Raw genomic sequence first — 144,179 nt, forward strand, 5'->3', positions numbered from 1 at the left:
ATCCCTTGGCTTTTTCCATCGTTTTTTCTCTAATCTACGTATTACCCATTGCCCATTATTTTGATTAATGGTTTCCCATGAAAAAGATGTGGATTTGATGGTGATTTGTGTGTGATTTTATGGTGATTTGTGTGTGATTTGGTATAGAATAGCTCTCTTTTTTATTTTTGTAAAGAATGTTTTTTGCTTAATTTTTAGCTTAATTTGTTGTTTTGGTTGTTGTTATTGTGGTTTTTCATGTTCTTACGGCTTGCACATAGTTTGTATTAGGCTTAGTTTGCATTCATTGCATCAAACAATGCAATAGAATGCAATTTTAGTGAATGTTAGCTCTCTTTAGTGTTAAACATAGAACTAAAATCATTAATTTTAGCTTAGTTGTGTGTTTTTTATTTGAATTGTTTGCATTAGAGTGTTAACAAGCATTAGCTTTCTTTCAAAAAATTTCTCAAAACCATCAAAAAACCTTTGAATTCAACTAATGTCTCTTAATGAACCGGTTTTTGTCATTTAGGGTGATTAATCTTGTTCAAGGGGCTCAAAAATTAGAAAATATGTTAATTGGGGTCTAAATTGATCACGTGAGTAGTCGAAATTAGTGTTTTGAGAGCATCTAGATACATCAAAACACCTAATTACATCAATTTCTTCATCAATTGAAGAAATTTGACTGTTTGCTTAATTTTGTCTTAAAAGAGGAGGCCAAAATTAAGAGTCTAATTAATCTCTTATTTTAGATTAATTTACATATTTATTGATTAGTATAAAATAAAGATTAGTGAAAAGATTAATCTTTAATTAATTATTAATCACTTTTTTTACATAACTCATTAAGGCTAATGAGTATTCAATGAGTAGATGCTTATGAGTAGATGCTTATGAGTTATCAAATTGTCCACTTTGGGCGTCATTTATGAAGGGTGTAAGGGGTGTCATAAAAACATGTGCTTGCTCATTAAGGAGCATTTAGGCAATCAGATATGGCAATGATAGAGGGATTGCTAGGAATCACACAAGGACTGAACCCAATGGCTGACATCTTCGAGCCATTGAGATCTATGCCCCAAATGCACCTTCCAATACCATTGGCCATGCTTATATATAAGCGTGTCATCGGGTTTTATACCCCCTGTTACTTCAATCCCACTAGGCTTTGGTCCTTTACCTAACATCTCCACAAATCCTATAGGTACCAACTCTTTCCTGGATGCCCACACCTTGGACATACTGACTAGTCTAGGGAAAGCTAGTTGATGGTTTATCACATTGATGCCAACGATCAGACCAACTTTAGAACCTTGAAAACAGCCTTTATCCATGGTTTTTCAGGACAAGGTGATCGGTGGAGTGCGACGAAAGAGCTCTATTCAATTGAGCATAAACCAAACGAAGCCATTAGAGATTTTATCCTTCGGATAAAACTCTTGGACTCACGATGTGAGTCATGGGAGAAATTAAACGATTCTCAATTGAAGAGATGTTTCATAATGGGTTTAAAGAATAACTTATACAACTTGATCATTGTATCCAACCTGGAAACATTTGATCAATGTTGTAAAGAAGCAGTACGTTTAGATGATGACATGCTGGAAGATAATCATGCTACGAGATGTTCCTCATCTAAATCAAGTGAAGCAATGGCAAAAGAAAGATCGATCTCGGAATTGTCATTCCCCGAATTCTATGCAACCTTGCTTAAAAGCTTTCAATCGCCATCTCTAAGAGGAAATCCTTCACAGACAAACATCCTTAATGCCTCTACAAGTGAGGAGTGAAATGCCTTGTATTCAGTGCAATCACTACGATCATCCCAATTCCCATTGTGCATATAAGGCACCTGTTTTTCTATACTGCATATATTGTAAATCCTTTGATTATGATACTATAAAGTGTCCCAATTCATCCACAATTGACTTAAAACCTCCATTTCCCGTGCACCAAACACAAACAGTCCAAAGGGTAGAAACTGCTCAAGAAGGAGATAATCGAACACTTCAGTGTTTCTATTGTCATGGACCTCACAAAGTGGCAGACTGCACAGTTTGGAATACTTTCATGCCCATAGTCATTGACACGTTGTAACCCATGTGTGAACGATGTGGCACTGATCACATGTTCCAAGATTGCCCAAGACAAGCTGCTTCAATGCAACTGGTCTCACAAAATACAACTCTTAACATCTTAAGTGTACAAAACGGGCAATTGTCCACGGTACCCTTGAATGTTTACATGCTTACAAGCCAAGGCACGAGAAATGGTAAAAAAGAACACAAAAGACAATGCCTCAACATGGGTAGAATAACATGCTTTAAAGCAAAAGAAGAAGAAGAAAAAAAACGAAAACCTTCTATACCTAAGAAAAACAAGGGACAACAAACTATCGAAACCAAGGTTGAATTAAAGGATAGGGAAAAGGAGCCTGTGGACATAAACCCAAAAGAGCCACAAGCTATACATGATGCAGAAGCATCCACCTCAAAGGCTACCACACAAACCTCAAAACCCATATGTGCGACATAGGATACAAAAGCCCAAAAGAAAATTCGATCTCCTCGCATGGGCAAACATAAAGAAAACCTGACGATCCAAAGAAAGTCAGAAGATGAAACAAGTTCTAGTACGTCACTAAGTGAGGATGAAACAAGTTCGGACTCTTCACTTAGTGCACCTCATAGACCAATCAAGAAACTAGAACCCACCCAACCACCCCGAATTAAAAATCATGATCACATGACATATGCAGAACACGAAAAGCAAGCTCAGGAGAGCATGCTTAGCATGGTTGAATGTCTTACAGGATCACCGGTTGTGATTGAACCTAATAATGCCAAACCTAAAAAAGCAACCAAAATACAAAACCCAGAGGAGTATCGCTTCCCCTTTCAAGAGGATTTTGGACTCTTCTGGAATTGGAGTAGGTACGTCCAATTCTCTATCCCTTATCGGTTCGTTTCTTGGATACATTGTATCCCTGGCCCAGTTAGCCCTTAATTTGGCTTCATGAAGTTGTTGGCACTCTTCTACTAGGGCCCTAGCTTCTTCAAGCTTTCTTATCTCTTCTTCAGCATTTGGGTATTCACCAATCTCCTTAGGGGTTGTTGGTTTTTCTCTTTGCGCCTCCTGGGCAAGCTCGTCTGATTTTGGCGCTTGATCACTCTCTTCCTTGATTGGGTGGATCCGGTGTCAATAGTATCTTCTTCAGATCCATCTTGAATTGTGACCCTGGTGTCACCTTTACCCACTTTTTTCACTCTCCTCTTGCTAGTTCTAGAAGTGATGGCATCTCCTGGGTTCTTCCCTTTGTCCCCTAGTTGGCGGGTCAGAACATTTAGTGTCGTGATGTTTCCAGGGTACACACTTATGGTCCTGATAGTGGCCTGGTTAGAATTGGAAGCAAAACTACCTGCACGATATGGGCAATCTTTGATCAAATGATCAACCCCACATTTAGTACAAGTAAGCATTGGCATGTCATTAGGCGGTGCAACCATTTGCTGAGTTTAATGTGCATGAACCACATTCTTGTTAGGACATTCTACTATTCGATGATGTCCATCGCAACCAAAACATTGTAGTGCCCCCCTCCTCATATTTGTGTTTATGTCCTTACCTTTCCATTGTACTGTGTTTAGAACATTGGTATTGGCATGTTATTTTGTAAGACATAAAATTCTCGTGCAATATCCGCAGCTTCCTCATAGTACTCACTATTGATTTCTACCTCACGCACTATTTCACCCTCATCTGATGGCTCCTCAATCAGCACTTGGTTGATTTTAGCATGTGGTGGTTGTGGCGGTAGAACAAGTGGCGGCAGAGGTGACGTGTCGTGTATTTGAAACATCCCCCTAGGTAAATAGGATGGGTTTGGCTATCCTGCAGCTGCAATGATTTGCACTAGTGGTGCTGGTAAGGCCAGTAGTGCTCTGGGTGCCGGCAGTTGTGCTACGGTTTGGAATCTCGGCGGATACCTGCACATGGAAGTTTCATGGTTCCCTAATTTTACACAATGAGCACAATAGAATAATGGCCTTACTCTTGATTGAGGGAATTCAGTGGTGGTGTGATTCATTCTACACATAGAACACCATGCGAGATCTCTACGAGGGTAGAGATGAGCATGCCCATGCCCTGATGCTTCTATTCCATCCTTCACCTTCAATTTGTCCAGTATGGTATTACTGAGTTCATCTACAATCATGTTCCCCACTTGCTTACTCCGAGTTCCTATTTCTTGGTGACTTGAAACTCACGAAGTCATTGCTGCTGAAGCTGCCTTGACATCTTCAGGTTGTGGCAATTAAAGCATATTGTCTTCATATTCGATTTCCAACTTACAACATGCATCCAAAGTAGCCAACTTACAACATGCCTTGACATCTTCAGGTTGTGGCAATTAAAGCATATTGTCTTCATATTCGATTGCCAACTTACAACATGCATCCAAAGTAGCCAGTCGGCAGGCTAACACTAGATAATCATGCATTTTGTGATCTTGGACTCCTCTCCTGAAGCAGGGCAATAAAACTAATCACAGTTAGCCTCTCTCGTAGTTCACATCTCGAATTCAAGTGCATTAGCCGGGATACATAGTCTCACATAGACTCATTTTCTTTCTGTTTGATATTATGCAGCTGTACCACTTTGGGCAAATCTTGGCATCAACACATTCTTGAACTAAGTGAAATTGATCTTATCTTCTGGCTTGAGGGTTTGAAACCATTGATGAGCCTTTCCTTCTCGGGCCACTAAGAAGGCATGAATCATGGTTACATTACTGGCCCGCAAGTTTCGCATGTGGACTCAAAGATCTCAACATGTTGGATCGGGTCCCCGTCCCCTGAGAACTTTTATATGAGCTTTGAAATGATGTGTGGCTTACTGGCCCGCAAGTTTCGCATGTGGACTCAAAGATCTCAACATGTTGGATCGGGTCCCCGTCCCCTGAGAACTTTTATATGAGCTTTGAAATGATGTGTGGCTTCATTGGGGATGGTCTGGATTCTAGAGCAGTGCCTAATTCCCTAACCATTCCTTAGCCCATTTTCGTAGCCATATTCAGCAAATCTGTCCTTGTGGCCGCATTAATATCTACATTTGGATCCACCATTGGTCTTTGAGGAGCTACTCCCCCACTACCTAGACCTCGTCCTCTTCCTGCATTGGCTCTTCTAGGCATTTCGTGTCTAAGGGTAGGTCCGACCACTTCATTATAGCGTGGCTCATTATTAGCAGCTTCTGCCTGATTTTTTTGAATTAAGAGCTCCACGTCCTGCAAGAACGTGGGATGATTGATCATTTGCTCTATGTCTTTCTTTGTGTACATGCGGTCCTCTACTTCCATAGTTTCCCTAGGTAGGTTATCCCCTTTGTTATGGGTATCAAATCCTTCCTCCGTTCTTGGCTCTTCATTAATGGGCTCTAAATTTGGGATGCCTCCGTCAATCCTGCCCATAACCATTTCTGGTTCCTTGCCACGTGATTGAAATCGATTCACATTTTCCATTTCCTTTTGTTCAGCCCTTGCTCTTCGAGTATCGAGCTCTTGTTTCCTTAAGCTCAATTCTCGCAGTTGTCATTCTACTTTAGCCCTTTTCAAGTCTAATTCAACTTCCTCGAGGGTTGGGAAGAAGAATTGACCTGTCGTGTCCTGTTCGCGCTTTCCATGTCTCTCCTCATCTTGGGAGTTCCAGTGTTAGACAGCCTATAACTTAAAGGTTGCTTTGGTAATTCTTGCCTTGGACCTAGTCCAATGCTGGTTGACGGGCCTGTACCCACAAATTGCGCTTCCTCATCGTCGTTGCTGGTTTGGAGACCACAAAATCCCCGGGCTATAAAAATGATACCACTGGATCGTGTAGGGGAAGGTGGTTTTCCTCCTCTCCAAACCCAGAGAATCGTAGCCCTTCTTTCATGGATTCTTCACTACTTATATCAATGGTGGTCAGATTCCTCAAGACACTAAATTAAGTGCTTGGTGCTAAGTGGCTTGAACCCACACTCTTTTAATATGAAGATCCTGGGTGGTTCGATCCACTATCGTCAGGAGTAAGGTCGTCTCCGATGAGTTTGCTAGACCTCACGTGCATGTGAATGTGATTTGATAAGCTAATTTGCTACCCCAATTGAATTTTGGTAGGGTTTTGTTGATCTAAATTTTTTTGGCTGTGAGGCTACAAATAGTAGTTCACGCCATGAGATGTTAGGGAATCATTCACGTCGTGAAGCCCTAAATGGTTCACGTCGTGAAATGGTAAGTAGTTCATGCCGTGAACTAGTTTCTGCACTCTCACGTGCTCGAGGGTTACTTTGAATTTTTAGGTCCACGTTGCCTTGATCTAAGTTGATTAGTCTCAAATTGCTCAATTAAGGCACTTCCCTAACCTTAATCTGACAATGCTTGGTTCGTAAACTAGATCCATTTACACCGTGAAACTGTAGAAAACAGTTCATGTTGTGAAATATTTACTGGTTCACGTCGTGTGAAAAGGTATGCGGTTTACGTTGTGAGGTCTTATTGGTTCACACTGTGAAACAGATGGTGTTTCATGTCGTGAAATATTGTGTGTTAGTTCATGAGATAAAATTATGTAGGACCCGTTGTGTTAGAAATGTCAGGATAAGGTGACATATTTTTAGCAAGGTAATCTCGTGATGTTCGACACTGATTTGCGAAAGCAGTTCACCCCATGAGATAGCAGGAAATAGTTCACGTCGTGAACTGTTTTCCTGCACTTTTACGGGTTAAGTTCCCGCGTCGACAGAGAGGAGTTTGGGTGCAAATTACCTATCCAGATGCTCCAAAATGCTCGTGCTAGTCCTAAGGAGTGTAATGCAAGTTCAAAACACAACCAATGGCTCCTTATTTTTATGATTTTTGTGGATTTTTTCGAAAAAACAAAAACTAGAGTATCACCCTACTCGTTTACGTTCATGAATTTGGTGATACAAACATCAAAATTGAAAGGAAAAAAACAGTGTAGCTTTCCTCTAGGGTCACCCCAATACTCACCCACACAACAAAAACAACCAATTTCTCACAAACCTTTACTTTCACTCAAACCTTATCCAGTCATTCCTCACACAATGCACTACCAGAATGCAAAGGCAATGATGAAACTTGTATAGTGGGAGCTAAAACTAAAGGAAGACGGAAGAAACAAGGGTGTTTCCCCGGCAGCGGCGCTAAAAATGTTATGGGCTACCACACCTCCCAAGAAGGTGTGGTAAGCATTCACCTTTGGAAGAAGCAATAGATCACAACCGTCGTGTAGGGAACTTACCAAAATGCTTCGAGCTTGTGTCCCTTGAGGTCTCCAAGCTCACTTCGAGAAGCTACAATCCTCCAAGCTTCACCTCCACGCTGCACCGTAGAGTCACTCACACCACCACACAATGCAATCTCTCTCTCACACTTCTCTACACAAGCATACAAGCATAAAGAAGGCACATGTACTAGAGTACACTCTCACACACTCTCTCAAAACAAGGCGAGAGCTCTCATAGCACAAATGGTGATTGTGTCCATTCATTATGAGAAAATACCTTACATACAATTGGCCCTTATTCACACTTGGGCACCCAAAACTTACTAACTAAGGCCTTGGGTGGCTAGTATCTCATAATGTTACAACTTTTATAGTGCCTTTGCATGACACTTATTAATGTCCTCAAATGGAGGAATATAATTGTTAATCCTAACTGGGATTAACAATGCATGCCACCACTTGCACAGTGAGGGCTTGAACCCATGACCTTGGGACTCTCAAGCAAGACCTTTATCCACTGCACTAACTCGTAGTCAACCAAAAATCATGGTTTCCTTGTCAACCAAAAATCATGGTTTTGAAAAGTGACATGGTGTGCATCTGGCGTGGCAAGAGTATTGTTATTGCCTTCATTGAGAGGTTTTATGACACTATCAAGATCTTATGGATGGGAAGGATATTAAAACTATAAATCTTAGATATGGCTCTAGAATTATATTAGTGTAGCCGACGGTCCTATTTTCAACTTTCATCAAAGAGAATATTAGTAATTTGCAACATAGGTTTGGATCTTACCTATAGGCAAAAGCAATTGATTTCCACAGCACGTGTTATTCTAAAGCATGTCTTAATACTTCTACTTGATGAGGCAAGTGTTCTGAATTGAATCACAGTCCAACTGAGTGGTGCAAGAACTTTTTGAAACTTTGATCATGGAAAAAAAAGGCACTATATTGATAGCTCACCATTTGGCTATGATGCATTATGTAGACATGATACTTATGTTTAATAAAGGGTGCATTGTTGAAGAAGGTAGCCATGATGCACTAATGGCAAAAAATGGTCCCTATGCGAAGATGCAGCCACATTCTAAGTCATCTCTATAGCAACAAAGGGGTGTAGAGATGACTTTAAATGGTCTCTATGTGAAGATGCAACCATATTTTAAGGCATCTCTACAGATAACATAAGGGGTGGGGAATCGGCCATCTTGGCTAGTGGCAAACACTCTAGCCAAGGATGTTGTGAGTTCAAATCTCCCCCTCCTCTCACTCCACAAGATGGGGTGGTGTGAGTAATGTCTCCACCAAAAAAAAAACAAAAACAAAGGATAACATAAAATCCACTACAATAATTATTTTGCTTCCACAGTTTGGAATGTTTTTTATGAACCCCAAAATCGCAAGAGATAGAAGAAAAAGTCATCGATGTCTCTCTCTTGGCTCAACATACACATAACTACAAGTGGCTCATAGCAGCAAGCTTTCAAAGATTGCTACTCTCTCTCCTACAGATCAACGTATACATAGTTGCTAGTGGCTCAACTATGATAGGCTTTCAGTGTAGTCTCATTAAATATACAACACTCGTATAACCACCACACTCTATCTCTCCTCTAGCACAAAACAGAGACATAAGCAAAAGCCACTCTCTCGCATGTGGTCTCCAGATAACATAAGGGGTGGGGAATCGGCCATCTTGGCTAGTGGCGAACACTCTAGCCAAGGATGTTGTGAGTTCAAATCTCCCCCTCCTCTCACTCCACAAGATGGGGTGGTGTGAGTAATGTCTCTTCACCAAAAAAAAAACAAAAACAAAGGATAACATAAAATCCACTACAATAATTATTTTGCTTCCACAATTTGGAATGTTTTTTATGAACCCCAAAATCTCAAGAGATAGAAGAAAAAGTCATCGATGTCTCTCTCGTGGCTCAACATACACATAACTACAAGTGGCTCATAGCAGCAAGCTTTCAAAGATTGCTACTCTCTCTCCTACAGATCAACGTATACATAGTTGCTAGTGGCTCAACTATGATAGGCTTTCAGTGTAGTCTCATTAAATATACAACACTCGTATAACCACCACACTCTATCTCTCCTCTAGCACAAAACAGAGACATAAGCAAAAGCCACTCTCTCGCATGTGGTCTCCAGAAATAGAGCAAGTGATTGAGGAGCAACAACGGTTGCCTCAGCTCTAAATAGTGTAGGTTCCTTTAGAGGCTCTTTGAGCTTTTTTCCTCAAGGCTTGAGAAGGCTCTTCAAATGTGATATTTGGATTGCCCGACAAAGCTCCCAACAACAACACGACAGTGCCATCATTGCGTAGATTTTGGTTTGAACTTTGAGTTTCGTTTCCCTCATGCTTTTCTACAAAAAGTAAAGACACTTACAAGCTTCAATCATAGCTCCACCATGATTTTTATGTTTAGTAAGGATTGTGTGAGAGACTTATTCAACAGTTGAAGCGTCCACCTTGTTCCTCAGAAGTAGTCTCAAAATTTTAACAGGTACATTTCTAATAACAATCTTGTTTTAGGGTTTTTAACAATATAGGAATCACTTGTCCTTAGTGTCATTTTATAAATTTGTATATGTTTCTTCATAGTAACATTAACAATGAATCGTCAACCTGTTGGTGCCTTGCTAATATAGATCGATTTTAATAAAAGACTTGTGCATTTTTCTAGACATAATAAAATTGATTTCTTAATAACAATCTTGTTTTAGTGGTTTTTGACAATATAGGAATCACTTGTCCTTAGTGTCATTCTATAAATTTGTATATGTTTCTTCATAGTAAAATTAACAATGAATCGTAAACCTGTTGGTGCCTTGCTAATATTGATCGATTTTAATAAAAGACTTGTGCAAACATAATAAAATTGATTTCTTAGTTAATTTCTTTGTACTGGTGGACACGTTCAGACCTAATAGAGGCGGGCCTATGAAAAAGTGTCTGGGGATTCGGGAACCAGCTAAAGAAGCAGGCGTGAATTGTTGGCTCGACTAGCACTGTCGTCGCATGAGTGATTTCTCTCTCTGTCTCTCTCTCTCTCCCGTTCCCCGTCGATTCCTCTTCCCGCACTCTCAGATTGTTCCAGAACTCGTACCGTAAAGCTTCGAGAAGCTTCAGCAGGAACTCAGATCTCAAATCCACTTTCAGCAGGTGTTTAATTACGCTTAATCTGCTCAAGATCGGGTTTCGCAGCAATGGGAGTGCCTGCTTTCTACCGCTGGCTAGCAGACAAGTACCCCCTCATCGTGGTGGATGTTATCGAAGAGGAGCCGCTCTGTATCGAAGGTGTCACCGTGCCATTGGACACCAGCAAGCCCAACCCTAATAACCTAGAATTCGACAATCTCTACCTTGACATGAATGGCATCATCCACCCTTGCTTCCATCCGGAGGACAGGGTATGTTTAATTGTGTTATTATAAAGGGTTTGTTTTTGCGTGTGCGTGCGTGCGTGCGTGCGTGTGTTGTATCAAAAGCTGAGGTTTGTTTTTGGGGCAATTTTTTGTTCTTGACAATCTGCTTTGCTGCAGCCTTCCCCCACGACTTTCGGCGAAGTTTTCCAGAACATGTTTGACTACATCGATCGGATTTTTGCAATGGTCCGGCCCCGGAAGCTTTTGTACATGGCAATTGGTTAGTGGTGAAAGTTTTGTGTGTGAGAGAGAGAGATTAACATCTTCAAAAGACCCAATGGGTCAATGAGACCAAAAGTAGAACAACGTCTCCATGGAATTTTGAACCATGAAAAAGACTAAAAGACGCAAAAATTCAGAAAGAGACTAGTTGTCTGTCTATCTCAGCATCATAATGCTCATGCGGATAAGAGAGATAGAGAGATAGTCCTAACTACTGCCATGAATTATGTACAAGAAAGATTGTAACCTACAAGAAAGAAGCGTAACAACTCCAGTACAAGGGATGGCTGTGCAGGAAGACGTCAGCACACAGTCATGCTCTGCTGAAGATCTGTCTAGACTTGTCCTGCCTGTAGAGAAGCACTACGAGGACTGTAGTGCTTGATAGAATGTGCAGCAGAAGAAGGGAAAGTGGAAACACAAGAGAGAGAGTGAGAGAGAGATGGAGAGGAAACACAGGTGAGAACCTGCTCTCAATATCATCACCAAAAGGAATACATGTCCCGAGCAAGAGGGGAGAAAACCTCGTATGTAAGGGACTGTAGCAAACAATGCTAAGCATGCAGTGAGAAATGAGGGAGACAAGCCAGCTATATATATGCCCATGAGTAGGCAGCCGACTGGTGATAAAATCCTCCACGACTGGGAAAATACCCAAGACTCCATAAAATGGGGAATAATGTGGGAAAATATATGTGAGAGGTGACTAGCCCCTCTAACTAACATGGTCAGTCCTAGAGGCTATAATAGGACACCAAACAGGAAGCCAGCAAGAAGGGGATGATGTCTAACACCCCCTCTCAGCACCGGATGCTAAGTGAACTCCAAGAAGCCAGAGACGCCGTCCTCGATCAAAGAGGAAAGACAGCAGAAACAGGTACCAAGAAAGCTCCACAAGCAATCTCCTCACTAACTTAGCTACAAAAGCAACAGAACAAGCTGCCAGGTACACCGCTCCTTTGGAAGAAAACAACCATATAGGCTGTGACGTGCTGCTCCAAATAATGGTTCAAAACCCAAGTGTAAGAACACTCTCCGAAGTCGGATGTCGTGTATCCAGGAGTGCTCCAACTCTGTACCAAGACTAGCCAAATGTTGTACAAAAGCATCCTCTGAAAAGGTCGGCATCGCAAGATAAAGACTCTGTAGAAAAGATGGGGTCCATCTGCCCAAACTCTGTACCATGAGTTTCCCAATGTTGAACATAAGTACACGCCACTGAGGAGGGCATCGCAAGATGAAAGGACTCCACATCCCTATGAAAAAAGATATCGTCGGACTGATATAAGCCCAACTTGATTCTGATCCAAATCCAAAAAACTCTGGAAGTACCACTGTGTCCTAGGCACGGTTAACAACCACAGATCCAAAGCATCCCAGTGGGTCTAAAAAACCATCCTCCAAAACAATAAACTTGCATACTGCAGCAAACCAAATGTAGAACTGACAGGGGAGGGGCAAAGGTAGACTCCTCACAATGAGGAAGGGAAGCAGGAATATAAACTGCAGTGGTAACAAAGTCCTCAAAAGCATCATAGATAGCAGAAGACTGTTCCAGAAGTAGAATTAGATCCCAAGAATCAGCAACAAATAAATGATCCATGTGAAAGGATCACACCTCAAAGGGAAAAACAACCTCCTTGTTCTGCAAACACTACAAAGAACACAAGCGTGGACAAAATAAACTCTGCTCAGGATCTCTGAAAAGATCACTGCTTTCCTCCAAAATCTGTAAACTCCTGTCACAGAAGAAAGTCTCCACAAATACAAAACAGCTTCCGAAACTGATCCTCAAGTGAAGTAGCTGGAGAAAGGCCCCCTTTGAGTGTAGAAAACTCCCGTGGGAAGCAAAACGCAGCCAAAACACTGCTATCCACCAAAAAATAGCACTCCACCGCCAACAGAAGGCAAGGAACATGAAGAAACCGGGAAACCGCGTAGGCCAGGAACAAAACACAGGTATAGATGCTCCAAAAAACGTTGACTGAAATCAGAAATTCAGAAACCTCCCAAAGTACCAAACTGCCTCCAAAGCCACAATCCAAACAAGAAACCCCCTCTGCAAGTGATCTGTGTCCATTGGAGAAGAAAACGCAGCCAAACAAGGGCTACAAACCTGAAAATTCAGGTCAATCAGTGTCCACACCTCCTATGAGGAAAAACGCTGAAGAGAAGGTACCTTCGGGTCCAACAGATGAAGCCCAAGTGGAGGTAGAGCTACCAGCAAGATCAGTTTAGAAAAACGCAGCAACCATGGCTGCAAATCTGAAAACGCAGAGGTATTCGGGGCAATAGAGAGGGAAGAGTATGGAAACGTTGAAGCCTCAGATCAAAAGCTGCTACATAGAACAAGTACAATCAGGGGGGCGATGGCACATGATAACCAAAAAGGAAGGGCGCTGGCCTAGGGCCTAGTAGAAGGCCCTTTGAAGAGGCCAAAAGGGGAGCCCAGAGAGCCCCAAGAACAGGGCGAGGGAAGGCAGGCCCTAGCAGGCCAAAAACGCAGCTTGTTGGGACACTTAGTTGCCGCCCACTCCCTGAAAACAGCCGCCGGGGAACCTTGGTAGATGCCGCCTAAAGAACAGGTCTGCCGCCCTGGAAAAACACCCGTTAGTCCGTCGAGGCTGCCAACTGACACCTTGATGTAGAGGGTCTACAGCCCATTGAATTGGGGATGAATCTGCCCTTGTTTGACCTGAAACGCAAGCTTCTTCGCGTGAAAACGCAGATCTGTCCACTGGCTGAAAAACGCAGAAATGCAAGAGGAGGGAGCTGTCAGAATATGCAGCGGAGATGATGACCAAATCTGGGAACACGAGAGCAAAACGCAATGCAAAAAATCACAGCACGAGAGAGAGAGAGAGAGAGAGAGAGAGAGAGAGAGAGAGAGAGAGGCGTGTAACTCTGCTCTATATACACAAGAAGATCCCGGAATGATACAATACTGACAAGGGGGCTGGGGGCCATTTTATGGGCCCCCAACAGCAGTCGGCCTGCTGTAGGGCAGCCGACAGGACACCCACGACTTGCAAACAGCAGTCGGCCAGCACAGAAGGTCCACGACCTGTCCAGTCCAGTCGGCCAGCTCCAAAATGAGAACATAAACATGCTGATGCAGTCGGCCAGCAACTGGGTCCTTCTACCATCTTAGGGCTGCCTCCCAAGCCACAGAAAAATGGAAAAAAATAGGGGAAAAATACGGAGAGTGGGAAAAAATGAGAAAACACCTAATAAGGGCGGGCACACCCACAACAGAGGCCCTGGTGTATAAAAATAGACAGGAGATGACTTCTAACACCCCCTTTCAGCTCCTGGCTGTGAGACCAACCACAGGGAGCTGGGGTGCCGCCCGAGCAAATCCTGAGATAGCGACTTCGTGAAGAGGTTCACCGTACTCTTCTCCGTCGAATAGAACTCTAGCAAGATGTCATCAGTAACGATCTGTTCACGAACAAAGTGCCTTTGGATGACCATGGGTTCCTCCAGTGGAAGCCCAAACCTCCAATGCAACCTCTGCATCCTCACCACCTCACAAGCAGCATCACAAGCAGCCCTGTACTCTGCCTCCGTCATTGACAAGGCAAACGATGACTGCCTCGTACTGCTCCATAAAATTGCTCCTAGGCCTAAAGTAGATCTCCTCGTGTCCGGATCTCCTCCCCAAACTGAGTCACTCCCATTGTGGAGTCGGACTTCCTCAATCAATCCCCCTCTTGTGTAAAAGAGTCCATGATCCTTCGCATGCCGCAGAAATCACAGGAAACGCAATCGTGCCTCCCAAAGAGTCATCTGCAACCATGAGCTCAATAGCCTCATCAAGAAGCTCACGTCCAATCTGGTGTCCATCAACCAGATCAATGAACCATTCTGCTTCTGAGTCAAAGAGGCATCACACTGCTCACAAGGATCAACACCTGTTATGGTGCAAAACCAAGTCTTGGAAACCTGCTGAAGACCACGCAACATAGTCCCGTCTTTCTGCTTTTTCTCTTTTCCTTCGGGCCTCATCCTCTCTCCTTTGTTGTTCCATCTGAAAGAAGAGGGATATGTAGTCGGGTGCTGCTGGAGGGCCTTCTGAAACCTGTTAACCACCCCCTCTGAATCCGGAACCACAAAGCCTGGAGTATGCACCTCCTTGTGCAAGTAATCAACTGCCACTTTCCTGGCTTTCCGAAAGGTCCCCGTGGAAAGAACATCCTCATCTATAGGAGTTTCTTTGTCCAGAGTACTACGAGACATCAGAGCATAAGTTACCTGTTCAGTTTCCTCTGACTGACGAACACAAGAACCACTAACATCAGTACTGGAAAGTTCCTGCCAACTGCTGCCATCAACTGGCAAGCTATCCACCATCTGGTCCCGGAAAGCCTGCACCTGTAGCGTATCCACACTTAAGTGGCCATTACCAGACTGCCACTCATCACAAACCTGAGGACCTGGGAGAGAGAGTGCTGAAAGCTTGTAAACTCCCTTCTCCACTCCGCCTTCCCAAACCACCTGGCGTGTTGCTTTGTCCCGGATGAATGGGAGAAGAATTAGGGTTTCATGTTACACAGAGAAGAAGGGAGAGAGAGAGAGATGTGGAGATAAGTCAACTCATGGAATGAGTGTGTGACTCCCCTATCACACATGTATATTTGCACAAGTACACATAGTGCACTTAGTACATTAAAAGTACTAAGTGTACTATGTACTATAAAACTCATGGGCTAGTACACACTATAAGGGTGGGCATAATGCCTTTACCCCAACAACCTCCCACTTAAAGGCAAAGTGCCCTTAAGTAAAGGAAAAGAAAAAATCAACATGTACATGATAATATACAAGGCCATATCAAGGCTGAAAACTGGCCTCATCCAATGCCCATCAAGTGTCTGCAATGAGCAAACCGCTCTGGAGGCAAACTCTTAGTCAACAGATCAGCCGGGTTGTCATCCGTATGAATTTGAATAAGCTGAATTTGCTTGTTCTCTATCACCTCTCTGATGAAGTGATACTTCACATCCACATGCTTCGTCTTTGCATGAAAGACAGGGTTCTTTGCCAACTGGATGGCACTCTGACTGTCACAATGCAACAATGGAATATCCCCTGTATAACCCAAATCAACCACTAACCGAGATAGCCATAATGCCTCCTTGCAAGCCTCTGTGGCTGCAATATACTCGGCCTCTGTAGTAGATAAGGCAGTGCACTTCTGCATCTTGGATATCCATGACACAGCACCTCCTGTGAATGTAAACACATAACCGGTAGTAGACTTCCGGTTATCTGGATGACCGGCATAATCCGAATCCGTGTAACCATGCACTAATGCATCCTGTTTGCCAAAGCAAATGCACATATCCTGTGTGCCCTTCAGGTATCTAATGACACCTTTCACGGCTTCCCAATGCTTCTTGCCAGGTTTGGCCATGTATCTAGAAACCACTCCCACTGCAAATGCAATGTCCGGCCTGGTAGCAACCATGGCATACATGAGACTGCCACAAGCTGAAGCATACGGAATCTTGGCCATATCAGCCCTGTCACTATCCGACTGTGGGCTGTCCATAGCACTGAGTTTCACATATGGAGACAAAGGAGTACTAGTCTTCTTCCCCCCATCCATATTGAACCTCTGCAAAACTTTGCCAATGTATTCCTTCTGAGACAAATACAACACATGCTGATTTCTGTCCCGAAGTATCCGCATACCCAAAATGTGATTTGCACCACCCAAATCCTTCATATCAAAGGTCTGATGCAGCCTCTTCTTTAAGGCATCCATCTCTTTACGAGATTTCCCGGCAATCAACATATCATCAACATACAAGATGAGGATCAATAGACTGCCATCCAAAGCTTTCTTGGTGTATAAGCAATGATCTATGTCACTTCTCTTGAAATCCTGGGATTTCATGAATGTATCAAATTTATGATACCATTCCCTTGGTGCCTGTTTGAGCCCATAAAGACTCTTTTTCAGCTTGCATACAAGCTTCTCCTTTCCATTCACTGCATAACCCTCTGTTTGTTGCATATATATCTCCTCATGGAGATCACCGTGAAGAAAAGCAGTCTTCACATCCATCTGAATCAAATCCAGATCATCATGAGCAACCAAAGCTAATACAGCTCTAAGTGTGGTCATTTTGACCACTGGAGAGAAGATCTCATCAAAGTCCACACCATATTCCTGCTTGAAGCCCTTAGCCACTAACCTGGCTTTGTATCTTGGCTTTGCATCAGGTGCAACTTTGAGCCTGTAAACCCACTTGCATGGCAAAACCTTCTTGCCTGTAGGCAATCTCACATACATCTGTATGCACAAGCTCTAACTGAGCATCTTTCTGTCCAAGAGCTTTCTTGTGGGGGCATTGGAGTTGCCTGCCATATATACAATGCTCACAAAACTGAAAACTTGAAAACTTTAGAGAAGGCAAGTAACCAAAACGAGACAATTGCTCCATTCCTTTGACACTCATGTGTCCCAACCGGCTATGCCACATAGAGATTTCCGGCAGCTCGGTTGCATTTACATTAGCATGGTGACAAACACCTGCATGCATGAAGTAAAAGAGTGTCCACCTTAGAGCCTCTGGCAACAACCAGTGAGCCCTTACTAATCTTCCACTTTCCACGACCAAATGTGGTAACATAATCAGCATCATCAAGCTGTCCAGTAGAAAGCAGGTTCTTCTTGATCTTAGGCACATGCCTGACATCATGGAGCATAAACTATGAGCCATCTGAAAACACAAGCCTCACATCACCTCTGCCAAGAATCTTGCATGCATGGTTGTCACCCAAATAAACTACTTCTTCATTGCCAGCAGTATACCTGACAAGCAAGTCTTTGCGACCTGTGACATGAAAGGAGGCACTTGAATCAATGATCCATGAGTGCATACCATGACCATCTCCTGCAAGAAGTGAATGGGCATCAAGTGAAGACGTGAATAGGACCTCATCCTCACTGTCACTTGCATGTGACACATTGACTTCTTCAATCTTGACTCCACTTTTGCCCTTTGGCTTTGCATCTTTGGCTTCATCTTTGTCTTTGTCTTTTCCTTTGCCCTTTTCCTTTTGATCATTCTTCCATTTGTAGCATTGCTTTTTGATATGTCCCTTCTTGCCACAATAATGGCATTCCAAGTCCTTTTTGGAGCGGGACTTACTCCTTCCCCGTTCTTGGCTTTTACCCCTTTGCTGGGATCTCCCACGTGCATTCATTGCATTGGACTTTCCAACAGAGTTGTTTTTCCTGTTCATCTCCTCTTGAAGAAGAGCACCCTCAACATCTGCATATGACAGCATAGCATTCGAATTGCTAGTGGCTGTCCTGAATGTGTCCCAACTCTCTGGCAAAGTGCATAAGAGAAAGGTGGCTTTGAACTCATCGTCCATTGCCAACTTTTGATTGATGACCTGGCTGACAACACCATTAAACTCATTTAGATGGGCTGTCATAGACGCCCCTTCCTTCATTTGAAGACCTATGAGTTTCTTCAACCATTACACTTTGCTTGAGGCACTTTGCTGGGCATACAAGTCCTGCAATCTTTGCCACATTCCCCAAGCTGTCTTCTCTTCACGAATGTTGAAAAGTAAAGAGTCTGACACAGACAACATGATAGTAGATCTTGCCAGCTCATCCATATCTTCCCATTCTTCAGCAGTAAGAGAAGCGGGCATTACACCCCTTTCTTTGATAGGCTTGTGCTGCTCCTTCTGGAGCAACACATTATAGCACTGGGTTTGCCAAATGTCATAATTATGTGAGCCTTCAAGCTTCTTGATGTGAAGCAATGAAGAGCTCTCACCTGTGGGGTTGCCATAGCAATATGCAACCTGTGTCAATGCCTGACTCCCTGCAAGATGTGCAAACACTGCACCAAAGCACACAAAGTGCTCACAGTTGTTCTCCCAAAGTTTATCTCCCACTGCGGAAGCACGAATGCAACTCTACTCCCACTGTATGTGATGAAATCACCAAAATCTGGTTGCTGCAGATTTAGGACAGCACCTTAAATGTGCTCTGTTCCCCTTCCAAAGTACTGTACAACAGTACTAAGTGCGCACCAATGATGTACCAAACCTGTACCGGCAAGTACAGCAGCTGAAAATGAGCCTTTTCCTCACTCAAATCAATGTACAGCCATGCCAAAACTTGCACAAAGTTGTACCAAATCTGTACCAGTAAGTACAGCAGCAATAAATGCTCTCCTGGCTGTCCAAATGAGTGAAAATCAGACTTTTACAGTCCCGACCACTGCATACAACAGTCCCGAACAGAAATTGAGCAAAAGCCCCTTGACTGCAAGCTGATTTCTGAGGGTTCAAGGCATAAAAGTCTTGCCTGCTGCTTTGCCAAGCTCAACAAGCATAAAATCTTGAAAAGCCCCTTGATTCAAGATCAATTTCTGATCATACATGGTACATTAACGTACATGAAGGCATCCAGAGTCTTCACAGTGCTTCCCCCTGGCCACATATACATCCAATACATAAAAGCCCCTTGATTTACAGGCACATTGAGTGCTTGACAGGCATCAACACATTGCCCAAAGCATCAAATGCGAGTGCCTGCATGCATATCAATCCAATTGGCACAAAAGCCCTTTGATTTGCACATCAATTTCCTGCAATTTTGCCCCAAATGTGAGATTGCTCACATCATACAGCATGTATGAATGCCCAATGGCACAATTACATCAAAAGCCCCAAATTTTGACATCTAATTTCTTGCAAATTGATCCTGAATGTGACCTATGTCACCCAATGTTACCAATTTTGCTCAAAATTTGAGTAATTTGGCACCTGTACCTGCTCAATTGATAATTGTACCTGCTCAATTGCAAATCCCAAAAAAAAATTGAAGCAAATACCCTTGCAATTTCTGATTGGAGGAAAGAGGAGGAGGTCGTGCTGATGCTGCTGCAGTCTGATTCTTGGAGGTGATCCTTGGAGAGCTTTGATGGCTGCTCCAATCAAGCTACTACCTGTGATGTAGATGCCCAAGTACGCACACGCAGGCGTTTACCATGAAGCGCCCAAAACAGAAACGCCTATAGCTATGGCGATGCCGATTGCAGAGAACGCGTAAGGTGAGATGTTGAGGATAGCTGTTCCCAGATACCCCATTTTCTTTCTCGCGGGGCTACGCATCAAAGTGTGTACAGTTTCATAAGGCATTAGCTCGTAGGCGTGTTCGCGTGAGTGTGGACGCCCGCCTGCCTGCATGCACGTATCCGCCCAACGCCTGGTGGTCAGCGCTACACGCGATGGGCTTGTTCGTTGACGCCGCCTCCGCCTAGTGGTTTTACGCCTTGTGGCCAGGCGTCTAACGCTCAACGCGTTGCTGCCTTCGCCTAGTGGCCAGCGCCACAACCACTCCCACTTGTGGCTTGCAGCGCCCAACACGACAGCAAGCTCTCCTTTGCTCGTGCCAAGCTCAAGGCTCCATAGTCGAGCTTCTTCTTCGTGATGAAGATGACTCCGCACACCCGCACACACACGGACACAACCGTGGCTCTGATACCAGTTGAATGGGAGAAGAATTAGGGTTTCATTTGGGAGACATACACAGAGAAGAAGGGAGAGAGAGAGAGATGTGGAAGTCAACTCATGGAATGAGTGTGTGACTCCCCTATCACACATGTATATTTGCACAAGTACACATAGTGCACTTAGTACAATAAAAGTACTAAGTGTACTATGTACTATAAAACTCATGGGCTAGTACACACTATAAGGGTGGGCATAATGCCTTTACCCCAACACCGGAGAGCAACAAAATGCTCATCAAACTCCACCCGTACGCGAGTCTTGCAAACCTGATGCACTGACAACAGATGAAAACCAAGTGACGGAACATACAACACCTGGGAGGAATTCTTCCCCCCTCTGCCATCGGGAACTATCTACATCCTGCCCTCACTGTGAATTGGGATAGTGGAAGAATGTGACCAGAATACCTGCAGAGATCCTGTAAATCTGAATGGGAAGGAGTCATGTGCCTGGAAGCACCACTGTCTAGAATCCACTCCCGAGTATCCGTTGCGGAGAATCCTCCAACCTCCTCCTTGCCTGAAGAAAATGAAACATCGGTGTCCATCACCTCCAGGTGCACAAAAGCCGGAGTCGTCATGATTGCTACTGAGGAATCTTCACCCTTCTCAGTCTTCCGCTTGGGACACTGCCTCCAATACTGGCCTCTCGCCACAATCATTACAGGTCCTCTCTGCCTTTAGTTTCTCGCGGTTAGTGGACGGACTTCTTCTCAGAAGACTTCTCCAACGAAGCCTTGCCTTTGCCTGCGTTACGGCATTTCGACCGTTGGCCAGTTAAGGCCTCCGAACCTCCACCCTGAGGAGGGTTCGTGAATCGTTCCTCCTGGTCCAAGACCATGGGCACAAGCTCCTCCCATGTGATGGTGCTGAGCCTGCCACTGGTAATCAAAGACGAGTAAAATGTTGAGTACTGAGAGGGCAAGTGTGACAGAAACGTTATGGTCATGTCCTCTGACGATATCTCCTTCCTAGCCTGAAGAACTTCTTGCTGAAGAGCCTGCTGCTTGTTAATATGCTCCCGCATCGTCAACGACTTTGCAGGGCTCATAACCCACATCTGTACTTCCAAGGAAATCCTCTTCATGGGCGATACCTTGTTGTAAAGAGAAGCCAAATACTACCATATACCTCTGGCCAGCGTCATATGCTTTACATGATTGATTAAGTGCGGTGTGCAGTTGAGAAAGATAAACAAACGGACCTTGGCGTTGACACAATCCCACATCTGTGTCTGAGCCTCCCGGTCCTTTCGGATCGACGGTAACTCCCTTTCCTCTACTTCCGGCCGTGGAACTCCAACAATGATGAAATCAACGAGGTCATAAGACTCCAGAACAGATTCCATCATAACCTTCCATATGCCGTAGTTGTTCCCGTCCAAGTGATGGTCCACCGAGAACGTGGGGAGTGTCGGGATCTTCACATGTTTCTCGGCCATCTCAAACAGATCTGCCATTGCGGGGATGTACACTGAAAAAGGGTGGGTGGGTGGGAACAAAGAACTAACACGTGCAAGTGGCTGTCCAGTAGATCAGCCCGCCGTCCTCTTGCTTCTCCTCTTCCCGAATAGTCCCGAACGGTCCACCAATGAGCAAGACAACAGTCCCCCTCTTGCTCACACAAATCCCAAGAACTATCTAGAGCCTAGGCTCTGATACCATGTCAGAATGCGCAGCGGAAGACTAACGCACGTAGGAGACGCATCACCATCGAGCTCCACCAACACCCCCAACGGGCACTGCAGCATCCCTCCACCGGGCTCCCATCTCCCGCTGAGCTACCTCCCAAAACACCGGCCGGAGGAGGAGATTATGACAAGGTGTCACTCTAGCCTATATATGGCTCTTCAACTTCCCATGCTTCCACTAATGGGATAATCCAAGGCACCTTCTAGCCATAGATCACACGCTCGAAATCGCCAACCTTCCAACACCCTCCCTCGATTCAAGCTCCGCAAGCCACCGAGGCACAAGGGGGTCGCCCAGGACCCCACACACCCAGGCTCTGATACCATGTCAGAATGCACTGCGGAGATGATGACCAAATCTGGGAACATGAGAGCAAAACGCAATGCAGAAAATCACAGCACAAGAGAGAGAGAGATAGAGGCATGTAACTCTGCTCTATATACACAAGAAGATCCCGGAATGATACAATACTGACAAGGGGACTGGGGGCCATTTTCTATGGCCCCCCAACAGCAGTCGGCCTGCTGTAGGGCAGCCGACAGGACACCCACGACTTGCAAACAGCAGTTGGCCAGCACAGAAGGTCCACGACTTGTCCAGTCCAGTTGGCCAGCTCCAAAATGAGAACATAAACATGCTGATGCATTCGGCCAGCAACTGGGTCCTCCTGCCATCTCAGGGCTGCCTCCCAAGCCACCAGAAAATGGGAAAAAATAGGGGAAAAATACGGAGAGTGGGGAAAAATGAGAAAACACCTAATAAGGGCGGACCCACAACAGAGGCCCTGGTGTATAAAAATAGACAGGAGATTGTCACGTGCATCCCTCACTTGGATGCCACGTAGACATTTCTGTACAGAAGGTGCACGACCTGGGATGGTGAACTGGTCCCATGTGAGCCCAGTCCGGGACGAGTCAGCCAGGGATCCATCTCAGTCGTCTGAGGTCAGGTGTGCATTGTCCTGCACATGAGTCCAAGGTTAGGTGTGCACTGTCCTGCACATGAATCAGTGCCAGTCCGCGTTGTGAGTCTCCCTCTAGAATGATGTCAGTAGTTCTGTGTATCTGGTATGGTACCGGATGCCAGATCACTGAGTAGATTATGTTTAGGACAAGGGGCCAGCCCATAGGGCTACCCCGGAGCTTAGTATGGGCATGGGAATGGTGTGAAACCATCCCCATGTGGGCCAGTAAGGCCCAGGCTGGACCCACCAGCCTTGGAAGGGCTGTAGGACAGTCCTCAGGCAAGAATAATGCTATTTTCAGGAGGTTACAGCCTCCATAGGGCTGTAGGGCAAGTATGGGGCAGCCCATACAGGCTGCCCAGCCCATGGATTGTGGGCAAAGGCTATGCCCAGCCTTCTAGAAGCAAGCGCCTGCCTCCCCAGCCTGCAAGGGAATTTACGCAGCATTTATTGGGATTTATTTGAGCATTTAATGCTGAAAATACTCAGTCGTGGGAATCTGATGCTGGCCGCCTGCTCTTATGCGGGCCGACTGCCCCTGAAGGGTAGTATAAATAGGAGAGGTCCACAATCCCATCATTCATCTCAGTATTCACCAAGTGCCCAAGCCAATCAAGGGCCAGACAAGCCAAGGAGATTGCTAAGCAAAGGGGTGGACTTCTGGAGGTCAAGGGCAGGGTTTTCCCAGCGAAGAAAAGGTCAAGAATTCTGTATTTGTTTTCAGATTTACATCATTCTAATAAAGCAGATACACCATCCGTGGTGGGGGCCCTACAGAGGGTAATTGGGACCCAATACTGTGTCCTCTCCATCTCCTCCTTCTCTCTCTATTTTCTGCACATCTCCTTTCAGTTTGTGCGTTAATTTCCATCGCGAAAAGAGTGCTGATTTCTGAGTTTTGAAGTACTGATCTTTCTCCGAAGCTTCCGCATATTACAGTGGTATCAGAGCCTACTTCAAAGACAAAGATTCAGCAAAGAAAACCAGAAAATTTTTCTCGCTAGTGTGGTTGGTTTTAGACGCCGGTGGACTACCCCTTTCGGAGTGACTCCTGTCCCTCGAAGGACGGTTGTTTTTTAGCCTCCGGAAGCCTCCGGAAGTCTCCCACACAGATAGTGGATGGTCAGATTGCGTTCCGGAAAGGAATTGCATTTTCCCGCTATGGCGAGCTTTGGCGACGAGAGAGAACCAGAACCATGGGATTAGAGTGCACCAGGCAGCCCAGCTAGGGCACCCGGCTTGAGTGTCACAGACATGTTCCGGCAGATGATGCGAGCACTCGCAGAACAGAGAGCCAAGTTGGATGAGCAGAAGGCGCGGATCTTGGCTCTGGAGGAGCGTGCCTGCCCTCCAGCGTCGCGTTTTCCATCTCCTCCTCCCTCTCCTTCCGTATCCCAGATACCAGATCCTCGTCACTCACAGGGACCCTCACAGGGTCACAGCCGCAGCCACCTTGCTTGAGTTGCAGATGCGTGCATTGGAGATCCGACAACGAGAAGACGACGCGTGGAACACGAGCGTTACCTCAGAGCTTTGGATGCCAGATTGACACCGACGGCACCCTCGAATCATTTTCTCGAGAAAATGAATTTCAGTAAGTATAATGGTAAACTCGATCCCACAACTCTTTATTCATGGTTACATCAATTTGAAGCTTACTTTGCCGTAGTTAGGAAAACAGATACTGACAAAGTGATCTTAGCTAGTTGGTACTTGGAAGGTGAGGCCATTCCTTGGTGGACTCAGTGGGCTCATGCCCACACCAGAGCAGGTATGGCAGCCTATGTGTGGGACGAGTTCGTCCGCGACCTTAAGCAGCGGTTTCTACCGCCCCCACTACCTTGAGCGACTCGAAGACGAGTTCAGGGGAGCGTGTCAGAACGCGCAACCAGTCCTTCAGTTTGCCAATAAATTTTCGACCTTATGTCTGCAATTAGGCTTATCTGACACGGACAAGAAAGGGCAGTTTTTGTATGGCCTGGACACGCAAATCCAATGGGAGGTGCGTATGTTTAGGCCAGCCACCTTTGAGGACGCACTCTCGCTTTCGCAAAGTGCAGAAATGAAACACAATGGTGGCAAGCCCAAGACTTCCCAGCCGGCTTCTCCCAGGGCTAACACCTCGGGGGGCAAAAGCCAAAACCAGACCGGGTCTTCCCCAGGACAGAGCCCGGGAACCTCTGGCCCCAAGAACTCAAACAATGCGTCTAAGCTTACTCCAGACCAGAAAGCGGAGGCAGGCAAGACAGGTGGCAAGTTGAGTGCTGAGGAGCTTTCTCAATACAAGAAGGAGGGTAGATGTTTCTTTTGTCACACAAAAGGACATACTTCTCGGGATTGTCCGAAGAAGCCTCCAAAGGCCGCCGCTGCCTCCACAGCTTCCGTGGTGAGCTTAGCTCCCACAGAGACCCCAGCGGCGGCTAACCCTAGTTCTTCAACCCCCGGTGCTTCAGTTGGAGCAATTATTAGCCGGGAGCTCGAAGATAAGCAGAAGGGCGCCCATGACCAGGAGTATGAGCGCAACGAATTGCTCAAGTCCTTTGGCTACATAGGTGGCCAGAGAGTCGTCGTCTTGTTTGACAGCAGCAGCACGGAGGATGTGGTCACGGAACAGGCCGCTAGGCGTGCCCGTTTTGAGCTGACTCCGGTGGACAAACAGGTTGAGGGTTTTAGCACAAGTATGACAACGAGCGTCAAGTATTAAGCTCTAGGTGCTAAGTTAGTGATTCAGGGCATAGAGTTTGTGCGTGACTTTATGGTTGCCCCTCTTGTAGGAGCAGACATAATTTTGGGTATCCAGTGGTTTCACAAGTTTCTTCCTGATGTCAAGTGGGACAAGCACACGTTCCAGATCAGTCGGAATGTGTCAAACACCCCGGTGACCATTAAGTGTGAGCCAGGTATTCCAAACTTTCCACTCATAAGCCACTTGCAGGCTAAGCGAGCAATCAGGAAAGGCGCACAGTGTGCGATGATTTACATCCAGCCAGCCCAGACGGTGGCCAATGCTTCCGAGAAGTACTCGGTTCTCCATGAAAAGTTCCAGAAGATTTTTCTTCGAGACAGTCTCCCTCCCCAGCTCCCCTCGTCCAGATCGGAGGATCACAGCATTGACCTCCTCCAGGCTCGAAACCCCCGACCAAGTTTCCGTATCGCCTTTCCAAGGCAATGGAATCGGAGTTGGACCGCCAACTCCAAGAATTGTTGCAAGCTGGCTTCATCCGCCCCAACGTGTCGCCATTTGCAGCACCGATCTTGTTTGTCAAGAAGAAAGATGGGTCTTCCCGGTTGTGTGTCGATTATCGTGCACTCAACAAGCTGACTATCAAGAGCAGATTCTCGATGCCTCGAATTGACTATATTCTCGAGAGGCTGAATGGAGCAAAGGTGTTCTCCAAACTGGATTTAAAGAGTGGGTATCACCAGGTACGGATTGTAAAGGGGGACATCCCCAAGACAGCCTTCCGTACAGAACGGGCCCACTATGAATTTGTGGTCATGCCACTTGGTTTGACGAACGCCCCAACTACATTTAACCGCATGATGATGCGTATTTTCCGAGAGTTGATTGGAGAGTGTGTGTTCATATTTCTGGACGACGTACTCATATTTTCAGCTACAGTTGAGCAGCATGACATTGATGTGGAGAAAGTCCTTAGGTTGGTGGAAAGCAACGAGCTCTACGTCAATGAAAAGAAGTCAGAATTTTATCTGTTCCAGGTACATTACTTGGGATATATAATTAGTGCTGAAGGCATTCGACTTGATTCGGCTAAAGTGGCCGAGATTGTGAACTGGGAAGTACCTCAGACAGCTTATGACATTAGATCATTTGTGGGTATATGCCAGGCATATTCCACCCACATCGACAAGTTTTCTGATCTCTCAGCAGATCTCACCGATCTGCTAAAGGGAGTGAAAACAAGAAGGCAAAAGATTCGAATGACTCCACGAGCGTTGGAGGCATTCCAGAACCTCAAGGTGGCTTTATCAGAAGCGCCTTGTTTAGCCCTTGCCTCGTGGGACGAACCATTTCAAGTGATCACCGATGCGAGTATCGCAATTGGAGGTGTATTGCAACAGAATGGTCATCCAGTAGCTTACATGTCTTGTAAGTTACTGCCCGTCGAAAATTACCCCTCATTTTTGGAGGGCATTGTTTGATAATTTTGGTACTAAGTTGAATTTTTCCAGTGCATTCCACCCACAGACAGATGGCCTGACAGAGATATACAACCAGTTGGCCATTGACGTGCTGAAATGTTATGTCCACGATCAGCAAGATAAGTGGGAATCGTTTTTGCCTTTAGTTCAAGTTGTTTTGAATGACTCTTTTTCTTCAGCTATTGGCAGGACTCCATATGAGGCAGCGTTTGGAAGACCTTTCTAGTCGTTGTTAACCAAGACTTCGTCTTCAGTACCAGAGGCGAACAAAGTGACGGAGTCTTACCAGAAGATCCTACAGTCAGTAAAAGACAGATTGGCTAAAGCACAAGAGGCCTACACTCAATAGGCCAATAAAGACCGAAGGGATATGACATTTTCGGAAGGAGATTGGGTGTATCTTCGGATTATGAAGCAAAGATTGAAGCAGGTGGGCAAGCGATGCCCAAAGTTGTCTTTCAGGAGCTTCGGACCATTTCCCATCCGGAAAAAGATTAATGAGGTGTCTGCAGTTAAAGCTACCTCCCAGTTGGACTATGCACGATGTATTTCATGTTAGTTGGTTAAAGCCATATGCAGGTCCACCCCCTTCAGAGGTGAAAGACGAAGCGGAACCAGACATTGTGGATGAAGCAGAAGTTATGGTTCCAGATCAGATCCTTCTGCACTGTTTCAAGCATGGCTTAGGCCGAAAACTACGCCAGTTCCTCACGAAGTTCCAGGACCGAGGAACTCATGAAGCGGTATGGCTTGACAAAGAATTTTTCGAAGACTATCCGGCATTGTTGACGGATTATTTGGAGGCTATGCAGCTTCCGTCAAGTTAAGCAGAAGGGGATGTCACGTGCATCCCGCACTTGGATGCCACGTAGACATTTCTGTACAGAAGGTACAGGACCTGGGATGGTGAACTGGTCCCATGTGAGCCCAGTCCGGGACGAGTCAGCCAGGGATCCATCTCAGTCGTCCGAGGTCAGGTGTGCATTGTCCTGCACATGAGTCCAAGGTCAGGTGTGCACTGTCCTGCACATGAAACAGTGCCAGTCCGCGCTGTGAGTCTCCCTCTAGAATGATGTCAGTGGTTCTGTGTATCTGGTATGGTACCGGATGCTAGATCACTGAGTAGATTATGTTTAGGACAAGGGGCCAGCCCATAGGGCTACCCCGGAGCTTAGTATGGGCATGGGAATGGTGTGAAACCATCCCCATGTGGGCCAGTAAGGTCCAGGCTGGACCCACCAGCCTTGGAAGGGCTGTAGGACAGTCCTCAGGCAAGAATAATGCTATTTTCAGGAGGTTACAGCCTCCATAGGGCTGTAGGGCAAGTATGGGGCAGCCCATACAGGCTGCCCAGCCCATGGATTGTGGGCAAAGGTATGCCCAGCCTTCTAGAAGCAAGCGCCTGCCTCCCCAGCTTGCTAGCGAATTTACGCGGCATTTATTGGGATTTATTTGAGCATTTAATGCTGAAAATACTCAGTCGTGGGAATCTGATGCTGGCTGCCTGCTCTTATGTTGGCCAACTGCCCCTGAAGGGTAGTATAAATAGGAGAGGTCCACAATCCCATCATTCATCTCAGTATTCTCCAAGTGCTCAAGCCAATCAAGGGCCAGACAAGCCAAGGAGATTGCTAAGCAAAGGGGTGGACTTCTGGAGGTCAAGGGCAGGGTTTTCCCAGCCAAGAAAAGGTCAAGAATTTTGTATTTGTTTTCAGATTTACATCATTCTAATAAAGCAAATACACCATCTGAGGTGGGGGCCCTACAGAGGGTAATTGGGACCCAATACTGTGTCCTCTCCATCTCCTCCTTCTCTCTCTATTTTCTGCACATCTCCTTTCAGTTTGTGCGTTAATTTCCGTCGCGAAAAGAGTGCTGATTTCTGAGTTTTGAAGTACCGATCTTTCTCCGAAGGTTCCGCATATTACAGAGATGACTTCTAACAGGAGCATCCAACATTGAAGATCACCAGCGCTGTGATACCATGATAGAATGTGCAGCGGAAGAAGGGAAAGTGGAAACACGCAGAGAGAGAGAGAGAGAGAGAGAGAGAGAGAGAGAGAGAGAGAGAGAGAGATTTTATTAACGTCTTCCAAAAGACCGAACTCGGCCTATGAGACAAATCGGAGTACCTGTATGGGGTATCCTCTGTCATCCCAACAAAATGAAAAAGTACTGAATAAAAAAGCTGAATCTGGGTGTGCAGGGGATGGAGCTCTACTACTAGGAGAATGCAAAGCTATATGCATGGAGTATACAATCATGATATGCAACCTAGCTAGCTCCATCCTGTACCATACTGGGGGTATAAAATGGTATACATCAGTGAAGGGGGTGTCCACAGCTCCGTGAAGAGCATGCCTGGGTGTGCTCTGAAGCGAGCCAGTCACTCCGCACCCTCTCTGTGAAACTGAGCTCTGATCTCTGTCATCTCTCTCTTGTATAGGCGTGGTGTCCGAAAGCCAGGTGTCCTCTGTCTCCTGCGGGCTCTAAGTGTCTCTGCTCTCTGGAGAGTAATTCCCTGCCGTGTAGGGGCTGGGAGGGGTGTGGATCTCTGAAAAAATGTAGTAATCTGTGTCTGTCGCCCCCCCTCTGGAGCTGTCTGAGCCTGTAATAATGTCTCTCTGTGGCACTGTATGTCTAGAATGTATCTGAGAGAGAGAGGAAACAGAGGAGAGAGAGTGAGAGAGAGAGAGAGAGATGGAGAGGAAACACAGGTGAGAACCTGCTCTCAATATCATCACCAAAAGGAATACGTCCCGAGCAAGAGGGGAGAAAACCTCGTATGTGAGGGATTGCAGCAAACAATGCTAAGCAAGCAGTGAGAAATGAGGGAGGCAAGCCAGCTATATATATGCCGGCAGCCGACTGGTGATAAAATCCTCCACGACTGGGAAAATACCCAAGACTCCATAAAATGGGGAATAATGTGGGAAAATATATGTGGGGTGACCAGCCCCTCTAACTAACATGATCAGCCCTAGAGGCTTTAATAGGACACCAAACAGGAGCCAGCAAGAAGGGGATGATGTCTAACAGTGCTTAGGTGAATGGAGATGATTATGATGATTTTCCAATATACGCATATATAGGTACCACCTATGCTGGTTGGCCTGCTCTGCCCAACCTGCCACATGGCAGTGGCGGCTGCCCACAGGGCTCCTTGCCTGGCCAAATTGCCTGCCCAACCTCTGTCCAAGGCTGGCTGACCTTAACTATAGGTGAAGTGTGTCGCAACGTGGGTTCATACAGGTGGCCCATCTGCTGTCCATTCCCAGCCCAGTCAGTTTACACTTGGGTGCCTGTATACTGCTGATCTGGCCACCCAAAACGATGCCCAAACCCTGTCAAATTGATCAGCCAAGCACTGTAGGGGCAGGCGTGTCATAGCCGTAGAGTTGAGGAGGTTTAACATAGACGAGATCTGCATGACCACCTAGTTACCCTTCAGCATTAGTTGCATGCTCTCCACCCCCAAGCATCCTCAACACTATCTTGAGCTGTCAACCATCTTCTCGAAAAGATCATGTTCAAAAAGTTTGATGGTAAACTCGATCCCTCCACTCTTCATTCTTGGTACAGTTCAAGGCAAATTTTTTTGCAATTGATTGGCGTGTAGTGTACGAAACAACCATCTACGGACTGTTTTGGCCTCCTCAATGGCTGTCCTTACTTCCCTTACAACATCTTCTACATCTGTAGACATCTCAGGCTGATGCATGGGCTGATTTACATCACCATTCTGAGGCAAAAGCTGACTTTCAATCTGCTGTCCTGAATTTTCATCAAGTGGCAGAGGCAAGAGATGACTAGATATGTCGTCAAGGCTTGCAATAGCTTGCTTATCCGAAGTAGAGAGAGAGGCTGGAAATGATTTCTCAGCAAACACATCCCTACTAGTGAAAACCTTGTGTATAGAGAGGTTATACAATCTGTAACCATTACTCTCACTTTTGTAGCCCACCAAAATGCATCATTGCCTTGTCATCGAGCTTGGTTGTCGATTCTTCAGGAACATGTGCATATGACCTACAACCAAAGATACAAGAGGAATCCACCTTTGGCTTTATGTTATACCAAGCTTCATAAGGCGTGATGGTCTTCAAAGCTTTAGTAAGGTATTGTTAGAAGTCATCTCCCGTCTTTATTAGACACCAGGCCCTCTGTTGTGGGTGTGCCCGCCCTTTGTAGGTGTTTTCTCATTTTTCCTCACTCCTCGTATTTTTTCCCCATTTTTCCCTATTTTTCCATGATGTGGGAGGCAATATTGGACCCGTCGGCTGTACCAAATGCTGGCCTATTGGTCACTGGCAGTCCCAGATTCTCTCTGCTGCTGCTGGCCAACTCCACACGTGTGAGGGCCGACCCTGAGAAGCTGGCCGACTAGTGATATTCACTGGTCGTGGACATTTTTGTCCTGTCGGTTGTCCCTACTGTAGGCCGACTGCATATATGGGGCCATATAAAATGGCCCCATGGCTCTCCACTCATTGTATCTTGTTTTCATCTTCAGGATCTTGTGTATAGAGAAGAGTTACACGCCTATCTCTCTCCTTCTCTTGTGCTGTCTATTTTTTGCACTCTACTTGCTCTTGTGGTCTCAGATTTGGTTATCATCTCCGCTGCGTATTTTGACATGGTATCAGAGCCCTAGGCTCTTAAAAGATCTTGGGAGTTTTCTGAGCAAGAGGGGGATTGTTGCGTTGCTAATTGGTGGACTGTTAGGGACTGTTCGGGAAGAGAAGAAGCAAGAGGAAGGCGGGTTGAGTTGCTGGACAGCCACTTGCAGGTTTAAAGTTTTTTTTCCCACCCACCCATCTTTTTTCAGTTACATCCCTACGATGGCAGATTTGTTAGAGCTGGCTGAGAAGCATGTGAAGATCCCAACACTCCCCACGTTCCCAGTGGACCGTCAGTTGGATGGGAACAATTACGGCATCTAGAAGGTTATGATGGAGTCTGTGGTGGAGTCGTATGACCTTGCTGATTTCATCGTTATTGGGGTTCCACAGCCGGAAGCAGAGGAAGGGGAGTTATTGTCAACGAGGAAGGACCGCGAGGCACAGGCATAGATGTGGGATCGTGTCAACGCCAGGGTCCGGTCATTTATCTTCCTCAACTGTACACCGCAAGTAATCAATCACGTAAAGCATATGATGTTGGCCAGAGGCATATGGCAGCACTTGGCTTCTCTTTATAACAGGGTATCGCCCATGAAGAGGATTTCCTTGGAAGTACAGATGCAGGTTATGAACCCTGCAAAGTCGTCGACGATGTGGGAGCACATTAACAAGCTGCAGGCCCTTCAGTAGGAAGTCCTCCAGGCTGGGAAGGAGATATCATCCAAAGATATGGCCATTACTTTGCTGTCCCACTTGCTTGCTCAGTATTCCGCTTTCTACTCCACTTTGATTACTAGTGGCAGGCTCAGCACCATTACCTGGGAGGAGCTTGTGCCCATGGTCTTGGACCAAGAGGAGCGATTCACGAACCCTTCTCACAGCGGAGGTTCGGAGGCCTTAACTGGCCAACGGCCAAAAGGCCGGAATAACAACAAGGGCAAAGGGAAGGCTTTACCGGAGGAGTCTTTTGAGAAGAAGCCTGACACAGAATGAGAGAAACTGAAGGCCGAGAGGTCCTGCAATGATTGTGGCGAGAAAGGCCACTATTGGAGGAAGTGTCCTAAGCGGACTGGGAAGAGTGCTGATTCTTCAACTTGCTGCAAAGACTCCTGCATTTGTGCACTTAGAGATGATGGACTCAGATGCTTCATCGTCTTCGAGCGAGGAGGCAGTTGGCTTCACGGCAAAGGATACCCGAGGATGGATTCTTGACAGTGGTGCTTCCAGGCACATGACTCCGTCCCGTGACTTCTTTTTGGATCTGAAACGGCAGTCAGCAGGCTGCATTTTCATGGGCGACAACTCCACCATTCCGATACACAGTGAGGGCCGGATGGAGATGATTCCCGACGGCAAGGGGGGCAAGCATGCCTCCCGTGTTCTTTACGTCCTTGCTCCTGGTTTTCATCTTCTGTCAGTGCATGAAATATGCAAGACTGGCTTTCAGGTGGAATTTGAGGAGCATTCAGTTGCTCTAAGGACCTGACACCTGACTCCCGAAGGGTGTCCATCAACCACCTAGGTACTCGAACAGATCGTGGAGCCTCCAGCCGTTGCGGGGGCTCTACTCCAGTTGCGGATCGGTTGTAGATCCCAACATGTATCTCTTTCGGGAACGCGGCATGGTTACGATTATCATCCTTTATGTGGATCATCTCATTCTCACCGGCGGTCATGTGGAGCACATTGGCGTGACGAAGGCTGCCTTGTCAAAGGAGTTTGAGATGACCGACCTAGGCTTACTCCACTTCTTTTTGGGATTGGAGATCTAGCAGACCTAGAGGGGGTTTTTTGGCTCTCAGCAGCGGTATGTTCATGAGTTGCTTGAGGCCTTTGGGATGGAGAACTGCAAGCCTATTACTTCGCCGATGGACCCAAATACAAAGTTAACTGTTAATTATCCTTGTGAGCCAGTTGATGCCTCGCAGTATCGGAAGTTGGTTGGTTCATTGATCTGGTTGTTGAACACCAGATTGGACTTGAGCTTCTCCGTGGGGCTATTGAGCTCTTTTATGCAGACGCCATTGAAGTCTCATTGGGACGTAGGATTGCGGATCTTGCGGTATCTGTAGAGTACGAAGGATCTAGGACTCTTTGACACAGGAGGGGATGGAGTCCGACTCCAAGGTTGGAGTGACTCAGATTGGGGAGGAGATCTACTTCAGGTTACAATTTTACCCTCGGCTCAGGAGCAGTTTCTTGGAGCAGTAAGAGGCAACCAACTATTGCCCTATCTTCGACAGAGGCATAGTATCGGGCTGCTTGTGGTGCTGCTTGCGAGGTTGTGTGGCTACAAAGGCTACTAGGAGAGATTGGGTTTCCACAGAAGGAGCCCACAGTCATCCAGTGTGATAACCAGAGTTGTATAGCTATTGCTCGGAACCTGGTCTTCCATGCCCGGACCAAGCACATAGAGATACAGTATCACTTTGTACGTGAGAAGATCTTGGCTGGTGACATCTTGCTACTTTATTGTTCGACGGAGGACAATGTGGCGGACCTCTTCACGAAGTTTCTACCTCAGGCTACGCTCAGGCGGCACTCCAGCTCCCTAGGGTTGATTTCACAGCCAGGAGCTGAGAGGGGGTGTTAGAAGTCATCTCCTGTCTTTATTAGACACCAGGGCCTCTGTTGTGGGTGTGCCCGCCCTTTGTAGGTGTTTTCTCATTTTTCCTCACTCCCCGTATTTTTTTTCCATTTTTTCCTATTTTTCAAGGTGTGGGAGGCAGTATTGGACTTGTCGGCTGTGCCAGATGCTGGCAGACTGGTCATTGGTAGTCCCAAATTCTCTCTGCTGTTGGCTGACTCCACACGTTTGAGGGTCAACCCTGAGAAGCTGGCCGATTGGTGATATTCACTGGTCGTGGACATTTTTGTCTTGTCGGCTGTCCCTACTGCAGGCCAACCCCATATATGGGGCCATATAAAATGGGGCTCCCCACTCATTGTATCTTGTTTTCATCTTCGGGATCTTGTGTATAGAGAAGAGTTACACGCCTATCTCTCTCCTTCTCTTGTGCTATCTATTTTCTGCACTCTACTTGCTCTTGTGGTCTCAGATTTGGTTATCATCTCCGCTGCGTATTTTGACAGGTATCTACTAAATACATGTGCCACTGACATGATTGCCTCAAGCCAAAACTTGTGCGGCAAACTGAAACTCGCGGCGGGTGCCCGGGGGACTAGGGCCTTTGACACACTTGTTGATACCATCAATGCATATTAAAACACTTAAACATGGCCACAGCCTTAACACATATCCATCATCACTTTGCATAAAACATAAAGCTGGACAAAACATCCACAAATGCTGAAAATGGAGCTTGCACGTGTGACACCGCATAGAGGCCGGAATGGGCCGACCCCCCCCTTGGAGTATTTTATTACCCAAGGAGAATAGTATCATGTACAAGCTTTGAGGGCCTTACTCTCCCCACGGGAGATGCCGGATTATCCCTATACAAATGCCATAACACAGCCCAACACAAGGCTACCAAGACGGAACATAGGCTGTAGAAATGCCGAGCCAACAATAAAATCCATATACTTCCGTGTGGGTACTGATTCTTCCCCAAAAACCACGGGTCTTCATGCAATAGAGCTGGTACAACAAGTACAACTCTCCATTCAGCCGGTACAATAGGTACAATGGCTGGTACAGCAAGTACAGTGGTTGGTACAGCCGGTACGGTGGTTGGTACAGCTGGTACAGCAAGTACAAATGCTGGTACAGCAGGTATAGTGGTTGGTACAGCCGGTACGGTGGCTGGTACAGCAATTATAGTGGTTGGTACAGCCGGTACGATGGCTGGTACAGCAGGTACAGCAAGTACAAATGCTGGTGCAACAAGTACAATGGCTAGAAATCATAATAAATGATTAAATACCCTTGCCTTCAGTATTTCTTCCCAATGGAAGCCTCCAAAACAGTCCCCAACAGCCGGTATTCTTCATGGGCAGCCTTCAAGAGATAGAGAAAGAGAGTAGCCATCATTAGGGCAGCCTGTAACGGTGGTAGAGGCTTGTCCTCCATTAATGAAGAGAGAGGGCTCCAATTTATAGATTTGGGCCTCCCATGAGCTAAAATGGCAAGAGAAGGCTACGATGACAAGTGGAGAGCCACACAATAGCTGAAGTGACAAGTGTGAGGCCACTTGTCTCACTTTGATCCACTTTCTAACAAATGTCAAGCCACTTGTCTCACTTTGGTCCACCTCCTTGCCACATGCCCCAATCTAAGAGATGGGTCCTTCCATAAACTTTATCTCTAAAAATATCCCAACTAGTAGACATTCTGTCATAGGCACTTTGCCAACTCTTGGTATCTGCTCAATTCTAGATGTAATGATGCGAACAGAATTTCCATCGGAGTCGGGCCAAAAATAGCAACTCTCCTAAATTTTAGGAGTGTGGTCCTTTGTATTCTAGGATAATCTCCCATTCCCAAAGCTTGTACTTTTCAAATATTTAAACATCCTGGAGTCCACCAAACCCCTTTCAGACTGGGAAATGTCCAGGCTGGTGACACAAACCTTGGCCTTTGACCTACATCTAGCCGTTTCCATCAAAGATGTGTTCTTTCTGTGAGCCACACCATTTTGCTGAGGTGCGTAAGGCACCGTACATCGATGCTTGATCCCTCAATTCTTTCTAAAAGCATTGAAAGCATTTGACATGTATTCACCTCCCCTATTTGGACGGAGTATTTGAATCTTGCACCGTGATTCATTCTCAACCATTGCAAGAAATTGCTGAAAATGCGCAGATACCTCAGATTTCTTTTCATTGGATAAACCCATGTGACCTTGGGGTAATCATCTATTACCTCTCTCCTGCTACTTGCTTCCATAATTAAGCATTAAAGCTTACCAATTGCAAGTAGAGTTGGTGACATCAGAAGTTGCTTGGAGTGTTGAAATCTTCAATCTGTCGCGGTTCTTCATGACAAAAGTCTTTAAGAGGATGAAGGGAACCCTAGGAAAGCTTCCCCTGTGTTTCAACTTGAGAAAGGAATGCTGAAATTGGGGTTTTCAACCAAAATACTAGAAATTACAACAAATATAAGAGCTGTTTTGCTGAATTTCAATCATTGGGAGTGTCTAGGAGAGTGAATACCACCTGGAAACACTCTTGGAAGCTTGAAAACCACACTAGCAAGCTTGGATATGGAGTTGGGAAGGAGAAAGTGTAGAAAGTACAGCCAAAGAGGCTCATGAAGCGGGCCGCCTACTTCTAGAGAGAGGGAGAAGATAGATGATGAGATGTCCACCCTCGGTGTCAGGTAGAGAGGACAAGTGACTTGTGGGGCAAGTTGGGATGGACACATGGCTGGTTGCTCTCTTTGTACAAAGCGGAAAAGGTCTGGGTGGTAGGCATGTGGGCATTGAGTTTTGTCCACCTCGGGACATCAGTGTGAGTTTTGGTCGTCTAAAACTTAATGAAGTGTGTAGACACTCACTTATAAATTAATGCTAATTTCTAAGGCTAGGTTTTTGCCAATACTTACCACCTGTCACATGCCACATGCCACATGCCACATAACCATGCCAGCACATGCACGGTTCACGGGCGGGCTTCCTCTTATTTGGAACTACACATTGGTTAGTCAAACATAAAAACAACATGCAAATTCAATTGCAAGCAAGCACATAAAGATGCTATGTAATGTAGCATTGGTATGGACAATTCCCGTTCATGAGACTATACTAAGATAGACGTGCTCCAGGCAAGTACACGAGGTACCAGACCCACTGGAACACCAATCCTCCAAGCATTTCCGGGCATGCACACATAGGCACAAGTCCTAACGGAAAGCCAAGTCTACAGTATCACATGAGTGGCATCAATCCCCAGCATATGCAACTGCCATGGACGCCAGTCCAATGTACATACATAATGAGAAAGCACAAGTGGACCAATTGGGTGGCCAAATGGTGTAATCCCTCCCTGGCTTCTAAATAGTTGTCCGCAACTGAAAAGCATCTAAATATGTCTGAGGCAAGTGCGGGCAATCTCTAAAGAATTGTTCATCTACCCATTTAGTAGATAGTTCTTGAACTTCACAAGGTAACGCCTGACAACTTTGACTACAACAAGCTTGCGTTTCTTATGATACACAATCTGCTTTGGCCTAAAACCTCCTCAAGCTCATCCACTTTTGGTGGATTCTCAATGACCAGTTCATTGGGCTTTGGCCGTACATACTTGCGAAGGAGACTCACATAAAAAGTATTGTGTATGTGCCAATGACTAGGCAATGCCAATGTGAAAGACACTTCATTGATCTTCTCGATCACTCGAAAAGGCCCATAGTACATGGTTGCAAGCTTAGGGTATGCACCCTCTTTGCGAGGCCTCTTTGTAAGTCTTGCTTTCTCAAATTTCAGCAATACCCAATCATTTTCTTTGACATCAAGTTGCCTTCTATGCTTGTCGCCAATCTTTTTATTGTTGTCTTGTGACCTTGCAATGGCTGTCCACACTTGAGCAAAGGCAATATCCAAGTCTCTTACATACTCATCAGCTGCAAATATCTCATCCTTTGTACGAAGGATGGGTGACAAAACCACCTACCATAAACAATCTCAAATGGGGCCTCTCCCGTAGATGCATGCACCGTCCTGTTGTATGCAAATTCCACTAGTAGTAAGTGCTTCTCCCAAGAAGACTTATGATTCTCCACGACATAACATTTCAAGAGATCCAACATGGTTGAATTTATAGCCTCACTTTACCCATCTATTTAAGGGTGATAAGCTGATGAGAAGTCCAATTTGGTGCCCATATTATCAAATAAGGCATGCCAAAAGAGACTTGTAGTCTTGGGACCTCTTATCCCCTACAATGGACTTCGGCATTCCATGATGCTCGAACACTTGTGCAAGATATATTTTAACCATATGCTCAGCTTTGATGGTCTTCTTGACCGGCAAGAAGTGAGCTTGCTTGCTAAACGTGTCCACAATTGTCCAAATAGCATCATTACACTGTTGGGTCTCAAGGCTGCTGCGTATCCCCTTGTGACTCTGTCATGTGCTGCGTGAAGCATGGTGAAGCATGGGCCATTGAAAGTGACACCAAGGTAGACATAGGATGAGACAATCTCCACAGAATCCCCTCTAGATGTGAAGCTCAATGTAGATGTGAAGGGCCGAGAGGTATTGAAGACCATTACCTTGGTTTTACCAAGGTTAATAGAGGTCCCGTTGAGTGCAAAAGTCTTGGAAGGCATCCAACAGTCAACTGTCTCTGAAGCCCCTTGGTTGAGTTTGAGAGGAGAACGATGTCGTCTGCATATACTAGTATGGGGATCAATATGCCTATAAGTGTGGGACTAGCCCCGCCTGATCGGTCAATGAAGCTCGAGATCTCATCAATGTAGAGGCCGAAAAGAGTGGGTGATAGAGGACAGCCCTGTTTCACCCCAATAATGTTGGAAATGAGAGAGAGAGAGAGAGAGAGAGAGAGAGAAAGAAAGAAAGCTGTATTAACGTCTACTAGAGGCCGAACTCGACCTATGATGTAACACGCGGAAGCTCTGGGGGTCTTCTTTCAGCCCTAAACACTACTGAGAACATGCTGATGCAAAAACGCAGAGAGAAGGGAGAGTAGAGAGAGAGAGAGAAATGCTGGAAATTCAGTATATTCATATGGTACAAAAGGTACCTACAATCTACAGCCATAGGCTGCCTTGCATAAAAGGTGGTAAACACTAAAATCTGTCCACATTAGCCAAAACAACACTTCATGCTCCAACTTCTGGTTCTTATCATCTTTTTCTGGCTGCCCCCTTCTGGATTAGCTTCTGAGAATGTCCATGGCAATTCTTGCACATGACATATGAGACGAATCAATGTACAACTGTCAATGTCCTTTGGATGTCCAGAAAAAAAGGACAAAATAAACATAAAATAAACTATGAAAGTACTGAGCTAGTTGGGGGGGGGGGGGTGTAATGGATGGAGCACTACTGCTAAAGGCTCAGTATGCACCCTATATGCGTAGGGTATACAAGAATGCAATGTAGATCTGTCTAGCTCCAACCAGTACCATAATGGGGGTGTAATATACGATACATAGGCGATGGCGAGGCAAAAATCCCTTGAAGCATGATCTCCGAGTGTGAGTGTAAGTGAGATAGCCACTCCTGGATATGGTGCTGATGTCAAGCCCGTATCTCTGTGATCTCCCTCTGATGTAGTATGGGAGCCTGATAGCCTAGTGCTCTCGGTCTCCGTCTCCGTCTGGCTCGGAGGTCCGTAGCGCGCTGAAGTGTAACCCCCTCCTATGTCAGGGTAGGCACTGGGATAGATCTCTGGAAGAAATCAGTGAGCTGGAGCTATCGCTCACCTCTCCCTGTGGTATGAGTCCGTAGCAGTGCCTCTCTGTGGTGTTGTGTCTCTAGCAAGAACTGGCCAAATCTGCGCTGGTCTGTGGATTCCATGATCTGGCGGAGTGAGGGATGTCCACTGAAGATGGTGGTGTATCTCTCTCTAATGTCAGCCTCAACTAACTGTCTGGATGCCCAAAAGCTCTACGAGAGAGAGAGAGAGAGAGAGAGAGAGAGAGAGAGAGAGAGAGATTAAGCGTCTACTAAAGACCCAATGGCCCTATGAGACCAAAGTGATACAATAATGTCCATGCAATATCTCATCATGGAATGGAAAATAAAACAGAAAGAAAACATAAACATAGCTATCTCACTGGGGTGATACAAAACTGTCCATGGAAACTCATCATGGAATACTAAGAACATAGAAACATGAGAGCAATATCAGCTCTGAGTAGATGGTATACCACTCTCCAAAATATCAAGCATGGGGCTAATGAGTATGGCCGAGAGGTCTCCCTCAGCTATGTCACGTGGAAAGGTAGCTCAATGGCGGTGGAGCATGTCCTGGATCTGGAGCTGATGAGGTGATCGTGGCCGACGGGGTGGTTGAGGGCATCGGGCACACTGGACTGCAGAGGCTCGGTCCGAGGTAACTCCTCTCAGTGGGGTAGGTCCAGAGCAGCTCGTGGAGGGTCCACAAGATCCACTATGTTGATGTCCTCCACCTCCTCGGTCCGGAAGAAATTGGTGATGGTTGGTTAGCGAGGGAGGGGGCAGGGTGGCTGGGGCCGAGGCTCTCTCAAGAAGGTGTCCCTGTGTCTGCGGAGCTCAAGTAGAAAAAGAGGCCCAGGCAACGTTGGTCCTGGAAGTCAATTATCTTGGAGAGTGGACCGAATCCCTCACGAAATAGATAGTGAAACCTCTTGCGGATCTCATAGTATACTGGGTAGCGGCATATGTAATGCTCCTCCGTCTCAACCTGTGTGTGGCACAGTCGGCAGATCCTCTCCTCTCTGGGTCTCCGTATGAGCTTCCCGGTTCTGAAGATCCGCTTAGCTCTACCTGTCTCCACTCTGAGGCGGTGGGATGAAACCCGTATCTGGCCAATCGCAATCTGCATGGCATGGGACATGTGAACACTCAAGTAGCCCAGCTATTGGATGAATCCATCCTCAGTGAGTGTGAGGAAGTGATCTCTGTAGAAGTGCATCTTCGTGGGGAGCTCCGGAGGTGTGATCCATGTGCAATGTGTGTAGAGGTTGAGAAGATCTAATCGGATAACCCCGTTGGTATCCTCGTGAGACAGCCGAAGAAAAGGGGAGTCCAAACTGTAGTGAAGGGGGGGTAGGCGGTCCATGCAAAGCCCATATACTGAGAACCAAGTGGAAACTAGTGCATCCTCGTCCTTCCGGACAATGCTGAGAATCTATCGGAGATGGGATCTAAAAAGGACAGCTAACCCCCCAGAGCCACGTACTCCTCCTGATGTGCGGTCGCCTCGAAAAGCTGACTTCCACTCATACCCGGCTATGTATGGTAAGCCCCTCTCAGGGCTCTGATGAGTCTCTATATAAAAAATGATATCCCTGCCTGTGAGAATCTCGCTCAAGCCTCCTGGATTTGACCACAGCATGCCATTGCAGTTTCATACTGCCAACCTCGGGTGTTTGGTTTCATAGACCCCGCGTCCCTATTTGGGACGGCGCTTAGTGATAATGACTCTACCATCTCTGTAGATAGCCCACTTGCTTGATCTGTGGGCCTCATGAACAGTCACCATCGCCTCACGCCGGTGTGCCACCTGTGCTGGAGTGAGATCATCTCCCATGTACACCTGTGTGCCCTTGAGGGCAGCCCGCCTGTCTAAGAGGCATGTCTGCTGGTGGCATCAGGGAATCTAATGATGAGGGGCCGCTCTCGTGTCATATCCTTGCCTGCCCTCCATGTATCTGCGAGGGGGGGGGGGGGGGGGGGGGGGGGGGGCGATCCCGTCCACTCCTAGCATCTGGCAAAGTGTCATGGCATCCTCCTTGGGGGAAGCCCCCACCTGTACCCCCGTACTCGCACATGGAGGGCCCCATCCTTCCTGCGTTTCTCCTCCTCGAGAGTCTCATGTATGATGCTCTGTGGGGGTTTGTGCTTCTTCACCACCTCCACCCAATCTTTCTTAGTGATCTGGAGTTCTTCCTGCAGCTTATCACTCGCAGCTTTCAACTGCTCCAAGTCAGTCCTTAAACCCTCCTGAATATTCAGTTCCCCTTCCTCCACTGTATGGTCCTTGACCGTAGCCTTTAGGGCTTCCATTTTTGCCCGCAGTTCCCCTATTATTGGGGTAGCCTCTAGCATTCCTGTTTGTTGCAGCTGGGTCTCTTTCAACATCTAAATCACCTCATCTTGGTGGTTCACCTGGGCTGCCAGTTCTTGTTGTTCTTTCCCTGTATCTCCTTGCGGAAGCCTTCCAACTGTTTTTCATGTTGGTTCAGAACCCTGTCCAGCACCTTCTTTTGTTCGCCCAATAACTTCTTGGTGTTGTCCTCCACTGTCTTGATGTATGCCTCCAGCTCGTGTAGGTTCATTGTGGCTATTTCCCCCTGGTTGCTGCCTTGGGGGCCTGAGCAAGGGCGGAGAGAGAAATGAAGTGATCTACTAACGTCTTCAAAAGGCCAAAATGACCTATGAGACCAAAAAGGTTACAACAATTGGTGGATTTGATACAATGTCTGTGTAAGAAAAGCTAAAACAACTAAACATACAACTATGGAGAAAAGTAAGGTACTAGGAGCTCCTAATGGATAACATCTGGGAAGGAAAACTCCAGCAACAAAGGTAAGCATCATATACATCACTATCCAAAGATGTCCCTCATCGGTCGATGGCGGATATCCTCAATGTCCTCCATGGTGAGTACTCTGACTGGACGTCTCCCATGCCGTGCTAGTATGGTCCTGATCCTCTGTTGTTGTCTCTGCCGGTATCGAGATGGGCCTCTCATCTTGGGGCACTTGGACCGCCCCAGCTCTATAGCCCGATCAATCAGTGTACCTTTGGTGCGGCTATACCTTGGGGCTAGCTGCAATGCCTGTCGGCCTGACTGCTCAATCTGTGGTCGAAAGAAGTCTGTAATCTGCCTCTGTAGGTGTCTCTCCCTCTCTGATCCCCTCCCTCTCAAGAGACCCTCTCTATGTCTACGCAGCTCTAGCAAGTATAATCCGAGGCATCTCTGATCCTGGTATCTCATGACTCTGGAAAGTGGTCCGAAACCCTCTCTGAACAGGCAGTGAAAACGGCCTCGTATCTCATAATATATTGGACAGTGACATATGTAATGTAACTCTGTCTCTGGCTCCATCTGGCACAACTGACAAATCTTGGCCTCAGCTGGTACTCCTCTAAATCTGCCAGTCTCAATCTCTAGCTAGTGTGAGGATGTGCGCATCTGACCAATAGCACACCGTACCCCATGAGAAAGATGAGTATCCATGTAGCTGGGTATAATCACAAACCCATCCTCCGTGAGCTGGAGAAGATGATCTCTATAGAAAACCATCTTCGTACCAAGCTCGTGTGTCGGGTGTATCCATGTCCTCCTAGTGTCCAGCTGAGTCAAGTCCTGTGCCTGATAAGTCTGGTAATCTCTGCTCGTGTGAGAGAGAGGGAGGGTGCATCCAGGGAGTACTGAAATGGAGGTAGCCTGTCCATACTAAAGCCATGGAGCTGGAACCACGTTGTCATCTGTGCATACCAACATGATCCGTCTCCCTGTGATGCCAACTGTCGTGAAGACTGCAGGCGACCATATCTGTCTCTAGGGAGAGCCCAAGTGCTATGTATAAAGGAGACTGATCAAGTGAGTGCCTCTACTACCAATGGTGGGGGGGCAGCCATCTCTGCGCAGATAATATCATGTGGTACGGAGGCCTTGGCCCTAATCATCCGGGAAATCATAGAAACCAAGGGCCTCTCCATACATTTCCATCCATCAGTGCTACCAGCTCGGCTATGGTGATCCACTGAGGGTCCCCATATCTCCACTCCATACAGCATGGCTGAAGTGACCAAAGTGTCAAAGAGCCAGAGCTTTGTTCGAGGTTCCTGAAACTGAACGTGCGAACACATCCTCTCTAGTCTCCCCAATGCTGCATAAGCTCTGGTCAATCTGGTCTCCGCTGCTCTCCTCAAGGAAAATAGTGGCCACTAAAAACCACACCAAGGTAAGTATATGCATCTGTATACTCCACTGTCTCCTGACCATATGTAGAGGTGGGTGCTGACCTCCTAACCCACTGTGTTGTGGTGTTAAACACCATCACCTTGGTTTTACGAAGGTTAACAGACAATCCACTGTCCTGTGCAAACGTGTGCAATGCATCCAAATGACTCTGCATCCCCTTTGGAGAATCTGAGATCAACACAATATCATCAGCATACAATAACAGCGGAATCCATGTCCCTGCTAGCTGTGCTCCTCTGTCACCCTCCCGCTCTACATAGTCCGAAACATCATCCACATACATCCCAAATAAGGTGGGAGAAAGGGGGCAGCCCTGTTTCACCCCAATAGTGGAGTGAACCATCTCAGATATACCCTGAGTAGTACGTACCTGCCCCACAGCTGTCCTGTATAAAGCCATGATTCCCCAAATCAGCTCTGTGGGCACTCCCATCTCCTGTAGTCTGCACATCAGTCTGGCTCTGGGTACTGTGTCAAAAGCTTTGCGGAAATCCACAAAGCAACAATAAATCCTTCTGCCATATGATCTGCCCTCCTCAATAATAGCTCTGAGTGTCAAGATATGGTCAAGAGTGGAGAAACCTCTCCTGAACCGTGCTTGCCACCCTGATGCACGTATGCCCTCTCTCTCTGCCCATCTACTGAACTCCTACTCAAGAATAGATGCATATAATCTAGCCAATGTGTGACCAATCATGATGGTACGATAATTCCCAGGAAGTATGGGATCCTCTGACTTGAAGATAGGCACAATCGTGGACATATTCCAAGTCTCAGGAAAACCCTCACACATGGCTCGGTTAAACATCATAGCAATAAGCTCTGCAAGCATATCTCTGGCATGAATAAAGTGCTCTGCTACCAAACTATCATGATCATATGCTCTCCCAGTCCTCATTCTGTCAATAGCTTTCCTTACCATCTCAACAGTAAAGAAAGCACATGTCTCTAGGCATGGCTCCGATGGGTCTGGCAGGGGTGGTTGTCCTGGTGCTGTGTACAGGGATGCTGCATACTCACCCCAAATCTCTGTGGAGGTAATGGCTGGTGATGGTGAATGCTCATGGAATAGTCTCCATGCCTCGCCTAAGTCCTGACTCATAAATAACTGATACGAATCCCTCTCTAACTGAGCAAGATAACCCTCTTCTTCCGTCGCACTAGGTACCGGAAGGTAATCCGTGACTGTCTACGAGTGGTAACACCCATGAGCACCTCTCTCTGTAATCTGATCCTCATCTCTCTGCACTCCTCATCATACCAGCTGTTCTGGGGCATGTTCCCAGATCGTCTCCGTGTAGGCTGACTATGGGGATATGCCTCTGATGCTGCAGCATGAAGCGTCTCTATCAATATCTGAGTGAGCTCATCTAATGGCCGTCCCGGCTCCTCGGCACATAAGCGTCTGTATATCTCATCTGTGTACACGGTGTCAGTCTCCCTCGTAAAGGTATAACGAGTGTGTGTGGAGACCTGTCCCAATGGAGCTGTGCTGAACTGAAATGTGAGAGTGAAGGACAAGATAGCATGATCCACTACTACTCCAAGCGGCCTAGTGCCTACCATAAAATCCTGAAAAGAGGGAATGAGACTGGGCTGAGCCATAACATAGTCCACTGTACTAGCACCATGCCGATGTGGAAAGCAAGTGAAACCGCCCGCTGCCGGGAATCTTTGTAGGCCATTCAGGATGGCCAATCCATGTGCAGTCCCCATGTCTATCAAATACCGCCCATACTCAGTGTGTTCCTCATCCTGTGAGAGTCTAGATAGGCCCATATCCCTAACATCCATCTCCAAGAAATATTCCCATCTTCTTGAGTGTAGGACGTCTCTTCAAGAAGTCCTTCTTTGCTTCCATGGAGGGGAAACGAATGATAAGTGCTCTCTCCTTAGAAGATTCTCTTCTCCCTTCTCTCTTCTCTCTTACTCGCCATGCCTTTTTGTGTGTGGCTTCAATGCTCATCATAGAGAAGGACACTCGTACATGTAAGGCCCGGGTCTTCCTCCTTTGCTCCTCTTCAAGGGTCATGTTGATGATGGTGGGAGTGGGGATGGGTGGCGATTCTTTACCTTTCCCTTTCTTGGCGACCTCGATCCATTTCTGCGCCTTGTCCATCTTCTTTTGTGTCTCTGTGAGATCACCTCCACCCATGAAGATGTCTTCTGTTTATGTTGCTCCTCCTCCTCTCGAATGATCCTCATTTGTTCCTTGATGGTATTCAACTCTTCAATCAAGGAGGGCTGAAATTTTCCATCTTCAAGCTTGCCTTGTGAAGTGGCTTCCAACTTCTTTTGAGGGCTGAGATTTCAGCCTCTTGACTTTTAGCATGCAATTTGGCCTCCACTAGTTCCTCCTTTAAGCCTGAAATCTTAGCCTCTTGCCTGGATGTTCTCTCTTCGAGCTCTTGGATTTTGTCAAATCCCTTCTCGAGTTTGGAGAGGCGGTTTATGATTGTGGTAACGGAAGAGTCGACCATCTTCTTGTTTTCTTTTGATAATTGTGCTGAGCTTGTCCTCCACCCTCTTTAACTCTGGTCTTGGCCATGACTTTTTGCTGTACTTCCCACAGCCAATGGACTGGAATTTAATCCATGACACTTGCGCGTAGCGCGAAACAGCACCAGGAGGGGGGTCAAGCCATGTAGAGAAAAGATTCAGCAGTAGGGCAATGGCGGGGCTGCGTGTGCAGGCGGGGGCAGGAGAATGCACAGGTGGTGTTAGGTGTGCAGGCGGGGGCAAGAGGTGCAGCAAGAAAAGGGGGGGGGTGGGAACAAGCAGAGGGGGGAGGCGGGGGCTCACAAGAGAGGCAGAAGGTAGAGAAGAGAGGGGGAGGCGGGGGACCAAGAGGACAGGCGGGAGAGAGAGAGGAGAGGAGGCGAGGGGCTAGCAGGCAGGAGGAGGGGGGGGCGCAAGGGCTGGCGGGCAGAGAGGGCAGGAGGCGCAACAAAGAAGGGGGGGGTGTAGCGGGCAGAGGGGTATGTGCAGCAGAGAGAGCGAGGGACTGGCGGGCAGGAGGAGGGGAGGCGCAGAGAGAGAGGGAGGCGCAGAAAGAAAGAAAGAAAGAAAGATTTTATTAACGTCTTCCAAAAGACCGAACTCGGCCTATGAGACAAATCGGAGTACCTGTATGGGGTATCCTCTGTCATCCCAACAAAATGAAAAAGTACTGAACAAAAAAAAGCTGAATCTGGGTGTGCGGGGGATGGAGCTCTACTACTAGGAGAAATGCAAAGCTATATGCATGGAGTATACAATCATGATATGCAACCTAGCTAGCTCCATCCTGTACCATACTGGGGGTATAGAATGGTATACATCAGTGAAGGGGGTGTCCACAGCTCCCTGAAGAACATGCCTGGGTGAGCCAGTCGCTCCGCACCCTCTCTGTGAAACTGAGCTCTGATCTCTGTCATCTCTCTCTGGTATAGGCGTGGTGTCCGAAAGCCAGGTGCCCTCTGTCTCCTGTGGGCTCTAAGTGTCTCTGCTCTCTGAATAGTAGTAGAGCTCCATCCCCTGCACACCCAAATTCAGCTTTTTTATTCAGTACTTTTTCATTTTGTTGGGATGACAGAGGATACCCCATACAGGTACTCCGATTTGTCTCATAGGCCGAGTTCGGTCTTTTGGAAGACGTTAATAAAATCTTTCTTTCTTTCTTTCTTTCTTTCTTTCTGGAGAGTAATTCCCTGCCGTGTAGGGGCTGGGAGGGGGATGGATCTCTGAAAAAATGCAGTAACCTGTGTCTGTCTCCCCCCCTCTGGAGCTGTCTGAGCCTGTAATAATGTCTCTCTGTGGCGCTGTATGTCTAGAATGTATCTCCCCAGTGTGCGCTGGTCTGCTGCCTCAAAGATCTGGCGTAGGGAACGTGGCTCTCTGAATAGAATGGGATATCTCTCTCTGATGGCTGTATATGCTCTGCATCTGCATACATAATGCTCCTCACTCTCCACCTCCTCTCTGCACAATCTGCATACCCTCTCCTCTCGGGGGATCCGTGCTGCTCTGCCAGTCTCAATCTCCAATCGGTGTGATGAAACTCTGAGTTGACCAATAGCCACTCGAGAGCCGTGTGATAAAAAGCCCTCCATGTATCTAGGCCTCTCTATAAATCCATCATCAGTGATACTCATGAAGTGATCTCTGTAGTATAGCATCTTCGGTGGAAGAGGCTGTGTAGGCGATATCCATGTCTCTCGTGTATAGAGCTGCCATAGATCCTGTCTCAATACTCTGTTCCTCTCACTATGAGAGAGACGGATATGTGGTGCATCCCTATCATACTGGAATGGTGGTAGATGATCCATGTCTAGGCCATGCTGTGAGAACCAATGTGTGACCTGTGCATACCATGATCCTCTGTCTCCTGCCTCAGCCAGCTGTCTAGATGCCTCAAAAGCTCTGTATGACAATCTGTCCTGTGGCATCTCTCTGAATCTGTCTAGCAGGCATATAGTCTGAAATATGGCCTCTACCATCATAGGAGGCGCAGCAAACTCTGCTCGGATAATGTCATGAGGTACTGACGGTTTGCTGCGTATCATGCGTGCCATCATGAGGGCCTGTGGTCTCTCTATCTGTGTCCACCAATGGGTAGCAAGGCCTGGCGCCCATACCGCTGCTCCATACATCAATGCCGGTGTGACTAATGTGTCAAATAGTCACCCCTTCGTCCGGGGCTCCTGAAAATGCGCCTGGTGGCACTGTCTCTCTAGCATAGCCAATGCTGCATATCCCCGTGTCAATCTAGCTCTGGCTGCTGAACCCATGGTGAAGCGTGTGGCTGCTGCAGAGATGGAACCCCTAGGTACACGTATGATGTCACCACCTCCACCTGGCATCCTGCGAGAGTAAATGTCAGCTGACTCCTGCCCTGTCTCGATGTATGAAAGACCATAACCTTGGTTTTCCCAAGGTTCACAGTAAGACCCCTCTGTGTGCAAAAATCATGGAGTGCATGTAAATGCTGCTGTAGACCACCTGGAGACTCAGACACTAATACAATATCATCAGCATAGAGCATAATATGTACTGAGGTACCTGCTAAATCAACTCCATCTCCGCCTCCCCGTGTAATGAAGTCAGCCACCTCATCAATGTATAACCCAAATAGCGTGGGGGAAAGTGGGCATCCCTGCTTCACACCAATGGTGCTAGCAATAGTCTCGGACATACCTCCTGGACATCTGACTCGCCCAAAAACCTGCTCATATAATGCATAGATGCCCCATGTCATATCTGCTGGTATGCCAAGAGACTGCAGGCGCTGAAAGAGCCTCTCTCGTGGTACTGTATCAAATGCCTTGCGGAAATCCACGAAGCAGCAATAGAGCTTTCTCTTCCTCACTCTGGCCTGATCAATCATACATCTCAAAGTGAATACATGGTCGGTGGTAGAGAAAGCTCTCCTGAAGCCTACCTGCCCTGATGAGCGTAAACCTGCTCGCTCAGCATATAAGCTAAGCTCCTGCTCCAGCACTGCACCATACAGTTTGGCCAGCACGTGGCCAACCATAACCGTCCTGTAGTTGCTCGGATCAAGCATATCCCCTGTTTTGTGAATCGGAACAATGGTATGCATCGTCCACTCTGCAGGCAAACCCTCTGCTAGTGCCCTGTTAAACAGGTGTGCAAGAAAAGGAGCTAAAGAATCTACTGCATATATGAGATGCTCACCCTGCAGGCCCATATGGTCGGCGGCCCGTCCATGCTGTAGGCGGCGGATAGCTTCCTGTACCATCGAGTGGGTAAAGAAGCTAGCTGTGGTAGGTCGAGGCTCCTGTGGCTGAGGTATAGGTGGCTGCTGTGGGGCATGGTATAGTCCCTCTGCATATGTGTGCCATGTCTGTGGGTCTGCAATAGGTGTCGGGGTCCGGGGCTCTCTAAAGTGCCGCCATGAGATAGGGCTATCTCTACTCATGAAGAAATGAAAGATCTCTAGCTCCTGTATCTCTGCGAAGGCCCGCCTTTTGCGGCGAGTAAGTCTCCTCATCTCTCTCCTCGACTCGTGCTCTGTGATGGCTCCCAAGGCTCTCTGTATGCGGAGCCGTGAGTATAGGGCTCTGCACTCGTCATCATACCATCTGTTCTGGGGCATAGTCCCAGGTCTCGCAGGCTCTCCTGAGTGTACACGATGTGGGAAGCTCTGTAATGCAGCCGTGTGTAGGAGTGATGCCAGCTGGGCTGTAATAGTATCCATAGGTGCCAGGGGATCCATGAGTAGGAGCCCATCCTCTACTCTGCCAGTGTATATGTCTGCCATGTCATGTGTGAAGTAGATGGTAGTGTGTGGCGTCGGTATGTGGGGGGCTGGTGATACTGGTGATCCGGCTAGTGAAAATGCCAAGTATGTATGATCTGCCCCAATAGGACGAGGTGGGATGTAGAATGAGGTGACAAGCTGTGATGCCTCCAAAGACCCCATAATGTAGTCTACCACCGTGCCTCCGGTCCGTGTATGACCCCCATGTGGAAAGCATGTCAGCCCTCCTGATCCCGGCCACTGTAGCATCCCGTTATAAATAACGAGACGATGCCTGGCTCCCAACTCTAGTAAGTGGTCCCCATAATGTCCTCTATCTGGTCCAGTGTCCTCTGATGCCCGACTAGCCCCTATCTCCTCTGGTTCCACAGGGTGGAGGATCTCCATGTCATCATAGTCATACACCTCACACTGTCTGCTCTGTGTGTGGGCATTGAAGTCGCCCATAAGAAATACTTCCCCTAGTGTAGAATAATGCATAATCTCCTCTGACAGACAAGTGTATGGCGAGGCTCCTGTCTCCTCCTCCTGTGGCATGTCCTCTGTAATGACATAGGAGGATCCTGATGGAGAAAAGTAACATAAAGCTATGTATATAACCCTGTCCTGTGAGAGCTGTAAGCTGATCCACATGTATCTAGCCTCTGGATCCTGTGCTACCACTCTCAGTCTCCCCTGTAGCTCCCGTCTGAATAGGACTGCTACTCCCCCCGACCCTCTCGAGGTACCCTGGCGTGTGGTCCTCCTGTATGCTGACTCCCACTGGAATCCCTCTACTCGAGGTAGCCCTCTCTCTGGGCTCTGATGTGTCTCTGTCAGAAGTATGATGTCTCTCCCCACCATAACATGCTCCAGTCGTCCAGGCTGCACCCATAGTGAACCATTACAGTTCCATACTGCCATGTGTATCTCTATCAGTGGCCTGGTCTGTGTCCCATAGACCCCAAACCGCTAATCCATGGGCCGGCCATCAATGATGACCCGACCATCTCGATAGAAGGCCTTCTTGCCTTCTCTCCTCGCGTGTAAGACTCGTGGCATGCAAGTTGTCCTATGCTCAAGCTGCATCCTCGTGAGATCATCATCCAAGAAAATAGGAGCTCCCTCTAAACCCCGTAGTACGACCCTCTTCCTCATGAAGGTGACCCTCTCCGTCTCTCCTGCAAACTGCAGGATGAGGGCTCGCTTGCGTGTTGAGTCTTTCCCGGCTCTCCACGCTTTGGTGAAGGGGAGAGGGTGCTCTTCCTTGTAGCCGAGCTTCATGCATAGAAGCTGTCCATCTTTCTCGGGGGTGGAGTCGGGTGTCTCGGCTATACCTGTGACTCGAATGTTGAGGCGGCGAGCATGCCTCATCTTCTCCTCCTCAATGGTGGTGTGAATGATTTGGTGTTCTTCCCTTTGAGTCTCCTCCCTCACTTCTTTTCGTTCTTCTTCACCACCTCGACCCATCCTGACTGCTTGGCTTCGAGCTTTCCCTCCATGTCCTTTGTGATCTCCTTGGAGATCTCTTCTTTGATGGCCGTGAGAGTGTTGTCATTGATCTCCCCTTCTTCCTTCTCAGCATTCTTGATGGCTACCATTTCCACTTTCAATGCACTTACCTCCTCCTTGAGTGCTGTGTTCTCTTGTTCGAGGTTCGTGACCCGTGCTTCGAGAGCTATGATGTGCCGATGTAGTTTGTTTTCCACCTCATTGAGGTTGGAATCGGCTGTCTTCTTGTTCTCCTTGATTAGTGCCTTCATTGCCATCTCGAGGGCCTCGAGTTTCTCTTGGAGACTCGGGGCCATTCCTCCAGATCACTCTGCAGTCCTTCCCACAGGCAGGGAGGAGAGAGAGAGAGAGAGAGAGTTATGTTGCTGCCTTGGCGGCCTGAGCAGAGGCAAACTGGGGAAAGGGGCGGCAGAGGCGAAATGGCTTACACAGGCGAACTGGCTGGCAGAGGCGAAGTGGCGGGAGGAGAGAGAGAGAGAGAGAAAGAAAGAAAGAAAGAAAGATATATTAACGTCCGCAAAAGGCCAAAATTGGCCTAAATGAGCAGAGGCAAACTGGGGAAAGGGGCGGCAGAGGCGAAATGGCTTACACAGGCGAACTGGCGGGCAGAGGCGAACTGGCGGGAGGAGAGAGAGAGAGAAAGAAAGAAAGAAAGAAAGATATATTAACGTCTGCAAAAGGCCAAAATTGGCCTATGAGACAAACAAGTAGTGCAATGATGTTCCTCCAGTCATCAAGAGGAAAATGTGGAGTGAGAATAAAATGTACAAGTATGACAACACGACCATAGGGGACTCAATGGTGGTGTACAAACGAGAGGGTGTGGATGGAATACTAGGGCTACTAATGCATCTCTATATGCTAAAGGGAGAGAGAGAGAGAGAGAGGGCAAGGGGGCTGGTGGGAGGGAGGGCTGGCGCAAAGAGAGAGAGAGAGAGAGAGAGAGAGAGAGAAATGAAATGATATATTAACGTCTTCAAAAGGCCAACATGACCTATGAGACCAAAAAGGTTACAACAATTGGTGGATTTGATACAATGTCTGTGTAAGAAAAGCTAAAACAACTAAACAACTAACGTAAGGTACTAGGAGCTCCTAATGGATAACATCTGGGAAGGAAAACTCCAGCAACAAAGGTAAGCATCATATACATCACTATCCAAAGATGTCTCTCATCGGTCGATGGCGGATATGCTCAATGTCCTCCATGGTGAGTACTCTGACTGGACGTCTCCCATGCCGTGCTAGTATGGTCCTGATCCTCTGTTGTAGTCTCCGCCGGTATCGAGATGGGCCTCTCATCTTGGGGCGCCTGGACCGCCCCAGCTCTATAGCCTGATCAATCAGTGTACCTCTGGTGCGGCTATACTCTGGGGCTAGCTGCAATGCCTGTTGGCCTGACTGCTCAATCTGTGGTCGAAAGAAGTCTGTAATCTGCCTTTGTAGGTGTCTCTCCCTCTCCGATCCCCTCCCTCTCAAGAGAGAGAAAATGAAATGATATATTAACGTCCTCAAAAGGCCAAAATGACCTATGAGACCTAAAAGGTTACAACAATTGGTGGATCTGATACAATGTCTGTGTAAGAAAAGCTAAAACAACTAAACAACTAAACAACTAACTGAAACTGAAACAACAACTACGAGGAAAAGTAAGGTACTAGGAGCTCCTAATGGATAACATCTAGGAAGGAAAACTCTAGCAACAAAGGTAAGCATCATATACATCACTATCCAAAGATGTCTCTCATCGGTTGATGGCGGATATCCTCAATGTCCTCCATGGTGAGTACTCTGACTAGACGTCTCCCATGCCATGCTAGTATGGTCCTCCATGGTGAGTACTCTGACTGGACGTCTCCCATGCTGTGCTAGTATGGTCCTGATCCTCTATTGTAGTCTCTGCCGGTGTCCTATGAGTCGAACGTGATACAGTAATGTCCATGGCATATCTCATCATGGAAAGGAAAACAAAACATAAACATAAGTATCTCACACTGGGGTGATACAAAACTATCCATGGAAACTCATTATGGAATACTAGGAACATAGAAACATGAGAGCAGCATTAGCTCCCAGTAGATGGTATACCACTCTCCAAAATATCAAGCATGGGGCTAATTGATAGAATGTGCTGCGGAAGAAGGGAAAGTGGAGACACAGGGGAGAGAGTGAGAGAGAGAGATGGAGAGGAAACACAGGTAAGAACCTACTCTCAATATCATCATCCAAAGGAATACATGTCCCGAGCAAGAGGGGAGAAAACCTTGTATGTGAGGGACTTCAGCAAACAGTGCTAAGCAAGCAGTGAAGAAAAAGGGAGGCAAGCCAGCTATATATATGCCAACATGAAGGCAACCGACTAGGGAAAAGATCCTCCACGACTAAGGAAAAAAGCCCAAGACTCCATAAAATGGGGAATAATATGGGAAAACATATGTGAGGGGTGACCAGCCCCTCTAGCTAACATGGTCAGTCCTAGAGGCTAAAATAGGACACCAAATAGGAAGCCAACAAGAAGGGGATGATGTCTAACACCCCCTCTCAACACCTAATGCTGAGTAAACTCCAAGAAGCCAAAGACGCCGTCCTCGATCATAGATGAAAGACTGCAGAAACAGGTACCAGGAAAGCTCCACAAGCAATCTCCTCAGCAACTCAACTACAAAAGCAACAGAACAAGCTGCCACGTACACCGCTCCTTTGGAAGAAAACAACCATGTAGGCTGCAACGTGGTGCTCCAAATAATGGTTCCAAACCCAAGTGTAAGAACACTCCCCGAAGTCGTATGTCGTGTATTCGGCCTGGAGAAGGTATGAAAAACCTCAAAACCAACCAAGATCAGATCTTGTAGATAATCAATCTTGGGAGAAGCAAACTGCTCCTCACTTGAACCCTCAAAAGAAATAGAGTCAATCTGCTCCAACTCTGTACCAAGAGTAGCCAAATGCAAAAGAAGCATCCTCTAAAAAGGTCGGCATCACAAGATGTAAAGACTCTGAAGAAAAGATGGGGTCCATTTGCTCAAACTCCGTACCGTGAGTTGCCCAATGCTGTGCATAAGCACACTCCACTGAGGTGGGCATCGCAAGATGAAAGGACTCCGCATCCCCCTCTGAAAAAAGTTGTCGGACTAGTACAAGCCCAACTTGATTCTGACGGCGTCAAACTGGCAGGGGGAGGGGCATCCTTAGAAGCATCACAAAGAGAGGCAGAGGTAAGACTCCTCACAATGAGGAAGGGAAGCAGGAATATAAACTGCAGTGGTAACAAGATCCCAAGAATCAGCAACAAACAAGTGATCCATGTGAAGGGTCACACCTCATAGGGAAAACACCCTCCTTTCTGTACAAACACTGCAAAGAACACAGGCTCGGACAAAATAAACTTTGCTCATGATCTTCGAAAAGATCACTACTCTCCTCCAAAATCTGTAAACTCCTGTCACAGAAGAAAGTCTCCATAGATACAAAACAGCTCCCGAAACTGATCCTCAAGTTAAGTAGCTAGAGATGGGCCTGCTCTGAGTGTAGAAAACTCCCGTGGGAAGCAAAACACAGCCAAAATACTGCTGTTCAACAAAAAACAGTACTCCACCGCCAACAGAAGGCAAGGAACATGAAGAAACGTAACTGCAAAGGCCAAGAACAAAACACAGGTAGAGATGCTACAAAATCAGCAAAACGCTGACTGAAATCAGAAATTCAGTATCCTCCTCAAGTATCAAACTGCCTCCAAAGCCACAATCCAAACAAACAAACCCCCTTTTCAAGTGATCTGTGTCCACTGGAGACGAAAACGCAGCCAAACAAGAGGCTACAAACCTGAAAATTCAGGGCAACCAGTGTCCACACCTCCTGTGAGGAAAAACGCTGGAGAGAAGGTACCTTCGGGTCCAACGGGAGGAGCCCAGGTGAAGGTAGAGCTACCAGCAGGATCAAGTCAGAAAAACGCAGCAACCATGGCTGCAAATCTGAAAAGGCAGAGGTATTCGGGGCAGTAGACAGGGCTGAATCTGGAAATGCAGAAGAAATAGGTACACCCAAGCCTCAAATCAGCAAATCGGCATGTAGGCTGCTGCTGTCCTGCACAGAATAGGCAGCCAGCACTATGAGGGGGGGGGGTAGATGCAGCTGAATACTGAAGACTTGCTGAATGCTGTAGACAACACCTGTAGAAGAAAACGCACAAACTAGGTGCTGCTGCCCTGAAAACAGAGCAGCCGACAGGTGAAGAAGGGATCTCAGGGGTCAAACTTGTTAAGGATGACCTCGGGCCGCAATGGAGAAGCGCTTGGAAGAGGCAGGCGACCAGCAGCAAACCTGAGAAGAAAAAACACAGATCTGTCCATCTGGAGAAAAACGCAGGAGGTAGAGGAGGGAGCATCCAACACTGAAGATCACCAGCGCTCTGATACCATGATAGAATGTGTAGCGGAAGAAGGGAAAGTGGAAACATAGGAGAGAGTGAGAGAGAGAGATGGAGAGGAAACACAAGTGAGAACCTGCTCTCAATATCATCATCCAAAGGAATACAATGTACATGTCCTGAGCAAGAGGGGAGAAAACCTCGTATGTGAGGGACTACAGCAAACAATTCTAAGCAAGCGGTGAAAAATGAGGGAGGCAAGCCAGCTATATATATGCCAACATGAAGGCAGCCGACTAGGGAAAAGATCCTCCACGACTAGGGAAAAAAGCCCAAGACTCCATAAAATGGGGAATAATATGGGAAAACAAATGTGAGGGGTGATGAGCCCCTCTAGCTATTATGGTCAGCCCTAGAGGCTAAAATTGGACACCAAACAGGAAGCCAGCAAGAAGGGGATGATGTCTAACACTAATGAATATGGCCGAGAGGTCTCCCTCAGTGTCACGTGGAAAGGTAGTTCAATGGTGGTGTAGCATGTCCTAGATCCGGAGCTATGGCCGATGGCCGAGGGCCGGGGGCGTCAAGCATGCTGGAGTGCAAAGGTCCGCTCCAAAAGGAGGTGGAGGACAACGATAGAGTGGAGCTTGTGGACCCACCTCGAGCTTCTATAGACCCACCTCACCCAAGAGGAGTTATTGATCTGGAAGAAATGAGTGATGGTTGGCTAGCGAGGGAGGGGGCGGGGTGGCTGGGGCTGAAGCTCTCTCAAGAAAGTGTCCCTGTGTCTGCGGAGCTCAAGTAGGAAGAGGCCTAGGAAACGTTGGTCCTTGAAGTCAATGATCTTGGAGAGTGGACGAGAAATGAAATGAAATGATATATTAACGTCTCTAAGAGGCCATAATGGCCTATGAGACCAAAACTAAGAGTACATCTGAAGTTGGTGTCTCATCAAAGAGAACAACGAAATTAAACTGAAAAGTACAATAAACTGACTATCTTACAGCTATAAGAACTGTAAGTAAGACTACTAGATGATACTAAGTAGAAAATACTGGAAAATGTATATCAAGTAGATCCATGTATGCTGATCAGTTGAAGTGTTGCCCTCTCCTCAGATCAAATATCTCCACCATGGGGCCGTCTAGAATGGAGAGGTCGTAGAAGCGAGGTAGGCGCCTTCGATGCCAAGCAATAATGGCTGTGATCTGGTGATGGTGAGGATGCCGTGGTCGGAATCCTGGTGGGCGTTGCCAACGAGCACGACATAAGACGACTGCTCTATCAATGGTGACTCCCTGGGAGCGTGATTGGTGTCCTGATGGCCCAATGGAGGAGGTATTAGGAGGTGTGTGGGCTGGGCTGCTAGTGCTGGTGCTGAATAAATCTGTCAGGATCCTCTGTCTAGGTACATCATGGCTCGATCTCCTGTCTGCCAAGAGGGTCTCTCTGTATCTCCTGAGCTCAAGTAGGAACAATCCCAGGCATCTTTGATCCTCAAACTCCATGACCCTACGAAATGGCCCAAAACCCTCTCGGAAGAGGCAGTGATATCTCCCTCGGATCTCATAATAGACTGTACATCGGCAAATGTAGTGCTCCTCTGTCTCTACCTCTTGGTAGCATAGCTGACAAATGCGGTCATCCGAGATCTGATGCACATATCGCCTTGTCTCAATCCGCAGCTAGTGTGATGAGGTCCGAATCTGTCCAATGGCACAACGTATCCCATGTGATCGGTGTACATCCATGTACATCGGGTGGGTGAAAAAACCATCTGGTGAGAGGTGCAGAAAATGGCTCTTGTAAAAAGCCATTTTTGTGCCTAAGGGCTCAAGGGGACTAGTCCATGTCCCTCTTTGTGTCCACTCTGATGATATCCATCCTAATCACGCAGTTTTACTCTGAGTGGGTGAGATCCAAAAATGGATAATCCAAGCTGTATTGAAAGGGTGGGAGTGCCTCTATCCGCAAACTATGTAGGTCAAACCACGATCTCATTTGAGCATACCAGCAATGAGCATCTCCATCCTCTACCAATTGTATGGATGAGGTCAATGCCAATCGAGAGCTCCCATAGCTACTGTAAAAAGGTATCTACCTGGAATAGGGCCTCGGTCAGTACTGGTGCGGCACCCAACTCAGCCCGAACAATCTCATGTGGTACCGATGATTTGCTTGGAATAATGCGGGCAATCTCCATATACCTCCATCCCTCATCCTTCCCTCTCTGAGATTTGTGATGTATGCTAGGCCCCCAAATTGGAGCTCCTACAGGAGGGTCGGTGTGACAAGTGTATCAAATAGCCACAATTTGATGCGTGGCTCTTGAAACTGTATGTGTGCACACTGCCTCTCAAGTATCCCCAAGGCTGCATGCCCTCGAGCTAATCTAGTTGTTGCTACCTCCTTCAGGGAGAAACGCGGTCCTCTGAAAGTAACACCCAAATAGACATATGACCTGACGTACTCAACCGGCTCCCGTCGGAAAGTGAACTGATACTCTGATCTCGTTACCCATGCCTGTGTGGTGTTAAACACCATAACCTTGGTTCACTGTCAGATATCTATGTGCACAGAATGCCTGTAATGCATCCAAATGTCTCTATAATCCCTCCGAAGAGTCTAGGATTAGAACAATATCATCTGCATATAACAAGATGGGTATCAACACCCCTGCCAGGCATGCCCCTGGGCCTCCCAATCTGTCTACATAATCGGAGACCACATCCATGTACAGCCCAAAGAGGGTCGGTGATAGCGGGCATCCCCGCTTCACTCCTATCGTGTTGGTCACCATATCGGATAGTCCGCCTGTAGCTCGGACTCTGCCTGTCACAAACTCATACAAAGCATATATCCCCCACTGCATATCCTCAGGTACCTCAATGTCCCGCAATCTGTGCATAAGCCTGGCACGTGGTACGGTATCGAAGGCTTTGCATAAGTCCAGAAAGCAGCAATATATCCTTCTCTTCTATGCCCTGCCCTCTTCAATAAGTGTCCAAAGTGTAAGTATGTGATCCAAGGTAGTAAATCCTCTCCTGAAGCCGGCTTGTCCCTGTACTCGGTGACCATGCCTCTCTGCCCATTGGCTCAGCTCCAACTCCAATATAGAGCCATATAGTTTGGCCAAGTAATGACCAATCATGATCGTCCTATAGTTCCTTGGTACCATGGGGTCCCCACTCTTAAAGAGTGGTACAATGGTATGCTCTGTCTAGCTTGCTGGGAAACCCTCACAAATGGCACGATTATACACATGTACAATTAGCGGAGCCAAAGATCACGCGCATATGAGAAGTGCTCTCCAATTAGCCCATCATGATAATGTGCCTTTCCATTCTGTAACCTGTCTATCACATCTAGCACCATCCGCATAGTAAAAAAGGTTCTACTAGCTGGTCTAGCTCCCAGTGGAGGGGGGGTGGGGGGCTGTCTTGGTGCATCATACAACTCTCTAGCATAAGCATGCCATGCCTCAGGTGCAGTAATCAGAGTACCAGGTTGTCTCTGCTGAAACATCTTCCATACCCTCTTGTTGTCCTTCCCCAGGAAGAGTTGGTAGATCTCCTCCTCTAACTTAGCCAGGTAGGTTCGTTTCTTCCTCCGTACAAGGCGCCGAAAGATCATCTTGGCCTGTCTATGCAAGTCCCAATGGCAATCTCACGTTGTAGCTGTGCCCGTGTCTCGCGACACTCATCATCATACCAACTGTTCTCTGGGGAAGTGTTCCGCGGGGGGGGGGGGGGGGGGGTGGGAGGGATCATAGTGGAGGGAAACGCATATGAGGCGGATGCAGGTAGTACACCTACCAATCCTCTCGTAATCTCGTCCTGAGGGCTATGTGGGTCTAAAGCAAACAAGCCATCAGATACTACATCTCGGTAAACCCCAACTGCCTCACGTGTAAATTGATATCTCGTGTACCTAGGTAGATGAGTGGCTAGCCCATCTCTTGGGGATCTCCCTCTCTCTCTGCCCATCTACTCAACTCTTGCTCAAGAATAGATGCATATAATCTAGCCAATGTGTGACCAATCATGATGGTACGATAATTCCCAGGAAGCATGGGATCCCCTAACTTGAAGATAGGCACAATCGTGGACATATTCCAAGTCTTAGGAAAACCCTCACTCATGGCTCGGTTAAACATCATAGCAATAAGCTCTGCAAGCATATCTCTGGCATGAATAAAGTGCTCTGCTACCAAACCATCATGATCATATGCTCTCCCAGTCCTCATCCTGTCAATAGCTTTCCTTACCATCTCAGCAGTAAAGAAAGCACACGTCTCTGGGCATGGCTCCGATGGGTCTGGCAGGGGCGGCTGTCCTGGTGCTGTGTATAGGGATGCTGCATACTCACCCCAAATCTCTATGGAGGTAATGGCTGGTGATGGTGAATGCTCATGGAATAGTCTCCATGCCTCGCCTGAGTCGATTAAGCGTCTACTAAAGACCCAATGGACCTATGAGACCAAAGTGATACAATAATGTCCATGGCATATCTCATCATGGAATGGAAAAAACAGAAACAAAACAAACATATTTATCTCACTGGGATGATACAAAACTGTCCATGGAAACTTATCATGGAATACTAGGAACATAGAAACATGAGAGCAGCATCAGCCCCCAGTAGATGGTATATCACTGTCCAAAATATCAAGCATGGGGCTAATGAGCATGGCCAAGAGCTCTACCTCAGCTATGTCACGTGGAGAGAGAGAGAGAGAGAGATTTTATTAACGTCTTCCAAAAGACCGAACTCGGCCTATGAGACAAATCAGTGTGGGGTATCCTCTGTCATCCCAACAAAATGAAAAAGTACTGAACTAAAAAAGCTGAATCTGGTGTGCAATAAGTACAATGAGTGGGGGAGGTGGAGCTCTACTACTAGGAGAATGCAAAGCTATATGCATGGAGTATACAATCATGATATGCAACCTAGCTAGCTCCATCCTGTACCATACTGGGGGTATAGAATGGTATACATCAATGAAGGGGGTGTCCACAGCTCCCATGAAGAACATGCCTGGGTCTGCTCTGAAGCGAGCCAGTCGCTCCGCACCCTCTCTGTGAAACTGAGCTCTGATCTCTGTCATCTCTCTCTGGTATAGGCGTGGTGTCCGAAAGCCAGGTGTCCTCTGTCTCCTGCGGGCTCTGAGTGTCTCTGCTCTCTGGAGAGTAATTCCCTGCTGTGTAGGGGCTGGGAGTGGGGTGGATCTCTGAAAAAATGTAGTAATCTGTGTCTGTCGTCCCCCCTCTGGAGCTGTCTAAGCCTGTAATGATGTCTCTCTGTGATGCTGCATGTCTAGAATGAATCTCCCTAGTATGCGCTGGTCTACTGCCTCAAAGATCTGGCGTAGGGAATGTGGCTCTCTGAATAAAATGGGATATCTCTCTCTGATGGCTGTATATGCTCTGCATCTGCATACATAATGCTCCTCACTCTCCACCTACTCTCTGCACAATCTACATACCCTCTCCTCTCGGGGGATCCGTGCTGCGCTACCAGTCTCGATCTCCAATCGATGTGATGAGACTCTAAGTTGACCAATAGCTACTCGGGAGCCGTGTGGTAAAAAGCCCTCCATGTATCTAGGCCTCTCTATGAATCCATCATGAGTGATACTCATGAAGTGATCTCTGTAGTATAGCATCTTCGGTGGAAGAGGCTGTGTAGGTGATATCCATGTCTCTCCTGTATAGAGCTGCCATAGGTCGTGTCTCAATACTCTGTTCCTCTCACTATGAGAGACGGATATGTGGTGCATCCTTGTCATACTGGAATGGTGGTGGATGATCCATGTCTAGGCCATGCTGTGAGAACCAATGTGTGACCTGTGCATACCATGATCCTCTGTCTCTTGCCTCAGCCAGCTGTCTAGATGCCTCAAAAGCTCTGTATGACAATCTGTCCTGTGGCATCTCTCTGAATCTGTCTAGCAGTCATATAGTCTGGAATATGGCCTCTACCATCATAGGAGGTGTAGCAAACTCTGCTCGGATAATGTCATGAGGTACTAACGGTTTGCTGCGTATCATGCGTGCCATCACGAGGGCCTGTGGTCTCTCTATCTGTGTCCACCAATGGGTAGCAAGTCCTGGCGGCCATACCGCTGCTCCATACATCAATGCCGGTGTGACTAATGTGTCATATAGCCACCCTTTCCTCCGGGGTTCCTGAAAATGCGCCTGGTGGCACTGTCTCTCTAGCATAGCCAATACTGCATATCCCCGTGTCAATCTGGCTCTGGCTGCTGAACCCATGGTGAAGCGCGTGGCTGCCTCAGAGATGGTATCCCCTAGGTACACGTATGATGTCACCACCTCCACCTGGCGTCCTGCGAGAGTGAATGTCAACTGACTCCTGCCCTGTCTCGATGTATGAAAGATCATAACCTTGGTTTTCCCAAGGTTCACAATAAGACCCCTCTGTGTGCAGAAATCATTGAGTTCATGTAGATGCTGCTGTAGACCTCCTGGAGACTCTGACACTAATACAATATCATCAGCATAAAGCATAATATGTACTGAGGTACCTGCTAGATCAACTCCATCTCCGCCTCCCCGTGTAATGAAGTCAGCCACGTCATTAATGTATAACCCAAATAGCGTGGGGGAATGTGGGCATCCTCGCTTCACACCAATGGTGCTAGCAATAGTCTCGGACATACCTCCTGGGCATCTGACTCTCCCAAAAACCTGCTCATATAATGCATAGATGCCCCATGTCATATCTGCTGGTATGCCAAGAGACTGCAGGCACTGAAAGAGCCTCTCTCGTGGTACTGTGTCAAATGCCTTGCCGAAATCCACAAAGCAGCAATAGAGCTTTCTCTTCCTCACTCTGGCCTGATCAATCATACATCTCAAAGTGAATACATGGTCAGTGGTAGAGAAAGCTCTCCTGAAGCCTGCCTGCCTTGATGAGCGTAAACCTGCTCGCTCAGCGTATAAGCTAAGCTCTTGCTCCAACACTGCACCATAGAGTTTGGCCAACACGTGGCCAACCATAACCGTCCTGTAGTTGCTCGGATCGAGCATATCCCCTGTTTTGTGGATCGGCACAATGGTGTGCATCGTCCACTCCGCAGGCAAACCCTCTGTTAGTGCCCTGTTAAACAGGTGTGCAAGAAAAGGAGCCAAAGAATCTAGTGCATATATGAGATGCTCACCCTGTAGGCCTATATGGTCGGCGGCCCGTCCATGCTGAAGGCGGCGGATAGCTTCCTTTACCATCGAGTGGGTAAAGAAGCTAGCTGTGGTAGGCTGAGGTATAGGTGGCTGCTGTGGGGCGTGGTATAGGCATGTGTGCCATGTCTGTGGGTCTGCAATGGGTGTCGGTGTCCGGGGCTCTCTGAAGTGCCGCCATGAGATAGGTCTATCTCTACTCATGAAGAAATGAAAGATCTCTAGCTCGTGTATCTCTGCGAAGGCCCGCCTTTTGCGGCGAGTAGGTCTCCTCACTCTCTCCTCGACTACTGCTCTGTGATGCCTCCCAAGGCTCGCTGTATGCGGAGCCGTGAGTATAGGGCTCTGCACTCGTCATCATACCATTTGTTCTGGGGCATAGTCCCAGATCTCGCGGGCTCTCCTAAGTGGACACGATGTGGGAAGCTCTGTAATGCAGCCGTGTGTAGGAGTGATGCCAGCTGGGCTGTAATAGTATCCATAGGTGCCAGGGGATCCATGAGTAGGAGCCCATCCTCTACTCTGCCAGTGTATATGTCTGCCATGTCATGTGTGAAGTAGATGGTAGTGTGTGGCGTCGGTATGTGGGGGGCTAGTGATACTGGTGATCCGGCTAGTGAAAATGCCAAGTATGTATGATCTGCCCCAATAGGACGAGGTGGGATGTAGAATGAGGTGACAAGCTGTGATGCCTCCAAAGATCCCATAATGTAGTCCACCAGCGTGCCTCCAGTCCATGTATGACCCCCATGTGGGAAGCATGTCAGCCCTCCTGATCCCGGCCACTGTAGCATCCCGTTATAAATAACGAGACGATGCCTGGCTCCCAACTCTAGTAAGTGGTCCCCATAATGTCCTCTATCTGGTCCAGTGTCCTCTGATGCCCGACTCGCCCCTATCTCCTCTGGATCCACAGGGTGGAGGATCTCCATGTCATCATAGTCATACACCTCACACAATCTGCTCTGTGTGTGGGCATTGAAGTCACCCGTAAGAAATACTTCCCCTAGTGTAGAATAATGCATAATCTCCTCTGATAGCAGACAAGTGTATGGCGAGGCTCCTGTCTCCTCCTCCTGTGGCATGTCCTCTATAATGACATAGGAGGATCCTGATGGAGGAAAGTAACATAGGGCTATGTATATAACCCTGTCCTGTGAGAGCTGTAAGCTGATCCACATGTATCTAGCCTCTGGATCCTGTGCTACCACTCTCAGTCTCCCCTGTAGCTCCCGTCTGAATAGAATTGCTACTCCCCCCACCCTCTCGAGGTACCCTAGCGTGTGGTCCTCCTGTATGCTGACTCCCACTGGAATCCCTCTACTCGAGGTAGCCCTCTCTCTGGGCTCTGATGTCTCTCTGTCATCAGAAGTATGATGTCTCTCCCCACCATAACATGCTCCAGTCGTCCAAGCTGCACCCATAGTGAACCATTACAGTTCCATACTGCCATGTGTATCTCTGTCAGTGGCCTGGTTTGTGTCCCATAGGCCCCAAACCGCTAATCCATGGGCCGGCCATCAATGATGACCCGACCATCTCGATAGAAGGCCTTCTTGCCTTCTCTCCTCGCGTGTAAGACTCGTGGCATGCAAGCTCTCCTATGCTCTAGCTGCATCCTCGTGAGATCATCATCCAAGAAAATAGGAGCTCCCTCTAAGCTCGTAGTATGACCCTCTTCCTCATGAAGGTGACCCTCTCTGTCTCTCCTGCAAACTGTAGGATGAGGGCTCGCTTGCGTGTTGAGTCTTTCCCGGCTCTCCATGCTTCCTCTTCCCTGTAGCCTAGCTTCATGCATAGAAGCTATCCATCTTTCTCGAGAGTGGAGTTGGGTGTCTCGGCTATACCTGTGACTCGAATGTTGAGGCGGCGGGCATGCCTCATCTTCTCCTCCTCAATGGTGGTGTGAATGATTTGATGTTCTTCCCTTACCTCAACCCATCCTAACTGCTTGGCTTCGAGTTTTACCTCCATGTCCTTTGTGATCTACTTGGAGATCTCTTCTTTGATGGCCGTAAGAGTGTTCTCATTGATCTCCCCTTCTTCCTTCTCGGTGTTCTTGACGGCTACCAGTTCCACTTTCAATGCACTCACCTCCTTCTTGAGTGCTGTGATCTCTTGTTCAAGGCCCGTGACCCGTGCTTCGAGGGCCATGATGTGCCGATGTCATTTGTTCTCCACCTCATTGAGGTTGGAATCGGATGTCTTCTTATTCTCCTTGATTAGTGCCTTCATTGCCGTCTCGAGGGCCTCGAGTTTCTCTTGGAGACTCGGGGCCATTCCTCGAGATTGAGGAGAGAAATGAAATGATATATTAACGTATTCAGAAGGCCAAAATGACCTATGAGACCAAAAAGGTTACAACAATTGGTGGATCTGATACAATGTTTGTGTAAGAAAAGCTAAAAACAACTAAACAACTAACTGAAACTGAAACTGAAACAACTATGAGGAAAAGTACGGTACTAGGAGCTCCTAATGGACATATGGGAGGAAAACTCCAGCAACAAAGGTAAGCATCATACACATCACTATCCAAAGATGTCTCTCATCGGTCGATGGCGGATATCCTCAATGTCCTCCATGGTGAGTACTCTGACTGGACGTCTCCCATGCCGTGCTGCCTTGGGGGCCTGAGCAAGGGTAGGTGGGGAAACAGGGCCACGCCCTAGCGGACAACAGGGCCCAGGAAGAAGGCGGCGGTGAGCAGGGGCGACCCAGGGAGAAGGCGGCGGTGAGCAGGGGCGGCCTAGGGAGAAGGCGGCGGCGACAGTAGCGAACAGAGGAACAGCGAAGGCGGCGGTGAGCAGGGGCAGCCTAGGGAGAAGGCAGCAGCGACAGTAGCGAACAGAGGAGAGGGCGGCGAGAAGGGGCGAGCAGGGGGGGGTTGGCAGGAGGGGGGCTGGCGGGAGAGAGAGAGAGAAAGAAAGAAAGAAAGAAAGCTGTATTAACGTCTAGTAGAGGCCGAGCTCAACCTATGAGACAAATCAATGTACAACTGTCAATGTCTTCTGGATGTCCTGAAAAAAAAAAAGGACAAAATGAACATGAAATAAACTATGAAAGTACTGAGCTAGTGGGGGGTTGTGATGGATGGAGCACTACTGCTAGAGGCTCAATATGCAACCTATATGCGTAGGGTATACAAGAATGCAATCCAGAGCTGTCCAACTCCAACCAGTACCATAATGGGGGTGTAATATGTGATACATAGGCGATGGCGAGGCAAAAATACCTCGGAGCATGATCTCCGGGTGTGAGTGTAAGTGAGCTAGCCGCTCTTGGATATGGTGCTGATGTCGAGCCCGTATCTCTGTGATCTCCCTTTGATGTAGTCTGGGAGTCTGGTAGCCTGGTGCTCTCGATCTCCGTCGGCTCGGAGGTCTGCAGCGCGTTGAAGTGTAACCCCCTCGTGTGTCAGGTTACATATAGTAGTGCCTCATACCTAACCTTATCACACTAGAAGCAACAAGTTTCATGTTAAAACTAATAAACCTTATTTAGTATGGGCACCAAAGGATGAATAGCATTGGGATCCAAAGTATAAATGAGCCCAAGAGAAGTGAGCTATACAACCAATGAGAATTTAGACCTTGTTTGCATTCAAAAAATGCATCTTATAGTCGATTTCTCCATGCCATGGAATTCGTATATAGATATTTTTATGATTTTGCAATGGAAATTGTGTTTTTAAATTCTCATTTTTTAACAAACTATTTGTTATTTTGTTGTAGATGGCGTGGCTCCTCGGGCAAAGATGAACCAACAACGCTCTCGGCGTTTTCGTGCTGCAAAAGATGCTGCGGATGCGGTACGTAGCATAACATATGGGATTGTGATATTTAATGATCTCTCTCTCTCTCTCATTTGGTCTCATAGGTCACTTTGGCCTTTGAAGACGTTAATATAACATTTCATTTCTCTCTCTTGTTTGGCACTTTTGTTTCAACATTATGATCTTCAATTTACACATGGAGCATATGTAGCACTTTTTGGATTCATAGACCCGTTGGATTTTCAGTAGATGTTAATAATACTAGGGGCCTCTTCATCGGCTTCCACCCATCATATACCTCCTCTGTATCTGTCTCGGCCAGCTCTCTTCTCTGTCTCCTCCTGTGGTATAAGTTGGAACCCCAGATGGGGGTACCATACAGCAGTGCAGGATTAACTAAAGTATCAAATAGCCAAAGCTTCGTCCTTGGCTCCTGAAATTGTATCTGTGAGCATTGCCTCTCTAGCGAGCCAAGGGCTGCATATCTCCTCATCAGTCTAGCTTCGGCTGCCTTCCGCATCAAGAACTGAGGTCAAGCAAAAGTGATCCCAAGGTATACATATGAGGTAACATACTCCACAGGCTCTCCACTATATGTAAACTGTACTGTAGATCTACCTATCCGCTCTGGTGTGTTAAAGATCATAACCTTGGTGTTTCCAAGGTTGAGAAATGAAAATGAAATGAAATGATATATTAACGTCCTCAAAAGGCCAAAATGACCTATGAGACCAAAAAGGTTACAACAATTGGTGGATCTGATACAATGTCTGTGTAAGAAAAGCTAAAACAACTAAACAACTAACTGAAACTGAAACAACAACTATAAGGAAAAGTAAGGTACTAGGAGCTCCTAGTACTAGGAGCTCCTAATGGATAACATCTGGGAAGGAAAACTCCAGCAACAAAGGTAAGCATCATATACATCACTACCCAAAGATGTCTCTCATTGGTCGATGGCGGATATCCTCAATGTCCTCCATGGTGAGTACTCTGATTGGACGTCTCCCATGCCGTGCTAGTATGGTCCTGATCCTCTGTTGTAGTCTCCGTCGGTGTTGGGATGGGCCTCTCATCTTGGGACGCCTGGGCCGTCCCAGCTCTATAGCCCGATCAATCAGTGTACCTCTGGTGTGGCTATACTCTGGGCTAGCTCCAATGCCTGCTGGCCTGACTGCTCAATCTCTGGTCGAAAGAAGTCTGTAATCTGCCTCTGTAGGTGTCTCTCCCTCTCTGATCCCCTCCCTCTCAAGAGACTCTCTCTATGTCTACGCAGCTCCAGCAAGTATAATCCGAGGCATCTCTGATCCTGGTATCTCATGACTCCGGAAAGTGGTCCGAAACCCTCTCTGAACATGCAGTGAAAACGGCCTCGTATCTCATAATATACTAGGCAGTGACATATGTAATGTAACTCTGTCTCTGGCTCCATCTGGCACAACTGACAAATCCTGGCCTTAGCTGGTACTCCTCTGAATCTGTCAGTCTCAATCTCTAGCTGGTGTGAGGATGTGCGCATCTGACCAATAGCACACCGTACCCCATGAGAAAGATGAGTATCCATGTAGCTGGGTCTAATCACAAACCCATCCTCCGTGAGCTAGAGAAGATGATCTCTATAGAAAGCCATCTTCGTACCAAGCTCATGTGTCGGGTGTATCCATGTCCTCCTAGTGTCCAGCTGAGTCAAGTCCTGCCTGATAAGTCTGGTAATCTCTGCCCGTGTGAGAGAGAGGGAGGGTGCATCCAGGGAGTACTGAAATGGAGGTAGCCTGTCCATACTAAAGCCATACAGTTGGAACCAAGCTGTCATCTGTGCATACCAACATGATCCGTCTTCCTGTGATGCCAACTGTCGTGAAGACTCCAGGGCTAAGCGAGCATATCTGTCTCTAGGGAGAGCCCAAGTGCTATGTATAAAGGAGACTAATCGAGTGAGTGCCTCTACTACCAATGGGGGGGCAGCCATCTCTGCACGGATAATATAATGTGGTACGGAGGCCTTGGCCCTAATCATCCGGGAAATCATAGAAACCAAGGGCCTCTCCATACATCTCTATCCATCAGTGCTACTAGCTCGGCTGTGGTGATCCACTGAGGGTCCCCATATCTCCACTCCATACAGCATGGATGAAGTGACCAAAGTGTCAAAGAGCCAGAGCTTTGTTCGAGGTTCCTGAAATTGAACCTTCGAACACATCAGCTATGCTTTATGGAGTGCAGATATGGGAACCTTCAATGGGCCATCACAGCGCAGGCGGGTGGAAAGGTATGGAGAGGCCTTTGGTATCTATGATTGCTAGGATTTTATTAGAGCCAAGACCTTGGTACCTCATGAGATTATTCGAGCAGAGCTGGCGGCTGCCCCTCTGGTGATTGAGGCTCTTACGAGATCAGTCTCCTACATACATGGCTTGTGGGATCTCCCCCAAGAGAGATATGCACGCCTCGCCCTTGAGTCCTCCCGACAGGCACATGGTTTTAGCATGGACAGATTGCCTCCCTTCCAGTATTCTCTGGAGGCACCCTCTCTCACTCTCACAAGGACAGAGACTACCAGACTCATCCGTCAGGATTTAGTTCAGCTGGACATTAGGAGGACATGGATACAGCCGACTGAGGAGCTGGGCACGAAGATGGCTTTCTACAGAGAGCATTTTCTTCAGCTCACAGTAGATGGTTTTGTGATCAGACCCAGATACATGGATGTACACTTGTCTCATGCGGTACGATGTGCTATTGGTCAGATTCGCACATCCTCACACCAGCTTGAGATTGAGATTGGCCGATATAGAGGTATACCAGCTAAGGCCAGGATATGTCGAGTATGCCATGGGGAGCCAGAGACAGAGTTGCATTATATATTCCATTGTACTGCATACTATGAGATACGTGGTCGTTTCCACTGTTTATTCAGAGAGGGTTTTGGACCACTTTCCAGAGTCATGGGGTACCAGGACCAGAGGTGTTTGGGATTGTTCTTGCTTGAGCTGCGGAGATATAGAGATAGCCTGCTTAGGCACACAGAGAGCCAGACTCAGAGGCACATTACAGACTTCTTTAGTCCAGCCATCACTGCGCCAGATGGACCACAGCAGTAGCAGGACATGGATACCGCCCACACCAGCGGTACACCGATTGATCGTGCGATTGAGCTTGGGTGGTCAGACACCCACGACTACGGAGGAGGGCATCCCAGCATAGACGGAGGTTGCAGCGGCGGATTCGGATTATTCTTGCGAGACATGCGGGACACCCAGTCAGGGTGCTGACCACAGAGGTATTGAGGAGATCCCGCCAACGTCGTTCGATGCGGCACATATTATGAGATGGAGGCACCTCCATAGTGTACCCCCCCGTCCCACATGATATTGTATCCCCTCACTGTACTCCACTCACCTCCATAGCGTACCCCCCCCCCTCCCCCTCACTATATTCACACCCTATAAGGGTTTCTGTTTACCTTCCAGTTCCAGTTTCATTTTCTAGGTGCCAGTAGTATCATCTTTATTTTTCATTTTCTGGTTTTTTATCCAGACATTGTATCAGATCCACCATGATGTAACTTTTTGGTCTCATAGGTCATTATGGCCTTTTGAAGACGTTAATATAACATTTCATTTCATTTCATTTCTAGTCTCCCCAATGCCGCATAAGCTCTGGTCAATCTGGTCTCCGCTGCTCTCCTCAAGGAAAATAGTGGCCACTAAAAACCACACCAAGGTAAGTATATGCATTTGTATACTCCACTGTCTCCTGACCATATGTAAAGGTGGGTACTGACCTCCTAACCCACTGTGCTGTGGTGTTAAACACCATCACCTTGGTTTTACCAAGGTTAACAGACAATCCACTGTCCTGTGCAAACGTGTGCAATGCATCCAAATGACGTTGCATCCCCTCTAGAGAATCTGAGATCAGCACAATATCCAATGACAATGGAATCCATGTCCCTGCTAGCTGTGCTCCTCTGTCACCCTCCCGCTCTACATAGTCTGAAACCTCATCCACATACATCCCAAATAAGGTGGGAGAAAGGAGGCAGCCCTGTTTCACCCCAATAGTGGAGTGAACCATCTCAGATATACCCTGAGTAGTATGTAGTATGTACCTGCCCCACAACTGTCCTGTATAAAGCCATGATTCCCCAAATCAGCTCTGTGGGCACTCCCATCTCTTGTAGTCTGCGCATCAGTCTGGCTCTGGGTACTGTGTCAAAAGCTTTGCGGAAATCCACAAAGCAACAATAAATCCTCCTGCCATATGATCTGCCCTCCTCAATAATAGCTCTAAGTGTCAAGATATGGTCAAGAGTGGAGAAAGTCAAGATATGGTCAAGAGTGGAGAAACCTCTTCTGAACCCTACCTGCCCTGATGCACGTATGCCCTCTCTCTCTGCCCATCTACTCAACTCCTGCTCAAGAATAGATGCATATAATCTAGCCAATGTGTGACCAATCATGATGGTACGATAATTCCCAGGAAGTATGGGATCCCTTGACTTGAAGATAGGCACAATCGTGGACATATTCCAAGTCTCAGGAAAACCCTCACACATGGCTCGGTTAAACATCATAGCAATAAGCTCTGCAAGCATATCTCTGGCATGAATAAAGTGCTCTGCTACCAAACTATCATGATCATATGCTCTCCCAGTCCTCATTCTGTCAATAGCTTTCCTTACCATCTCAGCAGTAAAGAAAGCACATGTCTCTAGGCATGGCTCCGATGGGTCTGGCAGGGGTGGTTGTCCTGGTGCTGTGTACAGGGATGCTACATACTCACCCCAAATCTCTGTGGAGGTAATGGCTGGTGATGGTGAATGCTCATGGAATAGTCTCCATGCCTCGCCTGAGTCCTGACTCATAAATAACTGATACAAATCCCTCTCTAACTGAGCAAGATAAGCCCTCTTCTTCCGTCGCACTAGGTGCCGGAAGGTAATCCGTGACTGTCTGCGAGTGGTAACACCCATGAGCACCTCTCTCTGTAATCTGATCCTCATCTCTCTGCACTCCTCATCATACCAGCTGTTCTGGGGCATGTTCCCAGATCGTCTCCGTGTAGGTTGACTATGGGGATATGCCTCTGATGCTGCAGCATGAAGCGTCTCTATCAATATCTGAGTGAGCTCATCTAATGGCCGTCCCGGCTCCTCGGCACATAAGCGTCTATATATCTCATCCGTGTACACGGTGTCAGTCTCCCTCGTAAAGGTATAACGAGTGTGTGTGGAGACTTGTCCCAATGGAGCGGTGCTGAACTGAAATGTGAGTGAAGGACAAGATAGCATGATCCACTGCTATTCCAAGCGGCCTAGTGCCTACCATAAAATCCTGAAAAGAGGGAATGAGACTGGGCTGAGCCATAACATAGTCCACTGTACTAGCACAATGCCGATGTGGAAAGCTAGTGAAACCGCCCGCTGTCGGGAATCTCTGTAGGCCATTCAGGATGGCGAATCCATGTGCAGTCCCCATGTCTATCAAATACCGTCCATACACTATATGTTCCTCATCCTGTGAGAGTCTAGATATGCCCATATCCCTAACATCAAGCTCCCTCAACATCTCCTCTGAGGTATCATAAAATACTGTCTGGTTATGAGCGGTCCTGGCATTGAAGTCCCCCAGGAGAATGATGTCACCATCCCTGGAGAACTCCCAAATGTCATCATCCAAAATAGAAAAGGGTGACTGCCTGCTAGGTGATGCATACACTGATGTACTAGGAGCAAAATAGCATATAGCAATGTAGAGATATCTGCCCATCTCTGCCCTCAGTCTAACCCACATGTACCTAGCTTGCTCATCTCTGCGGACTATATGTATCAGTGGCTGTAGCTCCTCTCTAAACAATACTGCCACTCCTCCTAAGCCCCATCCTCCATGCTCTGAACGAGTCTCCTGTCTACAAGCTCTCCCATCGGTATCCACTAACATGTGGCATGGACTGTCCAGGAGCCTAATGCGTCTCACAGTAGAAGATGATGTCCCTCCCAGTGAAACTATCCTCAAAAGCCCCTACATCAAGGCGTAGAGATCCATTACAATTCCAAGTAGCAACTTTGAGTGTAGTCCCATAGGTCTCGCGCCTCTCCATAATCACCACTCTGCCATCTCTATAGAAGGCCACTTTCCCTTTCTCTCGGGCTGCCCTTATCTCGGGCATAACTTCTTTCATGTGGGCAAGTTGTGAGAGTGTGAGGTCATCTCCAGGAAATATTCCCGTCTTCTTGAGTATAGGACGTCTCTTCAAGAAGTCCTTCGCTTCCATGGAGGGGAAACGAATGATAAGTGCTCTCTCCTTAGAAGATTCGCCACTACCTTCTCTCTTCTTTCCCACTCTCCATGCCTTTGTGTGCGTGGCTTCAATGCCCATCATAGATAAGAGCTCCTCGGTTTCCCCTTCTGCATCATCACGGTCTTTTAGACCGGACACTCGTACATGTAAGAACAAAGCTATATCACTTGAGAGAGAGAGAAAGAAAGAAAGATATATTAAGCGTCTACTAAAGACCCAATGGGCCTATGAGACCAAAGTGAGACAATAATGTCCATGGCATATCTCATCATGGAATGGAAAATAAAATAGAAAGAAAACATAAACATAGCTATCTCAGTGGGGTGATACAAAACTGTCCATGGAAACTCATCATGGAATACTAAGAACATAGAAACATGAGAGTAACATCAGCTCCGAGTAGATGGTATACCACTCTCCAAAATATCAAGCATGGGGCTGATGAGTATGGCCAAGAGGTCTCCCTCAGCTATGTCACGTGGAAAGGTAGCTCGATGGCAGTGGAGCATGCCCTAGATCTGGAGCTGATGAGGTGATTGTGGCCGACAGGGGGGGTCGGGGGCATCGGGCACGTTGGAGTGTGGAGGCTCGGTCCGAGGTAACTCTTCTCAGAGGAGTAGGTCCGGAGCAGCTCGTGGAGGGTCCACAAGATCCACTATATCAATGTCCTCCACCTCTTGGGTCCGGAAGAAACTAGTGATGGTTGGTTGGCGAGGGAGGGGGCGGGGTGGCTAGGGCCGAAGCTCTCTCAAGAAGGTGTCCCTGTGTCTACAGAGCTCAAGCAGGAAGAGGCCTAGGCAACGCTAGTCCTGAAAGTCAATCATCTTGGAGAGTGGACCAAAATCCCTCACGAAATAGACAGTGAAACCTCCCGCGGATCTCATAGTATACTGGGCAGCGGCATATGTTATGCTCCTCCGTCTCAACCTCTGTGTGGCATAATCAGTAGATCCTCTCCTCTCTGGTCTCCGTATGAGCTTCCCAGATCTGAAGAAAAGAAAGAAAGAAAAGATATATTAACGTCTACGGAAGGCCATATTGGCCTATGAGACAAATCTGTATACAACAAGTCCATGTCCTGAGTATCATGGAAAGAAAAACTAAAATGAAAAGCTAATCCTAGTCATATGCAGCTCACTATGTAGTCACTGTCTAGCATGCTATAGATGCACAATCATGATAAGTGGTATACTACTAATTGCACCCAGTGGAGATGGTGTAGTACATCATACATGGGGCATGAGGTGAGGAGAATTCTCATATCTGTTGTGCCCTAGTGTAGCCTCTGGACTCTCTCCTTCGTAGCTTTGCGATATCGTGCATGGATCTGGGCAGATTGGGCCTGATGGAGTAGTGGTGGTCTGCATCCGAGTAGTCGCGGTCTCCTGGCAACGCCGATCTCTGAGGCTCTCTGTAGTGTGAGGCCTCGTCGGGAGGTAAATAGAAACGAACCACCGCTATCTCACTGGGGTGATACAAAACTATCCATGGAAATTTCATTATGGAATACCAGGAACATGGAACATGAGAGGAGCATCAACTCCCAAGAGATGGTATTCCACTCTCCAAAATATCAAGCATGGGGCTAATGAATATGGCGGAGAGGTCGCCCTCATCCAGGAAACGTGGAAAGGTAGCTCAATGGTGGTGGTGGAGCATGTCCTGGATCTGGAGCTGATGAAGGGATCGTGGCCAACGTCTAGGGGGCCGGGGTCGTTGGGCACGTTGGAATGTGGTGGCCCGGTCCAAGGTAACTCCTCTCAGGTGAGGTGGGTCCTTGGGATTCATTGTATGGGTGTCCTCCTCTTGGGTCCGGAAGAAGCTGGTGATGGTTGGCTTGTGAGGGTGGGTTCGGGGTGGTTGGGGCTGAAGCTCTCTCAAGAAAGTGTCCTTGTGTTTGCAAAGCGTGAGCAGGCAGAGCCCTAGGCAACGTTGATCCGGAAGTCAATGACCCTAGAGAGTGGACCAAATCTCCCAGGGAACAGATAGTGAAACCTCCCACGGATCTCATAGTATAGTGGGTAGTGACATATGTAATGCTCCTCGTCTCCACCTCTGTGTGGCATAATCAGCAAATCCTCTCCTCCATGGGTCTTCGTATAAGCTCCCCGGCTCTAAAGACGTGCTCAGCTCTACCTATCTCCACTCTGAGGCAGTGGGATAAAACCCCTATCTGGCCAATCGAAATCTGCATGGCATGGGACACATGAACTCTTAGGTAGCTTGGCTACTGGACGAGTGCATCCTTAGTGAGCATGAGGCAATGATCTCTTTAGAAGTGCATCTTCGTTGGGAGCTCTGAAGGTGTGATCCATGTGCAGTGGGTGTAGAGGTTGAGAAGATCTAACCGGATAACCTGGTTGGTGTCCTCATGAGCGAGCTGGAGAAAAGGAGAGTGCAAACTGTACTGAAGGGGTGGGAGGCGGTCCATGCGGAGCCCATAGACTGAGAACCAAGTGGAAACTAAGGCATACCATACTCCATGGTAGCCCTCGAGTGCTAGTTGTCTCGAGGACTTGAGGGCAAGCCTCAGGTAGTACCTGTGGGGATCCATGTGACCGATGCGATGGAGGTATGTGACTGTTTGGAAGAGTGCATCCACTACCATTGGGGCTGCAGCAAACTTTTCCTGGATAATCTGGTGTGGGACTGATGATTTGTTGCGGATCATACAGGAGAACATCATGAACTTGGGCCGCTTGACTTGTTGCCAATCCTTATCGGATAAATCTGGCCCCCAGAAGGCTGCTCCATACAACAAAGCTAGTGTGACGAGGGTGTCAAACAACCACAACCCTTTGTCTTGGGCTGCTGGCTGGAAGCACTACCGCTCAAGTAAGCTTAAGGCTGCATATCCTTATGTCACTTTGGCGTGTGCTGCGGGAAGCATGGTGAAGCGTGGGCCACTGAAAGTGACACCAAGGTAGACATAGGATGAGACAATCTCCACAAGAGCCCCTCTGTATGTGAAGCTCAATTTGGATGTGAAGGGGCGGGAGGTATTGAAGACCATTACCTTGGTTTTACCAAGGTTAATAGAGAGGTCCCACTGAGGACGATGTCACTTGCATAAAGTAGTAGGGGGATCAATATGCATGTCAATGTGAGACCAGCCTTGGCTAATCTGTCAATGAAGCTCAAGATCTCATCACACCTCCGCGAGGCTATCATGGAGATAAGCCCACAAAACATAGTGCAGGTGGTCACTGACAATGGTAGCAACTGTGTCTCTGGGACGGATGCTGGAGGATGAGTTCCTGCAGATTGTATAGACTCCATGTGCATCCCATAGCCTAGACTTGCTCATTGAAGATCTTGCCAAGATTAGGTGGATTGCTGACATCTTTGACACTGTCCATAGCTTGGTGAAGTTTGTTACCAAGAGGCCCAAGGTCTTGGCAATGTTTCGTGCCAATAGTGACCTTGAGCTTCTGAAGCCCTCACAAACCAGGTTTGCATATATGTTCATTGTGGTTGAGAGGGTAGTGAGAGTCCAATAGGGACTCATGCGCACAATGGTCACTCGAGAGTGGACGAGCTTGGAGGACGATGAGCACCCGAAGGCAGTTGCTTTTGCATGCAGAGTGATAGAAGAAGATTGGTGGAAGGAGGCAGAGGCTTTATTGAGCGCACTTCAACCAATCTATAGTGTTCTTCGCATCATTGATATGGAGGGCTGCACTCTTGGACTCTTGTACGAGTTCATGGATCGGATTGGAGAGACTCTTAACCGATGCACTCTCTTGACAGATGAGAGGTACTGAACTTCCAACTAGTTGTAACTTGTATCGTAGCCTGTAGGAGTGAGCTAATAGCTTTGATCATTCATGGCTAATTTTCAGGGTTGAGGACATTCGACGGGTTTAGAATGACCAGTGGGATTGGTTCCATAGACCAATCCACGTGGTTGCCCACATATTGCACCCTCTCTGGCATAGTGAGGCGCAGTATATTAATGAAGAGTTTGAAGATGGATGGCAAGATTACATTCAGAAATGGACAAGAGGAGACGTGGAGCTCATGAGACGCTTGGAGGATGAGCAGCTAGTGTATCTTAATGCCAACCACGCATTTAGTAGACAGACTGCATGCATGCGAGAGACACAGCTTCAGTCAGTCTCATGGTGGGAGAAGTATGGGATCAGTAGCCCTCACTTGGTGAGTACAACTCTAAAAGACAAGTCTACTATTTACATAATACATTGATCAATGATGATTATACTTAGTACACTGTACTCACAAAGTTTCTCTATTCTAATGGCAAAAACACCTTGCCATTCGAGTCCTCTCACAAGATTGCGGTTTGGGTCCTACTGAAGCCTAAGAGGAACTAGAGCACATGGTCCCTCTTCCATACAAGAAGAGGAACAGGTTGTCTACTGCTTAATTGGAGCGGTTGGTGTATTACCATTGCAATCTCCACCTAATTGAGCAGTTGGGCAATCCGATAGAGCCTCGCCAGGTCAATGTCGATAAAATCGACATTGAGAAGATGAAAGATATCCCAGAGATTCCTCATGAGGAGCGCGACATATATGCCATGTTGTATGAGGAGTTGATGGCACTTGCTCATGGCACACGAGCATCTACAGCTGCATTATCAAGAGGTGCTAGTACCAGTGCAACAGCTAAGGCAGCATCATCCTCTTCTGATAGTGATGTTGAGTCTACCAAGGAGACTACTGATGAGGACATCGAGGATGTTGAGGATTGAGTGCCCAAACTCTAGATTGAGGACTCTAGTCTTTGGGGCAATCAAGCTCCTCTAGTTTATTGTTTGTCATGCATGATTGCATCTATCAGGCTTCAGCATGCTTTACTTTGTGTATTTCAAACTTCAGTTTACTTTTTTTGTATCAGCTCAGGATTCAATCTTTTTGTGATCACTTTGAGTGCCATTATTGATGATGAAATCCAGATCTTGATTCTTGATGTTGCCAGTTTATTTATTTATACCAGTTTATTTATTTATGCCAATTGGTCAGTGACTCAGTTGGGTGCCCACTGTAACTCGATCACCCAGATTCTTTAGTTTTAGCTTGTAAACATGTTTTAATGTGTAAATGATGCATGGTTAATATTGTTCTGTAGGGAAGGCAGCATATTTTTAACATATTATAAACTTGTACATAAATTTTGGGGCTTGTACCCCCCCTTTTTGTATGAAACGTTTTTGAAACTTCTGGGAAATGAATGAAACGTTTCGGAAACGTTCATAAAACACGTTTCATGAAACGCTTGGCAACTATGGTCGTGCTCTTGCTTAAGACGGGAGCATGTTGCTCGGCATTCGTCATCATACCAACAGTTCTAGGGCATGGAACTGCAAGGTGGCTTGGCGGTAGACCGCCACGTGGAGATGAAAGAAGTGGTGGCAAATGTGTGGAGTATGGTGGTGAGTTGTGATGTGAGGGCGGGTAGGGGAACAGAAGGTTCCACATCGTGGAGTTGGCATTAAGTGTGGTCGGAGTAAACAGGGTCAAGCTCGTGATCAAAATGGACGTGGGTGTAATGTGAGATGGGGGGTGGTGGGGGAGAGACGGGTGACGTGCAAGTAAGAGTGAAAGAGAGGTAGGTATGGTCAGCCTCAAAGGGGGGTGGCAGGATGGAGAATTCGGGGAGAAGGTTTGCCAAAGCCGGAGATCCCATCAAGTAGTCCACGGTGCTGGTACCTCTTGAGTAAGGGAAGGAGGTGAGGGTGTCGGAGGAGGGCCAAAGGGACATCCCGTTTGATAACAAGACCATGTGCAGCTCCCAGCTCTAAGAAATGTCTCCCATACATTGTGGCCTCTAGGCCTCCTCACAGTCCAGCGATGATCTCTGCAACCTTGTGTCATTGATGTCTAGCTCCTGTAGTTTGATAGGGTTGTCCAGATCGAGTAGTGGGATCTCCTAACTTCCCATCCTAGCGTTGAAGTCCCCGAGCAAGAGGACTTCCCCCACCTGTGAGAACTCCATAATATCCCCATATAATGGTAAGTACGGTGACCGGCCATGTTGTGCGGCGTAAGGGGAGTGGTTCGGTGCAAAATAAGTTATAACACGCAGCAATGTGGATGACTTTGTCACCGCTAAGCTGTCACCGCACCCAAAGGTACTGTCCATCCTTGTCCTTATGGACGATGTTGAGAATCTGTCAAAGATGGGGTCTAAAAAGGACACCTACCGCTTCTTCTGAGCCACGTACCCCTCTTGATGTGTGGGTCTCGCTTCGGGAAGCTCACTCACTCATACCCAGCTATGTATGGTAAATCCCTCTTAGGGCTCTGATGAGTCTCCGTATAGAAAATGGCATCCTTGCCTATGAGAATCTCACTCAAACTGCCTGGATTCGACCTCAGGGTGCTATTGGAGTTCCATGCTGCTAACCTCAAGTGTTTGGTCTCATAGACCGGGCGTTCCGATTTGGGATGGCGCTTAGTGATAATGACCCTGCCATCTCTGTAGACAGCCCACTTGCTTGCTGTATGGGCCTCATGGACTGTCACCATCGCCTCATGCTGGTATGCCACCTGTGCTGGGGTGAGATCATCCCCCATGTACATCTGTGTGCCCTCGAGGGCAGCCCGTCTGTCTAAGAAAGCTTGTGCATCAGGGAATCTAATGATGAGGTGCTGCTCTCGTGTCATATCCTTCCCTGCCCTCCGTGTATCTACAAAGGGGCCCACCATTGTCTAGTTGAGCCCACAAATTAAGCAGTTGAGCCCATAATAAGATGGAGGCTAACCAATCACCTAGCAGGTTAGCACACGATATCCCACAGTTGACCAATGTAGCCACCCTGTGCATGGCTGGTATGAGCTGATATCGATGCAAATGTGTCGGCGTGGGTCTATGAGATTAACGTCTTCAAAAGAGCCAAAGGGTCTATGAGACCAAAAAGGTAGAACAATGTATTCATGATGAATATTGAACCATAGAAAAGAAAAAACTGTGAAAAACTAGCTGCACAAGCAAAAGTATCCATGTGACGCTACATGGTGACAATGTGTGGTCATACAGTAATACCATTCTGGAATAGAACATAAAGCAGCCATAACATCTTTCCTTTGTGATGGGAGCTCGTCATGTTGTCAAAGAAGATCCTGGATCTGCAGCTGCCGGGTGGAGGGATGAGGCCTCTGACATCTGGGGCATCTGGCTCTGAGAAGGGATCGCGCACACTCAGTAGTGACACCCCTTGTACTTGGTGCTAGAGGATCGTGTGTGCGTGTGAACGCACTGGTCCTGCTGCTGCTCTTGTCAGGCCCCGATAGTCAGTGGCTGTGACCCAAAGAAATCTGTGGTGGAGGTTTGGGAGCCTCGCTGACACAGTCTCTCAGAGTGTTGCATAAGTGTGAGCTCTCTGTGACGGCGAAGCTCCAGTATACATGCATAAACCTCTCTGGTCCTCATACTGCATGATGAGAGAAAGAAAGAAAGAAAGTTGTATTAATGTCTTCAAAAGGCCAAAATGACCTGTGAGAGAGAGAGAGAGAGAGGAAGAAGAAGAAGATATATTAACGTCTTGCATAAGACCCAACTGGTCTATGAGACAAAAGGTGTACAATGTGTCCATGGAATCTCATCATGGAAAAAAAGACAACATAACAAAAAGAACTAACACTAATCCCTTGGTAAATGTAGATATGTATGGATCATCATCATCATCCTCATCATGGAGGATCACCATCCTCATCATTGTTGATACAAAGTGGGTGTAGAGGCTACTGGGGTGTGAGTATGGAGAGGGAGTTATCCATCAATGTGTGGTAGGGGTCCATAAAGGATGTCCAGCATTGGCGAGGGGTTGAGGAGGGCCCATAGATCTGCAAGGCCGAGGAGAAGGTGGGACGAGGTAGCAGCTACAGATGCTCGGTGGCAGGCGACAATCTCATCAATCTGGGACTGGTGAGCCGGGGGTGCTCGAGGTCTACGAGGGTGAGGCCGTGTGGCTCTCTGAAGTGCGGTGGCACGAGGCAGGGTAACTCTAGTCGAGGGGCGAGATGGTGGGCCCCTCGTGGCTACTGTGGGAACCTCATCTGTCTGAGTGTCCTCCTGTGAGAGAAAGTTATATTCAAAAGACCCAATCACGTCTTCAAAAGACCCAATGGGTCTGAGACCAAAAGTTATACAATAGTGTCCATGTAATCTCATCATGGTACAAAAGAAAACAAAGACTAGATCTGTGAGCTGGGAATGTCACATGTATTTTGGGGGGGGGGGGGGGGGGGGGGGTGCACCTGTACAAGTACAAGAATATCGTGTTTGTTTTTTGGCCCATTTGTTGTGGCTCAAGGGCATCAACAAGGACCTTCACAGAGCTCTTCATCAAAATAGGGCTATCTTGGTAACTTTGCAGATATCTATGAAGTACATAACCATGGATAGCTTCTTGTTTTCCATTTTATAGAGTGCTAAGATACGTGTTTGGATATCATAAGGTCTAGAATTTTATGAAGCACATAGCAAGCTTGATGTTTTCCATCTTATGGAGTGCTGAGTTATATTCTTTTTTTGAGCAGGCTGCTGAAGAGGAAAGATTACGCCAGGAATTTGAGGCCGAAGGCCGCAAAGTACCTCCGAAGGAAACGTCTGAGGCTTGTGATTCAAATGTGATCACTCCTGGGACACCTTTCATGGGGACCTTGGCAGTCGCACTGCAGTATTATGTCCATCTGCGGTTGAACCAAGATCCTGGATGGCGTGATATCAAAGTGAGTGATTCACCCTTGGCCACACTTGAAAAGGCCAGGATCAGTCTAGAAGCAGGATGAGGATCTCATCCCTGGATTATTGGCCTGCCATTTGAAAATATATGATTTAAGTAATAAGCCTATTTTTTATATAAACCTACAGACCAAATATACAATTTAAATGATAAACCTTTATCTATATTTGTTTTTAGGTATGTGTGTATTATATTTTATCACAATCAAATATGTAAGTTTATTATTATAATATTAGTTTCTTTCTCTAAATGTTAATACAATAATCAAATGACTGTTTATTCTTAGTAGTTTTTTATACCAATTTACACTAATTACATACAATCTATTGATGTAAACAATGTAGTGAGGATTTTTTAAATTATATTCATATCATTATCATTATAAAATATGATTCTTTACTATATATAAATATGTAAAATATATTATAAAATCATTATATTTTTATGTAATATATATTCTACAATGATAATTTAATATTTATCAATATTTGATGTAATAATTGTTATAATCACCCCTCCAGAAAAGAGCACCCAGTCCCCAAATGCAGGCCCATCGTGAACCCTTCGCTTGTTATTGTAACATGTTTGGAACAATCCATAACTCTTCATCAACAGGTCATTCTCTCTGATTCGAATGCACCTGGGGAAGGAGAGCATAAGATCATGTCGTACATACGGCTTCAAAGAAACCTTCCTGGCTTCGACCCGAATACGCGGCATTGTCTGTATGGGCTGGTATGCGGAAGACGATACAGTCAGTAGCTGTGTGGTTTACTCCATATTTTTTCTTGGTGGGTCGGTGCACAACGCCTATTGAAAATTGGGTATGTTTCTGTCTTCTCCAGGATGCAGACTTAATCATGCTTGGTCTGGCAACTCATGAGCTTCATTTCTCCATTCTAAGAGAGGTATGCAGCCCAATAGCTCACAGTTCATCCGAAGTAAACTACTTAACCTTCATTTGCAGCCTTTAGACATTACTTAAGGTCTTTACGGACCTCTCACTTGCTCCGATCGGGGAAGATCTCTGCATGTAGACATGTTTTATGCCAGACTGATGTCTTGCAACATGTGCAGGTGGTGTTTACTCCTGGACAACAAGATAAATGCTTTCTTTGTGGCCAAGTAGGTCATTTGGCAGCTAATTGTGAAGGGAAAACAAAGAGGAAGTTTGGAGAGTTCGATGAAAAGGGTGGAGAAGAAGGCGGAGCATCCAAGAAGCCTTTCCAGGTAGGAAATCAAAACACATTGCATCATCACACTGGCCTCTGTCCTGCATGAGGTATGTGTGTTCCCAAGTAGGGTCTGGATGCATGTTTCTTATTGATTTTATGCGGATTTGCCTACTTGACTCTATGCTCCATTGGTGTTATGCTTTTTTAAAATTGCAAGTGACACTGTGTTTGTCTGTTCTCAATGTACAAGATTAGGTTTTGGCCAGGTTATGAGAGATGTGCATGTGGCCTTTTATAGCTATAAGACTTTTTACAAATCTAAGATTCCTTTGTAAATAACCCCTTGATTCTTCACATTAAATGATTTATTGGTCCTTTCTTTGTTTGCTTGTTTGTTTTTTTGGCAGTTCCTTCATATCTGGACCTTGAGAGAGTATTTAGAGTATGACTTGAGAATCCCAAACCCTCCTTTTGAAATTGATCTTGAACGATTGGTGGACGATTTCGTTTTTATGTGCTTCTTCGTGGGAAATGACTTTCTCCCGCACATGCCCACTTTAGAGATTCGTGAGGTCAGTATTCACATGTAACTACTTAACGTTCCTTGCTTTTTTGTAAGCATGTTCTTGTATCCATGTGACTAATAATGCCTTTATCAATTTTAAGAGTTTCAATATGAAATCAAATATCATACAGTTCATGTAGTGTTTGCTCTCATGAAAAGATTAGTCTTGGAACGAGTCTTGAGAATTTAAGTATATTTGCAACAAAGAACTGGCAACTCCTAGTAGTGTGATAGTAAAATGGAAGAGATTGGTATGATCGCAAGCGTTAGTTTAAATGGATTTTGGGACTCCCTTCTCTCACCATTCCGAGAAAGAAAGAAAGAAAGTTTTATTAATGTCTACAAAAGGCCAAAATGACCTATGAGACCAAAAGGATTACATCATGTCCATGGAATACATCATCACGGGTACTAAAATAAAAGAAAATTACTAATCTAAAATGCTAAAGCTGATCCATGTACAAAGAGCATAAGGCTCACATATCATCCATTTTGGAGAGTGGTATACCATCTCGCATAGGGTGTTGCACCATGGTACCCAATGTAGCAAGGCTGAGCCAGCGGGAAAAAGTCATGCAGTGGTGGGAAATGATGACTCTGATCCTCCTGAGGTGACGTGGGCATTGGTGGTGGCCACTATGTCAGGGGCATCAGGCTCTTCATAGCTCGGTGGCTCTGTCTATGTCACTCCTCTCAACCGGGCTCCTGCATCAGCCTAGAGGTCGGGGGGGGGGGGGGGGGGGGGGGGGGGTGGATCCACTCTCGGGGCTCTAGTCAAAGAGAGAAATGAAATGATATATTAATGTCTTCAGAAGGCCAAAATGACCTATAAGACCAAAAAGGTTACAACAATTGGTGGATCTGATACAATGTCTGTGTAAGAAAAGCTAAAAACAACTAAACAACTAACTGAAACTGAAACAACTATGAGGAAAAGTAAGGTACTAGGAGCTCCTAATGGATAACATCTGGGAGGAAAACTCCAGCAACAAAGGTAAGCATCATATACATCACTATCCAAAGATGTCTCTCATCGGTTGATGGCGGATATCTTCAATGTCCTCCATGGTGAGTACTCTGACTGGACGTCTCCCATGCCGTGCTAGTATGGTCCTGATCCTCTGTTGTAGTCTCCGCCGGTGTCGAGATGGGCCTCTCATCTTGGGGCGCCTGGACCGCCCCAGCTCTATAGCCCGATCAATGAGTGTACCTCTGGTGCGGCTATACTGTGGGGCTAGCTGCAATGCCTGCATGGAGATGGTGCTGTAGTCCCATCTGCGACTCAGAGACCAGAATAATATCATTTGCATATAGCATAATGTGGACTGTGGTACCTGAGATGTCTACCCCGTCCCCACCACCGTGACCAAGGAAGTCAGCCACCTCATCGATGTATAGCCCAAATAGTGTAGGAGAGAGTGGGCATCCTTGCTTCACACCTATGGTGCTAGCAATAACATCAGATAGCCCCCCGGGGCATCATATGCGCCCGAAGACCTACTCATATAAAGCATAGATGCCTCTGATGGGATCCCCAATGACTATAGGCGCTGGAAGAGTCTCTCTCGTGGCATCGTGTCAAATGCTTTGCGGAAATCCACAAAGCAACAGTATAATCTCTTCTCCCGCGCCCTAGCTTTGTCAATCGGACATCTCAGAGTGAATATATGGTCAATAGTGGAGAAAGCTCGTCGGAATCCAGCCTGCCCTGGTGTTCGCAGTCCCTCCTTCTTTGCATATGAGCTCAACTCTGCCTTGAGCACTGCGCCATAAAGTTTGGCCAATGTATGACCAATCATGATAGTCCTGTAGTTGTTGGGGTCTAGCATGTCTCCCGCTTTGTGGAGAGGCATGATGGTGTGCATAGTCCACTCAGCTGGTAGGCCCTCCACTAGTGCCCTATTAAAGAGGTGAGCAACAAAGGGTCCCAGTGTGTCAGCTGCATAAATAAGATGCTCACTCTGTATACCTGTGTGATTAGCCGATCTCCCATGCTATAACTGGCGGATAGCTCTCTCTACCATCGAGGCGGTAAAGAAAGTAGAGGTGGTAGGGCGGGATTCCTATGGCTTTGGTATGGGTGGCTGCCTAGGGATATGGTAGAGGCTCTTTGCATGTGTGTGGATCCTCAATCGGGGTACGAGGGCGAGGCTCTCTCATCCCGCGCCATGCAGTGGCTGCATCTCTGCTCATGAGAAGGTGGTATATATCCCAGTACTGTGCCTCCTCATATGCACGCCTCTTACGGCATGTGAGGATCCTCATTTGTCGGTTTGCTTGTCTCTGTGTGATGGTCCCCAGTGCTCTCTGGGCACGGAGGTGTCTATATAGCTCTCTGCACTCATCATCATACCACCGATTCTGGGGCATGCTCCCAGATCTATCTGTATGTGCAATGTGTGTATGATGGGGGAAGCTGCGGGTGGCAGCCGTATGTATAGAGATGACAGCTGGGTGGTGAGTGTGTCTAGAGGTGACATGGGATCCATCTAGAATAGCCCGTCATATACATGATGCTCATATATGTCTGCCAAGTCATGGGTGAAGTAGAAGGTTGTATGCAATGCCTGGGTGGGCTATGTGGGTGTTGGTGTGGAGCTCGCCAATCATAGTAAGAGGTACGTGTGATCCACACCAATAGAAGAGGGGGGGATGGTGAAAGATGTCACTACCTGTGTGGTCTCCATGGACCCCTTGATGTAGTCCACTGTGCTACCCCCCCTGATCGTGGAAAGCATGTCAGTGCTCCTGAATCCTGCCACTGTCTCATCCCGTTATAAATAACGAGATGGTGTCATGCTCCCAGCTCAAGTAAGTGATGACCATATCTGGTGTTATCCGGCCCCATGTCCTCTGACACCCTGCAAGCTCCCGTGTCCTCCACCTCGAGTGTGTGCATCACCTCGGGGTGCTCGAAATCATAAATGTCGCACTTTTGGCTCTGTGTCCGTGCATTGAAGTCCCCCATAAGGAGGACTTCCCCCAGGGGGAGAGAGAGAGAGAGAGAGAGATTAAGCATCTACTAAGGACCCAATGGGCCTATGAGACCAAAGTGATACAATAATGTCCATGGCATATCTCATCATGGAACGGAAAATAAAATAGAAACAAAACAAAGCTATCTCACTGAGGTGATACAAAACTGTCCATGGAATCTCATCATGGAATAGCAGGAACTTGTGTCAATAAAGTCTTAGATCTCATCAATGTATAGCCGAAAGAGGGTGGGGGATTGCAGGCAGCCATGTTTCACCCCAATAGGACTAGATATCTCCTTTGAGAGTCCTCCAAGCCATCTCACCCTCCCAACCACCAACTCGTATAAAGCAATAATGCCCCAAATCATGTGTGATGGAACCCCAAGGATCTGTAGGCGCTGTAGTAGGCGATCATGTGGCACCGTATCAAAGACTTTGTGGAAATCCACAAAGCAACAATAGAGGCGTCATCTATCAGCCTTGGCCTGCTCAATGAGGCTCATTTGTGTGAAGATGTGATCCAGGGTGGAGAAGGTCTGCGTGAACCCTACCTGGCCTTGTGTGTTGTATGCCCCTCTCTCTCTCTCTCTCTCTTAATGAGTTGAGCTCTGCCTCTAGTAGCTTGGACAAGGTATGGCAGATCATGATGGTCTTGTAGTTATTGGGCTGCATAGTGTCCCCAGCTTTGTGTATGGGTGAAATGAATCGATGATGTGTGATGACCAAGTGTGAGGAAAGCCATCCGCCAGTGCCCTGTTAAACATGTAAGCCAAGAGGGGTGCAAGGGGCTGCATGTGATAGGTGCTCCGATCTAATCCCCTCATGATCCTAGGCGTGGCCGTTTTGGAGTTTCCGGATGGCCTTTTCCACCATGGTTGATGTGAAGAAAGTGGATGTAGTGGGTCGAGGTTCGGGTGGGTGTAGGAGTGGATGCTGATTGGGAATATGGTTAAGTGAGTGTGCATAAGTGTGCCTGATGTGAGAATCTGTGATGGGTGTGGGTGGGCGTCATTCCCTCAACCATGCCAGGCCTCCTCAAAGTTGCCGCTCAAAGAAGAGTTGGTATATCTCCCAGCATTGCTTTATCACATACATAGCAGCCAGGTACGGGACGGGACGTATAATACGGCAAAGTATAATACGTGTATAATACGTCGTTTTTATCAAGCCAAAATAAAAAAACGTCATTTTTTTTAATAATAAAAAACGTGTATATATATATATATATATATATATAAAATGTATGTACATACATACACACACATACACACACACACACACACACATACATACACACATATATACACACACATATACATACATACATACATATATATATATACATATACATATATACATACATATATACATATATATGTGCACGTGTGTGTGTGTGTACATACATATATGTACACACACACATGTATATATACACATGTGCATATACAAATATATGTACATATTGGTGTAGGTGTTAACATGCATACATACATGAAAAACATCAAAAAAGGTTTTATATATATATATATATATATATATATATATATATATATATAGTGTGGTGTGGCACTCGTTGTCATACCAACCATTCTGGGGCTGGTACTGGTCCGAGGCTTAGCATTGGAGGGGGGGGGGGGGGGGTGTTGTATGGAATGTTGGCTATGGCTGCAGAATGTATGATGTCGGTGAGTTGGGAGGTGAGGATGGCAAGGGGAACTGATGGGTCCATATCTACCAAACCACGATCAATGTTGTTGGCATATATGTGGTCACATTCATGTGTGAAGTGGATTTTGGTATAGTGGGAGGTGGGTGGAGGTGACGGTGGGCTGGGTGGTGTACAAGCGATGGAGAAGTTGAGGTAGGTCTGGTCGGCTCTGAGAGGGCATGTGGGGATGGTGAACTCGGAGATGAGTAAAGCAAGCTCAGGGGGTCACAACATATAATCCACTGTGCTCGACCCTCCACTACATGGAAAGCTTGTGAGTCTGCCGGATAGGGGCCACTGTGCCATCCCATTATAAATAACGAGACCATGCCGAGAACCCAAATCCAGGAGGTGCCTCCCATATTTAGTGATAGCTCCAAGGTCCTGAGAAGCCTGCTAGTCCTCTTATGCATCATTGTCTGATGATATCTCAGCCATGCTGGGACTAGGTAAAGTTCTCCTCATTGGGGACTTCAACGCTAGGACAAGAGTAAGCAGTCTTTGTTATATAGCTGGGCACAGGATTGCAGTCCTTCCTCTCCTCTGCCTGAGTGGTAAGGCTGTTCTGACTATGCTGTGTAGCATCTGGTGCAAAGTAGCAAACCACCACATGTATGTATCTGGTGGGTGTAAGCTGTAGCCTAGCCCACATGTATCTGGCATCCTCATCCCGCCCGACTATGCTGATCATACCCTGAAGGTGCAACCAAAATATGACAGCTACTCCTGACCCCCGTACACCTCCTGTCCTGCGGGTATGCCTGCGGTAAACCAACTCCCACTGGTATCCGGCAACATGAGGCAATCCCCTCTCCGAGCTTGGTGTGTCTCCGTATAGAAGACAATATCTCGTCCTGTAAATGAGCCTCCCACTTCTGATCACAGAGTCCCATTACAGTTCCAGGCTGCCATCTTGATGCATGTAGTCTGATAGACCCTACGTCCCTATATATATATATATATATATATATATAGAGAGAGAGAGAGAGAGAGAGAGAATGCATGGAAAAGTGCTGGATCTCTCTTCTTCAAACAAATGGATTGGCCTTGTCCTTCTGTTTTTTAGGGAGGAATAAATCTGCTAATGACCATCTACAAGAACGAGCTGCGAAATATGGGTGGCTATTTAACAAATGGTGGCAAGGTATGCCCATTCGACATTTTTAGATTTTGAGATCAATTTTTATTCCAGCATCAATGAGGTTAGTGCTAGGTGAGAGTTAGGATGTCTTGTTAGGTAAACTCGAGCTTTGTGCCAGGCAGATGGGCAGATGCTTGTTTATCTATGTTTGAGTGGTCAGGCATACATAATCTTAGCTGCAGCTGTCTGCTCAGTCGTAGTTTTGGTCTTCTTGAAGAAGTGTTAATATTCCTTGGCGCTTGATCAGGTAGATTTGAAACGAGTTGGGCATTTTATCCAGATGGTAGGCTCAAATGAGGAGAAGATTTTTCAGAAGCGCGCCCGTTTGCACCAGGTATATAAGTCCCTCTATGCTTTTTGGATTGAGGTGAATGTAGTAGGTACATGTGCTTGCAGAGGTTCCTTCCCTTTGCTTAACTAGTGTAGCTATCCGATCTTATGTGAGCTCATTGGGTTCATGTTATTGTTATCTTATACAGCGCCAACTGGAAAGGCGGCTACGTGAAAAGGGCTGGCCATCAAAGGATGACACCAATGTTCCAAATGTGAATCCGGCTGAAATAGTTCCGGTTATGCCATACCGTGACTCACGCCTTGCATCTACTCCATTCATATCTCCATTTCAGCACTCAAGGCAGCCCCAGAGTCGACAATACATTGCTGGAACAAGCCAGCAGCATCAACAGCATGCGACTAACAGAGATGATGTGTATGCCAGCAAACTTTCACTAGCTTCACAGTCACATGCTGTCAAGGTGATGCGTGTAGAGGGTGACATTTCCTCAGGAGTTGTTACAGTTGAGGATACAGAGGTGAGAATTTTTCTTTGGGTATCATCTCTCTCCTGGCGGTTTCACTTTATCCATACATGTCTTCATTTGTAAGGTTTGCTAGTGCATTTTTTTGCTTGACTTCCTCATATGATAAAGCCGACACCATATGAGTGGGTTATAGTTATAACACATTACTCTACCCTGATGTGAATAGGCCAGGGAGAGAGATGACTCAGAGGAGCTGAAACAAAAGCTGAAGACTGCATTGAGAGAGAAGTCTGACCTTTTTAATGCGAATGAACCTCTTGAAGATAAGGTAGGGTTGTATTCACACACTCGCTCAAGCAGTAAATGGTATGTCTGGCTTCTTGCGGCATGTAAATTTATGTAATTTTGCAAGGTCAAATTGGGAGAACGTGGATGGAAGGAACGCTATTATTCGGAAAAATTTGAAGCGCATACACCGGGTGATGTTGAAACCGTGAGAAAGGATGTGGTAAGTTACCCACATACATCCATTTCAGGCGTCTCTGTGCCTGACTTGCACGAAATGCATTTCTGATGCTTCAGAAGTGATACCACACCCCCCCCCCCCCCCTCCCAAACAAAACAAAAAAATAAAAAATTCACAAATAATCTGGTCATGTTCAGGTCAAAGGACTTACATTTTTTCTCACTCACCTTTCTTCTCCTCTCCCTCCCTTCCCTCTTCTATTTCCTTTCAAATCCCTTCCTAACCCCTCTCTCTCTTCATGTACCTATTTCGGCCCCTCAAAAATGTCATTTCCTTTCTCTTTGGTTTCTTATAACTATGTCAAAGAAAGAACATTTTGATCATAATGAAAGAGCCAATGTGCATCTTTTGCATGCTGGACCTATGTGTGTGTCTCTTTTTTCTTGGCTTATATGCATTGAACAGGTGGTTAAGTATACGGAGGGTCTTTGTTGGGTGATGCGTTACTATTATGAAGGTGTCTGCTCATGGCAATGGTAAAGTTTATGCTAGCATTTTTTGAGGGCATATGGCATTCAGCTTGGAATTGATGTTCTAATAAATCGTTCCTTTTTGAAATTTTACCCTGCAGGTTTTACCCATACCACTATGCTCCCTTTGCATCCGATCTAAAAGATATGGATGAAGTAGAAGTAAATTTCTCATTAGGGAAGCCATTCAAGCCATTTGACCAGCTTATGGGGGTGCTGCCGGCTGCAAGGTAAGCTGGAATTTTTGCCTGTTTACTCTACTCTTCTCTCTCTTTTTGAGGCCCTTGAAATCTTATTTTTCCTATGCTTTGTGATCCAGTTGTGCAGCCCTACCTGAGCATTACAGGCCCTTAATGTGTGATTCAAATTCGCCTATAATTGATTTCTACCCGAAAGGTATTCTTTTACGAGGCCTTTTATCGACCCTTGAGAGCTCTCAAGTATGGCACATTATGTTTATTCTAGACTCTAGGTATTTATGGAAGCTTATTGTTGTGAGTGCTATGTTTACTTGCAGACTTTGAAGTTGACATGAATGGAAAGCGTTATGCATGGCAGGTAATGGCAGCTCTCTCTCTCTCTCTCTCTCTCTCTCTCTCTCTCTCTCTCTCTCAAGTTGACGCATGAGGTGGAGGACACCCATACAGTGGATCATGTGCACCCACCTCGGGCTGCTCCAAACCCACCTGGCCCGAGAGGAGTCACCTCTAACCAAGCCTCCGCATTCCAGTGTGCCCGACACCCCCGGCACCCCGGACGTCGGCCACGATCCCTTCATCAGCTCCAGATCCAGGACATGCTCCACCACCATCGAGCTACCTTTCCATGCGACGTAGCTGAGGGAGACCTATCAGCCATGCTCATTAGCCCCATGCTTGATGTTTTGGAGACTGGTATACTATCTATTGGGGGCTGATGCTCCTCTCATGTTCCATGTTCCTGGTATTCCATGATGAGTTTCCATGGACGGTTTTGTATCACCCTAGTGAGATAGCTATGTTTTGTTTCTATTTTATTTTCCATACCATGATGAGATATGCCATGGACATTATTGTATCACTTTGGTCTCATAGGCCCATTGGGTCTTTAGTAGACTCTCTCAAAGTCGGTTTGTTCATATGTCTCATAGGCCCATTGGGTCTTTAGTAGACGCTTGATATATCTTTCTTTCTTTCACTTTCTCTCTCTCAAGTCAGTTTGTTCATATGTTGTTGGTGTGTTTTATCATGCCCCCGACATACTGAAAGTAACATTTATGCAGGCGCCTTTCACACGTGCTGTGGGACTTCTATTGCTGGCCAACTGGCTTCTCTCCTGGCCAAGTGGGTCTGCTGGCCGATGCCTGGCCATGCTGGCCCCTTTGTGGCTCTTGTGGGAGCCCACCTAAGGCTGAACCCATTCTCAATGAGCCTAAGGAAATGATCCCGATAATTCTACATGAGCAAGGGCCGCGCCGGGGTAATCCAAGTGTCCCTAATGCGTGCCTGAAGCAAATCATATCGGAGCTCCCAGTTACAGTCAACGTGGGAAAGCCTGAGGTATGGTGAGTCTGGGATATACTGGTAAGGAGGGAATTGGTCAATCTGAAGCCCATGTGCTGTAAACCATGTGATAATAGAGCCATACCAAGATGAGTATGTGCCTCTTGCAGTAATTGCCTGTGAAGACTCCAGGGCTAGACGAGGGAGTCGTGTGTGGGGTCCATCTCTCACTCTGTATATAGGTAACTGTCTGGAAGAGTGCCTCTATAACCATGGGGGATGCAACATGTATGAAGAATGATTTGCTACAAATCATCTATGATAGCATGAGGATCAGAGGCCCCTCAATCTGTTGCCAATCTGCCGGGGATAATCTCGATGCCCAAAAGGGGGCTGCATACATCATCGCTGGGGTGACTGAGGTGTCAAAGGGACACCCCTTCGTCCGGGTTTGCTGGAAGTGAGACTGATGGCACTGGCGCTCCAGCAGGGCTAATGCGGCATATCCTCTGGTCAATCTATCCTAAGAGGCTTGCTGCATGGAGAAACGTCCCCCTGTATTGGTGAAGGTAACCCCTATTAGAATTGTGCATCTCAGTGTTTTGAGGCTAACTATTTATCTGGGATTTTACTAGATTTTCTCCTAATTATTTGTCCAGGGCCAGTCGGCCAGCCCTAGAGGCAGTAGGCCAGGTCTCTACTCCACTATATAAGGAGTTCCCCATTATTCACTCATTCATCCACCTCCCTTGCACATAGTTCAACACTCAGTTGGTGGCCATTGCCATTGTAAAGCTTTACTTCTGTTATAAAAGGTGATCTTGTCCAACTCTCTCATTCTCCTTTGCACTCTCATATGTTTACTGTTTATGCTTCCGCCTGTGCTATCTCCTTCATGGTATCATACGCTTAGGTCCAGGCTGCTCCAAAGTCTGCAAATCTGCCCACCTTTCCCTCCTTTTGCTGTGCGTTTTTCTCCACATCTCTCCCAGCTGCAAAACTGTGACAACAGTGGCTGCGTTTCCCCAACAGAGCTGTGTTTTCAGGTCCAGCCAGCCGGCTGTTGCTGCAAGCCAGTCTTGGTGGCTGCGTTTTCTCCTACAAAGGCAATCTGGCCAGTTCACTTGGCTATGTTTTCTTCTACATAGGTAAAAGGTGGAGTTGTGGCTGTGTTTTCTGCACTAGCATCTGTTTTTGGTGAGTTCTTTGCATTTGGTGTTGCGAGACAAGTGGCCCTCATTGTCCTCTTCCTCCACGAGTCCCTACTCTTCCGGTAGGAGGTTCTCGGTGGATCTTGGACTATTTTGCTGCTGTCCCGCCTCTTTCTCTCTACGGTTTGAGAGGGGGCTGATTGTTACTGGTGCCTCGCATCGTTGGAAAGCACTTGAGAGAAGTGTTTGAGAGCTGAGATTTGTTCTTTGCTATGGATATGGCCCCCCCTTGTACGAACAAAGATGACAAGTTGAAAGAACCCAACTATGCCCATTGGAAGCTTCAGATGCGAGTCTGGTTCATCCACAAAGGTTTGTGGGACATTGTTCAGGGCACTGAACGGAAGCCTGAGCGTCCTCAAAACTCCAGGAGGTGGACTCAAGATCAGGAGGATGAATTTGCTCTGGAGTTACAAGACTGGGAGAATCGGGACTCGAAGGCGCATTCTGTGCTTGTGCGGACCATCACGGAGGAGGTCTCACCGGCAGTCCAAACTGTCTCCAGTGCTCATCAGGTATGGTCAAAGTTGGAGGATTTCGAGATTCATCGATGAGGGCAATGGCTTGTTTCGAGGAAACAAGTTGGTGGGTGCTCTCTCCGAGGTGATTCCAGTATTCGCGGTGTTGGGGGTGTTAGAATTGTGCATCTCAATGTTTTGGGGCTTTACTATGTATCTGGGATTTTATTGGATTTTCTCCTAATTATTTGTCCAGGGCCAGTCGGCCAGCCCTAGAGGCGGTCAGTGAGGTCTCTACTCCACTATATAAGGAGTTCTCCATTATTCACTCATTCATCCACTTCCCTCGCACATAGTTCAACACTCAGTTGTTGGCCATTGCCATTGTAAAGCTTTACTGCCTTTATAAAAGGTGATCTTGTCCAACTCTCTCATATGTTTACTGTTTATGCTTCTGCCTTTGCTATCTCCTTACCCCCAAGGCAGACATAAGAACCAGTCACCTCCACTCTACTACCACTTTATGTGATCATTGTATCCTTTATCACTTTGCAGGAATTGTGAAAGACCATCACCTTGGTTTTCCCAAGGTTAACTAAGAGCCCCCGTTGTGTACAAAAATCATGCAATGCATCCATATGACGTTGTAGTGCGGCGTGAGAATCTTAGATAAGCACTATGTCATCAGCTTGGAGGAGTATAGCAATGAGAGTGCCTACCAAAGATGCACCTCTCCCACTTGCCTGGTCAATAAGGGCTGAGATCTCATCAATGTAGATACCAAAGAGTGTGGGGGATAGGGGGCATCCTTGTTTCACCCCAATGGTGCTAGTGATCTCCTCTAAAAGGCCCTCTGGGCTTCTAACTCTCCCCACTACCAGCTCATATAAAGAAAAGATCCCCCAAATCATGTCCGATGGAACCCCAAGTAACTGCAACCTCTAGAGCAAGGGGTCACGTGGCATTGTGTCGAAGGCTTTGCAGAAATCCACAAAGCAGCAATAAAGGCATCTACCGTCTGCCTTAGCCTACTCAATGAGGCTCTTGAGAGTGAAGATATGATCTAATGTAGAGAAGTTCTATCGAAAGTTGGCTTCGCATAGTGCCCCAAAGCCCTCCCTCTCTGCCAACCAGTGAGCTTTGCCTCAAGGATTGATCCATAAACTTGGCCATGATATGGTCGATCATAATGGTCCTGTAATTGTAATTGCTAGGATCCATGGTATCCCTAGCCTTGTGTAAAGGGGCAATAGTATGAAGGGACTTGGTGTGTGGAAAGCTGCTCTATTAAACATGTGAGGTATAAGTGGGGCGCGGGTTTTGGAGGCATAAGAGAGGTGCTCTCCTCTAATCCTGGTGTGATCCTAGGAGCGACCATGCTAGAGTCTTCTCATAGCTTTCCAGTGAGCTTTGCCTCAAGGATTGATCCATAAAGCTTGGCCATGATATGGTCGATCATAATGGTCCTGTAATTGTAATTGCTAGGATCCATGGTATCCCTAGCCTTGTGTAAAGGGGCAATAGTATGAAGGGACTTGGTGTGTGGAAAGCTGCTCTATTAAACATGTGAGGTATAAGTGGGGCGCGGGTTTTGGAGGCATAGGAGAGGTGCTCTCCTCTAATCCTGGTGTGATCCTAGGAGCGACCATGCTAGAGTCTTCTCATAGCTTTCTCCACCGTGTCTATGGTGAAAAAGCTAGATGTAGTGGGGCAAGGCTCTGGTGGGTGTGGAAGGGGGGCTTGTAAATGCCCCGTACAACGTGGTATGCTTAACAATTAATATGCTCATTTATTTTCGATGGTTATTCCACACTTAAAATAGATGAATAACAAAACTAAGTCCAAATAGCTCAATGCTGAAATTAGCTGCAACACATGTGCATAAGATAGCAATACATAGGATGAGGATTATGATTGTTCGCTCGCTGAAGCTTCCGCTCCCCCCCCCCCCCCCCCCCCCACGCTACAGCTTGTTCGCTCACCCCTTCCCTGCCTCCTATCTGCCCTCGACTATCACCCGCCTCTGCTCTTTGGCGCCCCCCCGCCTCTGCTTTTCTGCCGCCTATGCCCCCCCGCCAATACTCTTTCGTGCTAGCACCCCCCCCCCCCCCCCCCCCCGGTGGCCCTTGCCACCTGTATTTGAAATCCCCTCCCCTCTTTTTCTTTTTTCCCCTCTTTTGTTTTCTCCCCCTCCTCCGCCGTTCCTCGATTCGCCGTTTGTGCAGCTCGGTGCTTGCAGGTTTTTCCGTTTACGCTTCGCCTTCGACACAGCTTCAGACACTGATGGAGGCTCCTCCCGCCCCACCTCAGAGGGACTCTTCCGCATCCCCCTGGCCCGCCCTTGAGGATACCCCCATCAGGCTTTCTCTTTCGCCGGAAGAGGAAGCGAGACTCGCCGCCCGCAGAGGTGGAACGCCTCCAAGCACATTCCACCATCTGCCGTATAGTCGGCACTCGCCCCAGCAAAGGTGAGATCCGGGATCTTCTCCAGGCCCGCCTTCTCGCAGATGTGGGCAAGATCCTGGACGTTCAGCTACTGGGCCGCGGACACTACCAGATCGAGTTCGAGACGGCCCAGAGCGCGGCCCAGATCCTAGCCATGAGTCCCCTGGACATCAGGGGTGCTCGGGCCTTCTTCAGACCTTGGCAGCATGGCTTCGACCCAGCAGCGGCCGAGCAGGGAGAGCGCCTATTTCATGTCACAGTTTGCTTCCCTGGACTCCGCCGCGAGTACCTTCCGCTCCTTTCTAGGATAGGGGCATTGGTGGGCTCGGTGCTTGAGACTGACCCCACAGCAGCTTCAGTGGTGGCTAGAGCAGCTGGCCTGCCTTCAGTCAGGGTTTTGGTTCCTCCTCCCTTCCGAAGGTCATTCAGCTACCTAGGATAGGGGGGGGATGGATTGATCAGAGAGTGGAGTTCTCGGGGCTCCCGAACCAGTGCTTTATATGCAGGCAGGTCGGCCACCTGGCCAAGGCTTGCCCTTGCAGGAGACCCGGACCTCCACCAGAGCAGCAGGCCCACGATGGCCCGCCCACAGATGCGGCTCGGCAGGCAGCCTCCGGGACACCTGCTCAACCCACGGAGACCTCAGATTGGCAGCCTGGACAGGGGCGCCGTAGAGGGAGACAGCCACAGTAGCAAGCCCAGAGGCCGATGCAGCAGCAGTCACAGTCTCAGCATCACTGGGTTCCAGTGAGGAACAGTTTTGCTCCCCTCCAGGAGGAGACCCCAGCGCAGCATGAGGATCTGGAGATGCCAGCACCCCCTCCTTCACCTCCACCCCCCCCTCCCGCCTCGCTTCCGCCTTCGCCTCCTCCCGTTCCCACTCCGGTTTTGTCAACGGCTCCTTCCCCACCCTCTTCTCCCCCCCCCTCCCCCTCCGCTCGCCTCAGCTCCTCGGGAGGCCCTGGCAGTACCCTGGCGCTCACCTGCTGTCCGGCGGGCACTAAGCACCGACCTTGCTCGAGCTCCGCAGAGGAGACCTACCATGCCGATTCGGGCTTCACGGATATCTTCTATCCGCAGTCAGCTGAGTAGGCTCAATGCTCGACAGCGCTCGGAGACTTTTGACTACTCCTTCACATGGCTTTTTGGAGCGGAGGGCCCCCATGAGCCAGCACCCATCAAAGTGCATGTGGTGATATCTCCGGGCCGAGGGGAGGAGGCACTTGATTCAGCGATGGCCTTCTCCTTCCCGCTTTGCGGCACTAGTGACCGGGAGTGGACTCTGGATCTCGCTCTTAGCATTCTGAAGACTCAAGCAGTTGAGTTTTCTCACCATGTGAGCGATCTGGAGGTGACAGACGTGATAGGCCGACTCTGGGAGCTAGCTCACTTCTTTGATTCCGGGAGTGCGGATGCCTCCGGGGTTCGCCACTTAGTGGTCCGCATAGTGGTAGACCTAGCACGCGACCTTGGATATGTATGTATACACGAGGTTGCTCTCTCTGAGCGGGAGGCAGTCGCCATGGGACACAGCCACTGGCGCCTGATCCGAGATTCTTGCAGCACACCGGGTGGGCAGATTCGTAGCCGCTCGGATGGGGACTATTCTCCATCCAAGCCGCTTGTGAAGGCCCGCCGTATGGCTGAGACAGCCTCCACCTCAACAGGTCATCCATGAGGATCATCTCATGGAATGTACAGGGCCTTGGCGGCGCACACTATGTACACTATCGTGGATGCTTGAGGCAGGAGCTTCAGAGATGCCTGGTTGGGGGCAGTATTGATATTCTGATGATGCAGGAGCACCATTTGAGTGAGAGCAGGATTCGGAGATATGGTTCCGTGATGCCTGGCAGATGGGACACATTTTGGTCTGCAGGGTTTGGCCCCTTGGGTGGGCAGGGAGGAGTATGTATGGTCATTGCAGATGCATGGCGGCAGGCCATTGAGGATCGCGGGGTCATTGTGCCGGGTAGAGCACAGTATGTTATTCTGAGGATGCATGATGAGCTCTTTGGCGTGCTCAATGTCTATGCGCCTAACCATGCTAGTGCCAGAGCAGAGTTCTGGACCCTTGTTACAGATGCATTGCCCGAGGCCGCACATTGGTGTGTCAGAGGAGACTTCAACATGCTTGAGGACCCGGCAAATAGGGTGGGAGGCAGTCATGTTACCGTGCACGGCACGGAGCTTGCAGCTTGGGAGCGATTTTGCATGACACTGCGGATTACTGATGCATGGCAGCATGAGGCTCTCTCTCGCTCTCAGGACAGTCTTAGTTTCTCTCGGTCGGATGGCCGGCAGGGAGGGACTAATCTATCACGGATTGATCGCTTCTATGTGGGCGACAGGTTCGGGGAGCGTGGGGGCTCCGTTGGCATTCTCGCTGGCACTTCTTTTTCCGACCATGCGCCAGCTATTTTGACACTTGAGGAGGGGACTAGGGAGACCAGCTTGCACTTGAGGATCCCAGAGAGGATACTCACAGATTCCAGTCTTTCTGATGACATTGAGAGGATATGGCATGATAGCCAAAGCTCTGACCTGGATGCAGCAGGCCAGTGTGCCCAGGGACTCATTGAGCTCAGCTCTTTTTTGCACGCTATAGCCTTGACACGGCTGGGAGAGACACGAGAGCGAGAGCGAGAGCGAGAGCGTCGCTTGAGGCGTAGCCTTGCTTCGCTCCAGCGCCTTCAGGAGCAGCAGCCTACATGTGAGTGGGTGGCGTCCCAGCTGAGCCAGGCACGCCAGGAGGTTAGAGAGGCAGAGGAGCAGAGACATGAGTTCTACTATCATCGCCAGGCCTCACAGTGGACGCAACTTGGTGATAGAGTGACTGGGGAGTTCTTTGAGATTACCGGACCATGCTCGAGCAGGTGTACGCCAGCTCAGGAGACAGGACGGCTCGTTAGCCACTAAGCCCGGGGAGATTAGAGCCATTGCCACTGAGTTCTATAGAGACTTGCTCTCAGCGGAGCCACCCACGGAGGCACGTGATGCTTGCAGACAGACTGTGTGGACCCATGTACAGAGGACGGTCACAGATCGTATGCGCACAGTTCTGGGTGAGCCTCTTTCAAAGGATGAGCTGGTTGAGGCTTTGAGGGTCCTTCCGCGCCATAGTTGCCCTGGGGAGGACGGTTTGACGCTAGCCTTTTTTATGCGTTATTGGGACATTTTGGGGCGAGGCCTCCGCAGGGGCTTTCAGTATGTTTTGGACATTGGGTTGATGCCACAGAGCTTTTCAGAGTGCTTGATCTTTCTTATCCCCAAGGGGGAGGCACTGTTTGCTGATATTCGGCAGTGGAGACCTATTACGATCCTCAATACTGTCTACAAGGTCTTGGCCAAGGCCTTGAGTTTGAGGATCCAGCCCTTCCTTGGGGAGTTGATACATGCTACCCAGATAGGATTCGTCAAGGAGCGCAGTATCCTTGACAACATTTTCACCTTCTGGGAGGCGACGGCCCAAGCTCGATTTCTCGGCGAGGACCTCGTCGTTATGCTTCTCGACTTTGAGAAGGCATACGATAGAGTCGATTGGGGTTTCCTAGAGGGCACTATGCTTCGCCTGGGTTTTGAGCCAGTCTGGATTCGAGGGGTGGCGGCTCTATATTCCACAGCCCGTAGCTAGGTGCTGATGGCAGGAGGACGGGGGCCGAGTTTTGAGTTGATCAGATCAGTCCGTCAAGGATGCCCTCTCGCCCCGTTTCTTTTTCTCTTCTTTGCTGAGGCCATGAGTATGTATCTGACAGCAGAGGAGGTTGGTTTGAGAGGACTCCAGCTCCGAGTCCGGGGAGAGGACCTGCTCGATTCTAAGTTTGCTGATGACACGGGACTATTTTTGCATGGCGAGGCCAATCTTCAGAGGGCAGAGCAGTCACTACAGGTTTTTGGGACAGCTTCGGGAGCATTGATCAATTGGCGCAAGACAGTGGCCTTTTGGATCAGTAGCGCTCCCACTCCGGCATGGAGCCCAGACCCAGGTTTTAGATGGATTCCTCCTGGCACAGCAGTGCGGTATTTGGGATGCCAGATTGGACTTGATTTGTCACCTAAGCAGCAGATCGCCCCGCTTCTTCTGAGTATTCGGAAGAAGCTTTTGTATTGGAGTACAGCTCGGCTATCCTTGGCTGGGAGGGTGGTGGTGACAAATCAAGTGCTTCTAGCGACCATGTGGTACATCACGTCTTGCTGGATCTTCTCGAGCTCTTGCATCAGCCAGGTACAGAGGCTGATCAGGAACTTTCTTTGGTCTGGGCGGGACGGTCAGCCAGCCCGGGCTAAGGTTTCTTGGGCAGTTATTACTCTTCCACTGGCCCAGGGAGGCTTGGGCATTATAGATCCAGTTGATCAGAGTAGAGCCTTATTGGGGAAGCTTATTGTTCGGGGGCTGCTTCCAGGCACTAAGCCTTGGAAGGAGCTTCTTTTTCAGCGACTGCAGGCTAGGGCTCCTCCAGCAGGGGGCACTTGGGCACCAGAGATACGATGGATCTTCATAGAGATGAGGAGGACAGGCCTCAGTAGAGGATGGGAGGACAGATTTGCCTTGAGCATCCTGCGAGCTTGGGAGCTGCTGAGACCGAGGCTTTCTCAGAGACCTCCTACTTGTGATGAGGAGCGGGCCAGACAGCCGCTCATATGGAGCCCCGCGGTACGCACTGAGCAGGGTCATATGCTGGGCTCTCGGCCTCGTCTAGCCTGGGGACCATCGGCGGCAGGCCCAGCACGCAGTTTTGGAGACTGGCAGGCCTTTTGCAGTCTCCCAGAGGAGGTCCAGGTGGAGAGGCTAAGTCACTTCAGAGGGGGGCTGATTATGCGGGATGACATTCAGGAGGCACTCACTGAGTGGTTCATGCCTCTCGAGCCAGCGGCCCCACGATGGATGGGAGCCTTTACACAGTTGGAGATCCTGGTTGCTGTCAGAGCTTGCACTGAGGATGGTAGATGCCTCTACTATGAGATCTAGGATGAGGGCAGACTTCAGAGAGTGGAGGCGGAGTCGCCTTTGGTTGCAGAGTGCATCTTTCAGAGGATACAGGTAGTGGCCGCCGCTTCTCGGAAGTGGCATATCGATCCAGACCCTGCAGATGTGGACTCTGAGTGGGCCCCTGGCGAGTACGAGTGGCATGATCCTTATGCGTCCCCCGGGGCCACAGAGATTACCTTTTTCCAGTACACTGTTCGGTTGGGGAGGCATATTCTGACTGCGAGGAGGATGGTCTCTCCAGCCGCAGCGGAGCATTGGCGGCGGCAGGGACTCTCACAGGAGTTCCTGGAGGATTTTTGGACCAACAGGCTCTGGGCTAGTCGACAGGCACGCAGGATCTCGATGGTTGCCCACAGGGGCTCTGCGGTTGGCACCTGGCTTGTCTACAGTGGTCTTCCGGCGGCCTGTGGCCGATGCGGCCACCCTTTGGAGACACAGAGACACTGCCTATGGGACTGTCCACAGGCGCAGCAGATTTGGCTGAGGATGCTGCGCATTTTGGTCCCCCTCTCTCCAGAGGGCATGTATACGTGGGGTGCCGCTGCTTGGTCGACATCGTCAAGGCCTGCTCTAGGATACGAGACGGAGCAGGACAGCCAGGCTATCAGATTCATTAGGGGCCAGCCTCGCCTTGTTCCTTCACCGGACTTCTCGTCCGCCGTCTGGACACAGGAGAGGGATCTACGATGGGAGCTCCTCAGCAGCCTCACCATCTGGTTCACCTGGAGAGCCCGGTGTTTCAGGGCCTTTGAGGGGAGACTGGAGCCACTAGCAGAGACTGTTCGGGGGATTTGGCAGGAGTTGATCCACACCCTGCGCGGACAGTATGACCGCATCCGGGGCGACTCGGATGCGGCGATCTTGCGGCGCCAGGCCTTCCACACCACTTGGCGCAGCGGCCCCTTCTATACGCTACACGCGGGAGTCCCCCGCTGGCATTACAGGCCACCTGTTTGGCTTTTCCCCCCTCCTATTGTATGATATAGCTCTCAGTTTTTTGTATTGATCTTTGTACCCTCTTTGCACCTAGGGAGAGTCTCCCTAGCTGCCTTGATTGGATCTCTGCTCTACCTTCTTATGAGCAAGAGAGGTTTTTTTTGTAGCCCAGTGGGCGGGTTTTTTTCAACTAATGAAAGGATCTTTTCTCGAAAAAAAAAAAAAGATAGCCATACATATTGGAAGTAAAGTTGAGAGACATATGATGGAGCCAGATTGAGGGTTGAAGATGGCCAACCCCCTCAAGATGGGAATTTATTTCTACTCAATCCAAGGACTTTAGGATTGAGTTCAATTACAATCAACCTGAGAGTGAAAAAGAAGTAATGAACATACAAAAACAAGCAAGTATGCAAATGCATTTTCTTACAATACATAGATAGTGAGAAGCCCGAATGGGAGAGAGAGTAATTAGCCTTCTTGTTGATGTAGAGCTGTACAATGGTTGCAACTTTATACTTGATCCAAAGATGAAGGGGAAAGAGACTTTATTAAGCTGAAATTGGAGTAATAAGAGAGCTGAAACCTCATTTACAGACTTGCCGCAATAATGGACAGCATGGGAAAAGGTGGAAGATGGAGTAGTTACATCATGTGGAAGCGTTGATGGAGAGGTAGGGGTTGTACCCAAGTGGTGTGGGCTGCTTTAGGGTGAGTAGGGACTGATTTACAGCAAGGGAGTTGTGTGTAGAATGAGAGGAAAAGGGTTGTATTTATAGGGCAAGAGAGCTTCAAGGCTTAAGAGGGAAAGTAAGGCTGAAAAAGACAAGTGTCCAGCCACATGTTAGAAGGTGGGACAAGTGGAGGGACACTTGGAAACTCAAGTGACAAGTGTTGGGACACTTGTCCATTCTTCTAGAACACTTGGAGCTCAAGTGACAGTTAGTAACCTTGTCCAGTCTTCTAGAAACCTCCAAATTTAGCAAGCATAGTTAGGATGCAAAAATTACTAAATATAGTAAGTGATTCCTAAATTTTAGGAAATCTGTATTTTTTAGGGTTAGCCTTCTTAGGACAAACCGAGGTCCCTATTTTTTAGGGCCCGATCCTAAATTTTAGGGACCCCCAATATGGGAGTCAAATGAAAGCTCTGTCACAAAACAGTAATGGTTTTTCAATTTGATGCATCTAACTTATGTAAAATGAAAATCAAGCAATCACTCAACATAGAATTTAATTGGTCATGCCATCTTATCGATTGTAATTGTCTGTTCTGGCGGATCTAGCCCACACTCCCAGGCATCAATCTTTTCTGTGTGCGAGCTTGACCCTGGTATGCTTGAGTTCCGGCCATAGGCGCCCAAACAGGTCATTTAGGTGGAAGTGTGCACTATCCATGTTCTAGCCCATTGCGTGGACCCACCATGACCTATGGCCACTCACCATTACCCAGCTCCTATGCACGAATCTATCCAAATGAATGGATTTTCTTGCTTAAATTCAAAGGAAAACATGAAAAACATAGAAGAAAGTATAATTATTACAAAGGATACAAAGAATTCTTTCTTTCATTTTGTGTTGAGTCATGGCAGGGCTAATCAGGAATGTGATATAATTGTTGTGGTACATAATCCCAAGTAAACCTAAGCAGAGTAGAGCAACTAATCTTTGTCACCCCCCCTTACTATTGACTAGGGTTTATGAAATCTCAGAGTTTGGAACATACAAAATAAATAGAAAAATACACATTTTGGGGTTGACGAGGGTTTCAGCTCATTTAGTGTTTTAATCATTGCGAAACCGCACATGGCATACCTTCTTTGGCTTGAAGAAGTACAGGTGAGCTGAATGGCTGCCAACAGCTGGATTGGGTTGACTTGGCAGAGGAGCGTGCTGAATGACTGTAGAATCTTTGCGTTGTTGTGTTGGCAGGAAGATGATGGCACAGGAGAAACAGCCTCCGCAAGTGAGGGTGCGAGTTCAGCAAGTAGGTCAGAACGAGCAGGTCTGATTCAGCAGCTCGTTCAGGGGATACAGCAGTGCAGGCTGGGTGTGGTGCACGCATGCAGGCTTTTCACCTGGTGTAGTCCAGCACCCCCTTCCGTCAATGTTGACGAGGCCCCTTGCCCTTCAATGCTTGGCAATAGCCCCTAGGAGACCCTCTGTACTATGTGTGCATAGCGATAGCTCCTAGCAGGAGCAAGTAAACAAGCAGAGCCACTTTGAGCTCTGATACCAATGTTGGATCAGAAGACTCCTAGCTGTGGAGGCTATGGAGGCTGTGGCAAGAAGAACGCCATGGCAAGATCAAGGTGTACGAGAGAGGGGGGGAGAGAAAGAAAGAAAGAAAGAAAGATTTTATTAACGTCTTCCAAAAGACCGAACTCGGCCTATGGGAGAGAGAGAGAGAGAGAGAGAGAGAGAGAGAGAGAGAGATGATGATCACAGTGTGCCAACACCTAAAACTCTCCTATCAGGCCTGACATAAGAGCTGGACCACACATGGTTGTGCCTACATCAATTTCCCAAAGTAATCCCCCCTAAACCTAAGTGGGGATATGTTGTAAACAAGGAGACTAAGGCTTACAAAAAACACACACAAGATTATTTATCATATTTCGGGGAACATCCCGGGCAGAGAATCCTTGACTCTTACAAGAATACTTTAGAAAGCCTAGAGTCGTAATCTTCCTAATCAAAAGAAAGATTATTCATCACTGTGAGGGCCTTATCTGGTGTCTGTGTGAAATCTTCGTCTTCGTCTTCTTCTTCTGCTACCAGAGTTGCATGATCTTCAGCTTGCTCCTTGGCCATTCACTTGAAGCATCTGTCTTCTGAGTGTCCAAGCTTTTTGCAGTAAGTGCATTTTTGGTTCTTCTTGGTTTTCCCTTGCTTTTCATCTTTGACATGAAGGCCTTGCTACTTCAATTTTGGTGTCCACAAGCCCTCTAAGACAACGATCCTCATCAATGAGGATGGTGACTATATCGTGATATGACATTTCACTGGCCATCCTGAGAACAGTGAGAGTCTTTGCATATTTTGGAATCTCTTCTATATTGGGTAGGACTAGTTTCATATCGTCGTCATCAACTTGTGACTTTTGAGGGCTGCGACGTGCTGAAGAACTGAACCTATAGGTTGCTCAGATGCTCCTGCAGAGTTTGAACTTCTTTCATTCTCATGTTAAAAAACTTTTGCTTGAGAAAAACTTTGGAATTATTGATCTTGTTACCGAACAGGTTCTCAAGTTTTTCCTAGCTTGTCCGGGTCAAGATGATGGATGAGGTTGTTAGCTAGTCCCAAGCCGATGTGTGTCGTTCTTCTCTTGCCAAGCCCGTATTGCTGGGGATCTTTTGGCTTATCTTCCGAGCCTTTGACCACATTCCAAACCTCATCACGCATCAGCAATAATCTGATCATGGTTTTCCATGTAGGAAAGTTGGCTTCGGAGAACTTCTCAAGAATGGTGTTGCTTCTCATCATATCCATGTTGTTTGCAAGCAATATGTTGGGTTTTTAGTTCGATGTTTCTTTCCCAGATTTGGAAAAGCCTCAACTTTTCATCATTGTAGAAACTTCAATTGGGTTAATTTTACCTCAATTTTGGAAAGCTCCCAATTCTCCGGGTTGCTGTATACTTCAATTTTGATGTAGAAGACTAAAATTGAAAAAACCCCAAAAATTTTATGCATGTAGAGGCTTCAATTTTATAGAATTTACCCGATTTTTTAGAAAATCCCCAAATCTATGTTGAATCTGCATAATTGTGGGCTGATGCTGGCTGCTTTTCGTGTTGGGTGCGCCACATAGCTCACATGTGGTAGATCTGAACTACACCGAACAAAGGGGCACAGAGGCTCACCAGTCAGCAGAAGGCAGCAAGCAACACACCTCACCAGGCGTGCTGTCTCTACGAGGGCAACAAAGGAATGGAGGCTAAATTGAGAGCAGCGGCGGTGATCCCCTGGCAGGTGAAGGTGGTGACCTAGACATCAGTGCTGCATGTGGGCATCTTTGTAGGTTGCGCTTACAGGCTGAAGGCATAGATGAGCAACTCTACTGATGGAGACTGTAGCTAGTCGATAGTAGACGGCAGCGGAGCGAAGGTGTAGAAGAGCAGCTGGTGGTTATGTTGATGGACAGCCACTAACAGCTCAGCAAGGCGCCTGATGGCGGGCAAATGATGCAACCGACTGATGGCAAGCAGTTGCAGAAACCCTACCAAATATTGCACTTAGGGTTAGTGGAAGCTATCTAACCTAAAGTGGTGTATAGTAAATACTTGTAGTGTGAGTATAGAGAGAAAGACAGAGAGAATGCTTAGATACACTAAGAATTTGCACAACTCAATGAATATTAGTTGATTGATGAAATGTTATATAATCTTCACCAAGTACAATACATTTATAACTTAAGAGGCTTATGTGAATGACATCACTGCGACCCAAATAATATGTAGATATTTAACCACTCTAAGAGTGGGTTCACACACACACTCATAGGGAGTGTTCACACACATAAAAACACACATACATATGAGCTATGAAATACCCAACAGTCTCATGGTTGAAGCCTTATGTTGAACCATCTTTGCACAAGAGTGCAAATAAGTAGGGGCCTGAAGTGGTCGACGAGATGGAAGTAATCGAGTCCAAGTAGATTCTCCTCCAATTCTCCTCCACAAGTGGAAGCATGCCACATGGTTCCAGTCGAAGTCGAAGACTGAGACAGTTCTACACCATGTTCAAGAACTAAGGCACTCACGAAGCCGTTTGGCTTGAGGAGTTGTTTTTTCCAAGAGTACCCATAGATACTGGTGGACTACTTGGAAGCCATGCATCTACCACCAAGCCGAGCAGGAGGGAATGTCACATGCACCCCTTACTTGAGCAGCAGTGCTTCCAGGCACATTTCCAGGAGCCCAAGACGAAGAGCTGGCTTTTTGACACCCTCGTCACACCAACCTTGATGTATGGAGCAGCCTTTTGGGGGCCAGATTTATCCGATGAGGATTGGCAGCGAGTTGAGACTTGAGAGGCCCCAGGTCATAATGTTCTCCCGTACGATCCGCAACAAACCATCAGTCCCACACCTTCCAGACAGTCACATACCTCCATCGCATCAGTCACATGGACCCCCACAGGTACCCGAGGCTTGCCCTGGAGTCCGCCAGACAGTTAGCACTTGAGGGGCACTCTGGAGTATGGTATGCGCTAGTTTCCACTTGGTTCTCGGTATATGGGCTCTGCATGGACCGCCTACCCCCCATTTAGTATAGTTTGGACTCCCCTTTTCTCCGGTTGTCTCACAAGGATACCAATCGGGTTATCCGGTTAGATCTTCTCAGCCTCTACACACATTGCACATGGATCACACCTCCGGAGCTCCCCCAGAGATCACTTCCTCACACTCACTGAGGATGGATTCATCCAGCAACCAAGCTACTTACAGTGTTCACATGTCCCATGCCATGCGGATTGCGATTGGCTAGATACGGGTTTCATCCCACCGCCTCAAAGTGGAGACAGGTAGAGTTGAGTGCATTTTTAGAGCCGGGAAGCTCATACGGAGACCCGGAGAGGAGAGGATCTACCGACTATGCCACACAGACCTTGAGACGGAGGAGCATTACATATGCCGCTGCCCAGTATACTATGAGATCCACGGGAGGTTTCACTATCTATTTCGTGAGGGATTCAGTCCACTCTCCAAGATCATTGACTTCCAGGACCAGCGTTGCCTAGGCCTCTTCCTGCTTGAGCTCCGCAAACACAGGGACACCTTCTTGAGAGAGCCTCAGCCCCAACCACCCCGCCCCCTCCCTCGCCAGCCAACCATCACTAGTTTCTTCCGGACCCAGGAGGTGGAGGACACCATCATAGTGGATCTTGTGGACCCTCCACGAGCTGCTCTGGACCTACCTCGCCCGAGAGGAGTTACCTCGGACCGAGCCTTTGCACTCTAGCGTGCCCGATGCCCCCGACCCCCCCTGTTGGCCACGATCACCTCATCAACTCCAGATCCAGGACATGCTCCACCACCATCGAGCTACCTTTCCACGTGACATAGCTGAGGGAGACCTCTCGGCCATACTCATTAGCCCCATGCTTGATATTTTGGAGAGTGGTATACCATCTACTCGGAGCTGATGTTGCGCTCATGTTTCTATGTTCTTAGTATTCCATGATGAGTTTCCATGGACAATTTTGTATCACTCCTGTGAGATAGCTATGTTTATGTTTTCTTTCTATTTTATTTACCATTCCATGATGAGATATGCCATGGACATTTTTGTATCACTTTGGTCTCATAGGCCCATTGGGTCTTTAGTAGACGCTTAATATATATATCTCTCTCTCTATCATATCCCCCACCAGCCACCCCTACCCCCACCATCAGATCCCCGTCCCACCACCTCCACCTTCTTCACAAAGGACATGGTCCTCAAGGCCATTCGTGGACTATGCAATGGGCGAGCCCAAGATCATGAGGGACTCACTGCCGAGTACATCTCGCATGCCGATGATACCCTGGCGCCCCTATTACCCTACATGTTCAATAGGGCCCTTTGTGAAGGATTTCCACCCTCTTGGTCCACCAACACCATCACCCCCATCCTCAAAACCGGAGATCCACTTGATCCTAATAATTACAGGACAATCATGATTGGCCACACATTGGCCAAACTCTATGGATTAGTGCTAGAGGCGGAGCGCAGTTCATTTGCAGAGAGCCAGGAATGCAGAGCCTCAGAATAGTCTAGCTTTCGGAGGAGGTACTCTACCCTTGACCACATCTTCACCTTCCGTGCCATCATCGAGGAGGGTAGAGCACGATATCAGAGGATTTACTGTTGCTTTGTGGATTTCCGTAAAGCTTTTGATACTGTACCCCGAGCCTGGCTCCTACACCGTCTACAAGAGATAGGAGTCCCATCTGACATGGTTTGGAGCATCATCACCCTCTATGAGTCTGTCACTGGACGAGCGAGAGCCCCAGGAGGTACATCACAAGAGATTACCAGCACTATTGGGGTGAAACAGGGCTGCCCTCTATCACCCACTCTTTTCGGCCTCTACATTGATGAGATCTCGAGCTTCATTGACGGATTAGGCAGGGCTGGCCCCACACTAGCAGGCATATTGATCCCCATACTACTTTATGCAGATGACATTGTCCTCTCAAACTCAGCCGAGGGGCTTCAGAGACAGTTGGATGCCTTACAGGACTTCTGCACTCAACGGGAGCCCACGCTTCACCATTCTTCCCGCAACACATCCCAAAGTGACACGGGGTATGCAGCCTTGAGCTTACTTGAGCGGCAGTGCTTCCCAGCACATTTCAAGGACCCCAGGACGAAGGGCTAGCTTTTTGACACCCTAATCACACAAGCCTTGATGTATGGAGCAGCCTTCTGGGGGCCAGATTTATCCGATGAGGATTGGCAGCGAGTTGAGAGGCCCCAAGTCATGATGTTCTCTCGTATGATCTGCAACAGCAAACCATCAGTCCCACATTAGATTATCCAGGCAGAGTTTGCTGCAAGCCCAATGGTAGTTGATGCACTCTTCCAGACAGTCACATACCTCCATCGCATGGATCCCCACAGGTACCCGAGACTTGACCTGGAGTCCTCAAGACAGCTAGCACTTGAGGGCCACTGGTATGCACTAGTTTCCACTTGGTTCTCAGTATATAGGCTCCGCATGGACCGCCTAGCCCCCCTTTCGTACAATTTGGACTCCGCTTTTCTCCGGCTCTCTCACAAGGATACCAATTGGGTTATCCGGTTAGACTTCTCAGCCTCTACACCCATTGCACATGGATCACACCTTCGGAGCTCCCCACGAAGATGCACTTCTACAAAGATCACTTCCTCACACTCACTGAGGATGGATTCATCCGGCAGCCGGGCTACTTGAGTGTTCACATGTCCCATGCCATGTGGATTGCGATTGGCCAGATACGGGTTTCATCCCACCGCGTCAGTGGAGACAAGTAGAGCTAAGCGCATCTTCAGAGCCGGCTCATATGAAGACCCAGAGAGGAGAGGATCTGTCGATTATGTCATACATAGGTTGAGACAGAGGAGCATTACATATGCCATTGCCCAATATACTATGAGATCCATGGGAGGTTTTACTGTCTATTTCGTGAGGGATTTGGTCCACTCTCCAAGATCATTGACTTCCAGAACCAGCGTTGCCTAGGCCTCTTCTTGCTTGAGCTCCATAGACACATGGACACCTTCTTGAGAGAGCTTCAGCCCGAGCCACCCCACCCCCTCCCTCAGTAGCCAACCATCACCAGTTTCTTCCGAACCCAGGAGGTGGAGGACACCGATATAGTGGATCTTGTGGACCCTCCACAAGCTGCTCTGGACCTACCTCGGACCAAGCCTCCACACTCCAACGTGCCCCCACCCCCCCCGTCGGCCACGATCACCTCATGAGCTCCAAATCTAGGACATGATCCACCACCATCGAGCTACCTTTCCACATGACATAGCTAAGGGAGACCTCTCGGCCATACTCATTAGCCCCATGCTTGATATTTTGGAGAGTGGTATACCATCTACTTAGAGCTGATGCTGCTCTCATGTTTCTATGTTCTTAGTATTTCTATGATGAGCTTCCATGGACAGTTTTGTATCACCCAAGTGAGATAGCTATGTTTATGTTTTCTGTGCCACCTCTCTAGAGCCTCAAGAAAGCTTCCCACGGCGGTCAGAACCTCCCCGCACTGACTGCGGAGGGTACAAGCCTCAATTGTTAGGATAAGAGTGTTTCCTATATAGATCCATGCATGAAGGAGGCGCCTATTCCAGCTCATTGCCAGCCCATGACCTCTCATAAAAGCTCCTAAGACTCCCCCACATGTACCTCTAACATTAGGATGCCACCTAGGACCAACCCCATGTGGGTATGCTCTCTCTACACCCCAAATATGTACCTTAGGCTAACCTTTGATGAATAATGTTGCCCTCCACTAAGGTTCTACCACAAAGGTTGATAAAGCAATATTTCTAACATCCCCCCTCTTGATTTAGCAACCACGACACAGGGCGTGTTCTAATCAAGTAAGAATGTACACACACAAGGTGAATAGAGTTGCCCACTGGCTATAAAATATATACAAAAGATTTGGGATCACAAAGATCCTAAAAGGCATAGTCAGAGTCAATAGAAACCAGATTGGCTTTATCTTCATTGATCCCTTTAGCTTTTCTTCATCCTTCTTCCATTTAAAGCAATCGTTCATCAAGTGCCCCTTTTTCTTGCAGTAATAGAAAGACTTTGGGGATTTCTTCTTCTTCTTTGTTTCTTTTGCTGAGAAGGCGTAGACACTTGGTTGTCAACACCTTCTCCATTGTTTGAGCCCTTGGATGCCACAACTTGCCTCTTCCATTACAAGAGATGCTGCTACTGAAACAAGTGTTAAGTTAGCTTGATTTTCAATGACCCCTACCACTTGATCATAATGTGGTGGCACAGAGGAAAGTAGATAAAAACTGCTTTCTCTTCTTATATGACCACACCTGCACCACTTAACTGGTTGATCATACATCTAATATGATTCACATGATTAGCTACCATGTCATCTTTGCTCATGTCCATCCTGTAAAGTTTCTTTCCAAGAAAAAGACGTGATGCTGCCAAATAATCCCTTAAGTCTAACCCAAGCCTCATTGGAAGACTTTGAGTTAGCCACTTGGTGTATTTGAGTGTCAGCTAAACCATGTATAATGTAAGATAGAGCCTTGGAGTCTAAATTCTGCCATTTGGTTTCCCCCTCAGGATCTCTACCCGTGTTGGTGTAGTCCATGCCCTCACTCATCAGAAACATAATCACGATAAAGCGAGAGTGTGGGAAACTCAATCAAGTCACCAAAAGAAGAATCATCCCATGCACTTGGTTTTCTTGATGTGCCATTGACAATGCCCCACATATCTCGATCAATTAGTGCCATTTGCATCTTCGTGGTCCATGTATGATACACTGAACCATCAAACTTATCCTGTTTATCAAAATAAGCACCCGCTCCCATGGCCATTGTGAAAAGAAGCAAGAAATAACAAATGGAAATCCTTTATAAATGAGGATTTTACAAAGAGCTGAGTACCCAGTACTATTACAACATGAGATCACCAAGTACCATCACCATATAAATTCATGTTACAAGAAAGAAATTCACTGAACCCCATTGCCTAGGCATATTGGTAGTAATAAGGCTTGGTGCTTTTATTCTTTTTGCATATTCTTTTCCTTGGTTTAGTTAAAGTTTTTATGTTTGAAGGGCGTTCAGTGCTTGTGGAGTTTGGCATTCCAAATATGCCAAAGGTCCACTTACTTCCCATCCAAAACTATATCATGTAAAATATACATGCCCCAACCTTCACACATTTGTCCCAATTACGAAGGAATGATTCAGCCTTTCTTTCACAATGGTATAGTCACATTTGTGAAAGCAGCCTTAGTCTTGAATCCTTTTTGCATCACACTGACTCCCCTACTCAAAAACGAGTAATTAGTCCCTTTCTTATCTCAAATACTAAATATAATACTTCTAAAAGATACCTGTTGACTGTAAACTGCCTGCAAATAGCTCATTCTCTGCCAAATCTGCACCGATGCTGCCCATTTTTCATGTGTGGCCAGCTCCTAGCAAGGGCTGCGCACATCAATGGGCCCTAATAACCACGGCACTCAGCTGGCATTGCAGGTACTAGCTGAAGTGGTCTGGTTTCAGAAGGCATCTCTTAATCGATGCTAATCTGCCCAATTGATGGCAAAATCACACAATTGATGCATCAAGCCTCCTCTGTGTCATGAGCTGCTGATGATGCCACAATGCTTGGAATCATGTCTTATGACGTAGAATGGCCAAAGTTTAAGCTCTCTCTCTCTCTCTCTCTCTCTCTCTCTCTCTCTCTCAATTTTCGGAAACTAAAAGAGAAACCCAAGCCAAAACTAAAAAAGAAACCAATTATATGTGATTTTTAGCAGAGGTGATTGTACTTGAAAGTTGATAGTTGACATTGCAGATTTTTTAGTATATTAGTAGGATGTTTTCATGTATGCTTTCTTTTTTGGACCATGGATTTAACTCAAGACCGATATGGTCTTTCAATTATGTATTTGTCTCATAGGTCATATTGGCCGTTAATATAACTTTATTTCTTTCATGCACACACCTGCATGTGTGTATGTTCGTTTTTTTTTTTTTTTTGGGGGGGGGGGGGGGGGTGTGGGGTTCAATTTATCAATTTTCAGTTCTTTCATGTTGTGGCGTAGCACACACACATAGATGCACATGCACACATACATATACATACATACATGCACACATACACACACGTGTACATTTTTACATGCATACATGCATGCATGCATGATAGATACAATTGTCATGTATTACCTTGGTCACATAGACTCTTATAGTCCTTTGTACCTTCACAAATCCATCAGGAGTAGTCATCTGGATGCAATAGACCCCGCCCAATGTGCCAGGAATTTAGGCTGATCAAACATTTTTTGTGCTCAGGAAAGGGGCCCTTACAGATGTGAACTAGCTGAAACTTGGGCACAAGATGAGGGTAGAGGATTAGAGGATTAAATTTTTGACATGGCTGTGTATAGACTGGTAGGAAGGATTGGTTGGCTAATTCTAAGAGTTCTTGGTCAATTTTTCAGGGCGTTGCAAAGCTTCCTTTCATTGATGAATCGCGCCTTCTTATTGAAATCAAGAAAGTTGAATACACTCTAACAGTAAGTCCCATTATCAAAATCTTTCTCCATTCAAGGTTCCATGATAAAGGTGAAAAACTTGAGTAAAAGCATACCTGGCATATTCATGTGTGGAATGTAATAGAATAAAGCAACTGCATTGGTTTCTGAAGGTTTTAGGGTTTAAGACTACGCTAATCCAAGATTTTGGCATAGGCTGCAGAGGTTCGCAGAAACAGCAACATGTCAGAGATGCTCTTCTTCACCTGCAGTCACCCCCTTGCACCATCCATATTCTCTTTCTATGATGCTTATGGTCACCTCACAGGCCAGCAGCGAGCCAAAGCAACAGAAAAGCTAGACCCTGGAGCTAGGTGGCCACCTCACAAACCCTTTATGTGATGACCTCATGAAATATATTATTTATCTTCGTAGTATGACAGAATGGGCTTACTTTTGGTGGCCTTGCAGCGGAGGTATGAATGGATTTATGGGATTATGTGATGGCGATGCTTGTGCAGCCATCTTCACTTCTCCTGTGGAAGGGATGCCCAACATTCTTAACAACCAAGTGTTGTACGTTGTGGCATAACATTAGGCTAAGTTTCCATGCAGCTATTTAGAGTTTTTTTGTAGATTGTTTGTATCTCACCTGGATTTTTTACGGTTCATCAGGACAATGACATACAAGCCACCGCCTCTACATAGCCACATCACAAGGCTTCCCAGTGGAGTTCATTTGCCAAAGAAGGTCAGTCTAGAATAGTTTTCAACATCTGTTTCTGAAGTGTTTATGCCACCCATGAAAAAGTATGCACATAATCATGTATTGCTTATGCACATGTATGTACATGTGTTTGGCATGTGTTGTGCGTGATCACATGCGAATGCATATGTATGTACACGATTGCATGCACATGCATGTACATGTACATGTACATGTTCCATGCACAAGGCGTTCTCTGTGCTTGCACATGCAGACATGTTCCTGCATGTACACGTTCTCATGCTTGTATACACACAAGTTCCCATGTGGCACACGTTAACATGTACATGCACAATGTATGTAATGATGTCATCAGTCCTTTTGGTGGGCCCTTCAATAGTAGAGTGCTCCCTGATTTTATGTTTTGATCCTTTGAAGTAATCATAAACCTTCTGTAATCTCATGTGGTTTCTGTTGTTGGTAACAATCTTAGACTGTCACTGAGCAAGATGTGAAGCTGCAGCCATTGTGGCATGAAGATGATGGTAGAAGACAACAACGGGGTCAAGAAAGGTACCATCTGGGTCTAGCATTGTCACATACATTTAGATTCTCTTGGTAGAGTTCCACACTCTTTACATGATGGAAAACCTGTGTTATTTGCAGAGCTTCATTTTCAGGAGCTACATCAGGTCCTCGATTGAATGATGCAGCACATCGAATGTTGACCAGCAGTATGCATTCTGGTAGCAATGGAAAGCTTGAAGTAGCTTCTCACAGGTCTACAGGTGGGATATTAGCAACACCTCCAAGCTACCATGGTGATAGGCATGGTTCAGCTCGTCATAATGGTCCAGGTGGGTACAACCATGACTATTATGAACCAGCAGCTTCAGTAGAGTTTGGAGCGAGCAACCTTTATTTCACACCTACACATACAGTCCCCGTACATCAAGTAAGTCATCCTTCTCAAGGTTCCTCTCAAAATGGAAACTCCTTCAACCAGTATTACGAATCAGATTATAGTGCCTACCACCAAAGGCAAAGAGCAAGTTTTCCAGTGGGAGGTAGTAGCTATCATCAAGAGCACCAATCTTCAAGTTTCCATCCTGCCTATGTACCTCCAGGTTCTCCCTTGTCACATCAGCCACCTGTCTATTCACGTCACTCTTCATTTTCCAATCCCAGCAGACAAAGAGGTCACCACTATAGCCAAGTTTCTACTTCATCTCATCAAGCAGCCCGTGGTGGTAGCTACACTGATCAATCTGCCTCAGAACATGCTTTAATGCAGCCACCTGCATATCCACACGATCTCTCTCATGCATCTTCAACTGGTCATGGCCAGGGTTACGCACCTCTTGATGAAGTTGCTGTTTCCAACAGTTTTCGTCCTCTTGAGAACAGAAGGGTTCCATTTGGGAGAGGAAGGGACACCAGTTCAAGGCATCAGAATTCACATTGACTTTACAGCATCGCGTATTGGAAAGAGACTTACAATGGCCGCAATGTAACTGTTTGTATTGAGCCTATTTACAAGGTGTACATCTTGTTCTGTCTACTTCCAAGGCCTTTTCTTCAATTCCTGATTCCTTGGAAGCTTCATGTTTCCTCATAAAGCCTGCCAGAGTTCAATGGAGTTGTACTATGAGAAAGTTTGCATCACAAAAGCAAGCAAAGAGCACATGGTTTTGTCTGTACAATATGCCATCCTTAAAGTCTAGATGGCAAGTGTTTCTCACAAAATGGGTAACAGCTCTGGGCCCTAGTCCAAGTTAACTGTGTATTAATTAAGAGGCTTGCAGTTCTGTTTGAGGGGCCAGCATTAAACACAAAACAGCTTTTTATAGAACACATAAAATTCATCATGGCTATCACCTCATATTTGGGATGGAGTTTGTAAACCACCTCTCTTTCCTCACCGACAATGGAAGGTGCTCTGAATCTCATATATGAGATGTCTTTGCATGCTAGAACGAAATTGCAATAGCAAAGTTTGGTTAACCCTAGGCACATTCATCAAGCCGTACTTTGGTTAACTCTATAGGCACATTTATCTAGCCATTAGGTAGTAGAGATGTTACTTTTTATAAACAAGCATGCCAAAGCCCATAGAGAAGCTAGCTATCAAGGGACAAGTATGTCAGGTTATGTGGGTCTTCCCATGGGGACATTTGCTGTTCAATGCAAGTGCAGCAGAGTAAGTTGAGGGTTTAGAATTGTGAACGATGCTTTGATACGACATAACACAAAATGTTGATATCAGAGGCACAACAAATGAAGATACCTCAATCATCAAGAAGGAATTTGGTGGTAGAACACAAGATACAATCCCATATTATGGCATAATTCTAAGTCTTTGAAAAACTCAAGTAAACTGGTTGGCAAAGAAGTACAAAATCCCATGTGCTTTAGGAAGACTAGTACTAGATCAGAGTCACCAAGTTGGATGGTAAAGCTTGCAAATGAATGCAAATTTTTTAAAAAATGTGTTAATAATAGAATAGCTTGTGGTAATGCTAGTACTAGAACAATGAGTAAAGTGTGTTGCCTTGTGTCCACCCACAACCTAACCCCCTTGCAAATTCAAAGTTCTATGTTTTCTTGGCATCCACCTCTTGGATTCTTTCTACATGCATCACAATAGTGGCCCATAGTTTTTCTCAAAGCATGTCATTAAAATCCAAAATATTCAAGCATCTCACTATTAAAACTCATTTTGGATGAGTGCTAGGTTTAATCTATACTATCACTTTACATGTGGCATCGCTTGTTTGGTTAGTTTTGCACCTTATTTGGAGAAGATTAATAATAATGCATATGGTCAACAAGTGGTTTTTACCTTGGGTAGCCTAAGGTGCTTGCTACACTCAATTTAAAAAAAAGGCAATGAAAAATGCTACTTGCATGCTTTGCTCCTTGCTTACTTGCATGCTTTTCTTTCTTTAGCATGGTGGCCATCATCATGGGTTGCAAGGAATAGGAGGCAACAACTATGTGGTATGGCAAAACTAAGCAAAGAGCAAGAAGGCACAAAGGTGTGGAGATTTCATGCAATGCCTTGGAGAGACAACTCTAAATTTTAGGGCAACGCTACAACATAGCAAAGAAGTGAAGCACATCTACTCTGCAAACCAATCATGACATGCCTAACATGTAAGATGACAAACTATCATGGCTAACCGTGCATGTTGCTACTAGTTGACATGCTCATCAAGGAAAGAAGCATAGAGTGGCTAGCGTGCAAAGGCAAGCTAAGGAAGGTTGTTGGAGGCTTTGTAGCATTAGCAAGCAATGATTATCTCATTACAAAGCAAGAAGTGGGTAACATTGCACAAGAGAGAGGAGACAACACACATCCATTGTCTCAAGTCTAAAGTGAAAGTGGTAGCAACTCGATTTGACAGTGTAAACCAACCAAGGAGAGAAGATGAGTTTGACTCAAGAAGTACCAATGGGGAGCAAACAACTAACATAAGAGCAAAATTGTATGTGTGAGTAGGTCAAGGGCAACATAGAATGTAAGTAGGTCAAGGAACATAAAGAACACATTTGTCTCCCTCTCACGTGAGAAGCCTTATACATACAATACTTTCCTCCTCTCCTTTGTCTACAACCTTTTACCTCTCAACAAAATCCCACCAAGATCAACCAATATGTCAAAACAAAACCCAAACACAAATTCTAAGATTACATGATATGCTTAAAAGAAACATGGTCAAGATGTGCTTTTACTTAAAATATGTAGCATGAGAACTCTCCAATCGCAATGACCTTTGCTTGCATCAAGATAACTTGTTGCAACATAAGGACTAAATTATCAATAAGATTACTAGACAATGGTTGTTTGAAAATTGATATGGTGCTTAGCAAGCTAAGCTTCATATATATGCCAAAGCACCACTTAGCAAAGTACATCTTGTAATCAATGCATTTTATGAGATCTCAAGAACAAAGCTCCTCATGCATACCTTTTTTAGACCTAGCCATTTGATCAAGCTATCTCAATAGCCACTTACAAGAGAAGCTTTATTGCATCTTAATTGTTTTCTTGATATATATTTTACTTGCTTATTGCAACTTTGGTTACAAGATTCAAGATATCTCCTCCACACCAACATCAATTATAATTTTACAATAATCAACCATCATAAACAATCACTTGCGATTTATCACATTAAGCACTTCTATATTGTTCTTTACAATTAAGTACTTTAATATTCGGATCTTCAAAATGGATTTTTTAACAAAGTATAGCTTTCGTTGTTTTCAATGCCTCCTCTCCAAAGCCTTTTTACAATTAAAAACATTTCAAATCTTAAATGTTTAAAAAATCATAGCTTTAGTTGCAAAATGAAGTGCAATTTTTCAGTTAAAAGCAACTTTAAGAGCTTCATCATTCACAAGCAGAATTGTAATTTATTAATATTAAATCTGGCTCTAGCACCGAAGTTTATAAAACGAACCAAGCATCCTAATTCAATATTACCACTATCTCAACCATCCATTTAATTATTTTACAATAACGGATTAAAATGATGCATCTACGATGATCGTTCTTTACAAAACTTTTCAGTACACCACAGCTCGGGTGCGATCACGTAATTAAAATCTTCATTCGGTTTAGCATGTATTTCCTGGAGATTTTTGGTTTAAGGTTTGGGCCCGCTTTAATTGTACATTAAGCGAGCTTGTAGACTTGATCTAGGATGAGTCTCATAAAGTTATGGTAACCTAGCCAAGTTAAATTTAATTCAAATGGAGTTCGTATTGGCTTCAATACCAGTATTTAGCCGACTGAGAAAATATATGATACTTTATGGGAGGGGCGGGGCTTACATTCAGAAGTCTGCAAAAAATTGCTCTTGGGCATATCACGGGTATACAAAAGGGGGTAATCTATAAAGATAGCACGACACGCTCAAAACTCTTGGGATTGGCTAACAGGGTCGACCTTGGCAGCAGCCTTCTCGCCATGCCTCTTGGGCAGAAGCACGGCATGGATATTGGGAAGCACACCACCACTGGCAATGGTGACATGACCCAGAAGCTTGCCCAGCTCCTCATCATTCCGTATAGCCAGCTGGATGTGGCGTGGGATGATGCGGTTCTTCTTGTTGTCACGGGCAGCGTTCCCTGCAAGCTCCAGAACCTGCACACAGAGCAACCAAACTAGCAAACTCGGACCCAACACGCCCCCAACAAGCAAAAGAACAGAGAAAAGCTTTGTGTTTGTATACACAGACCTCTGCTGCTAGATACTCCAGTACTGCTGCGAGATAAACAGGGGCGCCAGAGCCTATCCTCTGCGCATACCTGCCCTTCTTCAGATACCTCGCAATCCGACCCACCGGGAACTGGAGCCCTGCCTTGAACGACTTCGACACCGCCTTGCTGCCCTTCTTCTTGCCCCGCCCGGAGCCTGCTGAAGCAGCAGTCGTCATGGTCGGAGAAGCAGTATGATGCGAGTGCCAGAAAGGGGGAAATGCCAGAAGACGAGACGACAGATGATCCCCTGCAGCGCTCCGCTTATAAAAGCTTTTGCACGATTTTGAATTTTTGAACTTCGCGCGTTTTCTCTCCTCCCCCTCCCGGATTGCTGACGTGTCTTCAGTCCCAGCCCTCGGTTCGTCTCAACCATCAATGGCCACAATTCTCCTACTTTTAGCTTAGAGAGAATAATCCATGCTTAAGAATGGGAAACCTCAAGCCATGAGAACATTATACGCTCTACTTCAATAGATTTCACGGAAGAATCCTCTTGATTCTTGCAAGAAAGGTTCGGCATGCGGAGGAAACAGGGGCTAGAAGCTCTTCCCTTAAAGGTGGAAGCCGGGGATGAACCATCTTGTTTATAGGGTAATAGCTTCTGTTATGGTCAAGGTTAGGCTAGTTGGCTTCATCTTGCTACCTGTGACTCATCGCATTCATCTCTTCGCTTACAATCCTCCGTGGTTTTCAACCAAACGCCCAAAACAAGGGAAAAACCTCTCCCATGTCCCCCCCCACCCACACGTGCGGTGTTGTCCTACTACATGAACTTGTCAGGGTTATCATGCAAGTCTTTCTTCTAGCCATCTACTAACACAACTTACCCCCCCCACACGTGCGGTGTTGTCCTACAACGTGAACTTGTCAGGGTTATCATGCAAGTCTTTCTTCTAGCCATAACACAACTTACTCCCTCTCCACTTGGCCAAACGAAAGGGAGAAAAGGGGCTAGGGAGAAAAGAGGATTTTGGATTTTTGAAATTTGAAATAAAGGTATAATTTTTCAAGCTTGGGTCACGCTTGAGAAAGTATTTTTTGTTGTATGGCATGGCCGCAGCAACGTGCAAGTCACCTACTTATCCTTGTCAAACTAGGAAGGCTTTTCCCTTTTTAATAGCCTCTTGCATATCTAACTTACAGTAACTCATTACCTCCTTGGCATTTGAATTGAATTGAATCTACGTCCCGCAGGATCTAGGAACTCCTTGTGCAACTACTCAATAATGTATTTTTTCTTGTGCACGGGTTGGTGACGCTAGACTTTCAAAATGCCTTCGCCAAACTCTATAGACAAGAGTTGGTGCATCTGTAACATGCACTAGCACCCACTCGGGTTTTCAACTCACACCGCTAAGTTTTTTTCCCCCACCCATTGTAGTTGTGTGAAGCCTCTTAAGCTCTTTACAAATTAGAAGAAATATTTTTAACAAGCATGCAAAAGGACAAGTAATTCAATTTCCATGGCTTAGATTTTTCAAATCCTATGAGCAACCATATATTTTTAAAGTGCCTTAATATTTAAGGTCATAATGGTTGTTTTCACAAAGTGGAAGGGTTTAGGAATGTAACCCCATCTCACATCGCTAATTTTTATGCCCCACCCACCATTGTAGTTGTGTGAAGGCTCTTAAGCTCTTTGCGAATCAGAAGAAATATGTGTGACAAGCATGCAAAAAGGACAAGTGGTCCAATTTCCATGGCTTAGATTCTACAAATCCTATGAGAAACCACATATCTATAAAGGCCTTTAATCTTCAAGGTAATAATGGTTGTTTTCACAAAGTGGGAGGGTTTAGAAATGCAACTCCATCTCACACCGCTAATTTTTTTCCCCCACTCTTAAGCTCTTTGCAACTCAAAAGAAATATTTGTGACAAGCATGCAAAAAGGACTGGTAATTCAGTTTCCATGGCTTAGACTTTTCAAATCCTATGAGCAACCACATATCTGTAAAGGCCCTTAATCTTCAAGGTCATAATGGTTGTTTTCACAAAGTGGGAGGGTTTAGAAATAAAAACCCATCTCTCACCACTAAATTTTTTTCCCCACCCACCATTGTAGTTGTGTGAAGGCTCTTAAGCTCTTTGCAAATCAAAAGAAATATGCATGACAAGCATGCAAAAAGGACTTAGATTCTTCAAATCCTATGAGCAACCACATATCTGTAAAGGCCCTTAATCTTCGAGGTAATAATAGTTATTTTTGCAAAGTGGGAGGGTTTGGAAATGTAACTCCATCTCACACCACTAATTTTTTCCCCCCCACCCATTGTAGTTATGTGAAAGCTCTTGAGCTCTTTGCAAATTAGAAGAAATATTTGTGACAAGCATGCAAAAAGGACTGATAATTCAATTTCCATGGCTTAGACTTTTCAAATCCTATGAGCAACCACATATATGTGAAGGCCCTTAATCTTCAAGGTAATAATGGTGTTAAAGTGGGAGGGTTTAGAAACGCAACCCCATTTTCGTGCATATTCAATAAAACCAACACTTTAGAGAATGAGAACTCCACTTTTAATGGTATGTCAACATTTACCTACCAAAGCTTACTAAAAATGGGGGAGGGGCCATACGTTCACTTTCGTGTACCTTTTTCATGGGCTTGCAGGAGTAACTCATATAGGTTATTTGATTGAGACAAGCACAAGTGTAAAAGACCCTTCCATTTCTTCTCTATGTTTTGTTATTTTTATTGTGATAGCCTATAAATGTTCCATGTCTAGTATCAAATGGTGTAGATGTCGTGTGTGTGTGTGTGTGTGTGTGTGTGTGTGTGTGTGAGAGAGAGAGAGAGAGAGAGAGAGAGAGAGAGAGAGAGAGAGAGATCTAATATAACCTTCCACCTTCTTATGAAAGCTGCTTCAATGGCAACTCAACACTTCTCTAACTCTCTCATCCACCTTCCTATAAACTTAGCTAAACTATGATAAACTTGGCTTCAGATGAACTTTTCTAAATGGAACACCTCTCCATTGGTGGGAAGTACTATGTTTGAAAGATTCTAATATGTTCAAAAAATCAATTCCGCATTCCATGTTAATCCTTTTGTTGATTGAATGTATTACACAGTCTTGACTACCTTCTACTATCAATTGGATCACACTTTCTATAATACTCCCATTTACCTTCTCCATAATTGACTACTTACTACTGTCAATTGGATCACTATTTCTAATACTCCCGTTTACCTTCTAATTGGGAGTGTAAATGATACATTCTCACGTGGATGCGCAGCACCATAGAGAGCATGGATCGAACCCGCACCACCGATGAAGAATCTCAATGCAAGTTTTTTGGCTTAACACTGGCTTCAATTCTACAACCATGGATTAAAAATTTGGTAAAACTCTTGTCTACTTCCTCCAAAATCCACATAATGAGAACTCGATATAGAACATATATAAATTAATGGATTTTCCTTAATTTTGTGTGGTCTTACAAAAGATAGGTGCTTCTTGAGCTAGTAAGATGGAAAAGTTCCTAGTGAGGCAAGTAAAACCATGTTAACATACGAAATGGTTTAACATACCCCCTTTCCTAATGGCGATGACCGCATCCTTGTGTAACCCAAGTTGACCTATGAAATGGTTAACATACCCCCTTTCCTAATGGTGATAACAATGTCCTTGCATCACCCAAGTTGATGGTGAAGCTGCTCTAGGTTGAAGAGGTGTTGATGGTCCAAGATATGTTGTGAAGTTGGCATGCGAGGTTAAGTGGTAGATTTAGGACCAATCCACAGGCACATGCAGGGCATGTTAGTATTAGTCCTTATGGTAAGCAACTTGTCAATGTGGCATGCGAGGTTAAGTGGTAGATTTAGGACCAATCCACAGGCACATGCAGGGCATGTTGGTATTAGTCCTTATGGTAAGCAACTTGTCAATGTGGCACGAAAGGTATTGGCAATGTAAAAGTGCTTCATGTGAGGCCTCCTTCTATTGTGGAAGTAGCTTGGGCCCTTACAATCATGAAATTGGTAGAAGTGGCTCCTACCTTTTGATTGATTGACGAAATTAGTGTTAGAACCACCATTGAATGATTTGCATGGGTAGATGGCAGTTCTGACCTTCTTGGCATGATAGGATATTATTACTAGATTTCATTCTTGCTTAGAGATCGGGCATTTTTTGTGGTGAATACATCGGCCGCCACAGCACAAGGTTGTGCTTGTGTAAAATTGGAATCAAAGTAGAGGTTGATTTCTTTGAGGATCTTTGGAGATATTTACAAGGTTAATGGTAATGCAAGTGATGCATCGTACCATGGGCCAGGTCGCCATGGTCCCCCCATCCAAAGATGCACCTGGAGGGTTATTAAGGTTAGTTGTAAGTGCGTGTGTCTTTGCGTTCCAAGAGGTACAAAATTTGGGAAAAATATGTGATGCCCATAGTGAAACATGTAGGTGACAAGCTTGGGCAATGGGCAAAGATTTCTCCAACTCAATTGCTTTCTTCTACTCTACGTTACTTTCTTTTTCACTTTGGTTGAGAGAGAAAAAATGAGGGCCTTTTCATGCCAAGGTATGTTGTTTTAAGAGATTGGTTGCTAGATCAGGTTGTAAAAAAAGAATGGTAAGACAACCACTTGTGAATGCACCATTTAATGGAATCTAGGTGATGGGTCATACCATCGACCAAGATCTTGCCCACCATAATCTCCCCATCCAGAAATGTACACATCGACCTCGATGGTGGCAGGGGGTGGTACTATGGGGTCAAGCAAACAACCGTCGTTGGTTTGTCTCGCGGTTGATGGAGAATTGTGAGCTTCTACATATTGAAGTGTGTTTAGCAGAGAAGCTTATACCATTGCTCGTACCTCTATTCCTTGTGCGGGGATTATGTCCTTAGTTTGAGGTCCGTGTACGAATGGTTTACGTGAAGTTCTCGATGAAGAAATGGACTAACTCAAGCATAAGCAATGACTCTATGAATGGACAGGAGTACCAAAGTAAAGAGTGGCACCATCGGAACTTACGAATAAGCTTGTTGATGGTGTGTGCATGATATGAAAAAAGCTCTTGCCAATGGCCTTCACAGCTCTTGGCTCCTCTCATTGTCCTTTTCTTGGGTGGATTGGCACTGTTGTGTGTTGGGACATGCGTGTAGCGAGGGGGGGACTCTAAGCTATTCCAAGCTTTAGCCTGGAACTTTCTTGTCTGGGCTCGGATTCCTTTTCTTTCCACCTCTCTTGGCGTCATTCATTTTGTTCTCACCGGTCCCTCTTCGGCTTTGTCTGTTTCTCTTGCCATGCCAGCCTTCTTTCATTGCATGTGGTCATCTTGTGCCTTAGCATGCTCAGCTTCTTGCAGGCATCATTAATTAGTGTGTCTCATGTATGGTCTGGCTTTTTTGTTCTACTCCTCAGCTTCTTTGTGTTGGCATTTCGCTTGCTGCCTTTGTTCTTAACCATTTTCCTTTCTTCATGATGGCCTTTTGTTAGAGCCATGGGAGGGATATGACTAGATCTCATATAAAAGCTTAGTACACATGATTAGTGATTAGCATCATAAAGAGACAATAGGGGGCCTAAAGATAGACGAATAGATTGATTGTATTATTGATTGAAGAATAGCATGATGAGGATATTATGCCACAACTAGATTGCCACAGCTCGATCTTCCTCTGGCACTGGTGGTGGTAGTTGAGAAGCTTGCAGGACACATGAACCGAATAATTGATAAATGGGCCAATGAATACCGAACCTTAGATTGGAAGGAGATTCGGGAGCTCACGTGGAAAGGACAACCATTATTCATGGAAGTGTTCTCAACAGATACAGCCAAACTAGGAGAGACAGCCTTTCCTGGAGAAACTGTTGCTCCTCCCCTACGAGAGTTCACTAGAGAGGGACCCTCAATATCAACAAGTGGATCACTGCTAGTAGCCCAACTCTAGCACCAAGATATTGTCCTACACCAAAAGTGCGACCACATGTCACACCACAAAAACATTTTTCTCACTATAACAATCGGAGGGTAGGGGAGCCAACTCGGCCTCCCATAAATGCACCTCCTGAAATGCGGGTGACAAGATCTTTGGAGGGGTTTGGTGAGGCTGGTAATAGGGGACCCACACCAATTTGGGATGCATGTGGACAACCTTACCAAAGAGAGGAACAATTCCCACTGAGAGTGAGGGGCCGTAGGCCCTATGATGAGTATTCAAGACAAGTAAGGCCATCAACTCTTCAGAAACTGGTAAAGAAGTATGAAGGGTCGGGAGATCCATATGACCATGTAGCAGCATTTAGGCAAGCAATTCGAGCTGAGCAAGTGGCTGACAAGCATACTCAAATTGAAGGATTTGGGCTCACTCTTGAGGGAAAGGCCCTTGCTTGGTTTCAGGCACTAGAGGCTTCAGACAAATCTTCTTTACGAGTTTTGGAAGAGAGATTCATTGCTGCTTTTTCCTTGATGGGGATTCAGCATGACACGGTAGCAAACATCTACTCTTTCAAGCAAGGTGAGAAAGAGAGTGTTAGAGACTGTGTAAATAGAATGAAGCAGTACATTAATCGTTGCCCAGAAGATGAGAAGCCCACATAGTCGATTAATTTCTCTCTTCTTAAAAGGACTCAAAAATTCAACACTGCATACACATCTCTATGCAAAGAAGCATACTAATTTCAATGAGTGTTGCCATGATGCTATGGATTTCACCGATAACTTCAAATTCCAAGATGGTTCTGGCCCTGAGGTGAAACCTAGAGATCAGTGGGGTGATGACCAAAGTTCAGGGTCTAGCGCGCTAGTAAATCCAGACCAGATAGCTAACCTAGTACTAAGGAGATTGGGACACAGACCTATCGCCCACCCATGCAACCACCACAACAACAGCAACGAATGAGGAGTGTACTTCCTACAGGTCCTCATCTTTGTGGAGCATGTGGCAGTAACCATAAAACCGAGGAATGTAATACCTTTCATCCTCTAGTCACAAACCAACCCACAAAGAAGTGGTGCCAGGCCTGTGCGTGCCAGGCCTGTACTTCCTACAGGTCCTCATCTTTGTGGAGCATGTGGCAGTAACCATAAAACTGAGGAATGTAATACCTTTCATCCTCTAGTCACAAACCAACCCACAAAGAAGTGGTGCCAGGCCTGTGCTGCCCACACCACACAGGAATGTACTCGCATTGCAAGAATGAGACAGGAGCGTGAGCAGCCAAGGGGTGGAATGGCTCCATAAATGTATCAACAGTATACTAATTTTGAACGTAAGCCACCGATGGCACAAGAGCAAGCACGACCTGTTCTTGGTGCTCAACCTCCTGCTCCTGGGACTGCTCCTGTGAGGGTTGTTGACTACGACAATTCAAATATGTGTAGAGACTTGGTAAACCCAGGCTATGTGGAGGAGGAATATGCATCATATTCATCCAAGGAAAATCTCTTTGAAAGTCCCGCATACCCAAGCCAAGCACTGGAGATTCAACCAGGGGAACAAAACTCTTTAATGTTGTTAGGCGACTACCAACCTAGGACTCCAGGCCCCTCAGGTCAATGGCATCAAAGGAAAGTAGAAGCCAAACTAATGGGCCCCTGTTATGAGTGCGGAGAACCCCATTGGGCTTGTGATTGTCCACATCACTCAAGGCAAGCAGCTCGATCCAATACAACAGTACCACAGTTTCCACCAATTGAAAGATATTGTCTAGGGTGTTGTGTAGAACACTTCCCAAAGGATTGTTTGCTGAAACCACATGAGGAAGGCACCTCTCAACAAAGGTCTCACTCAACCTTGTAGGGGCAGTTCCATCACCACCTTCATCTGAGAATGAGGATGTCGTGCCACTTAGAGTCATGACTAGATCACAGACACGAAATGCCGAAATACAGACTGATGAGACACCTCGAACTAGGGATGCAAAGGCAAATCTAGTGGACAATAGAAAAAAGACCACTAGGAGGAAAAAGAACCGAAACAAGCGAACTAAAAGTACATCCACTAGTTCTCAAGAAGCCTCTAAACAAAACATGAGGGATAAAACTTTTACATCCCAAGAAGTGCATGAGGAACATCAACCTCAACCTGGGCCTAGTGCTAAACAAGATGAGGCTAGTACGACCGAGGATAGTTCTGGGGGTTCTGTTTTTTTGGATAAAGTGAATGAGACTTTAGATGCCATCATTGATGCTCATAGAAGTCGCACTGCAGCTTTATCTGAGCTACCCAAGAAGCTTCAAGAATACCCAAACCCTCGTGAGGAGAAGATCAATCTAGCTGTACATCAGCAACTCATTAGGGAAGCTCAGTCAATACTTGAGGGACCACCACCACCTATTCCTCGGGGCCCAGCCTCTCTGAAGCCAACATTAGAAACCATACCGGAAGTGTCATCAAGTCGGGAAATGAGAAGTGAGCTCATCTCACAAGCTCATAGCGAGAGGTCTGCACCAATTGACACCCCATTGAAAGAAGAAATTCTGCCACCACCCAGCCTTGTCTTCCCATGCAATGATGAGGTTATTGATGCTAACGAGGACATGGCAAATGAGATGTGCGCCGCAGTTCATGAGAAAGTTAATGAGAACATGTCCTCTATTAGTTCGCCTCCATTCTCTGAGGTGGATTTTACCAGGGGCACAAAAAACAATTCTAGTCGCCCAAGCATCCAGGAGGAAGTTCAAACAATTGTTTCTCCTAGAAGTAAGCATACAATGAAAACCTTACCATCATATCTGGGAGAATATGAGAACTGTTCTCAAACCTTGAGGATACCCTCCATGCATAAAAGGTTGACAAAGGAGAAGGATATGAGTATCGTACAAGCTATTTTGTCAGCACCAGTGGCTTGTACCTTACCTTTGCTTGAGTTGATAAAGCTTCGACTTGAGTTGTGGAATGATATTGCCACATGTTTGTCAGAGCAGGTATTGCTACAAAAGGGTCACCCCCATGAGTGTACTATACACCCTGAGACAAAGCATGTTTTGCCACTTCCCATCAACAAAGTAGGAAAATTTTGTGAGGACGATCAAGGAAATGCTACCCTCCCATTAGAAGTGCGAAAAGTAGCTTCAACTGCAATACTTGATAGTGGTGCAGGGGTGGGCATTGTGACAAGGTCCATTTGGGAAAAGTGGGGCAAACCAGCTATTAGGAGTACCAGGATGCGCTTGCAGCTAGCAGATGGAAGCTTAGAACAACCCCTTGGGCTGCTTGAGAACATATTGGTCACCACATGTGGGATTGAATATGAGCACACCTTTGCAGTGGTGGATTTTGGAAAACATCCAAACTATGAAGTGATATTGGGTAGACCATTCATGCGACAATTTCAAATGATTCAAGATTGGGGATACAATTATTTGTACCTCCGACATGATTCTGTCATCACAAGGGTCAACCTAAGGAATCACTCATATCGTGATGTAACAAAGTCTCCAATAGATGAGTTTGATTCTGCTTCATCTGAGGGCTCAAGGGTTACATTGTCAGATGGGCGAGAAGATCTGTGGATGTGTGGAGCCTCATGTAGGGATTTCAACATTGAGAGACTTAAGGGTAATCGAAGTGTATCAGATGAGGCATACATTTCACAACCCTCCTGAGCATTTAATTGATCCACTAGAATGGAGTCATGTCCTTGCAACATTATCGACATGTGCTGTACCTAAGCCAATTCAATTTTGTGACTCAGATGGATATGACATTATTCCTATACGAATGGTACAACCACGTGACCTTCTAGATGATTTGTACTATAGGGATGCATCCACAACAGCTCTGCAGGTAGAGGAAGTCTCAGTGGAGGATTTAACACTCGAATCTGCTAATGATGCTGATAAGGAAGATGGATGGGACTCTGATTTTGATAATAATGTGATAATCCCTGAGAAAGAGTTAGGAAAGGCACGCCTACTCTTGAGAGGAAGGGAGGTTCAAGTAGAGATCCCTCGAAGCCGACCTAAACGTAAATGCTGTAAGAGCCATAAAAGAATCCGTAAACAAGATGAGAGGGAACAACGTGAGAGACTACAAAAAGAAAAGGAGGAGTCTAAGAGTGAACACTCTCGACCACCACCTCACTTCTCAGGAAAGAACGGATATCTATACTATGTCCAAGCACAAGATAGTATCAAAGACCAAGTAAAACGATCAGATGGATTCCAAGCAGGAGAAAAGCTAAAAACTGTTAGCAAAAATCGTAAAAAAACAAAGAAACAAAAACCAAAACTCAAGTCTAAAACCGATTCAAAAGAGAGTATTGGAAGTGCAGAGACAATGGTTGAACAAAAAAATCCGATGCAAAATGGCAAAGGAGAGCTCAAAACCACATGGTCTTCAATGAGTGATGACTCAAGTGGACAAGAACAAGGTCTCAATGTTCCCCCCAACTTCACACAGTACACTCTTCAAGATCGGAAGATTGTTCTTCAACAGCCCATGCGACAAAAACCAAGCGTGCCAGGGGTTTCATATGATGGTCCAGAAGATGCAAAAAAGATTGATATTGCTAAGCCAGGAGAAGAGCCTCGCTATGTGTGGATTGCCACAGACTTGTCCTTAGATGAGGAGAAGTTATTAATTCAAACAATAAAGGAGTATCGCGATGTTTTTGCTTGGAGTTATAAAGACCTCAAAGGAGTTGATCCAAGCATATGTCAGCATACAATTCCATTGCGAGAGGATGCAAAGCCCTCCAAGCAACGTCCTTATACTTACAATGAAAATTTCGCACGGAAGATAAAGGAAGAAATAGACAAGCTCTTAGAGGCAGAATTTATCTATGAGATTGAACACACCGAATGGGTCTCCCCTATTGTAGTGGTGCCCAATAAAAATGGAAAACTTCGAGTATGTGTAAATCTCAAGAAGGTAAATGCAGCTACTGTGCGTGATCATTACCCACCACTTCCAATCACGGATCATGTTCTGGAATGAGTTGCAGGGAAAAAGGCATAGAGTTTCTTGGATGGATTCTCCGGTTACAATCAAGTGTCAATTGATCCAAAGGATCAACACAAGACAGCCTTTGCTACCGAAGATGGCATCTTTGCCTATCGTGTTATGCCATTTGGTCTAACAAATGCACCAGCAACCTTTCAGCCGGTTAATGAGTCATGTATTCAAGGAGTACCTTAGGCAATTTCTTGAGATCTTCATGGATGATTTATGTGTTCACTCACAAGAGCGTGATGATCATATAGAACACCTCAGACTTGTGTTCCAAAAGTGTTAACTTTATCGTATATGCCTGAATCCTGACAAGTGCAAATTCATGGTGAGACAAGGAAAAATCTTGGGCCATATTGTTTCTCGCAAATGGGATTTCAACAGATATGGATAAAATTGATGTCATTGTCTCATTACCTCGGCCTATCAACCCTAAAGGGGTACAAACATTCATGGGACATTGTGGTTATTATCGTCGATTCATCTACATGTACACTGTCCTAGCCAGACCATTATATGCTCTTCTTGTAAAGTTTAATTGGACTGATGAGTGTGAGGAATCCTTTGAAAAGTTGAAGCAAGCATTAGTGACTGCACCCATCTTACGGGCACCAGATTGGAACCAAATCTTTCATGTCCATATTGATGCTTCAAACTTTGCAATTGGATGTATTTTGCCTAAATCGGGAGAACATAATAAGGATTTCCCAATCTCATATGCTAGTCGACAGTTGAACAATGCTGAGAAGAATTACACCACAACAGAAAGAGAAGGATTGTCCATGATATATGCAGTGAAAAAGTTTCGCCATTACCTTTTGGCAAACAAATTCATATTTTTTGTGGACCATCAAGCATTGCTATATTTGGTCAATAAGCCTTGTGCAACTGGAAGGATTGTGAGGTGGTTTATCATCCTTCTTGAGTTTGATTTTGAAGTGGCAGTTCGAAAAGGAACAACTCATCTTAGGACAGATCATTTGTCTCGAATCACCTCTGGTGAAGCTCCTGTGGGTGTGGATGATGATATGTTAGATTCAACACTTTTCCTTGTAGAGACAGCTCCTAGATGGTCTGAATCCATCTTAGAAATTTTGACAAGTGGGCAGATACAACTAGCGGGTCCTAATGTGGACCTATGGCGACCATTCAAGTTAATCTCAGGGAGATTATATCGTCAGGGTAATGATGGAGTGTTGCGGCTTATACCTAACCCTGACCAATATGAAGAAATCTTGGAATGGGCACATGCAGGTATCGATGGAATCCATGCATCAGCTACTACTTGTGTGCGATGTATATCTCAGGATGGGCAATGGTGGCCTACCATGCATGCAAATGCTGAAACATTTGTTCGTAATTGTGCTTCATGTCAAATTCAACAGCCAATTCATAATATCACATTATTCCAAATTTCAACTACACCAAGTTGGAGTAAGTATATTGTGGACTATCTTCAGCATGGTCATACGGATCAAAAAATTCCTAAACATCGAAAGCGTGCTATTAAAGTTGAAGCGGCAAACTATATGCTGATAGAGAGCCAACTCTACAAGAGGGGCAAGGATGGCAACTTACGCATGTGTGTATGTGAAGCTGACTATTTGAAAATCTTAACTCATGTACATGCAGGTGTTGGGGGTGGACACTTTTCGGGCAATACCACAGCTAAGTTGATAAGGTGGTATGGGCTTTGGTGGCCAACCTTACAAATGGATGCCGAAGAATATGTGAAACATTGTGACGATTGTCAAAGGACCAAACCTCCCATTACTAAGGACAATATGCCATTGCGGCCTATGTTAAGCACACGTGCTTTTGCAAAATGGGGTATTGATTTTGTCGGTCCCATTAAACCTCCAGCTCGTCACACGCATGCAGAATATATTATAGTCGCAACTGACTATTTGACCAAATGGGTAGAGACAAAGGCTACAGTCAAAAATGATGCCAGAACCACAGCCAAGTTCCTGTATGAGTACGTGTTTACACGCTATGGCTTACCTATTGAGATCGTTAGTGATCAAGGTGTGCACTTTGTGAATGAGGTCATAGAGTTTTTGCTTCAAGAATTTATGGTAATTCACAAGCACTCTGCACCCTATCATCCCCAGACCAATGGACAAGCTGAGAGTACTAACAAGATTCTCTGCACAGCACTCACAAAGATTGTTGAGAAACATAGGACTGATTGGGAGCAAAAGTTGCACTCAGTTCTTTGGGCATATAGGACAGCCTATAAAACATCTGTGGGCACAACCCAATTTGAGCTTGCTTTTGGATTAGATGCAATTCTTCCCATTGAATTTCTTGTACCTACTCTACGAGTTGCCAAACAATTGGATTGGACTGGTCATGAGCTTTCACAACGCATTGATGAATTGGAAAATCTTGATGAGACCCGCTTATTGGCGGTAATGGGGATGTATGCTGAGAAGAGGAGACTGAAGCAATGGTATGATAGAAATGTAACAACTGGCCGATTCAAAAAAGGAGACCTTGTGCTCTTGTACACACTTAAGAAGCATAAGAGAAAGCTCAAGAAACGTGACCTAGGACCGTTTGTGATTAATGAGTTCACTCCAAGTGGTGTAGTGCGTTTAGAGACACTAGAAGGTGAGCAAATGCCTAACTTCATTAATGGAAGTCGTCTCAAGAAATACAATGAACCATTAACTGAAGCCATGCTTCAACAAATGCATGCTGCACAAACACGGAAAGAAGCACTTGACCTACTTAAACGTCAGGCTCAAGAGGAGGCTAAAGCTAGAGTTGCAAAAGCCAAGGAGCGTCGCAAAGCTTCTATGATGGCCTTACAGTTGGCTACTGATGAACCACATGTCGATCCTTTCAATATTCAAGTGTGCCTTCATCTTCATGAGACTACCTACTTTGTCTCTGCCTTAATTGACTCTGGTGCAGATTATAATGTTCTCTCATTTGACACATGGAAAGCCTTGGGACAACCAACACTTGTGCAAATTCCTGTTGACTTACGAAGCTTCTCAGGGGAAGATAACCCTATAGAGGGAAAATGTATCATTATGATGTCCATTCAGGATCACCAGATGTCAGTGCCCTTTTATGTGGCAAGTAAGTCCAAGGCAGTAGTAGAGGCTGTTCTCGGTCGATCGTGGTTAAGTGCTACCAATTGCGCATTAGATTGGAAGAATAGACAATACAAGTTGCAAATTGATTCTGATTGCATCTTGGGATCTGCTACTCCACGAGCTTTATCATGTCAAAAGAGTGGTGTTTCTACCCTACACAACCCACTTTCAAAATCTGTTCTTGAAGCTCCAACACAAATGATGTGGATAATTGATGAGTACTCAAGTGAGGGCCATGGCTGGCATGTTCCAACTACTTTAGTCACTGCTCAAAGAAGGCTAGGTAAGAAGGAATTATCAATTTGGCTACCCAAAGATGCGTACAAACTTGTACCATCTAGCCCAGTTGCTAAGCCTCCTAAAAAGCACATCTTTTCCAAGCCTAAACCTCATATTGTTACTCGTTGGGTCCCAAAACATGTTCTTAAAGCACAAGGCTATTATGAGGGTGCAACAGCAATTTGGCTTCCAAAATGCCATGGTTTGCTAGGGGTAAAAGAGTGTATCAGAAAGATTCCAAAAGCCACCCTTGGTTTTCCATATTAGTGGGTGCAAAAGAAATCAACACAACCTCTTCAAGATAGGATAGGTGGCTGCGATAGCACCTACAAATCTACTTGTGTTGGTCCTCCTAAAACATGTATTGAAACACCAGTTGTCCCAATTTCTCCTTGTTACACAATTCCACCATCAACTTGTGTACCTAAGACAAGTCCAAATGAGTATCATTTGAGCATAGATTCTAGCACTTCAATGCCTAAATCCTCTTATCTTGCTCAAATTCCAAGACAATTGCTAAAATTCCCACCTAAGAAGGACATACCCAAAACTAAAGATAAGGCATTAACACTACAATTGAAGCACTTTGGTAGATCAGTGTTTGCATAATGTGGTTCCTTATGCCATTAGAAGATGTGTTCTTTTTGAGATAATCTTGTTTTTGATTGGAATTGTAATAATGGATATGAGTGTTTCTAAATTTCATTGTTCTACGTCCAGATAACTCATGATAGACATTTGGCGAGATACATGTCCACCATGCATTGACCCTGATAGTACTCGACTTGATCATCGCGGGGGTTATAGTGCTCCTCCGTTTCAAACTCATTCTAGGTACTTCTATGCTCCCTTAGGTGAAAATTGCTGTGGGCATCACTTTGTCACGTTATTCTATCAACAGCATCACCCATTTCCACATTGTCAAGAGTGTGCACGACTCGTATTAGGAGAAGCTTCACACATTTGTTGGATATGCCGCTCTTACTTTAGACAATATGGCACGGGCTTAATGAAACAAATTGTGGGAATTACACCCCAACGCCATAATCTTCTTAATGTGAGAATACCAGAGAGAGGACCAAATCATCGTAGATTACCTGAGGAGGTTCAAGCACAACAATGGAGGGATACAAGCTTAAATGACTTGCAACCACCGATCTTGCAAGCCCTTCTTCCCCAAGCCTCAACATGTCAATATTGGATCAATATGAGTACCTATATTGCGCAGTTCCAAAATCGAAATTGTCTACTTAATCTTCCCGTGTTGCGTGACGAGTGAAGATCAATGCAAGGATGCAACAAAAAAGACACTTAGGGCTCTTGTAAAGAGTTCCAAGTTGTAGATGAATGTGGGAGTGGGCTTGACAATAATCCCACATGGGAACTTTTGAGAGTTTTAGAGTTTTTGTATAAAAAGTGGCTCATTTGAGAGCTAGGGGGACTTTTTTGGTCATTTGGTTGAGAGGCTCATAGAGAGAGCTTGCTCCATAGCTCCTTCTCATGTGCTCTCCCAAGGCTCTCCATCTCCATTCTTGCTTCAATCTTGTACTCTCTATTCTCTACATATTCAATGATATGAGGTTGCGGTCTACACACTTGCTAATCTAGATTTCATAATGATGTTTTGATGCTAAAATCTGATTTGTGAATTGTAGAGTGCATGTGATGAAGCTTGTGCATGAAATGATGTGTAGTTGAGGCTTGTGTGATAGCTCTTTGCATGTTAGATTCTTTGCATAAGTTGCATTTTTGTGCTTAAGTGTAGCCTAATCTTGATGCGTTGATTATGCTAGATTGAGAAGGAATCAACGATTGATTGCTTGATTGTTGAAGAAGGATTGAGTAGGATTAGAAGTCATTAGAGTGTGTGGTTAACTAATCTTCTCCCATTCGGGATAGCCTCTATGCGCTAACCGGGTTGCATTCACGGATTGACAATCTATGTGGGTTGGAGTGTAGCCTCCGCTATGCTATGATGTCCCAAACACTCTCTCTCTCACCCTTGCCCTGCCATTTCTCTCTCTCGGGCCGTGTTTTCGCTCTGTGCGTACTCTATTGCTCAGGCCCCCAAGGTAGTAACTAGCGGGAAATAGCCACAATGAATCTACCGGAGTTGGAGGCATACATTAAGACAGTGGAGGACAACACCAAGAAGTTATTGGGCGAACAAAAGAAGGTGCTGGATAGGGTTCTGAACCAACATGAAAAATAGTTTGGAAGGCGTCCGCAAAGGAGATACAGGGAAAGAAAAACAAGATTGAAGAATTGGCAGCACATGTGAACCACCAGGAAGAGGTGATTCAGATGTTGAAAGAGACCCAGCTGCAACAACAAACAAGAATGCCAGAGGCTGCCCCAATGATAGGGGAACTCTAGGCAGAAATGGAAGCCCTAAAGGCTATGGTCTAGGACCATACAGTGGAGGAAGGGGAGCTAAATATTCAGGAGGGTCTAAGGACTAACTTGGAGCAATTGAAAGCTGCGCGAGTGATAAGCTGCGGGAAGAACTGCAGACCACTAAGAAAGATTGGGTGGAGGTGGTGAAGAAGCACAAACCCCCATAGAGCATCATACATGAGACTCTCGAGGAGGAGAAACGCAGGAAGGATAAGGCCCTCCATGTGTGAGTGCGGGGGCTTCCCCCAAGGAGGATGCCATGAGGCTTTGCCAGATATGCTAGGAGTGGACGGGATCACTCTTAAAACCCTAAGATCTCTCTAGATAATTGTTATGCATAAACATGCATAAATCAGGCATAAACTCATCCACCCAACCACCCCCGAGCAGCCCAAGGGACGCACACATGAATATAATGAAATACATCATATCTCTACCTTGATGTCCCATACCATCAAGAGGTATAACTCCAATCCAATAGCATGTAGCTATAGTGTGAAACGGTAGGTGAGTAGATATGGGGTGACAGTTCATGAGGCCCGCAGAGTAGGCAAGTGGGCTATCTATAGAGATGGTAGGGTCATTATCATTGAGCGCCATCCCAAATAGGGATGCGAGGTCTATGAGACTAAACACCTGAGGTTGGCAGTATGGAACTGCAATGGCATGCTGTGGTTGAATCCACGAGGCTTGAGCGAGATTCTCACATAGGCAAGGATGCCATTTTTTATACAGAGACTCATCAGAGCCCTGAGAGGGGCTTACCATACATAGCTAGGTATGAGTGGGAGTCAGTTTTCCGAGGTGAGACCCGCACATCAGGAGGAGTACGTGGCTCTGTAGGGGTAGCTATCTTTTTTTGATCCCATCTCCGATAGATTCTCAGCATCGTCCAAAAGGACAAGGATGCACTGTATCTTTGGGTGTGGCTACAGCTTAGTAGGTGACAGAGTCATCCACATTGCTGTGTGTTATTTTGCACCACGCCACTTTCCTCATGCTGCACAACATGGCTAGTCTCACTGTACTTACCATTATATGGGGATTTCATAGAGTTCTCACAGCTGGGGGAAGTCCTCTTGCTCGGGGATTTCAATGCCAGGATGAGAAGTCAACAGGTCCCACTACTCGATCTAGACAAGCCTATCAGACACTACAGGAGCTAGACATCACTGACACAGGGCTGCAACGATCATCACAGGACCGTGAGGAGGTCATAGTGTATGGGAGATATTTCCTAGAGCTGTCGGTCGACCTTGCTACACGAGACGTCCTCCATTGACTCTCCATCAGCTGTTGCAACTTTAACAGTTAGGTCTCCACGACCTCATTCACAAGACGGTCAAAATGCTTCCCCAACATTATTGACATAAAACAGTCATTTAAAAAACAGGTCATAAATATAGTTTCTATAAAACGAACTCTCGTCTTTCCACATTCGTCCACATCAATCCACATTACTTAATCCACATCCAATTCATATGTATTCCCATTCTCAACCAATCACATCATTTTCCATCTCATTACATCTTTCCTTATTTATTCTTATCACATCTCATCCACTCGCATCTACCCATATTCACATCTCATCACACCTCATCCATTCACATCACATCTCATTCATTCACATCTATCCTGTTTCACATCACATCACATTCATTCACATCACATATCATCCATTCACATCCCATATCATTCATTTACATCCCGATTCACATGACATGACATCTCATTCATTCACATCCCGTTTCACATCACATTACATCTCATCCATTCATTCACATCTATCTGATTCACATGTCATCACATCTCATTCATTCACATCCCGATTCACATCACATTACATCTCATCCATTCATTCACATCTATCTGATTCACATCACATCTCATCACATCTATTCACATCACATCTCATCACATCTCTTGCATGCAAATGAAGATCAATACAGGGATGCCGAGGATGCAACAAAAAAAAGATACTTAGGGCTCTTGAAAAGAGTTCCACTTTGTAGATGAATGTGGGAGAGGGTTTGATAATAATCCCACATGGGGACTTATGGGAGTCCTAGAATTTTTGTATAAAAGGTGGCTCATTTGAGAGCTTAGACACACTTTTGGGCTTAGTTCATGCAAGAGCTCCTTTGAGAGACCTACTCTCCCTCTTCTCCATAGAGGTGAAGACTCTTCTCTCACCCCATCTACATCATTGTATGAGGTAAATCTCTTCATTGAATCATTAGCAATGTCATGAGTCTTTCTCATCCTCTTCTCTAATCATTTTACTCTTATGCATGCTTTTAGTATTTCATTTTTAAGTACATGGATTGATTTGAAGCTTTCATGGAAGCTTGATGCTTGAATGTATGCATGCTTGTAGGAAGATAGGAGTGGAGTGAGGTCTTTCTCTTTGCTTGAGTGCATAGTGATTGTATTCCTCTTGCTTGTATTTGTGAATGAATGGGTGTGTAGGAATGAGGACAAGTTGAGCTTGTGTGTATGCTTAGTCTAGTGTCAAGTGATGGTAGCCATGAGCATTCTCTCCATTTGTGGATAAGCTCTTGTGCACCGGTACGGGTCGAATCCCTAGCTCCGAAAGGGATGCAAATCCCATTGGATTGAGCTTAGTGTGGATCGTACTCCTCTTGCTACAAGAGAGAGAGTTTTCCGTCTCTCCATTGGCGCCGCTGCCGGGGAGAAGACTCAAATCCGGTTGAGAGTGTGTGGAAACCACCACTATTTCCTCTTTTGGTTGCAAAACCATTGAGTGATTAGGTTAAGTTTGGGTGTGTGATCCCGGTGTGAGTGGATAAGGTTAACCATTGAGCGGTTGAGGTTTCTCCCGCATTGTTTTTTATGTTTCATTGCTTTTATGCTTTTTCAAGTACCGTTCATTATGCTTACCTTCATTGTTTTTTGTCATTTCATTCTTTCATGCTCTTCGTTAACACGTGATTAGTAAAAAAAGAAAAAGAAAAGAGGTGCGTTGCTAAGCTCTTCCATAGCTTATGCAAGCCCCATAGACTCCCAAGCAAGAAGTCCGCTTAAGGATGAGAGGGGAGAGGGAAAGAGAAGGGAGATAGGAAGTGTTGGAGGCGACCTTTCTTTTGATGTTTTGTCGTGTTGTTATCGTGGGGGGAGGCATCTCCATAATTACAGCAAAGAAAAAATAAATAGATATATATATATATATCTATTTATACACATATATATACATTGGGGAGGCTTCTGCAGCAAAGAAAATATATATATATATATATATATATATATATTTTACATTGGAAAGGCCGTGGAGGTTCGAAGGACAGTTAGAAGACGGCTTTAAAAAAAAACAAAAACAAAAACATTTATATTTATATATATAATCGTTTTTTTAACGAGTGGTGCAGGCTGCTGGGCGGCGTTGGCATAAGCAAGGCAGCTGCGTAGCAAAGAAAACTATATATATATATATATATATATATATATATATATATATATATATATATATATATAGTTTCGCTAAGGTTTTAGTGGAGGTGGCCGGCGGTGATAACACAGGCGGGGGCGAAGCTGGCGCGGGCGCAGAGGCTGAAAGGAGGAGAGGAGAGCTGACGAGCATCGTGGAAGGCGCTAAGCTGTAGGAGAGCAGCAAAGGAAACTATATATATATATATATATATATATATATATAGTTTCTCTAAGGCTTTGGAGGCCGGCAGTGGAGGTGGCCGAAGGCGGTAGCTTCGTCTGCAAGCAGGTGGTGGCCATCGGCTGCTGTGGGCGAAGAGCGCAAGCCGGCGAAGAAAAAAAACTGTAGGGGCCGACTGTGACTGTATCCTTTGAGCCGGACAAAGACCGTAGCTTGGGTGGGCTGTGGCAAGCAGCAGCCGGACAGTGTCTTCAACGGGCGCAACAGCTGCAGTTGTGGAGGCGCCAAAGAGCAGCAGCAAGGCGAAGGGAAGCCGGGCTAAGCTGGCTGGCTTGAGCGCAGTGAGTTGAGGAGGAGGAGAAGGGGCTGCGAAGGCGGCTGCTGCTGGTTACGGACTGCAGAGCAGAAGAAGGCAAGAAGGCGAGGAAGACGAAGCGGTGAGGAGGCACGTGGAGCCGGCGGCAAATCCGGCGAACGGCGTGCGAAAGATAAGGTTAGTGGGATTTTTTGTTTTTTTTGTTTTTTTTATTTTTTTTAAATTTTCATGATTTTTGTATTTTTTTTAAAAAAAATATAATAAAAAAATTAAACAATAAAATAATAAATAAATATATATATATATATATATATATATTTTTATTAAAAAAAAGAATTAAAAAAAAAGAAGAAAAAAAAGAGAAAAAAAAGGGGAAAAAAAGAGAACAATTAAATATTAAAAAAATAAAAAAAAATTTAAAAAAATTTTACCAAAAAAATTAAATTATTTATTTTTTAGGAGTCCATATTATTTGCATAATTTTTATTTTTTCATTTCTGTAATTTTTAGCATAATTAGTTTAGATTTGCATTGTTTTAACTTTTTGTTATTAAAAACAAAAACTAAAATAAAATAAAAATAAAAACAAAACAAAACAAAAGGAAAAAAATAGAAAAAGAAAAAGAAAAAAAAACAATTTCTATTTTGAAATCATTGTTCATCATTTAAATTTTTGCATAATTAAGGTAGCTTGCATTTTTTATTTTTTATTTTTTTAGAAGTCTGTAAATGATGCATAATTAGTAAACTCATATTTTTTGGCACGAAATTTATTTTAAAAAAAATAAAATAAAAAAAATAAAATAAAAATAAAAACAAACAAAAAAAAACAATACCAAAAAACAAAACGAAACAAAAACACATAAAAAAACCAAAACAAAATTTTGTCCTTATGCACTTGCGGTCGGGACGTCTTGTAGATTCTGCCATAGGCCCTAGGGCACCTTCTAGAGTACCTACGCAAGAAAGTGGGACCCAATCAGTAGGAAATTTGGCAGATATTGCTGAAACCCTTTCTGAATCCCAATCCGATACCCTTTCCTCCAGAACAACTAGTTCATTGTCCATGGACAATCTAGGGCCATCAACTAGTTATCCCGGAGCCCAAAATAGGACACCCACACGATCCTTTAATCCATTTGAGGCCGACACCATGGGGTTAACATTCAATGTGCGACTCCAATATGTCTACACAAATGCTCAAGGACCTGAGATCTTTAGGGACCCACAACAACGGTATCTTGTTAAGATAGCCGACATATTCTCAGAACTTGATAGAGCACCTCTAGTCAATGACCAGGGTAACATGTACATGGGTGGAGATGGTGTTCGCTATGAAGTCACCTACCATCCGGAAAAGGTAGACAAATTAGGGGAGCTCTCTAAAACTGAGTTGTTAGACTATTCACAACTTTCCAGAGCAAAAGAGTCTAGAGATGACTGGCTTATCGAGCCGGACATGCCTGGACCATCCAATGCCCAATCCTCAAAGCCATCCACCAGAGATGATTTACTTCTTGTAGATCTAAATTTGGACAAGGATAGGAAAGGCAAGAGCAAATTGGATCAGGGGGCTGAAAGTCAATGGGAGTTTGTACGACAAATTCCTGTGACAAAGGTTTTACAGGATGACCAACTTCAAGAGGTCTATAAGGATTCGTTAGAGGGATACTATGCCACAACTAAATCGCCAGAGCTGGATCTTCCTCTAGCTTATGTAGTGGTAGTTGAGAAGTGTGCAGGACACATGAACAGAATAGTTGATAAATGGGCCAATGAATATCGAACGTTAGATTGGAAAGAGATTAGGGAACTCACGTGGAAAGGACAACCATTATTCATGGAAGTGTTCTCAACACATACAGCCAAACCAGGAGAGACAGCCTTTCTTGGAGAAACTGTTGCTCCTCCCCTACGAGAGTTCACTAGAGAGGGACCCTCAACATCTAGGTGGACCACTGCTAGTAGCCCAACTCTAGCACCACGATATCGTCCTACACCAAATGTGCGACCACAGGTCACACCACCACAACAACATCTTTCCCACTATGACAATCGGATGAGAAGGGAGCCAACTCGGCTTCCTATAAGTGCACCTCCTGAAATGAGGGTGACAAGATCTTTGGAGGGGTTTGGTGAGGCTGGTAATAGGGTACCCACACCAATTTTGGAAACATGTGGACCATCTTTCCAAGGAGAGGAACAATTTCCACTGAGAGTGAGAGGCCGTAGGCCCTATGATGAGTATTCACGACAAGTAAGACCATCAACTCTTCAGAAATTGGTAAAGAAATATGAAGGGTCGGGAGATCCATACGATCATGTAGCAGCTTTTAGGCAAGCAGTTCGAGCTGAGCAAGTTGCTGATAAGCATACTCAAATAGAAGGGTTTGGACTCAC

General features: G+C 46.3%; 2 protein-coding genes across 3 annotated transcripts; one reads left to right on the plus strand and one right to left on the minus strand.

The window, feature by feature from the left end:
- The first annotated feature begins 10,168 nt into the window (after window positions 1–10,168).
- Window positions 10,169–117,845, plus strand: LOC147618533 (5'-3' exoribonuclease 3-like). Of its 2 annotated transcripts, none has more exons than XM_086774990.1 (23): window positions 10,169–10,690; window positions 10,823–10,925; window positions 67,538–67,614; window positions 82,386–82,577; window positions 83,207–83,326; window positions 83,437–83,499; window positions 83,669–83,821; window positions 84,174–84,338; window positions 90,084–90,161; window positions 90,406–90,492; window positions 90,638–90,970; window positions 91,146–91,247; window positions 91,332–91,427; window positions 91,851–91,921; window positions 92,017–92,145; window positions 92,235–92,311; window positions 92,433–92,473; window positions 115,134–115,208; window positions 115,383–115,540; window positions 115,638–115,742; window positions 115,842–115,917; window positions 116,366–116,445; window positions 116,539–117,845. In XM_086774990.1, exons 1-23 carry the CDS (start codon window positions 10,487–10,489, stop codon window positions 117,335–117,337), a joined length of 3,384 nt encoding a protein of 1,127 aa, XP_086631116.1. In that variant the 5' UTR covers window positions 10,169–10,486; the 3' UTR covers window positions 117,338–117,845. The 2 variants fall into 2 exon arrangements, with proteins under 2 accessions (XP_086631116.1, XP_086631117.1); XM_086774991.1 differs by having other exon boundaries at window positions 10,281–10,690; window positions 10,823–10,891.
- A 2,741-nt stretch (window positions 117,846–120,586) lies between these two features.
- LOC147618534 (histone H2A-III-like) lies at window positions 120,587–121,391 on the minus strand. The gene is made up of 2 exons (XM_086774992.1): window positions 121,119–121,391; window positions 120,587–121,024 (listed from the first exon to the last, which is right to left on the minus strand). Exons 1-2 carry the CDS (start codon window positions 121,314–121,316, stop codon window positions 120,794–120,796), a joined length of 429 nt encoding a protein of 142 aa, XP_086631118.1. The 5' UTR covers window positions 121,317–121,391; the 3' UTR covers window positions 120,587–120,793.
- Between the last annotated feature and the right edge of the window lie 22,788 nt (window positions 121,392–144,179).

The sequence above is a fragment of the Cibotium barometz genome, chromosome 35, assembly GCF_041138505.1.
Source record: "Cibotium barometz isolate CiBa-2024 chromosome 35, ASM4113850v1, whole genome shotgun sequence".
Classification (NCBI taxonomy): domain Eukaryota; kingdom Viridiplantae; phylum Streptophyta; class Polypodiopsida; order Cyatheales; family Cibotiaceae; genus Cibotium; species Cibotium barometz.

Excerpts from the sequence above, each read along its gene's own strand:
- LOC147618533 (XM_086774990.1), top strand. The coding sequence starts at position 10,487 with ATGGGAGTGCCTGCTTTCTACCGCTGGCTAGCAGACAAGTACCCCCTC. Across the intron at positions 83,327-83,436 it reads GGCATTGTCTGTATGGGCTG|GATGCAGACTTAATCATGCT; the intron begins GTATGCGGAAGA and ends TGTCTTCTCCAG. Across the intron at positions 116,446-116,538 it reads CAACAACGGGGTCAAGAAAG|AGCTTCATTTTCAGGAGCTA; the intron begins GTACCATCTGGG and ends TGTTATTTGCAG.
- LOC147618534 (XM_086774992.1), bottom strand. The coding sequence starts at position 121,316 with ATGACGACTGCTGCTTCAGCAGGCTCCGGGCGGGGCAAGAAGAAGGGC. Across the intron at positions 121,025-121,118 it reads TGGAGTATCTAGCAGCAGAG|GTTCTGGAGCTTGCAGGGAA; the intron begins GTCTGTGTATAC and ends CTCTGTGTGCAG.